Source organism: Gracilinanus agilis, chromosome 6, assembly GCF_016433145.1.
Source record: "Gracilinanus agilis isolate LMUSP501 chromosome 6, AgileGrace, whole genome shotgun sequence".
Classification (NCBI taxonomy): domain Eukaryota; kingdom Metazoa; phylum Chordata; class Mammalia; order Didelphimorphia; family Didelphidae; genus Gracilinanus; species Gracilinanus agilis.
Genome location: NC_058135.1, coordinates 232,440,898 through 232,585,076, shown reverse-complemented (window position 1 = coordinate 232,585,076; position 144,179 = coordinate 232,440,898). Strand labels below are relative to the sequence as shown.

The window sequence follows — 144,179 nt, the reverse complement described above, 5'->3', positions numbered from 1 at the left end:
TTTTAAACTAGGTAAAATCACTACCTCATGATATAAAATGTTCCATCTTTTAAAAAATATATGAATTTTTATTGATATCTCATGTTTCTGTATCAACTGGATTTCCCTATGTGTCTCTTCCTCCTCCCACTCTCTTTCCCAGAGAGATACAGTTTTAGAGGTTCCCTGGTTATCTGAGAAATCAGAATAAAATATTTTGGTCCTCCCTTTGTACCAGAGAAGCCAAAATTTTTTTCTTTTTCTTTTATGGGATGTTTACATTACCTTATTGCAAAGTTTTGGGTTAGGTATACATTTCTGTGTTTTTAAACTTCCATGTCATCTGTGGGACTTCACATATTGTCTGTGAACTCCCCTTAAATTCCCACTTAATTTCTTATGTCAACTTGTAATATATTGAAACCACGATGAAGAAAGTCATGACGTGGAAGGGATTACTGTATTCTTTAAATATAACAATGAGTTTTTTAAAAGAGGGGAGAAAACCAGTTCAACAAAATTAACCAACTTATCCAAAAAAGGCTAATGTTATATGTAGCATATCTATAGTCCCCCAAATGGAGTGAGGTACCTTCTTATATATCTTCTTTCGGATCAAGTTTTTTTTTAAACCCTTGTACTTTCGGTGCATTGTCTCATAGGTGGAAGAGTGGTAAGGGTGGGCAATGGGGGTCAAGTGACTTGCCCAGGGTCACACAGCTGGGAAGTGGCTGAGGCCGGGTTTGAACCTAGGACCTCCTGTCTCTAGGGCTGACTCTCATTCCACTGAGGTACCCAGCTGCCCCTGGGATCAAGTTTTAAATATCCATCTTAAGATAGTTCAATTAGTATAAAATTTTCTTTGAAGTTGAGCTAAAATTTGCCTCCTTGGGACTTTCAAACATTACTCCTATTTGGGGTACATTGATTTGAGATACCTAAAGGACACCCATTAGAAATGCTTATAAGGCCATTGGTAATATGAGAATGAAGCTGAGGAGAGAGAACTTTAGAGCTGTATACATAGACCTGGGAGTCAATTGTATTTAAATAATAATTGAATTTATAGAGAAAATTGGTAGAAAGAGAAAAAAGAATAGATTCTACAAAAGAATCTGGAGGTGTGCCCATGGTCAAGGGTAATAATGGATGGTTAGAAGAATGGATGAATGGATGGATGGATGGATGGATGGATGAATATCTGAGTTTTATGAAGGCTCTCTGGGAAAGAGAGTGGGAGGAGGAAGAGACATATAGGGAAATCCATTTGATACAGAAACATGAGATATCAATAAAAATTCATATATTTTTTAAAAGATGGAACATTTTATATCATAAATTAGTGATTTTACCTAGTTTAAAATGGAAAGGGAAGACCATAGGTATCAGTTAGTAAATAACTTTGCCCAAGGCACATAACTAACTCTGAGATAGGATTTGAACTCAGGTCTTCCTGATTCCAAGCTCAGCATTTTATCCATTGTAGCATCATGCTTTTTGAAGGAAAGTCTAGATGGAAACCTCTAGTAGTCAGTTGGAGATGTAGTACTCTATGTACCTCAGGTTTGATTATAGAGATAATAAGATCATAGTTTAGGGTTGGAAGAGACCTCAAGGATCATTAATCCAACCTTCTTTTGTGGATAATAAAATTGAAATTCTAAACTTTAAATTGACTTGTTCGAGGTATACAGGTAGTAAGTGATGAAAGCAAGCTATGAGTACCTGTATGACCTGGAGGAAGGCACTTCCTTTGAAAAAAACAACATGATGTGATGAATAAGCATTGCACTAGATCAGTATTAGGGAGACCTGGGTTTAAATTTTGCCCCAGACACTGTGAAACCCTGGGCAAATAATTTAATTTCTCCGAGTCTTAGTTTTCTCAAATGCAAAATGAGAGAATTGGAATTCCTTCCTCAGATCCTTCCAACTCTCACCCTGTGATCCTATGATTCTTTGGAGCCCAGTTTTCCTTCCTGGAAAATGAGGGGCTAGAATAGATGTCTTCCAAGATCCCAGAGCCTCCTAGTGGGAAAAGGGTCTTTCTAGGCAGAGCTCTCTTTCACAGGCAGGCTCAGTAGTGAGGATTTCACAGCAGGCAGATTTCACCAGCCATTAGAGCAAAATGGTTTTGGTGCCTGGCTACATAAGCCCAAAGACCAAATCAATTAGTGTGCATCATAGCTGGGCTTCAGGAAAGCAGAGACGTTCAGGAGCTGCTGGGCAGCAGAGTCCATTTCCCATTACATAGGCCCAAAGCCATCCTTGGAAAAAAAGGTTGTTTTCCGAACTACTCAGCATTCCCTCTTGGCGCCACTGCTGTGGGATGGTCAGGGGTGGGGCGTCTGTTTGGCTAGGGGAAGCTTTCACCTGCCTGGAAAAACCCCTAAATCTGCCAGCCACATAGGGAACCCTTCTGGACATTGGGGAGACAGACCTGTGCTACCAGAGTTGGGGTAACCCTGGGCTGGATGAAGGCTTTTGTATGCCCTAACAATGACATGTTTATATAGCATTTTAAGGACTGCAGAGCACTTCCCTCAAAGGAACCCTACAAGATAGGTGGTGTTCATGTTATTATCTTCATTGGACAAACTGAGTTTGGTAAATTGAGGCTTAGAAAGGTTAAGTGACTTCCCATGGCCACACACCTAGTGTCTAAGCTGACTTAGGAGACTGGGTGTCTTGTTTCCAGCTCTAGGACTCTTTTTTTTTAAAACAATAGCACATGAGAAAAGTGTGAAAATAGTGCCTCTGCACCCTGGCCACAAACAATTTTACTGTTAGAGCAGCCCCTTTGCCAAGGATGATGTAGACAGGATTCTTGCACTGGGGTCAAAACTTAGCTAGGTTGGCTCCTGGCATCATCTTGGGCTTGGGGATTATTGAATTAGTCATATCTTTATTGCCCCCCAGGATTCACAGTCTGCCTTGGCTAATACTTCCCAGCATTTAGCTCCCCTGGGGCTTTTCTCTCTGCCTCTCTGTGTGTCTCTATTTCTCTGTCTCTGTCTCTGTGTGTGTGTCTCTCTCTGTCTTCTCTTTGTCTCTTTATCTGTGTCTCTCTCTCTCTCTCTCTCATTCTGCCTCCTTGTTGTTCTGACCTAGTTAGTCAACTTTTAATGTTCCTTAGTATTCCCCTTCTCAGCTCACATTTACATGTCCTGAACCAATCCAGCAGAAGAGATGGGGTGTAATTGAGAAAGAATATGTATGGCATCTTCTCTTTTGGACACTTGGGTCTCAGGGATAGCTGAACATGCCTTCAGGACCCAATCACTCACTCTACCCTTCTAGGGAGGAACCTAAAGTCCCCCTCCTTGGGGAGTGTCAGATGCCTAACCATGAGGAAGTAAAAATACCCTAGTGTAACTTTACTCCCTATGACCCCACTCAGGCATCCCAGCTCCCAGCAACCCTGCATTCTACCCCCATGTTCTCTCTAAAAATAGCCTCTCAGAGCTCCCCATGTATATTTGGCTGTGAGTATGGGGAGGGATAGTGGGCAAGGGAGTGGGAAATGGAAGTAGTATCTATACTGATCATCCTAGAAAAATTTAAATACCCAGCTTGGAAATTCCCACCCTCTCCTAGAAGAATTCAGTGCCTTCTCTCTTGGGTTGGACCTCCTAAAAGGTCACTAGATCAGGCTACAGGGTCACTAAATACCCTTTACCTCTGCTCTAATACAGAAGCCTGAGCAGTCCAGATCTACCTTATTCTACCATCTGAAGACCCTGGAAGCTTAGATTTCTTCAGGAAACAGAGCCATTATATTAAGTAGACTTTTCTAAACTGACTAATTGTATGATCCTCAGTTGATTTTTATTCTTGCTCTCCTGAATTATGAATTAGGGACAGAATAGACCTTTGATGACAGTAGACAAAACATTGGACTTGGAGTCAGGAATCAAGAAAGAAGTATTTATTAGTGCCAACTATATTTGCTAAGCAATATGTTAGGCACTGCAGGATGCATGAAATAACCCTTATCTAGAGGCATTTACATTTATAAGCATATACAGAATGAATACAAAGACATTAAATACAAGAGATTTGGGGGTGGGGTGCATGAACTGTTGAGGAAGTGGGATGGGGAAATCAGGAAAGGCGTTTTGTAGAATATGGTGCCTGAGCTGCATCATGAAGAAAGAGAATTCTATGAAATAGAATGAGCTAGAGAGATCAGTTAGAAAGACACAGCAATGGACTAGAGAAGGGGGTGATGAAAATTGGACTAAAAGAGGGTAATGATGTCAGATGTAAGAGAGGTTGTAGACACAGAATTGGAAAGTTTGGGCAACTTATTAGATACATGAGGTGAATGAATGAAAGAGAGGAGTGGAGGATAACACCAATATCACAATCCTAGGAGTCTAGAAGAATGATGGTACCTTCAACAGAAATAGGGAAGTATGGAAGAGGGGTGGATTTGGGGCTAATGAGTTTCTGTTTTGAACATGTTGAGTTTAAGATAGCTTTGGGAAGTCCAGTTTGAATGTCCAATAAGTAGTTGGTTATGTGAAGCTGAAGCTCAAGGAAGAGAGTGAAGCTTAATATATAAAGATCAATAGACAGACAGACAGACAGATAGCTACATACATACATAAACTGATGATAGAAATATTGATAGAAAGGGGATAGATGGATAGATATATAGATATATAGATAGAATAGATAGATAGATAGATAGATAGATAGATAGATAGATAGATAGATAGATAGATAGATAGATAGATAGATCTGGGAGCTATTTACATAAAGATGACTCCCATAGAAGTTGTGTGAAGTTACTGGATCAGAAAAAGGACTGAGAAGAAGTCTTACAAGTAGAAGGAAAACCAATAGAGAATAGTGTCACAAAAATCCAAAGGAGGGCTGAAAATCTAGGAGAAATGGTCAACAGTGTCAAATGCAGGAAAAATTGGATTTGAATTCTGCTTCTGACATGTGTAATCCAGTCTATGTCTCAGTTTTCCTATTTGTAGGAATGAAGAAAATAATCATCCCTGCTTCATGAGGTAGCTGTAAGGATCAAATAAGATGATGTACATAACGCACTTTGGAAACCTTAAGGCAAATGTCAGCTATTATTAGAGAAATAGCACAATTAAGTTCCAAGAGGTTCATTATCAGACTGACCCTTACAAAATTCAGACACAGCAGCTCTCAAAGACTGTTGATACAGTCACAGAGGGTTTGACTCATTGAGTGACTCGAGGAAATCATTACCCCAAAATATTATAATATTTAAGTAAGATGACTTGGAAGAGGTCTGACTTAGAGGTTTCTACCTTGATTTAATGACAATTTTTTTAAAATCCAAAATTCTTTCAAAATGTTATAGTTAAAATAACATGACAAATTTAAAAGGAAACTACCAGTCAGGTTAATGATGAAGAAATCTTTTTTGGTGGCTGGTAGAAGTGTGTAGTTTGGTTTATAAAGAACTGATTTTGGAGAACTTTTCATACAAAAAAAGTTTTTAAAATGATCAGTCTAGAGTTTATATTAATTGTACCCACTGTGGCAAGAATCCCAAGCATATCCCAAGCTTCAGAAAATACCTTATGACTAGCTCTCTTTATTAGTAGGTTTTCTTGAATATTTTGATATTTTATTTTTCCCCAATTACATGTAAAAACAATTTTTACATTTTTTTCTTAAAAATTTTGAGTTCTGTTCCTCCCTTCCCCCTAGGCCACCCATACCATTTCCCCTGAGATGGTAAGTAATCTGATATAGATTTTACATGTGCAATCATGTAAAACATTTTTCCATATTAATCCTTTTGTAGAAAGAAACTTGAACAAAAAACTGTAAGAAAGAAAGTGAAAAAAGTTTGCTCTGGTCTGGTTTCAGACTCCATTAGTGCTTTCTCTGGAAGCAGATGGCGTTTTTTATCTCAAGTCTTTTGGATTATTTCAGATCACAGTAATTTTGAGAATAACTAAATTATTCATAATTTGGGCATTGTACAGTATTGCTGTTATTGTGAACAATGTTCTCCTGGTTCTACTTACTTCATTCTGTTTCAGTTCATGTAAGTCTGTCCAGGATTTTCTACTTTCCTGCTTGTCATTTCTTAAAGCACAATAGTATTCCATTATAATCATATATTATAACTTAGCCATTCCCCAATTGATGGATATTGCCTCACTTTCCAATTCTTTGCCTGCACAAAAAGAGTTGCTCTAAATTTTTTGTACATATAGGCCTTTCCCCCTTTTTTATATCTTTGGAATACAAACTTAGTGATAGTATTTCTGGGTCAAAATTTATGTACTGTTTTATAGTCCTTTGGGCATAGGTCCAAATTGCTCTCCAGAATGTTTGAATCAGTTTACCAATCACCCAACAGTGCATTGGTGTCTCAATTTTCTCACATTCTCTTCCAAGTTTTGTCATTTTTCTTTTCTGTCATACTTGTCAATCTGATAGGTGTGGGGTGATACCTCAGAGTTGTTCGAATTTGCATTTCTCTAATTAATAGTGATTTTGAGCATTTTTTACATTACTATTGATAGCCTTAATTAATTTGAGAACTGCTTTTTCATATACTTTGACCATTTATAAATGATTTTGTATTATTTTATTCTTGTATATTTTACTAATATTGCTATGGTTTTTTCTTTTTTTAATTTAATTTTCTTTAAAAATTAAAAAAAAAAGTTTTTCCCATGGTTCCATGATTCATGTTGTCTCCCACCCCTTCTTCCCTCTCCCCTCCTGGAGATAGCAAGCAATTGCACTGGGTTATACATGTGTTATCACTTAATATATCTATGTTTTTTAGAAATTAGGCCTTTATTAGAGAGACTTCTTACAAAATTTTTGACCATTATGACTATTGTGCATTACTCTTCATCCTATTTCCTCCTGTTTATCCTTTCTCTTTCCTTTCATTCTGTCCATCCTCAAAATTTTTAGTTTCTGACTACTGCATACCCCAATTTGCCCTCTTTTCTATCAGCTATCCCCTCCCTACTACTTTCCTGAAAGGTAAGATAGATTTTAATACCTAATTGATTGTGTATCTTTTTTCTTTGAGCCAATTCTGATGAGAGTAAGGTTCAAGTGTTCCCTTCTCCATTTTCTCCACCTTCTTCTCCAATGTAAAAAGCTCTTTCATACTCCTTTTATGTGAAATAATTTACCTCATTCTATTTCTACCTTCTCCCAGTGCACTCATTCCATCACATTTAACTTACACTCTTGCCTTCTGTCTATGTACATGTCTACCTGCCCTAATCATAAAGTTTTTAGGAGTTACAAAAATAATTTTTCTATCTAGGGATATAAACAGTTTAATTTTTTTTTTTTTTTATTTTTTACCCTTGTACTTTGGTGTATTGTCTCATAGGTAGAAGATTGGTAAGGGTGGGCAATGGGGGTCAAGTGACTTGCCCAGGGTCACACAGCTGGGGAGTAGCTGAGGCCGGGTTTGAACCTAGGACCTTCTGTCTCTAGGCCTGACTCTCACTCCACTGAGCTACCCAGCTGCCCTAAACAGTTTAATTTAATTGAATGTCTTTTGATTTCTCTTTCCTGTTTACCTTTTTATGCTTCTCTAGGGTTTTGTATTTGAGAGTCAAAATTTCAATTCAGCTCTGGTCTTTTCATCAGGAATGTTTGAAAGTCCTCTATTTCACTGAATATCCAATTTTCCACCAAAAAGATTATTTTCAGTTTTGCTGGTTAGGCAATTCTTGGTTGAAGTCTTAAATCCTTTGCCCTCTGGAATAACATATTTCAGAACTCCTGATCTTTTCATGCACAAGTTGCTAAAACTTGTGTTATCCTGACTGTGGCTCCAAGATATTTGAATTCTTTTTGGCTGCTTGAAATATTTTCTCTGTGACCTGGGAATTATGGAATATTCCAAGGAGTTATCCTTTTGGGGATTATTTTCAGGAGATGATCAGTGGATTCTTTCAATTTCTGTTTTACTCTCTGGTTCTAGGATAGCAGGGCAGTTTTCTTTGATGATTTTTTTTTTACCTTTTTTTAAATTTTTTTTAAACCCTTAACTTCTGTGTATTGACTTATAGGTGGAAGAGTGGTAAGGGTAGACAATGGGGGTCAAGTGACTTACCCAGGGTCCCACAGCTGGGAAGTGTCTGAGGCCGGATTTGAACCTAGGACCTCCCGTCTCTAGGCCTGGCTCTCAATCCACTGAGCTACCCAGCTGCCCCCATCTTTGATGATTTTTTGAAAGATGATGTCTAAGTTCTCTTTTTGATCATGGATTTCAGGTAGTCCAATAATTCTTAGAAACTCTCCTAGATCTATTTTCTAGATCAGTTGTTTTTCCAGTGAGATATTTCACATTTCTTCTGGGTTTTTTTCATTCTTTTGATTTTGTTTGATTTTTTCATGTCTACTTACACCATTAGTTTCCACTTGTCCAATTCTAATTTTTAAGGCATGATTTTTCTTGAGTGAGCTTTTGTACCTCCTTTTCCATTCAACCAGTTCTACTGTTTGAAGAGTTCTTTTGATTAGCGAATTTTTGTACCTATTCAGTATGGCTAAATTTGTCTTTTAACAGTTCTTCTCTTCAATGAATTTTAAAAATCTTTTTCCAATTGGCAAATTCTGCCTTTTAAAGCATTCTTCTCCATGGATTTTGTGTCTCTTTTATCAACTTGCCTATGCTATTTAATGTATTCTTTTCTTCACTATTTTTTGTGCCTCTTTTACCAAGCTGATTACTCTTTTTTCATGATTTTCCTGCATCACTCTCATTTATTTAACCAATTTTTCTTCTCCCTCTCTTATTTGATTTTTATCATCTTTTTTTGAGTTGCTATATTAATTCTTTGGGAGCTTGAGAGCAACTCATATTTTTCTTGGAGACTTTGGATACAGCAATATTGACTTTGTTATTTTCTTCTGAATTTATGTTTTGGTCTTCCCTGTCATCAAAATAACTTTTTATGTTGAATTTCTTGTATTGTTGTTTGCTCTTTTTCCAGCTTTTTTTCTTGTCTCTTAATTTAAAATGTTAGCATGAAAGAGTTAAGACTAAAAGATCTTTAAGATCCACTAAGGGTTTACAGTTTTATGATCTTTTGCGTAAATGATTCTATTTGGGAACTTATAGAAGTAAGGGTCAAAGTGGAGTACCTATCTTTAGATTTCTACACTATCATGGGAACCTTTAGTGTGTTACCTGGCAACAAGGATAAGACTCTGAGAACCTCTCATAAAAACAGAATGGACATTTTTAGTCACTGTGGCACCCTGAAAGGAGGACAGGGACATAATAGGACTGCTCAGAGGAGAATAGAAGGAGGGAAATGGATTGGAAGCTAGGCCATTTGCCATAAGGAAATGAGGATGTTTAGTCTGGAGAAGAGAAAACTTTCTTAAGTCACAAGAAACATAGTCTATATCTGCAAGTGGATAAAGAGCCATGTAAAAGAAGATACAAACTTATTCCATATGGTTCTATAGGGAAGAATTAGAACAGTGAGTGGAAATTTTAGTGAGGTCGATTCATTGTTTAATGTTTAATGGAAAATATCCATACAATTACCAACACCCAACAACATATACAGTCTGTATTATGCAGCCTTCTGACTTCATCTTTCAACTGAAACTGCTATCTCAAAATTGAACAATGATCTCTTAACTTCTAAATATAAAGGCGTTTACAGGACCCACATCCTCTGCAGTCTTTTGCACTGTCAATCACCATCTTTTTCTGGTATTTTTTCTCTCTTTAGCTGTTGTGACATTGCTCCCTCCTGGTTCTCCTGCCTGTTTGACCATTCCTAAGTCTCCTTTTGCTGAATTTTTTCCCAAATCATGCGCCATTAACCATCCACGTCCACCAACACACTTTCCTAGGCACTCTACTCATTCCCTCTATTCTCTCTTGCTTGGTGACTTCATCAGTTCCTATGGTTTCATTTTTTATGCTGATAGCTCCCATATCTGCATCAACAACTGCCTTTTTGAAATTTTGAATTGGATGTCTCTTAGGTATCTAAAACTCAATGAGTATAAAAAAGAAATCTATATCTTTGCTTAACATTAATTGTGTCTTATGACTAACTAGTAAAACTAAATATCTGGGTGAAGATTGTGAGCTTGTGAGGTCTTTGGGTGGACTCCGACCTATAGAACCTGGGATCACTCTTCTTCAGAGTGCCATAAGTGACAGGAGAATGATTTGAGTGCTACCAAGGAATTGAAATCAAGTTCACTCATCTAAAGTTCCATAAAGCTGTCTTTTCCTTTTTTGAAAACAGGAACATTTGTCAATTTCCAGTTCCATTGAACAATATTTCTTGTCAAAGATCACTTGCTGATAGGGGTTAACTAGTCCTGTAACATCTCTTCTCTTATTTTGAATTTCAATTCCTTAGTTTTTTTTTTGTTTTTAACTTTTAAAATTCAAATTAGTTTTGTTTTTTTTCATTACAAATTCTCTACCTCCCATATTCTATTTGCCTACTGAGAAAGCAAGAAAAACAAAGACTGTTATAATAAATGTGTAAAGTCAAGCAAAAAACATTTCCACATTAACCATGTTTAAAAAAGTCTTAATTTATATACTTAAGTCTATTAGCTTTCTGTCTGGAGGAAGGTAGCATGTTTCATCATAAGTCCTCTGAAACTGTGGCTGGTCATTGTATTTATCAGAGTTCCTAAGTTCTTTGAAGTCCTTTGACTTTGAAAATATTGTAATGACCTAAATTATTCTCTTGGTTCTGCTTACTTCACTTTGCATCAGTTCATACAAACCTAGAAAGATTTCTAGGTTTCTCTGAATCCATCCCCTCTATTGTTTCTTACAGTATAATCATATTCCATCAAATTCACATACCATAACTCATTCAGCCACTCCCCAAAGGATGATTAGATCCCTTAGTTTCTAATTCTTTGCCATCACAAAAAAGAGCTGCTATAAATATTTTGTACATTTATTCCTTTTCCTCTTTCCTTGGTATCTTTGGGGTATAGACCAAAGGAGATGCATAATTTAATAGCTTTTTGGTCATAGTTCCAAATTTTTACCCTGAATGACTACACCAGTTCACATGCCATCATTTTCCCACAACCCTCCAGCATATTTCATTTTCCCCTTCTGTAACTTTTACCAATTTGATGGATTTGAAGTAGTACTTCAGAATCATTTTAATTTGCATCTCTCTATTAGTGATTTAGACCGTTTTTTCACATATGGCTCTTGATAGCATGGGGTCTCAATCCCTTGGTAATAATTTTTGTTCTTTTTTTCCAAGTCTCAGTATCTTTTCCATTGGGAGAAAAACCAGAAGTGAAATCAGAGTTGAGAAGTTTCTCCTTCTCCCTGTCATCCATCTATCAAAACCTCATCTACCTTAGTACTTCTAACCATTCTTCCTCAAACTTCCTATCATTCTTCCACAAAACCTTCCCAGATTCTTTCTTCCATTACTGCCTAATCCTGCTTCACAATTAGGTCGCACAGAGAAAAATTTCAGTAAGCTAAACCTATCAGTGATCCTGTTTCCTTCTATGGAAACACCAGATTGGGGGCGAGGGGGCATGAGCAAAAAATAAATAGGATGAACTACTTGTTCTGATCCTGGATGAGTACAAATGACCTAGGTCTTGGCATGAAGACTGGGACTGTAACAATGATATCTCTTTTGGGGTTAGGGATGGAGTATACTCTATTAGAGAAGAGCTTGGGAGCCACAGAAGGGATCGTCCCAGTGGACAGACTTGTTCTCCAAATAGCCTATTCTGAGCCTAGGACGCTGGGACCTAAGAAATAATGATAGAGTTGAGGGTCTGGCTAAAGATTTTTAGGTGGCCATTACTTGCCTTTTTTTTTAAACCCTTGCCTTCCGTCTTGGAGTCAATACTGTGTATTGGCTCCAAGGCAGAAGAGTGGTAAGGGTAGGCAATGGGGTCAAGTGACTTGCCCAGGGTAACACAGCTGGGAAGTGTCTGAGGCCAGATTTGAACCTAGGACCTCCTGTCTCTAGGTCTGGCTCTCAATCCACTGAACTACCCAGTTGCCCCCCAGTTACTTGCCTTTTTGAGTTAAGATATTCAGGTTTGGAAAGAAAGAACAAAAATTGTTAACAAGGGGTTGGCATCCCAAGTTATCAATAGCTGTATGAGAAGCACTTTATAAACTTTAAAGTTCTATTTAAATGTAAAAAAATGATGATGATATAGCTGTATAGTGCAGATCAATGAGCTTGGGGTTACCCAGACCATCCTGGGGAAAATAATAAATAAAAAATATAATTATAATCATTATTATAATCTTTAAATTATAGTTTACAGTATTGAGGAATTCCAATGCTCAAAGGGCCAGCATAAAAAGGAAAATAGATCCTCATTCTTAGAAGGAACCTCAGAAACCTTTTAGCTTAACTTAACTTCTATGTTTTATGCAATTGATGTTTTTAACCCGAGCATAGGGCTTTACATGAATCCCAACCGAATTCCATCTTATTATATTCAGTCCACCATTCTCCTACCAAAGCCTTTTAATTTATTTTATAGATTTTTCCAGATTAAATGTTAATACAATTTAAAATAATAATTTCCTGACGTTTTGTGATCAATATTTTCTCCTTCCTTCTCTCTCCTCCTCCCTCAGTAAGATAGCAGATAACATATGGGTTAGAGATGTGCTATAGTGCAGTACATATTTCCATGTTCATTATGTCATGAAAGAAGGTGCATGTCACTTATACAAGAAAAAAACTTATGAATGAGACAAAATAAAAGATGGTGTGCTCCAGTCTCTATTTAGACTGCATGAATTCCTTCTATGGTGGTGAAGAGCTTTTTTTTTTTTTTTTTTTTTTTTTTGTCATGAGTCTCTTGGACTTGTCTTGAATCCTTGCATCGCCGATAAGTCATTCACAGCTGATCATTGTATATTATTGGTGTTATTTTTGTACCTACCAAAGTCTTTTGAGGGTCCTGATTTTGTGCTCCAAAATATGAGGAGTCCCTCCCAGCTTGATTTTAGCTGCAAATTTAATATGCTAATATCTATATAAATCACTTATACTGACTGAGGTAGTTCTAACATCAGCACTCTGGTTCAGGTTTAACACTGGGACAAAATGAAAGTCATTGAACAGTTATTAAAAGGTAGTTTAGGGGGCAGCTGGGTAGCTCAGTGGATTGAGAGTCAGGCCTAGAGATGGGAGGTCCTAGGTTCAAATCTGGCCTCAGACACTTCCCAGCTGTGTGACCCTGGGCAAGTCACTTGACCCCCATTGCCCACCCTTACCACTCTTCCTCCTAGGAGCCAATACACAAAAGTTAAGGGTTTAAAAAAAAAGGAAGTTTATTTTTTCTGTAACACAATAGGGATATGCAACAAGGACACAGGGACACAGCTTCTATAGAAGCAATTTCCCTAGAATCCATACAGAAGCATGTCTGGTTATCAGTACAGGTTATGGAAAAGGAGATGGTGATTCAAATAGTCTTCAGAAATTAATGAATTTCTGAATTAATAAATAATTAATAATTAATAAAGGTCCAAAGGGCTTAGGCTACAACATTTGAATGATCAGGGAGCTGCATCAGGGAAACCCTGGCCAAGTGGATCTGGGGAAGTGGTGGGAGGAGCTTTGCTCTTAGGTAAAGGCTTCTTATTTGTGGTTGGAGGAAAGAATGTTTCAGGGAAACATTGATCCTATCACAGATATAAATAAAAATGTTCAAGAGAGATACCCTAAGTTGAAGTTCCTTGGAATACTCTATTATTTGAAATTAATGACCTCTCTTAGGAAGGTGTTTTTCAAATAGTTCTGAATTTACCTCTCTATACAAGATATCTTTTCATACATTATATTTTCAATTTGTCTATAAGGAGCTCTTAGGAAATTCTGGCAAATATCTTGAAATCCAGATATGCCATGGGCATGGCACATACCTGACTACTTAGTAACTGTCAAAAAAGAAATGAAGTTGGTCTTACAGGACTTGTTCTCTACAAACCCATGCTGGTTCCTAATGCTCATTGCTTATCTTCCTAAGTACTCACAACCCATACTTTTAGAAATGTGTTCTAGAGTTTTGGTAAAATTAAATATTATACTTTTCCTGGGGAAAACTGAGGCTCTCATTATATATTGTCAGGGAAGAAAACCATGGAGTAAAATAATGTTTTTTTCAAGCCTTGGCTCTTGCAAAAATTAATGACATGATGCCAAGTCACTTAATCTCTAAGGTTTGTTGTTCAACTGTTTTTTGGTTGTGTCTGAATCTTTGTGATTCTATTTGGGTTTTTTTGGCAAAGGTACTGGGGTGGTTTACCATTTCCTTCTCCAGTTCATTTTACAGATGAGGAAACCAAGGCAAATTGGATTAAGTAACTTGCCCAGAGTCACACAGTAAGTAAGTATCTGAGGCCAGATTTGAATTCACAGAGATGATTCCAAGCTCAGCCCTCTATGCTTCTAATGTTTGTTCATTTGCAAAATACAGGAGTTGGCCTGGACATTCTCCTCCAATCTCAAGATTGTGGTCTTATAAGACTCTATCAATTTGTTATGGGGTTTTACTTTATTCTTTTATTTTTGCATACATTTCTTCATGTCTTCTGAAAAGATTGGAGGTGCCTTAATACTAGAACACATTGCTAAACTGAGAAAGGAATGAAATCATATGGAGGATACCCTTAGGAACAGAAAGGAGTAGATATGATCAGACACCACAGGTGTCTGAATTTAACTCCAAGGGCTCCTTGCTTTGCCAGCTAAGGCCAAAAGGGGTTACATAATTTTGTTGTCTGACAAAAAGAAGGAACAAACTCTTTATGAAGACAAACTTGTTCTGGAAACCAATCTTGGGGAGTAATTTATAGCTCCAATCCTTGTGTGAGGGATAATGGATGAGGTCTGTGGCTGAGTTTCCAAAAGGCAGATATATTTTTGAGAAGTATGATTCTTGTAGGCGGATAGCTTCATATTGGATTTAACTTGGGGGATGCTATTTCTTTGTGTTGTTCTGAGATAACACAGCCTGGGTACTTTGCTGTGTGCTAACAGTTTTGGGTGGAGTGCTGGAGCCCTATCATTTGAGAATCATTCTTTGAATCATAGAATGGCAAAGTTGGGAAGGATGCCCTATACCCGTGTTGGCAAACCTATGGCACATGTGCCAGAGGGGCTGCTTCCCTCTCCCTCTCCACCAAGCCTGAGGACATTTCTCACATCACCTTCTCCTCTGCCCAGCAGCCTAATGGGAGCTCTTTCTTCCTCCCCTGTCTGGGATGAGGGGGTGGCTCACATGTGGCAGTAAGGGTGCAGTTTGGGCACTCAGTCTCTAAAAGGTTCGCCATCACTGCTCTATACTATCTGGTTCAAAACTTCAATTTTTCATATGGATGGACTGAGAGGGACAATGATTTGCCTAAGATCACACAGGAAGTTAGTGGCAATTCCCTGACTTTCCATTCAAGGCTCTTTCTTCATTATTTGAGGAAACTAGGTGTTACAGTGGATAGAATATAAGACTTGGAGTCAAATTCTCTTTCAGACACTAGCTGCATGACCCTGGGCAAATCACTGAACCTGTTGGCCCCAGAAGCCTTGTCTGGAAAATGGGGAAATACTAACATCTATTGCTGTGGAGGAGGTAACTGGGCTTTGCTTAAAGCACTAGATAAACACTGGTATATGTGTTCTCTGATGGACAGGGCTCAAAAAGCAATTGGGGCTTGATCTATGGGAGTGGTTTGATCTATGGAGTGATGTCTTTGTTTTTACTTTTGGAGGCAGGGCAAGAGACTGCCTTTAGTCAGTCTTGGAGAGAACACTGCTTGGGTGGGGGTGGGGGCTAAGTCCTTTGGCTATCACAAGGGGTGGGGATAGAGCAGGGAATCTGGGGAGCACTCCATCCCAAGTCCTCCCAAGAGGATGTGTCCTTGGGTGAGTTCTAGGGTAGGCTCACCATATCAAAGTCTTTTGAACCATGACATTCCTTTCCTATGCTCCCCCTCCCCTACCTTTCTCCTTCCTCTGCTCCTGTGTGCCAGCCCCCATCCCCTGCCACTCTAAGAAAGTGATTTTTCCCCTCTTTTTCTTTCCCCCCTCCTGTGCTCCTCTGCTCTTCAGATTTGAGTCTAATATGGTATCCAGAGTTCTCCCTGTTTCCTAAACTAAGCTAGTTTAGATTTCAGTGCTGAATGCAATTTTTCAACTAATGAGAAAAGTAAACTTGCTTGGGCTAAAAGTATCTCCATGCCCCAGTTTTTCTACCTGTAAAATAGGAATATTTCTGCTCTACATGAGACTATATGAGAGGAAATGGACAGTTCTTTCAGGTCAGAGACACCTGGGGCTCAAGAGATCTGCAACAGGAATCTGGTTCAATATCTCCACCTTTTCTTTTGAATCAATTGAGTTTTGTGGAAAAAACTGGGATGTGGAAGTTAGAAAGCTCTAATTCCACTGCTATATAGCTCCCAGTATGAACCTGGACAAATGCCTTCCCCTTTCTGGAGTTACCAGCATCTGCCCACAGTGTCATGCTGCTACCATGAGACTTAAAAGTCCCTCCCCAATGAGAGGTGGCGTGACTATTGGGCTGGGCAGTGGAATCCTTGGGCAGGGCCCCCTGGCTTTCCCCTCAAATACTGTGTAGCCTCCTCCCCCCACTCACCACACACAGGAGAGGACCAGAAGCCTGCAGCAGCCCCTCTGCATCTGTCATCAGGCTGGCCTGCTTGTCCTGAGCTCAGCTTTGTTGGGGGCTCTGGAGCCTGGCATGCTGCCCACCAAACCCTAGTGGGGAGGCTCATTGGCGCCTCTGCTGCTGCAAACAATACTTAGAGTCCTACATCATCCAGCAGGGACTGGACTCTAGCAGAGAGCAAGACACAAAGGTTTTATGAAGCCATCCCCTGAAGGGGTTAGGGACAGCCTCTTTCCTAGCCCCCCAGGGTCTCTTATGCTCCAAGGGATGGGGGTGGGGGGAGAGAGGAATAACAGGAAGGAAACTCAGACCCTTCTCCTTGAAGAGGAGGGGTCATTCCTCCCCTGTCCATCCAGGGTGGGGTCAGAGAACTCACCATTTGTCACAGATACATTGTGCTCAGGTCTGTGTAGTTTATGCTGGATAAATGTTTGTTAAATTTGAAATTGCTACTTTGGATTAACCAGATTCTTCTTCTCTTGAAGTAGCTATAGTGATGTCACTGTGCTCACAATCCTTCAGTGGTACCCTACTGATTCTAGAATAAAGTTCATATCCCTTACCCTGGCATTTAAAACCCTCCACAATCTGTCTCTAGCTCACTTTTCTCCCCTTTTAGCCCAATAGTAACTTTGTATGCACTATACACTATCTCCACATTGGATTAGTCGTGGTCTCTTTTAAGTGCCTGCTACTTTGCTTCCCAAGTCTAGAATGCCCTTCATCTTTTCTTCATCTCTTGCTTGGAAATGATCTATCTTCTAAAAAATTTTAGATTGATTTTTTCAATGAGCAAAATTGTATTTTCTTTCCCTCCCATCTCCTTTCCTTGGAAAAAAGGACAGGTAGAAATCTATGTGATGGCTAAATGTACTCAAGCAAAATAAATTCTTCCATTGGCCATGTCTAAAAATGTATTTTTTGGAGCAGCTAGATAACATAGTGGATAGAGTGCCAGGCCTGGATTTGGGAATACCAGGCCTCAAATATAGCCTTATACACTTCCTAGCTGTGTGATCTTGGACAAGTAACTTAATCCCAATTGCCTAGCCCTTATCACTCTTCGGCCTTAGAATCAATACTTGTATCAATTCAACAGGTAAGACCCAGTGGAACTGTGTGTCAGCTTTGGGGAGGGTGGAGGAAGGTTTGGGATGGAGGGAGGGAAAGAACATGAACCATGTGACCATGGAAAAATATTCTAAAAATAAATAAAATAAAATGTTTGTATCAATTCTAAAATAAAAGATAAGACATTAAAAAAATAAAAAATATACATGTTTCATTCTGCACCTTAAGTCCATCATCTCTCTTCTCAGATGTTGGGTTTCGTGTTTTATCAATGGTCCTCTGGAACCATGAAGTTCTTAAGTCTTTCAAAGTTAGATATACCTTTACAGTGTTCATGTTATGGCGAAAACTATTCTACTGATTCACTTCATTCTGCATAAGTTCATATAAGTCTTCCCATGTTTCTCTGAAAAATTTCCCCTTCATTTTTTTAAAGTCAGGGGCTTTCCCACCCTGTTTAATTTTTCAGTGCAGTGGATTCCAACCCACTTCAGATCAGTATGAGTGCTTTGACCATTCTGACCATACGTTTCCAACCTGGATCAATTTGCCCTTCCTTACACAACCTGGAAGACTTCCACCCCTGGAGTTCACCATATTGATGATGGACTTAACATGGTTACTTGATTAATTAGCCCTACCTTGTTGAAGCTCAGAACTGAGTTCAAGCAATCCTTTACCTTCAGCCTTCTTGGAGGCAAGATTAAGATGTACACTAACACACCCACCTCCTCCATAACTTCTGTGTATTGGCTCCTAGGTGGAAGAGTGGTAAGGTTGGGCAATGGGGGTCAAGTGACTTGCCCAGGGTCACACAGCTGGGAAGTATCTGAGGTCGGCTTTGAACCTAGGACCTCCCGTCTCTAGGCCTGACTCTCAATCCACTGAGCTACCCAGCTGCCCTCCATCATTTCTTAAAAGGTATTTCATTACATTTTTTAGACCATAACTTGTTCAGACTTTCCCCAATTGATGGCTATTCTCTGAGTTTCCAGTTCTTTTCCACTTCTCTCTATTTTATTTGGTGTTGTCATGGGCTTTCATTGGTTCAGTTACATCTCTGCTGATGATTTCCAGGACTATTCATCCAGTCCTAACCTCTCTAATCTCATATCTCCAGCTGTCTTTTAGTCATCTCAAACTGGATTCAATGTAGACATTTAAACTCAACATGCTCAAAACTAAACTCATTATCTTTTCCCTCAAATTTCTTTCTAACATACCTATTATTATTGAGGAAATTTCTATTCTTTCAGTCATCTAACCTCCTCAACTCCTGACTCTCACTCCACTCCCCTATCCATTCAGTTGCCAAGTCTTAGAACTGATACTAAGTACTGGTTCCAAGGCAGAAGAGCAGTAAGAGTTAAGCAATTAAGATTAAGTGACTTGCCCAGGGTCATACAGTTAGGAAGTGTCTGAGACCACATTTGAACCCAGGATTTCCTGTCTCCAGGTCTGGTTCTCTACTTACTAAGTCTTCTAGCTGTCTCTCCTAACTCCCCATCCCCAATTACCTTTAGGGTCCACTATAACATCATCTGCCTGGCTTTTAAAGCTCTTCAGAACCTGGCCCCTTCCCTCCTTTCTGATTTTCTTGTACCTTACTCCCCTTCAAGTGTCCTGTGGTCTAGTGCCATTGGCCTTCTTGCTGTTACTCAAACAAGCCATTCCATCTTCCAACTATGAGCATTTTCACTTCTCCCCTTCTTCCTCTTGGTCTCCCAGTTTCAATTGCTTCTTTCAAGTCTCAGCTAAAATCCAATATATTCAAGAAGCTTTTCTCAATCCCCTTGAATGCTGGTGCTTCCCTCTGAGATCATCTCTAAGGTATCCTTCCTATATCTTGTTTGTACTTTAGCACAGTGCCTGAGAAACAGTAGATACTTAAAAAATGCTTATTGACTTGCCAAATTTTCATACATGAAATAAAAAATACTCCCCATCTCTGCTTTGCTAGCATTTCCTGCTTTCCCATGATTTCCCTATAACATACATGAGTCCTTTCTATCTTTCTTTAAATCTCTCCTTTAGATCTCACATAACAATTGTGTATCACTCTTATGCTCTTATATTATATATTATGGCTTTTGTATATAATGAATTTGTGTATGTACTATATTCCTGAAAGAAAAAGATGATATAAAATATACATTTATATGAATACATACACATATCTACTCTAAAATTTAATGTATTAATTTATAAATATATTCATATAAAAGATATCCACAAACATATTTTAGGGTATTGCCCATTAAATAAAATACAAATTAAACACATTTAAGCATTTGCATTATATACTTATGTATTTATAAATACTGTCAAAGTGAATATATGTGTATATGTGCTTATATATAGTTATGATTAATTTATATAAAATAATACATATGCATATATACATATGTGTCAGTGTACATATATAAACTTTTGTGGTAACCAGTATGTTGAGCTGAATGATTCTCATGTTTGAAATATTGTACCTGCTGTGTGCTCTATTCTTTTTCTTTTGGTCATCCATGAGGAAGGGAGGAAGTATAGGATCTAAGATTTAGAGTTGGAAGATTTAGAGATGGTCTTCTCATTTGACAGATGAGTTACAGAAGTGACTTGTCCAAAGTCACAAAGATAGTAAGTCACAGAGCTTTAGAGGAAGTTCAAAATTGAGTGATAACAAAGGAATATGGCAGAACTTCCAGAATGGCTGAGAGTGAGCATGGTGTTGTTAAATGAACCCATGAACTCAGATCAGAGAGCCTAAGAGAACCAATTCCTATATCAGCCTAGCTGGAAGTGATGAGAGATACCACTCTCTCAAGGTCACAAAAGACTAGAAATTGTAGATGCTACTCCAGCTATCCCATGAAGCATGTTACTTAGAGAGAGATGAGAACTTAGAAGTTAAGTACTCTAGCCCAGTACTGTTGTCATTTAGTTGTTTCAGTCATGTCTGACTCTTTGTGATCCCATTTAAGGTTTTCTTAGCAAAGATACTGGAGTGGTTTGCCATTTTCTTCTCTAGCTTATTTTATAGACAAGGAAGCTGACGCAAACAGGGCTAAGTAACTTGTCCAGGGTCACACAGCTAGGAAGTGTCTGAAATGACTGAACAAGAACAACTGAGGCCCAGAAAAAGCTAAATGGCTTGTCCAAGGTCACAAAGATAGTTATTAGAGGCTAGGTCTGAGCCCAAGTCCTTTAGCTCCAAAGATACTGTACCACAATTTCTCCTATACACGATTAATTTAGTATCTGAGCTGGAATTCAAACCTACATCTTCTGCCTCTAAGTCTGATAGGCTTTTTCATTTAAAGAATCTGGGGGAAAGTTGGTGGCAAAGTGGATAGAGAATCAGGCTGGAGTTGGGAGAAGCTGAATTGAAATCGGGCATCAGATATTTCCTAGCTGTGTGAGCCTGGGCAAATTACTTAACTCTGTCTAGTCCTTGCTCTTCTGTCTTAGTTGTTACTAAAATAGAAAATAAGAGTCAATAAGAAAAAAGAATCTAGTACACTCTCTTTCACCAGGCTGACCTGATGAGAGGAGTCCATATTATTAAAGAGTGTTGATCACATGGAGGAGTAGGACAGCTGACCACTATGCCTCACCCTCACCCCTGTTGCCCACATTTATTGATATCTCTTCTTATGCCTGGTAGACATAATACCTTACCCTGCCCAACTTGTGCATGGAGGCACTGGTAACTAGACAGAAATAAGCTCAGGTATTTAGCATAGTGTACACTAGGGGCGGATCTTAGACATCATCTAGTCTAGTTCCCTCATTTTACAGATGAAGAAACAGAGTCACTAAAAGGTTAAATAATTCCCTCCTTCCATCCCACCCCTTATTACATCACAGATTCAGGGAGCACTTTAGTCACCATGTAATATGTATAATAATCTTATTTTACAAATAAGGAAACTGAGAAACCACGAGCAGAAGTGACATTCCAAAGTGATCCAGTGTCACCCAGTGAGTGGCAGTCATGATGACTTCTATCCCAAGCCACTTCACACTGCTTCATGACCCTATTTCCTGTTCCCCATCTGAAGGGTGCAGGGAAATAACTATTTAGAATCCCTCAAAGAAAGCTCTGAATTCACTTGATTCTCTGGATTTCACCTCCTTACCAGCAGCCTAACCTACCTCCAGAGGTTTGCTCCCTGGATCCTGCTCTCCTGATGATTAAGTCTCTACCCCAGTTGTAAGGTCTTTCTTTCCCTAGCTACCTCCACCCTTATATCTCTCCTCAATGTGTTGCCTTCCCCAATCAGAATGTAGAAAAAAATTCTTTTAGGTTAGGGACTGTCATATTTGCTTGTCATTGTATCTGTATTTATTCTTGGTGTTTAGCACAGGGCCTGGCACCTAGGTTTAATAAAAGCTCTGTCTGACTAGCTATCCATCATCTACTGATAGATTTCCATTTAATCTAATCTAATCTGTCTATGTATCTCTCTATCCATCTATCTCCCATGGGTTAAGTGCTGTATAAAGGTGGTATTATTTACTTAACTGCAAACCCCATGAAGGCAGGGACTGCATCTTGTTTAGACCTTATATTTCCTCCTGTGCCTAACACTCTGCTCTTCATACCATAGGTCCTTAATAAAGATTTATTTAATGTAATTAAAAACATCTCAAGTCATAGCAGTAGCTGAACCCAACAGTCACTTCCTCAAATCAGTATAAGGACCAGTGGTGTAGTACAGAGAGAGGGGGTCATGACAGTTTTTTTCAAGCTTTGGCTGAGTTCTGAAATCAGTTAGGAGTTTAGAATCTTGAGGGAGAGAGGGCAGTTGGTTTGGGAATCTCGTGGAGAGAGTCCGACCAGCTGAGCTGCTTCCTTGCTTATCTGAAGAATTGAAATTTAGCCTAGTTTTGGAATATTTATTTAAGAAATTGTTAGTTTGGATAAACCCTTTGTATCTCCATACCCTACTTCATTTCCTACCTTCCTTCCCTTACCTTAAATGTCTGTGGAGTGAATAAGGAGAGTAAATCAGAGAGTAGTTCAGATCTGTGAGGGGTTTAACTATAATTTGACAGTATTTATCTAAAGAAGTTAGTTAGTCATCATCTTATTCCCTTTAGATTTCAAAGATCACCTTGAGAGCTGAGTTAAGGCAGGACCTTGCTCAGACTCCATCTCTACCTCCCTTCCCCCACCTGAGGTTTCTTTAAACAACTGTTAGGGCTTCCTCAATCCACTTTTCCTGACAAATCATCCTTAAAGACAATAAACCATTTTGTGTTTCAATAGACCTGTTAGTTACTTTGACAGTTAATTAGTAAGAGAGGGAAGAAGAGGGAAAGAACCAACATACTCTGGGCTTGAAGGGAAGCCAGGTATCCATCTTGAAGGAAGGTGTAACTTCAAAACAAGTCCCTTCCTGTGAAATTAACTAAAGCCTGTAGTTAATTTCAGTTCAGTCTATTTCCCTCAGTTTGTCTTTAGTCTAAGTCATAGTCTATAAGCCCTGCTGTCTTTGCCTGTTTAGATTAATTCCTCCTCTCCCTGAAGATCTTTGTTCCCTTCAGTGCTATACTCCCTGACTTCAGCCCCATATTATATCCTGAATCTCCCTATTCCAGCCTACCTGTAACCCATATTACTTACCTAGCAAGTCCCTGACAACCTCCCTTCAAAATCCCCTTTTACCACACACCTTTCCACAAATTACAGTGGACAAGAAGGATTTCATGGAAGAGTGGGGCATGGGCTGGGACCCCACTTCCTGGGTTCCAAGGCAGGACAGTGTCTGCTGAGCTCCTGGGGGATCCTGGCCTCCCTGGACCATTAAGAGAGGCACGTGGCTGGGGGGGATGGGGGCAGCTGCTGAGCCAGCAGCTGGAGCTTGTCCTTGGGGCCACTGGTGGGTTGGAGCCTGACGGCTGTGTGCACATTAATCCTGGCCCCTCAGCAGCCCCCAGTCTCCAGCAGGTGTGGCCCATTAGACCAGGAGGAAGAAACACTGGAGGAGGCAGAGAGGGAGAGGGAAGCTCCTCCCTTGGGGTAGCTTTGGCCAGCCTGCTTCTTCCTCATCATCCTCATGGCCTCTCTCTATTACATGCAAGTCTAAAGAGAAAGGGCAGCAAGGGACACTGAGATCCATGAGGACTTGGGCTGCTAAAGCCCAGAGTCATCTTGGGCTCTTCCATCTTCTCACTGTCCCCTTCCTAATGGAGCATTAAATCCTGTGGTTTCTACCTTCTCACCTTGCATTGGTCCCTCTCTTCAGTCTAGAATAGGCCTTTCAGATGTGCCACCTCAATTACTTCACCAAAAGTTTCTTCCTCACCAATTATATCCACATGTGCTGCCATGTTATTCTAAAACCATGATTCCTTCTTTCCCTTTGGTGTGGTGGAAAACATGTAGGATTTGGAGTTGAGGGAGACTCTGTATTGTTTGATGCCTATGTCACCTTGGACATGTCACTTTTCTAGCCCTTTGTTTTCTCATGTACAAATTTGTACAATAGGATCTAAGGTCCCCTTTAGCGCTTGGTTTATGATTCTGTTCAAAATAATTTCATATCTTTCTGTATCCTACTGGTTAAAGTCTAAACTTCTTAGTCCAGTTTCCCTGTTTCAGAGGCCAGCTCTCTACCCACTATATATATATATACCACATTGCTTCTCCATTGGACAATATCAAGGGAGAAAAGCAAACCAACAAAAAAGAAGGTATGATTAGAGTATGACTATAATGACCAAGCTTCTCTCCACCAAGAGAAAATGAGACAATGTTTCTCCCACCCTTCTTAAAAAAAAAAACCCAACAACGAACAAACCTGGGGGTAGTTAACTGGCTCAATGGATAGAGAATCAAGCCTAGAGTGGGAGATCCTGGGCCAAATCTGACCTCACTAGGTACTTCGTAGCTAAATGACCCTGGACAAGTCACTTAACCCTAGGATTGCTTAGCCCTTATTGCTCTTCTGCCTTGGAACCAATTCACAGTGTTGACTCCATCCTAGCTTACTGTACATAGGAAGTACCTGAGGTCAGATCTGAGCCTGGGATCTCCCATCTCTAGGCTTGGTTCTCTCTCTATTAAGCCATGTAGCTGCCCCCCTCCAAACCTTCTTTGCAGAGGAAGAAAACTAGGGCTTTGGAACATTGAGTATACTGTCAGACACAGGTTCAGTGTTCATATGTTTTGCTGAACTGGCTTTTAAAAAATGTTATTTCTTTAGAAGTATTCAAGGGTCACCACAATTTGCTTTCAACCTATCTTTCCAAGCTTTATTGCTCAGTATTTCCACTCACAAATGCTATCCAATCAAGCTGTTCATATATAAACATATAAATGTATATTGATACACATTTATATATGTGAGTACAAGTCTTACATATTTGTGTATAGACATATAGCTATATATATTATATATTTGTGCATGTATAGATTTGAAAACTCTACCTGCTTAGAGTCAATTCTGCATTTGTTTTAAGGTTCCAAGGCAGAAGTGCAATAGGGGCTAAGCAAGGGGGGTTTAGTGACTTGCCCAGGGTTACGTAGCTAAGAAGTGCCCACCTTGTTGCCCCAATCTTTTGTTTTTGTATCTTAATTTACAAATATATTAATCTCTACTCCCTAACCTGGAGAATCATCCCTTGTAAAGAAATAATATTTTTTGGGGGTGGCTGGTTAGCTCAGTGATTGAAAGCCAGATGGGAGGTCCTGGGTTCAAATTTGACCTCAGACACTTCCTAGCTGTGTGACCCTGGGAAAGTCACTTAACCCCCATTGCCCAGCCCTTTACCACGCTTCTGCCTTAGAACCAATATACAGTATTGATTCTAAGGTGGAAAGTAAGGGTTAAAAAAAGAAATAATATTTATAAAAGCAATTTAGCAAAGTGAATGAACAATTCAACCACGCCTCAGAGTATATCTGGTGTTCCATACCCCTAGTCCCCCTCCTCTGCAAATAAGGATGAGAAGAGCATTTTCTCATCTTCTCTTGGTGGACAAGCTTGGTCATTACAGTCATGCTCTAATCATACATTCTTCTTATTATTTTTGGTTTGCTTTTCTCCCTTTATGTTGTCAAACTGGTTTAGTGGGTAGAAAGATGGCCTCTTAATTAGGAAGACCTGAGTTAAGTTCTCCCTCATGCTCACACTGGCCCTGTGACTCTGGGCAAGCCACTGAACTCCTCAGGTCTCTAGGCAACTCTCAGACTCTAAGCTGGAGAGAAGATGGCTGCTTGCATTGGTAGAGAGGAGTCTCTTCCATCAGGAGTTCCTTCTGTCATTGAAATCCCAAGACCAGCCCCTACCCCTCACTGTCAAACTAACTGTCCTCTAATATGCCTCTTTCCAATTGACTGGCATGTCCTTCCCACAAGTTCTGCCCATCCTGCAAAATCTAACCAATTCCTCTAGAAGTCCTGTGTACTGTTCCATCCCACCCCATCCTTTGACCTTCTGAGGCAATAAGGCGGATCCTGGTAACATTTTATTCCTTGCTTCTCTCTAATGTACCTGTCATACCATATACATTATAATTACTTTTATTAGTGTCTCATCCCTCTACTAGAGTGTAATTTTTATGGCTCATCTAAAGTGGGTATTCCTCCCACTCTTGTGTAGGATGAGGTAAGAAGCAGTGGTACTGGTCTCTGAGTCAGAAAGACAGGTTCAAATTTAGTCTCAGATACTTTTAAAATGTTGTATTCTGAACAATGCACCACAAACAAGATGGGCCTTTGCATATGTATAATAGGATAGAATAAGAGGTTTGTATATGAATCTTCAGGTTTCTATTTGGTACAGTTGGGTTTTCTTTTTAAGTACAAAGTAGGTTCTATCCATGGCTTTCGAAGCTATTCTGCTTGTCTGACCTTCCTTCTGTTCTTTTCTCTCCATAAAAAGGTACCTCAATGACTCTCTCTTCCTTCCTTCCTTCCTTCCTTCCTTCCTTCCTTCCTTCCTTCCTTCCTTCCTTCCTTCCTTTCTTCTTTTCTCACAAGGGCTCCATTAACACCACTGTATCTTTTGGAAGTTTCATTATTGCCTTAACTGTTTAATTAGTCACTCAGGCAGTCACTGAACTTTTTTATGCTTCAGTTTTCTCCTTCTCCTCACTGGAAAGTGAGGGGAAGGAGATTAAACTAAATCTATGATTCTATGAATTCTTTTCAGATATAATGCACCTCCCAAGTCTTTTTAAAGGAATGAGGATTTTGCACTGAGTAGAAAGTCTTCCCTTGACCTTGGACCTGCTAAGATTTCAGACTTTTGGGGGAGCCAGGAGTTAGAGATATCCCTTTGAGTTGTATGACCTAGGGAAAGACCACTGTAGTTAAAGGCTAAAGGAAAAGAGAACCAAAGACTAAATTAACATGAAAAGAAACTGGAATATTTTCTTCTCTTCAAAAGTAAGAGGAAGGGGGGCAGTTGGGTAACTCAGTGGATTGAGAGCCAGGTCTAGAGATGGGAGGTCTTGGGTTCAAATTTGGCCTCAGACACTTTCCAGATGTGAGATCAAGTCACTTGACCCCCATTGCCTAGCACTTACTACAATTCTTCTGCCTTGGAACCAATGCATAGTATTGGTTCCAAGATGGAAGGTAAGGGTTTAAAATAAAGTAAGAGGAAGGTAGGTCTTAGGGAACAGAACTAGGAACAAGAGAGAAGAGCTATAGAAAGCCAGATTTCAGTTCAATATAGGGATATAGTATATTGTAATGAAAGGAACACTGGATTTAATATCAAGGAACATGGGATCAAATTATAGTTTTGCTCCTTGACTCTCTGTGTGACTTCTCTTGGATTCATCATCTGTAAAATGAGGGTGCAGACTTAGAGCATCTGTAAGGTGTCTTCTAATTCTATCCTGTGATCTATAATTTTGGAATTTCCTAATAATCAGAGTGATCCAAAAGTGGAGTGACTTGCTCCTTGTGAATATGAATTGTTTCATCATTCATCTTCCTATCTCTGGTATCTAGCACCGTGCCTTGCCTGATGCATTTTTGATTAGTTGTTTTAAGTTGAATCAGACTCATCAAGATCCCATTGGGGATTCTCTTGGCAGAGATTTTGGAGTACCATGCCATTTCTTCTTCCAATTCATTTAACAGATGAGGAAACTAAAGTAAATAGTGTTACATGACTTTGCCCAGGGTCACATAGCTAGTAAGTATTTGAGGTCAGATTTGAACTCAGGAAGATGAACCTTCCTGACTCCACCTAGTTGTCTTCCTGACACATTTGAGGTACTTAATAGATATTTGTTGATTGACTGGGCTGATTTAGGATGTAGAGAGATTCCCCATCCCTGAAGATCTTCAAGCAGATTTTGGATAGACACTGTAACAAGCATGATCTGAAGGGGGGTGAACTGCCTCACAGAAGTCCACAGTACCCCCTAGAACTCCATGAGAGGGGGCAGTTGGGGCAGTTAAGAATATGGGTATAAAAAGCAGGACACCCAGCTTGGCAAACTCTCTCTTTGGGGGAGCTGGGTGGCTTGAAAGAGGTAGGAATTACTTCTTATCAGCTAACTCATCTCTAACCTCAGGGAGCAGGGTGTTTCTTTGCTGAATACTCCATACTGACTATAACCAGGCTATGAGCACTGTGAAAATACCTTATATGCAGTATCCCAGCCTATCTCTAAACAATACAGATCTTCAATCAAGACTACTTCACCATCTTGAACTTGATAATATTAGATTTAAGAGGAAGTTTAGATTGTGAGGGAATTAGGGGAATAGTTTTATTCAGAGGCATCCCCCTCTAGGGGGACTGCTATTTCTGACAGTATCCTGAAGATATTAGTTTTACCTCACCCTCAATCCTAGAATTTATCCCTTCTTCTCTGTTTCCCTGAATTAATAAATCCCTTCCCTTGTTAAGATTGTGAGGTGTGAGGTGTTGTATTTTCAGGCTTTACAAACCCAATTCATACATTACCTAAGCCAAATCCCCAACCAGACAGACTCTGAGTATAGCTGTGATCCAGAGTTCAAGAAAGCTTGTTAGAAGACATCCTGAGCACTTGATCTATCTTGGGCTTAAGGAATAAATTTCCAACAGTGGAAGTTGATAATTTCTGTGGGATTATTCTCTTTCTGTCAGCCAATTTAGCCCTGTGATAGCTAAGTCAAAATAGCCTCCATTCTTGGTCAGAAAGGGATTCTGTTAAAGCAGTTATCAGAGGTAGCAACTTCCAAGGAGGGGGAGGAGAAAGAATTCCATCCACTCACTCCCCTCCTCCTGCTAGTGCTTGCAGCTTGATTCCTGCTGTGACACCATTGCTAACTGGACCCATTTTTACAACATTTATCAGGAATTTTATAGAGGGGATTCTTGTCCAAAGAAATCTTTTCCAGCCCTAAAATTCTATGGTTCCAACCCTATCCCTCATTGCAAATGAAGCGCTAGATGGCTGTCTGCTTAGCCTTAGTCCTGCTTCTATGGAATGGGAAGGTTATGTTCTTCTTTATATGAGAAAGAGTCTTCCCCTCTCCAAACCTATGGTCCTTCTACCCTATGAAGGATGGACAAAAAAAACTGTTCAAACTCTACTCCTTAGACTCAACTTTAGAGCAATGAATATGTGGTATAAATCAGAGGAATAAATGAATAATACCTGAGGATTGTCTACAACCACTCCTTGTCCATTGGAGGCAAATTAGGCTGCCCCCTCTCCATCCCAGACCTGAAATAATCTTGTGTCTTTGTCTCAGAAGCCCTCCTTCCATGGGACTCGGCCTTTTTGTTCCAAGTGAGGGACAAAATTGAGAATACCTTAGGGTTCAGAAATCCAGGAATTGACATTCATGGCCAGTACTATGGTAGAAAGAGTTCTAATTTGGGAGCCAGGAGATCTGGGTTCTAGAACCATCTCTTCTCATTTTCTGGGTGATCTTGAACAAATCCATTGTACTCTCTAGTCATTAGATTGTTTTCTTTTAGTACAAACTTCCATGAAACTGAGATTGAAGGAACTCCTGAGCTCATCTCATTTTCATGTATTAAATCAAAATCCTTTTTATATTATTCTCAACAGGCGATCATCTAGTCTCACCTAGAAGGCACTCCCTCTAACTGTTTCTGTGAGTTTTCTTTTATATTGTCCTCAAACCCTAGAATTTCTCCTTTTAGTTTGGTGCATGTGCCAGCCCTCTTCTGCCAAGTCTTGCACCAGACTTTTGCATAAAGCTTTTTACCTGTCTTTCTCTCTCTTACACCTCTAACAAAGGGGAAAACATTATTTTCCAAGGCAATCAAATTCCACTTTTGGATAGTTCTAATTGTCAGGAAATTTATTCTTAACAGTGAGCCAAAAATCTGCCCAGTGCCTGGGCTGCCCTTTCCCTCAGAGTTAAGCCAGACCAATCTGATCCCTCTTCTTCAAGAGAATCCTTCAAATATTTAAAGATAGCACCACTATTTTCTTTTCCAGGATAAAACTACCAATTCCTTCAGCTGAATCTTGTATAGGATGATTTTCAGGCCCCTCAACATCTTGGTTATCTTCCACTGAATGTAACACAATGTATTAATCCAAAGTATAGAATACTCCTATTTTGAGATATGAGGGGTTGTTGCTGAAAGACCCTATTGACTTCAATGATCTCTCTCACCAGGCTCCCAAAGCATACTAGAGCTAAAGCGTCATGCCTATAGAAGACTATGACAGGGAGAAGAATTTTTTTAAGAGGAAAAAAGTTCGGGGGGGCAGCTGGGTAGCTCAGTGGATTGAGAGCCAGGCCTAGAGACGGGAGGTCCTAGGTTCAAATCCGGCCTCAGACACTTCCTAGCTGTGTGACCCTGGGCAAGTCACTTGACCCCCATTGCCTACCCTTACCACTCTTCCACCTATGAGTCAATACACAGAAGTTAAGGGTTTAAAATAAAAAAAAAGAGGAAAAAAGTTCAGCAAATCTACCAGCATTGTCAAAAGAATATGACAGGTTGGGAAGCTAAGTGGCTCAGTGGATTGAGAACCAGGCTTAGAGATGAGAGGTCCCTGGTTCATATCTGGCCTCAAGTATTTCTTAGCTATGTGACTCTGGGCAAGTCACTTAGCCCATATTGATTAGCTCTTACCACTCTTTTGCCTTGGAATCAATACTCAGCATTAACTCTAAGACAGAAGGTAAAGATTTAAAAAAAAGTAGATGAGAGCATTTGTGATGATCAACAGCCATAGCTCCCCAACCTCTTCAAATAGAGAAGTTTCATTTTCTCATTTCTTCTCCAGGCCAGACTTGGTAATTATAATTATACAGAATTCAATTTCACCTTTTTTTTTGGTACTTTCTATTTATGTCATTGTAGTTATATAAAATGGGCAGCTAGATGATAAAGTAGATAGAGTGCTTGGCCTAAAGTCAGGAAGACTTATCTTCCTGGATTCAGATCTGGACTCAAATACTTACAAGTCATTTTACCTTGAGCAAGTCACTCATACCTGTTTGCCTCAGTTTCCTTATCTGTAAAATGAGCTGGAGAAGGAAATGCAAACCACTCCAGTATGTTTACCAAGAAGGCCCCAAATGGGGTCACAAACAGAGGGGAAGCAACTCTTTCAAAGCAATCTGGCTAATGAAAGATGGAGGCAGAATACAATCCCAGGTCTTTTGATTCCTGGGTCCAATGCTCCAACCGATTTTGGCAAGAGTGAGGGAGGACAGAAAGGCACATAAAGGAAATGAGGGAACATCATTGTGGGGGGTAGAAGCTTATTATTAGGGGTCCTGAGGTCTTGGCCATCCAGGGAAACTGAAGGCAATTTCAGACCTTCCACTAACCATTCTCTTGGCTGAGCACATTTTCCCCTTGGGCCAATGGATTTCATTGGCCTGGGTTGAGGGGCAGGAAGGTAACTGATCTGACTCCCCTCACCTCACCATCTAAGGTCCTGTTAGTACCTCTCTTTATCTCAGGATTGGGAGCACAGGCACTAATTGGGTCCTTGACACCCCCCTCCCCACTTCCCTGGACCTCATATCTCTCTCTGGGGAAAAGGACCTGATTACATATATGTAATCATTGGGGCTGCCTGGTATATATGTATACACACACACACACATATATATATATATATGTATATATATATATTTACCAGGGAAAATATTTTTTGGGGTATATATATATATATTACATATTCATGCATGCATCTATACATACAACATATATAATGGGTACCATTTGGGTCTAGGCATGTCTTTCCTTCCTCAACCTCAGTTTAAATGAAGGGGGATGATTTCAAAAGACCCTTCCAGCTCTAATATTCTGACATTTCTGAGATTATTCTGGGCTCTTTCCTTTCCTTTCCTATCTCTTCGGAAAAGGCTTGACCAAAGGGGCTGGATTAAGTGTCAGAAGAGGCTATATATAGAGTGAGAGCTGGAGGCTCCCAGTGCCTGAACTCTCCCTGCCCTGTGTCCCGCCCCACCTCAGCATTGCACCCCCACACCCATCCTGGAGCCAGACCTGCACTCCAATTTTAGCCCCTCAGCTGGGTTGGGCTGGTCCCAGGCCCAAGGGGCGCCATGGAAGAACTTGGGAGAGGCCAGAATCCTTTGGGAGGCAGTGAAGAGTAGTGGAAAGACCAGCAGAGACAAATTTCATAGACAGTAGTTCAAATCTGAGTTCTGATATGTAATACTTTTGTGACTGATAGGAAAATTATGCTACTTCCCCATACCTAACTATCTTCATCTGCAAGATGGAGATTTTATTTATGTGATAAAACTCATGGGTTGTTATAGGGAAAATATATTTTGGGGAGCGAATCTTAAAATGCTATGTAACTGAGAGTTACTATTATATGATGAAGTAGGGAGAGCAGAGCCAGAATTTGGCATTTTATATATCTTAGACAAGGTTTGAAAATTGTCACCCCTCTCTACAAGTATTAATATGGTTGTTACCCCTTAAATATAGTCATCTGCTTGATTTTGGAGGTGTGGCATTAGAAGATAATCATAGTTATTTACATAAGGGTACAATAACAAAATGAATCCCTTTGAACTGGGCATGCTTTTTTGACATTGAAAAGCCTGAGAGACATCATAGTGCAACAGAAAAAGCCAATGAATTTGGAATCAGAAGATATGGGTTCAAATCCCCATTCTACTACTCTGTTTCTTTGGACAAAACTTTCTGATTTATTGGACCTCAGTTACTTCATCTATAAAATGAGAGATCCCTTCTAGATCTAATCCTATGACCCTACACATATTTATAAAGTCATATGACAAAAAATGGCTTCTTTGGATACCTCTGTATGTTGAGCTCTATTAGTTGCTTACCCATCCTGGGTCCAACTCTGTCCAAGATCCCTAGTGATCTGTCATCTCAGAGACATCTAAGAACAATGGATGTCATTATACATTCCTCTTTTTCTCACTTTCCCACTTTTGTACATTGACACCAGCTTTTGGGAATAAGTGAGCCTTGAGTCAAACTCATCCTCCCAAACCTTGTTGTTGTTCTGGTTTATCCTTCATTCATCAATGAGTGATGACTTATGCATGAATTGGATTTAAGAGAAGTAGAGTTGTACAAAATGATTAGCCTTACTCTCTTTTCCAGAGTCATCAAAGTCCAGTGACAAGTCAAAAGTCAGGAAGATTGCTGATGACCAGGGAGGATGGAGTCAGTGAAAGTGCTCTTGGTACGGGAGTACTTAGCCTAGAAGTTTGAATAGTCTCAGTCTTGGATCATCCTTTAGAAATGGAACCATATGATTAGAGGAGCCTGGCTTACTTTTCATTCTTCCCCACATAAGCACACCTGAAACAGTTCTCATACACCCTGGGGAGGTAAGCTGAGGAAGTGCAGCTCAACTGTGACATGCTAGGGCTCTTAGTACAGATCATTTCTTCTGGCTCCCATCCTTTCCCCTCTTCTCCTTTCCCCTTTCTTTACTTCTGGGAAGTCCTGGAAGGGAGTCTCCCTTTTACCTACAACAAAACTCAGAAGTGGTCTCCACATTCTCTTTCTGATAGATGGGAATGATGTCTCAGATTCTCTTTCCTGATGACAAAAGGACATTGAAGTAATCCAGACCAAACTTTCCACTGGAGCTACAATCAGTCAAGCCAACAAACATTTATTCAGGACTTCCCATAGGCCCACAGGATCATAGTTAGAGTGGAAAGGGCTTTTAGAGGACATCTAATCCAACCTCTTCACTTTACAAATGAAGAAATGAAGGTTCAGAAAAATTAAGTGATTTGCCAAGGACCATGGACCAAGTGTCAGAATCAGGATTTAAATCAAGGTCTTCCTGATTCCAAAGTCAGTAAGCCATCTACCGTACCATTAATTCATGCCAGGTAATGTGCTGAGTGCTGGGGATACCACAACAAGAAAACAAGAAAATCCTTCTTCCCCAAGAGCTTATTTCTAATAATAATGGGTCCTGGAAAGACAAGAAGAATAGCAGTGTAGATAGAATGGAGGTGGAATCGACTGGAGAGTGATTGTGAAGCAAAGTGAGGAGATAGTAGGAGCTCCTCAAGATAATTAAGAATCCCAGGCAAGGACTCATTAATCATTGAGGATACCTCCAGGCAGTCATCATTGGGTGAACACTGGACATTATTAGACATTGTTCTCCTTCTTACACTCAGGAGGTTAGTCAAACTGGCCTTAGTACTTGACACTCCCAAGATCTCCCACTACTATTACCTTTGCATCCAATGTCTCTTGTGCCTAGAATGTACTCACAGTTCACTTCTGTCTCTTAAAATCTCTGATTTGCTTCAAAACTCTCCTCAGACACCACCACCTCCTACATGAAGCCTTTCCTGAACTGGTGCTTATATACAAAATATATCTTGTGTTACTTCTGCTTAGCCTTATTTCTATCCATGTTGCCTGCCTCCATAAACAACGGGGACTGTCTCAGTTTTGGCTTTTAATCTCTAACACAAAGCACAGTACATGGCATGCAGGTTGTCAATTGACCGATTGAATATATTAAAACAATAGGCAAATGTAATATCTCATGATTCAAGTCCCAGCCCTGACTTCTTCACTTAGTAGATGTTTATTTGGATATTTGATTGGGCAGTCCTTTTATCCTAGTGTGTGGATATTTCTTTTTTTTAAACCCTTGTACTTTGGTGTATTGTCTCATAGGTGGAAGATTGGTAAGGGTGGGCAATGGGGGTCAAGTGACTTGCCCAGGGTCACACAGCTGGGAAGTGGCTGAGGCCGGGTTTGAACCTAGGACCTCCTGTCTCTAGGCCTGACTCTCACTCCACTGAGCTACCCAGATGCCCCTGGATATTTCTTTTTACTGCTGAAGATTGCAATTCCTCCCCTTTTCTCTCCCCCTTACCTATACCTCAGTATGATGTCATCAAGAATTATTTTATTTCAGAAAAATCGTTCACTCTGTAGCCAAACTGATGATGAGTTTTTCTGAATGTAACTTGGATAATGGGTATGTATCCATCGCTGGCCCCATACTAAAAATTCTTTTATACTTGGCAAAACCTATCAGGGCTTGGGAACCTATGCCTCAGTGGGACATTAGAGAGGAACTCTGCTGTAGGAGTAGGTGCCTAATAATGTGAATTAAATTGAGTGTGGGGGCATCTAGGTGGCATAGTGGATAGAGCTCCAGGTCTGGAGTCAGGAGGACCAGGGTTCAAATGTGGTCCCCAGACATTTCCTAGTTGTATGATTTTGGGGGCACATCACTTAACCCAGTTTGCCTAGCTCTTGCTCTTCTATCTTAAAGTCTAAGACAGAAAAAAATGAGTGTGAAGAACTCATTCTGTACATTTTTAATCTGTTTTTCCAAGGGATAAATATGTTGGAGTGGGGAGAGATATTCTTTAAGAAAAGCCATTGGGGCCTGACTTCATGTTCTACCCCTGCCTCCTGCCCCGATTGCACAGATAGATCCCTTCTAGTACAGACTGAGGGCATGAAACAGCAAGTGTTTCCTGGACAGGTCCCCAAAAGTAAGATAGACAAAGGCTGAATAGGTCAGCATGCTAAACATAGAGATTAGACTTACTCTCTTTGGCCCCAGAAGACAAAATTAGGAGCAATAGGAGGAAGCCACAGGAAGGCAGATTTAGGCTAGAGAGGAGGAAGAGGTCTCTCTATTCACCAGAGGTGCCTAACAATTGAATGGACTGTCTTGGTGGGAGGGAAGAAGCAGGCTCCCTGTCACTGAGGGTCACCAAGAAGAAGGAAACCAGTTGACCACTTGTCAAAGATGCATTGCATAGGATCTCCTGTCTTCCCAGACGCTAGTCATATTCTGCCTGGCCCCAAAGGTCAGAAGTAGAAGCTATGGAAATTAGAAGGAAGATTTGGGACCACTTAGAGGGGATGTTTGTAGAGAGGGAGTTCTACTCAGGTATGTGCTGGACTTGATGGCTTCCGATGTCTCTTTCAGATCTGAGATACTCAGATTTCTTTCCATGAAGGTATCTTTTGGAATGGGGAAGTAGTCTGACAAATGAAATATTTTTGGCTTAGCCTGTGGAAGATCAGCTAAGAGATTCCAGTCATCTCTCCTTGGGGGTCATGGGTCCCACAAGAGTGCATTCTCCTATCTGTCCCCCTCCTAGGAAAAATCTGATCCCAGTGACTGACTGGCTGTCCAGCTTAGTCCATTCCCCTTGCCTTTTCATTTGGAATTATTTGTGCTGACTGTATTTAAGGCAGCCAAATAGCATCTATTATGTCCACTATCATGTGTTCCTCAGTAATTTTTGAGGACCACCTTCTTTCCTTCCATAAATTGTTCCCCTGTATCATGAGAAGGTTCTTCCACTCAGTTCACCCTGGGTCTCTCCATCCCACAAAGAAGTGTGAGATATAAAGCAAGCCTCCAGGAGCCCTCCACGGAAAAGGAAACCAGATGTCATTCAAGACAGGAGAAGTCATAGTGTTGGGGCAGTGGAGGACTGGAAAGACTTGGAGGTCACACACACACCCACACCCACACCCACACACACACACACACACACACACACACACAAAGTGTGCTAGGCTGTTCCATCAGTGGTCCTCAGCATACTTGTGCAATATAGATAGATAGATAGATAGATAGATAGATAGATAGATAGAGAGAGAGAGAGAGAGAGAGAGAGAGAGAGAGAGAGAGAGAGAGAGAGATACTTAATGGCAAATTCCTTAAGGACAGGGACCACATTTCTTTTCTCTATGTACTTTCTCCAGAGAGTAGGAAATTAATAAAGGTTTGTTGAATTGTTTTGATTTATTGATGAAAACTATTCCTACTCTCTCATACTTCGCCATTCATTCACTTGCCAAGGTCCTATGACTGCTGACACAGTCATGCCTGACACTGTGACATTCAAATACTCCAATGTTCTCAGTGTCTAAGACGTCAGGCAGTTTACAGCAAAGTATGACACACAGGACTTCCCTGGGGGCATACATAAGCCAGCAGAATATAAAATTATATCCATGGAAAGCTACTCAGGAGCCATAAGAACCTGCTGCTGCTACTCCACTCTAATCTTCTCTACATTGCTCTACTCTGAAGAAATCTCTCCTGAAGTTCTCTTTGCTCTTTTGTGACAATCAGCTCTTTAAAAAGTATTATAATAAGGGGGCAGCTAGGTGGGCACAGTGAGTGGATTGAGAGACAGACCTAGAGATAGGAGATATCTGGGTTCAAATCTGGCCTCAGACACTTCCTAGTTGTGTGACCCTGGGCAAGTCACATAACCCCACATTACCTATCCCTTACTATTATTCTGACTTAGAATTTTAAAAAAGGATCATAATAAGATCTCTAATGCATTTCTCAATTTCTTTTGAGTTTTTCCCCTCTACAAGACAGCAAGTTCTATGGGGGTAGATTTATTTTTATTTAAATTTTGTGTCTCTTACCACCTAGAAAAGCAGTGTGGAACAGTGGAAAGTACACTATGTTTGGAGTCTAAAGATCCAGGTTCAAATCCTACCTCTGACACCTATTAATTTCCCTGACTTTAAGAAGATCATGCTATCCCTCTGGGTCTTAGTTTCCCCATCTGTAAAATGAAAGGGTTGAAGTAGGTAGCCTCTGGAGTCCCTTCAAACTTTAAAGGTAAACTGTATCGCCCTTGATCCATAGGACAATATTCTTGAAGGAGCAGGAAAAAGATCTATAAAATGAGAAACTGCATATTTTCATATAATATTCTCAATTGTACAATGCATTGAATAAATGAACACTCTTTCCTGCCCTCATGCATTCAAACAGTCATCTGTAATGTAGGAAATATGCCCTCTCCCAGGGTGGGAAAAACCCTTCTCTGGGAAAATGATCTCACATAATTAGAAGTCTTTATAAACAAGGAAGAATGGGTGGGGAACAACACATATAGGGCAGAGAAATACATTCTACTCAACAGGGAAATAAGAGGGAAAGGGGAGAAGGGAGGAATTAGAGGGAGGGTAAATTAAGAGGAGGATAAATCCTAAGTGAAACAAAATCTAATTAAGGATATACAACATTATTTATAGTTCTTTCTGAGGGGTCAAAGAATTGGAAACTGCCCAACAATTGGCAATTGCTGAAAAGTATTTGGATGTGATAGGATACTATTGTGCTGTAAGAAATGACTTTTTGAGCTGATGTAGAAGGAAGTGTAGACAGAATCAGGAGAACAATTTATATAATGACAAGATTGTAAAGTCAAACAGCTTTGAAAGACTTAAAACATTAGATTAGCATAATGACCAACCACTATTCCAAAGGACCAATAATACAGCAAGGCATATAGGTGGTTCAGTGGATAAAGTGCTGGGCCTGAATTCATAATGACTTATCTTCCTGAGTTCAAGTCCAGCTTCAGACATTTAGTAGCTGTGTGACCTTGAGCAAGTCACTTAATCTTGTTTGCCTCAATTTTCTCATACATAAAATTGACTGGAGAAGAAAATAGCAAACCGCTCCACTATCTTTGCCAAGAAATGTTTGAAATGACTGAAAGACAACAATAATAAAGCAAATACACACATACACACACATACCCCCCCCCATATATATTTTTTCTTTTAGACATGGACAATGTGGAAACTTGTTTTGCATGACTATATATGTTTATCAAAGGGATTTTGTTTTTCTTTTGATCTCAGTAGAGGGAGGAGAGAGGGCAGACTTTTGCTGATTGATTGAAAAAATTTAATTAAAAAAATTCTTCCTTTTCTTTTTGGTACCATCTCTTCCATAAACCCCTCCCTAATCAACCTAACTGAAAGGAATCTCTCTCTTCCAATTTTTCTTCTTTATCCCCATCATAGCATACTGTGTATCACGCTCATTTGTGAATGTATAGTGTCATCTGGCTCTTCCCTTCTCCTCACTACTTGATAAGGTCCTTAAGAGCATTGACTTATTTTTAAATCTCTGTATCCTCAGCTCAGTGCTCAATATGGGGTTTATTAATGTAGAAAGTGCCCAATACATGCTTATGGAATTGGATTTGTAAATGACTAAATCCCTGAGAATTCAGACTCTTTTCAAGGAATTTTTCAAAGGCCATGAGTCCCTCCTAGAAGGGAGGGCCAGTCACTGAGGTCATCCTTATTGATGTCTAAGTGCCTTCAGTAGGCAAGTTCAGGTGGGCTCCCTCTCTATCCACCCAGTGAGACTGAGACTTCAGGGTCCCCAGCTTCAGCATTATAATCAGGAGGACTTGGAGGCTTTGACCTTTAATAGATTACCAGCCTGAGAGGACTTTTCCCCAAATCAGCCTGTACAGTATGATAGGGGGGTAGGCAGAAGGAAGCTACCCTCATGTCCGTGTCTCCCAAATTCTGCATATAACGAAAAATCTCTAGGAGTCAAGTGTTTCCTTCAAAGTGACTCCTCCAATCAACTCTTGCTATTTCTCTCCAGTTTTTATGAGAGGAGACTGCCATCTGCAGAAGCCCATGGGTGATTGTAAATGGGAGTGGCTCTGAAAAGCCAGATACCCAATTTGGTTGGCTTCTCTGGCTCGAGAACCCAACTGCCATCTTGGTAATGTTGTGGAAACATGAAAAGGTATTAAACAGTAAGGATGGCCAGTGTCCTTTAATGTTCCCTGGAGTTCATAGATGGGAGAGTTGGAGCTGTGACTTGTCTTGTGGACAGACAAGCCTAGGTCTGTGGCAGCTTGGGGTTCTTGGGGGTGTAGCTTCATCAGAACTATGGCTGACATCAATCCACTTTTAAGACATTCAGTTGAGCATGTGGGGAGAAGGGAACTCAGGGATACCTCAAAGTTGATGCCGGGGAGGCTACTGGTAGGGAGAAACAGAGAAGAGCTGGCAAAAGAGGAGCTCCATTGGATGAAGCAACCAGGAAAATGAAGACTGCCACCTGTTAGCTTCCTGTGATAACTAATTATTCCTTCTTTGTAACTAAGTGCCAAACTTAGTTGTTTCTATCTTCTGAGTAAAGGAACTGAAAGTGCCCTGTAAAATTTTAATATCTTAAGGCGAAGCTCAGTCTGCCCCATCATAGTTAGAACTCAGTTCTATGTTCTTTCTCAGCTCTATCTTTGGTCTTTTCCTTTGTGTCTCAAAGGCTCTCCAGTTTCCACCAAAAAGGCATAGGTTAGTATAATCAAGATTTTCCAGACATTATGTTAATATTTCAAGGCTTCCTAACTTCAGGGACATATAATTTTTATTTATAATTTTTACCCAACCCCTTAAATTCTGTCTTAGAAACAACCTTAAGATTGAAGGACAAGAAGCTAGTTAAATTGGGTTAAGTAACTTGTCCAGGGTCTTACAACTAGGAAGCATCTGAGTCTAGATTTGAAACCAGGTCCTCCCAACACCAAGTCTGGCTCTCTCAATTGTGTCATCTAGCTACCCCTCCAACCTATATAAACTGAAGTCCTTCCATACCTTTGCTGTGACCAAAACCTCTGGTAAATGACCTTTTGGTGATGTCTTTCCAAACTTAGCTAGGCTGGTGTCCATTCAGCAGACACATAGTTCATTGTTTCCCTGTACTTGAATCCTCTCCCACTCTGTAGAACCTGCTGGAATTTGTTTTCCAGTGGTACAGTCTGAGTGAAGCCTTAGTGAAGCACTTTAATGGACTTAAATGGAGGTTTCAGACACAGCCAAAACAGAATATGTGAGTGGATTCCCCTTTGTGTCTTTTTGCAGAGATCCCCAGCCTCAGAACATCAAGAAGCAAAAACAGAAAGAAATTCCCCCTATTCCTGGGATTCTGAAGTACCCCTACCTTGAGGCAGGCAGAGAGGGGCAGGAGAGGAGAGGAGAAGAGGCTGTAGAACCTGGGATTATAGACAGAGAAGTGGCACAGTAGAGAATGCTAGAGTTGGAGTTAGGAAGATCTGAGATAAAATCTTGCCTTAGACAGAAGCTCTGTGACCCTGAACAAGCCACTTAACTTCTCTCAGCTTTAGTTTTCTCATCTGTAAAATTGGGGTAGTAATAGCACCTACTTCACAGGGTTGTTGTAAGGACCAAAAGAAATAACCTGTAAAGAGCTTTGCAAGCCTTGAAATACTATTAAAATGTTAGCTGTTGTTATTGTTATTATTTTAGAGCTGAAAAGAACTTGAGAGAGCACCTATCCAACCTCTTAACTATACAAATAAGGAAATGGAAGCCCAGAAAGGAGTGACTTATGTAAAGAGATTCTAAACTAGGTTTCTCCACTTTCTACAGCCAGAGGCAAACCCCAGTCATTTTTGGTGCAGTTACTTCCAAATGCTGGCAATTGTGAGGCTGCTGGTAGGTTTGAGGCTGGCAGAGGAGGCTCCTAAACTTCCTCCTTTCCCCCTAGACTTTGTGTCTCCCTCCAGTGGATCTTTTTTGTTATTTATTTTGGGAAGGGAGCTGTTCAGTATCCTGGGACAAATGGATGACTTCTGCCTAAAAGAATAATCTGGGAAGTCCCCAGGGGAAATGATGTGGTTTTCCATCTTTCCTGGTTTTAGAGAATACAGAGCTTGTAAGAGATATTAGAGAAAGAGGCAGCTAGGTGATTCAGTGGCTGGAGAGCTAGGTCTAGAGTCCAGAGGTTCAAATTTGGTCTCAGATACCTCATAGCTGTGTGATCCTAGGCAAGTCACTTAAGTCCTATTACCTGGCCCTTACAGTGCTTCTGTCTTGGAAGTAATACAAAATGTAAGGATTGAAAAAAAAAAGAATAAGAGATATTAGCAATCACCTACTTCAGAGGTTCTTAGCTTTAAAAGAAAATGAACATGGATCTCTTTGGCAGTTTGGTGAACCTATGGACCTCTTTCAGAAAAAGTTTTAAAGTACATAAAATAGAATTGGTAGGATTAAAAAGGCAACCAATTTATAAACAAGCTTACCAGCTCAAGAACCCCTGGTTCTAGATAAATTCTTTTATATTACAAAGAAAGAAACTGAGGTCCACAGAGGAGTTGCCTTGCTCAAATCTATATACAAACAAAGCTGTAATTTGAACTCTTGCCTCTTGATTCCAAGTTCAGCACTTAGCTCAACACTCCCTACCCTAATGAGGTAGGGGATACAGGGACCCGCAAAGAGAGTGAGGATCCAGCCTCTCTTAAAAGAGACATAAGGGCACTTGGACTTCAACTGCCTTCACCTCTGGACTTGAGATGTGCTGGTCTTTTCCAGGCCCCATCAAGGACAGGAGGTAAGGGCAGGAGCTTGAATGACCTACTGCTTAAGGGCTGGAACTGAGTTTTTTGCCTTATTTTATTTTATTTTTTGGTATCCCCAGAGCTTAGCATAATGTCTGGCTTGTCCTTATTCCGAATGTCCCCTTATTCCAGAGAGTCAGGGTCTGGGGAAGGGGGCAGAGGGAATAGACGAGAGTGAAGTCCTCGCTCCCGTTCCAGGGTCATTTCTTCCTGCCTATGTAGGGCAATAAATAGTCTCTTTACTCCCCTGTAATGAATGGGGTAACATAAAAGGCATGACTTCCCCTGAAGACGAGTCTCATTCCCCTACAAGCAGAAGGCATAGAGAAGCCACAGAAGTGCAACGCTCTTCGGTCTAGCCCTTTCCACTCTCCACTCAGCCTCAGATTTAGAGCTAGAGGGACTTTTTACTTTTTGTTCCATGAACTGCTTTTTCATTGTTGGAAGAGGGACCTCGGGGTGAGGGATTGCCCGCTACCAGTAAAGATGGATAACTTGTTCTGTAACTCGGACAGGTAACTTGCTCAGGCAGCGCAGATCAAGAGACTTGAATTGAGCTGGCTTCAGCTGGCGGCCGGTCTGAAAAGAGGCCTTAGAGACCTTTATCCTAACACTGCGCACCCCCGCCCCACCCCTCTCGTTTTGCAAACGGACTACCTGAGGCCGGGAGAGAAGGGACATCCCCAAGGTCCCAGTTAATAAGCAAAACTTGAACCCACATCTCCCGGGAGACATCCTGGAGCCCCAAGGGAGGCAGAACGCACTGAGTGAGCGGACCTGGTGAAAAAATGTGGCGGCTATGTCCTAATGCAGTGAGTTAGGAGACAGTGCCAGGAACCAAAGCGCGGAGCCGAGCTAAATGTTGGGCAGTGAGCAGCATGAGGGGTGAGAGGAGGGAGGAAGAGAAGAGAAGAGTGGAAGAGGATCAGCTCGGGCTCTGGGACACTCCCCTCTCCTCCCCTTTGGGTCTCTTCTTTCCCAAATTCTCGGACTCCTCGGTCTCCGCCCCCCATCCCGGGCCGCTCTCATTGGCTCCGGGCGTCCCCCGCTGCCTCCCTCTCGGGGCTACCCCCTCCCAGAGCCCAACTGCGAGTCCTGAGCTCTGAATAAATAGCCTGGAGCGCCAGCGGCTGGAGTGAGGGGTGGGGGGAGCCCCACACGCGCATCGGAGTGGGCTAGACTTTTCCTGGTAAAGTGTTAGAGGGGAGGTAGGGTAGGGTAGGGTGGGGTGGGTGGGGGGGCTATCGCTATCTCGCAGTCTCTGTCCAGGGTACGCACTTCTGCTGGAGAACGGAGGATACTCTTCCCTCTGGTTTGCTAGGGAGTATCTCTGAAGCCCTGGGGCTCTGCTCCCAATTGCCGTCGAGCTGAAAAGCCGGACTGCGGGACAGCAGAAGCGATTCCCCTAAGACAGTTTTCCCTGGCTCCCCAGTGGGACCATGGAGTTGCTGCCCCCGCCGCTGCGGGACATGGACTTAGCAGGCCCCGACGGTTCCCTCTGCTCCTTTACCACAGCTGACGATTTTTACGATGACCCTTGCTTTGACTCCCCGGACCTGCGCTTCTTCGAGGACCTGGACCCACGCCTGGTGCACGTGGGCGCGCTCCTAAAGCCCGACGAGCACGCGCACCACCCCAGCGCGGTCCAGGGTGCCCGGGAGGATGAGCACGTGCGCGCTCCCAGCGGTCACCACCAGGCGGGCCGCTGCCTGCTCTGGGCTTGCAAGGCGTGCAAACGCAAGACGACCAATGCAGACCGGCGCAAGGCCGCCACCATGCGCGAGCGGCGCCGGCTGAGCAAGGTGAACGAAGCTTTTGAGACCCTGAAGCGGTGCACGTCGAGCAACCCCAACCAGCGCCTGCCCAAGGTAGAGATCCTGCGGAACGCCATCCGCTATATCGAGGGGCTTCAGGCACTGCTGAGAGACCAGGACGGGGCACCCTCTGGCGGCACCGCTGCCTTCTACCCTCAGGGGGCCACTGGCCAGGCCCGCGTGGTGGAGCATTACAGTGGAGACTCGGATGCATCCAGTCCGCGTTCCAGTTGCTCCGATGGCATGGTAAGGTGGTGAGGGCAGAACAAACGGGATCAGTGGACGGAGCTGGAGGGAGGAGAAAAGGCAGGAGAATGATGGGGAGGTTGTGGAAGGCAGGTTGCTGTATAAGGTCCAAAAGGCAGCATTGGAAAAGCCCCCCTTCCACCCCTCCCACCCCCAAATCATGATTGGGACCCTGGTGTCTGAGGTGATTTTTCTATTGACTTCATAGGAGAAGAGAAACTATCGGATGGAGCTGGGGTGAGGTGGCAGGGGCAAGGACTACCTTTATGGAAGAGACTTTTAGAGTTGGGAAAGCTGTTGCTTAAATCTCATAGAAAGTTTGTGGTGGAGCTGGGGAATCCTGGACTCTAGATTACACCAGTTTGGGGGTGGGGGTGAGGAATCCCTCCAGTCTGGCTTACAGAGAAGGGACTTGGGTTCAGATCTTTATGCTTCTCTGTTTAACTTACCTGTGTGACCTTGGGCAAGTCACTTCTAGTTTCCTCATGGTTTCTAAAGGGGTTGGGCAAGGTGATCTCTCAGGTGCCAACTAGCCACAAATCAATTCTCCTATACCTACCTGAGTGCCCCCCCCCACCTCAGGAAATGCACCTAAAATCCTGGGGTGGTAAATTTGAGGCAGTTCCTGGGGACTCTGAGAGGAAGGAAAGAGGGGATATCTGTGTTCATTTGAAGCCCTGGGGAGGTCTGGCCATGTATGCTAAAGGGCTGGAGTTGGGAGGAGGATCAGGACCTCACCCAGGATCTGCTTTCCTGTCTCCAGATGGATTACGGAGGCCCTCTTTGCAGTTCCAGGCATAGAAGTGGCTATGACAGCAGCTACTACAGTGATTCTCCAGGTGGTAGGTATCAGGTACTTTCTGCCCCAGCCCAAATCCCCAAATTCCTAATCTGCCCCTACCCCATACCTCATCCCCATACCTCATCCCTGCATATGAGACTCAGGGTCCAGCCAGGTCTGCCTATGTCTGGACTCCTACCAAAAGAGAGGCAAGAGACAGAATTGAATATACTTTCAGTGGAGTCGACCCAAGGTTTGGGTTCTAGTTCAGTTCCCTGGTTTGGGAGAGGAAGAGACCAAGGCCCCCAGAGTTTAAAGAACTGGTGCAATAGCAAGTTAGTGGTGATGTCTGGACTCCTGCCATTTTGGTGGAGGACAGAGAGAGTGCGTGATCTGTGTAGAGGAGGATGAGGCCTCTGAGCTTCCTGTGATTCCTGGGCTTCAGAATCTATCGCTCAGCCTTAATTTCTGCCATTTCTTTACAGATGCCAAGCCTGGAAAGGGACTGGTTGTGTCTAGCCTGGACTGCCTCTCTAGCATTGTTGAGCGAATCTCCACTGAGGGGTCTGCATGCCCTGTGCTTCCTTTGGGAGAAGGCACACCCTGCTCCCCACAGGAGGGCACCACTATGAGTGAGAGTGGTGCCCACATTCCCTCCCCCATCCCCAGTGGGAGTACTCAGCTTTCTGCTGACAGCAGCCCTGGGCCTATCTCTGTCCCCAATCCTAACCCCATCTACCAGGTCCTCTGAGGTGGGGCCATTCCCAAACCTCCTGGGCTTCCCACCTGTGGCTCCATTGGGGGTCAGACTAGACTTTGGGAGGGGGCCCATCCAATTCAAGTCTAAGGCCTCTGAGGATTCCTTGGAATGTGCTTCTGTCTCCTCCCCCTTCCCTCCTCCCCCACATTAATTTATTGGTTTCCCAGTGCCTGGCAGGGGTTTAGGGGGCAGGTTCCTGGCCCCAGGTCCCTGGTCCCCTTCCCTGCCCCCCTCAGTGAGGAACGGCTGTGCTTGTTCTTGAGGGGCTGTGCCCCCTCCCCACTTCTTCCATGCTCCCCAGTTCAGGACCACATTTTGTAATACTTTTGTAATCTATTCTGTAAATAAGGGCTTGCTTTGTGAACACACACACACACACACACACACACACACACACACACACACACACACACTCACACTCACAGCCCAGCAGCATATTTATCAGGTGTGGTTTGTGGTGCAGTCATTGACTATTTATACACTAGGGCAGTGTTGTCTCTGCTCAGGTGTGCTGAATAAAGATGAGAATTTATACCTGCTGGCTCTGTCTTTGAATAATAACTGAGAAATAACGCGGTAAGGTTTTAGTCTCTTCTGTGCATTACTTCATGTCAGTTCTGTGCAGTCGGTACTCTACTCCCTACATTTTCTAGATGTGAAGATTGAAGCTCACACAGTGAAGTCACTTGTCCATGATCACACAGCTAATCAATGAGGAAACCAGGATTTGAACCCAGATTCAAGTCCTGATTCCAAGTCCAGCACACTATCTACTTGACCTTGTTATTGCTTCTTCATCTTCCCCTCCATTTCCTCCAATGAAGGGAAAGGAATTCAACCATGTATGACAGAGGTAAAAAGGATAAGAGATCAGGTCCTTCTGTCTTGGCATCCCCAAATCCCATTCCAATATGCTCCTTTCTCTCTGCTTCCATTATTGCCATCCTAATGTAGGATCACATTATTCCTCTTGGAATATAGTAATATAGATTGGTTTCATTGCCTCCAATTCTCTTCCCCCCTCATCGCAACTTTAAGAGCTCTTGGGTTTATCTTTCTAGTGCTTATCTTTAGAAATAAGTATAAATTTCTTAGCCTGCCATTCAAGGCTCTTAAAGTACTTGACCTCTCACTGTTTCAGCCAAGCTGATCTTGTCTTGCCCTCCCTTTCCCATGCCCCTTTACCCAAAACCCAAGTCAGGTGCCACTTGCTCAACAAAGCATTCCCTGGTAACACCACCCTTACCCACCTAAAATGTAGTCTGTCATCTAATCTTTTGTCTCTCGGTTTGACCTCTCCTGTCTGTGCACAGTCTCCCTTTAATGCTAAAGACACATTTCGACAGCACTTAATGGGAGCTAAATCATTTTCCTTACATTATCCTGTGGGATAGGGACATTGATATTCCTGTTTTATAGAAGAGGAATCTAAACCTCAGGGAGATCAAATGGCTTTGCCAAATGCCATACAAATAATGTGTGACGGAAGCATGGAGGAAGTGTTTTGGTTTTCTTCTTAGTTATTTGTATATGCATAGTATAGCAAGAGAAATAGCCTCTCAGAGAGAATAGAGTAGGAGTAGCTTTTGAGTCAATAGAATCTGGATTCAAGTCTATCCTCTGATGTACATTGGTTCTGGGTCCCTGGGCAAATGACTTAATCTTAAAGGTTCCCAGCCCATCCTCTGACACCAAACTATGGAACATTTGTCCGTCATGTCAGCAGAGGGAGTAGTTTCTTCACCAGGAAGCAACCCATACCAAAGAAGTCATAGATTCCATCCAAAAGGACAAGACAAAATAACAACAAAACCTAAAAGAGGTTAGTAGGAAGCTCACTTCTGCTTTTATGTTTCTGATACTAACTATATGATTACTCACATGTCATGGAGTTATAGCTTTTGGAGTCTGGAAGGGACCAAAGTCACTTAAGCTGTCAGCCTCAGTTTCCTCATCTGTAAAATGGGGGCAAAAATAACTGCAATAGCTAACTCACATTGTTGCAAAGATCACAGAGATAATCGAATATGCCAAGTACTTTGAACACCTAATAGCTATGTTAATGATTATTATTATTATTATTATTATTATTGCTATTTCCTTCTAGATCATACTCATATAGTTCATGCCCAGAGGGACACTGTAAGTCCCTCGAAAGCAAGGATTGTGGCTATATTGTCTCCATCTCTGTATTCACAGTACAGGGCAAACAACCTTGAACACAATAGTTGCTTAATAAATGTTCAATGGAAGGAAGTTTAGAAATCATGCCCACATGCACTTTCTACTTATGGGGAGTCTGGGACCCAGGGAGGAGGAGAAAAGACTTGTCCAAGGTATCTTGGAAGGAGTGACCTAGCAAAGGTGAAGTTTGTAGACTTTGTGTGGTGGAAGGATAGATGTGGGGGTGGTGGGATAGTGGCACAGCCTGGGCACAGGAAGCGGACAAAAAGCCTCTGTGCAGCCTGGCACAATCAGTTAGCTGGAAAGAGTGGATGCAGGAGGAGGAGGTGGAGGGGTGGATGACTCATTGAACCGCAGCGGCCCCTACAGTTGGCTGGTGGAGGCACAACCTAGAGGCGAGCTTAAGCCCTAGGAGCGCTGGGAGGAGGAGGGCTCTACTGAGATCAAAGGCTGGACTCATTCAGCAAAGTCACAAAGACAAAGAGGCTGCACAGAAAATGTGCCAACTTGTAAACACAATGCACTCACACTCATACAGTTCATGCCCAGAAAAAACAGACCCCTCCTTTCACCTCCCTCTCTATAGACATCAACAGCATACACCCAGAGGGACAGACCTCCAGTGAAGCGATAGACCCCAGACTTGGAGTAGGGGGCTTGGCTTGGAATCTCAGACTTGGCAAATGTTCGCATCTCTCTGGTCCTCAGTTTCCCTATCTAAAACAAAAAGACAGGACTAGATAATAATGTTCACAGGGTCTAGATTTAAACCTGTGGTCCCTTTGCTCTTTGGACAAAGGATGATGAACTCAGTGTCCTCTTCCCTTCCTGGGAAGAGGCTCAGACAGGGAAAGCAACTAGTTAACCCCTGAAATGACTTGGGGGGCTTTGTACTCTAGGGAAATTGACTGAAGGAGATGATTCTACTGTTAGAATCTTGACAGATTTCTACTTTGTAGGTTTGGGGCTTTATTTTCCTTCCTTTTCCTTAATTCTCTGGTATTTACTCCTATAATTTTGTATACTGACCTCTCGTGCCTGTGATTACTCCCTCTATCATTGTGGGCCTTAGACATTTTCATTTGGTGCAATTCTTGTCCATATCCTTGAATAAGTCCTCCTTGGTCAAGCTACCCACATTCAAATCCAGCCTCAGACACTCACTAGCTGTATGAAATTGGCAAATCATCTAAACTTTATTTGTCCCAGTTTCCTTATATGTGTATATATGGGGATATGACAATATTCTTACAAATATAATACAAATTATTATGAAGTTATATTTATTTTATTTTATATAAATGTTGTATTTATACTATATTTATAAATATAAGTAAAAAGTCCTGTAATAGTAGCACTTACCTCCCAGGGTTGGTGTAATGATCAAATGAAATAACACGGAAATTGCTTCTTTGTCTTCTTTTTCATTATCGTCATCATCATCATCATCATCTACCTAATTGTGGAGTTTATTCTCTAGATTTTGGGGCTCTGAGTGTAGCACTTAGGCTACACATCTGTTTGTTCTTCTTCCTTACTATAGGACAAGACCATATCCTTTTCCAAAGAGGTCTCTCACATCACTTCTGGTATGCAATTCATCAGTGGGGTTATGTTTCAGCCCATTTATGTATAATCTTCTCCTTTCTATGTCTTTTTAGTAATTCACAATATATTCTTCCAAGATCATAATTTTCTATTATTTACATCTTTGTAATATCACCAGGAGTTAACGTTGATGTTAAAAATCAAGCTTTTCCATCATCAAAAAGTTTGGGATCAGGGGTGGGGAGGGCAGCTGGGTAGCTCAGTGGATTGAGATCCAGGCCTAGAAATGGGAGGTCCAGAGTTCAAATGTGGCCTCAGATTCTTCCTAGCTGTGTGACCTTGGGAAAGTCACTTAACCCCTATTGCCTGGCCCCTACCACTATTCTGACTTGGAACCAATATGTAGTATTGATTCTAAAGTGGAAGGTAAGGGTTTACAAAAAAAAGTTGGGAATTGTTGAAGGCATGGGACATTTTCCTCAATTAGATCTAATCCGAGAAAATGGAAAACCAATCCAGTATGTTTGCAAAGAAAATCCTAAATAGGGTCGAGAAGAGTGAAGAAGCTCTCCTAAGGTGTGACCTAAGTGTCACAGAGATCAGTTCCTTCCCAAAAATCAACTTGGAAGCTGCCCAGACTTACTTGTAATGAAGACAATGAGTGTGTCATATACACTGTGATTTTCTATATGGGTGTGAATAGCTACATCTTGACCATCTCTCAATTGATAAGAAATCCTTCTACTTAGATTTTACACAGGATGATCTATGTGACACTTAGGTCACACCTTAGGAGAGCTTCTTCACTCTTCTCGACCCTATTTAGGATTTTCTTTGCAAACATACTGGATTGGTTTTCCATTTTCTTCTCCAGATCATTTTACAGACAAGGAAACTAAGGCAAACAAGGTTAAGTAACTTGTCTAGGGTCACACAGCTAGGAAGTATCTAGAAAGGTCAGATTTGAATTCAGAAAGATGAGTTCCTGATCCAAGGAATTCTATTCATGACTTATTTGATGAATTTGATGAATGAATGAATTCTATTTATTACTTATTTGATGAGCCATTTGATGCTGAGCTTCAAGGGGTCATTGGCTGTTAGGTGGTACAGTGGATAAAGTGTTGGAGCATGAATCAGGAAGATAATTCAAACTCCATCTCAAACACTCACTAGCTAGGTAACCTGGGCAAGTCATTTACTTTCAGTTTTTACATCTGAAAAATGGGGATCATAATAACACATATTTCCCAGGGTTGTTGTGAGTATAAAGTGAAACAGGATTTGTAAAATATTTTACAAATCTTAAAGCATCATATAAATTCTAGCTATTCTTAACACTGAACAAATTTGTTTCAGTGGTTGAATCTGTCAAGGAATCTCACATGACTTCAATATATGTTTGGGAAACACTTTTCAAAGGAGACAGATTTTAAGATTGCATTTTGCTCTATGGAAGCAAAGGCTTTTCTTGAAGCCAGATTTGTAAGAAGATATTTTCAGAATAGAATCAAGTCTGGGAAAAAAGATAAATACAGAAGAGTGTCATAATCCTATAATAATAATGTTATAATGAATTGAGGCATGTAATAAATTCTGAAAACAATCAAAAGAACTTTTTTCAATATCTTGGGGACAAAATCAAGAAAAAATAAGGGATGGGGTCACTGCTTACAGGTGAATTCTGTGGTGATAATAAATGCTGGGGAAAATAGAATTAACTAGTTGCTATTTTGTTACTCTTTTCTCTACCAAAGGAATAATCATTAAACTGGGAAGATTGAACCAAAATAATTAATGGAAAATTGAAACTTGACATGTTTGAATTAGATGAGCTCGTATCTCATGTAAGAGAGCAACCTAAATATCCTCAGAATTAAGATCACAAGGCCTCGAAGAACTATATGCCTTAGCACTGAAAGAGCATCTGAGAGTGATCACTGTCATTTATCAATAAAAAGTCATGGAGAATGGATGATGTGCCACAGAAATACGGATGGGCAAATGGTATGTTGGTTTTCCAAAGAGTAAAGGTTTATTCTTTGAACTCTGTGGCAGAATGCCTTTAAAAAGCTTTATTTTGATTCTTTTAAAAATTCTGGAATGTATTATTAAGGAGATAGTTTGTGAAGATTTGGAAAAGGAAGTGGTAATCATTATGAATAAGTATAAACTCATCAAGAACAAGTCATGCTAGGCTAACATCATATCCTTAGGGTTACTAGATTGGTAGATTAGGAGAATGCCAAAAAATTTAACATTTGGATTCTAGATAGTCATTTGACAAAATCTTTCATGACATTTTTGTAGACAAGATGTGGTTGAATGACCAAACCCAAAGAGCAGTGCTTAATATCAGCCTGGAGGATGGATTCTAATGGAGAACCTCAAGAGCCTCTTTTCTTTATGATGTTCAACAGTGTTTATCAAATGTTCAAATGACAAGAATTTGGTCTGGGGGAATTGTTATTATTGGAAAGCAGAATTGAGATCTAAAAACATCTTTGTAGACTAGAATTATGGGTTCATTCTAACCTGAAGAAATTTAATAAGGACCAATAGAAAGTTCTACTTTGGGGTTGCAGAATGGGTGAATCATACCTATATAACAATTCATATGAAAAATATCTAGGGGTGTATGTTAATACATGAAAAATTCAATATAAGCTAAGGCTATGAAATAGTCAAATAAGTTGATATGATCTTAGATGCATTAAATAGGAACATAGTGTCTACAATGAGAAAAGACTAATGACCTCTTGTATTCTGTCCTAGACAGACTAAATTTGGAGGGTTGTGTTGAGTTTAGGGATAGCATTATAGGAAGGACATTGATAAACAGTAGTGCCTCCAGACATGTGTGACAGGAATGGGGAGAGGGAATGAAGGGCTGAAGGAAATATAAATGATTAGCCTAGAGACATGAAGACTTGGTGGGGAACATGGCAGTCAACTTCAAATATTTGAAGAACTGTCAAATGGGAGAGATTAAACTTTTTCTACTTCATGCTTTAGGGGAAAACTAGAAGCAATAGCTGTAAGTCGAAGTCAGATTTGGGATCACTGTAAGCTAGAGGGAGACCCTTCCTAATTATTAGAGCTGTCCCAACCAAAGTGGAAAGAGTTGTCTCAGGAGTGAGGGAAGGGAGAGAGGGAGAAGAAGAAAGAAAGAGAGAAAGAAAGAAAGAAAGAAAGAAAGAAAGAAAGAAAGAAAGAAAGAAAGAAAGAAAGAAAGAAAGAAAGAAAGGAAGGGAAGGAAGGAAGGAAGGAAGGAAGGAAGGAAGGAAGGAAGGAATGAAGAAAGGAAGGAAGGAAGGAAGGAAGGAAGGAAGGAAGAAGGAAAGAAAAGAAGGAATGAGGAAATAAAGAAAGGAAGGAAGGAAGGAAGGAAGGAAGGAAGGCATATGGACAAAGGGACAGACAGAGAGGCACAGAGATGGAGACAGAGAGAATCTATTAAGTGCTTACTATGTGTCAGGTAACTGTGCTAAACAGAGAGGATAATAATATAAACACAGAGGATATAATATAAACAAGGAAGACAGTTTCTACCTTTAAGAGTTCATATCCCAATGGGAGAAGACTGGCTATAAAAGGATACTGGAAATAGGTTGAGACTCAGTGGTAGAGTCCAAGTTTCTGGTGGGGTAAGGACTATCAGGAGCATAAGGCCATGACTTTCTTTTCACTCTGTCATCTGCTAGTAAAGGCTAAAGGGTCGCTTTCTGGAGATGTTGAGAGAGGATCCCTATTTAGATATCTATTAAACTAGATGGTCTCTGAGGTCTCTGACAATTCTAGGTGATTCTGTGATTTCAAAAGGAATAGTTGATCGATCTCCAGAATGATGTTGATGTGGCTAGAGGGTAGAGATGAGGAGACAGGAAACTGAATAAGGTGAGGTTGGGGATGAAGTTGATTCAAAGGCCATCTCTCCCCAGCCCAATTTGAAACCCAAATAGTTGTCTGATCTTCTCTCTCAGAGTGTTAAAGTCCTTGATGAATTCCAGTCTCAGTATATTTGTCCATAGCTTCAAGCACCTTCTCTAAATTCTCCTAATCATTATTCCCCCCATCCTCCGGGACACTGAAATGCTATTCACTCTCCATACCCAGACACTTAGGTGTATGTCTAATATCTCAGGCTACAAGAACCAAATGCCATATATCCTTTCTCCAGGAGTCAACAAAATAGGGATGGAAGAGCTGAAACAATCTATGGCTATGGAAAGGTTTCCCTACCTCCTCACCTTCTAGAAATACACCCCAGGCTTCCCTACTCCTGCAGGGCTGCAGGTAGTCAAAGACAAATCACTTGTGGCCACAAGATGGCACCCAAACCCAGGCCTAAAGTGAATGCCAAACTGACTAAACTCTGAAATGGGGTAGGTACTCAGCTCAACTATCAATTCTGATCAGAGCAGAATCTAGAGTAAGTAGCATTTTTCTGTGTCTGTTTTAGACCATGGGTCAGCTCTGAGATCCTTTTAAGGCTGGTCCAAAGGAAATCCGCTTCCTTCCACTTCACGATCTCCTCTCCTATGATCCCCTTACACTGCCCCCTTAATCCCCTAATGCACCTGGTGCTCTCTCTAGGTTGGTTTCCTCATTTAAACTAAAGTCTCTTCTTTGTTCTCCATCTTCCATCAGTCTAATGAATTGGTTTGCTAATATAATAAGCTAATGCATACTATTTGTCAATGGGAGCTAACTAGCTCCTGTAATTCTAGGTTTATTATCATAAGGATCTGCTGGTGGGAATGACTTCTATCTGTGTTTATCTAACTTAAAAGGTGGAGTTGGATATAGGGAAAGTGGAGGATGTGTTGTAGCAGACCAATGAGGGAGACTTTTTCAGAGGGTTGGAGGAGGAGAATCCTTTACCGCCCCCTCCCAATCTACCCACTTTGTCCTCTATTGTCTTCTTCCTCTGATCCCAGATTCTGGCTCTAGCCAGCTCCTCACTCTGCCCTAACAGTCCCTCATTTCATCCTATAACATCTGCTTAGTCTAGCCTATGACATCAACTTACTCGTTTTCCATTGCTAACTTCCCCTACCATGAGGGAAGGAGAGGTCAGTGATGGATGGAGTCAATGAGAAGGGTTCGGTGGCATTGGGAAGGGGTGTCAGAATCATGAATATCCTGGGTCAATGTGGTCACTGATTGTCACTCTCCTCTGTCCAGCAAAACAAATGAGACCTGAGGGATCAAGCTCCTAATTCTAGGGATCATAGGGACCATCACTCAAGAGGATGGTCCTTGGCCACTTCAGGAGCCCAGTCTAAGAGTCAGAAGAGTAGAGACAGACTAAATTGATCTGCTTTAGATCCTAGAGCAGAATAGACTAGAGTAGGTGAAATCCTGTCATCCCCTTGAAATAGTGTCTGGACTCTAGCACTCCAGAACTCTGTGCTTATCCCTCTATTTCTCACCCAGTCTCTTCTGCTGAGGTGCTGTACTTTGCTATATCTTCTGTTTGTTTCTGCCTGTTACAACAATCTTTGATTCTGATTTTGTGCTATTTAATTCATAGCTCTAAAGCTGGAAAGGACTTCAGAGACCTTCTAATCCAGTGATTCCCAAACTTTTTTGGCCTACCGCCTCCTTTCCAGAAAAAATATTACTTAGCGCCCCTGGAAATTATGAAACTTTATTGAACTCAGAATAGAATGCAATGCAAAAAAGTGTGGCCATCACCGCTCTCCTGGATTGCTGCAGCACCCACCAGTGGGTGATAGCGCCCACTTTGGGAATCACTGATCTAATCCAACCTAATTGTTTTCATATATTAGAAAACTGAGGGAGGTTAAATGACTTGATAAGATCATAGCAAAACATCAACATCAATGAACAAATTCTTATTTAGCATTTACTGTCCCTGCCCACAATCCCCTTGTGTTAGGTTGATCTCATGGGAGCTATAAAAATATCACACATTCTCCGGAACTCACAGTCTAGTTGTATAGAGGAGACCCACTCTCCTGTTGCCCCACCTCCCCAAACCAATAGCAAATGCAAATGTTAAATCTTGAGTTAGCATTAAACCATGTGTCTCAGGAGGCCAGAGCCCAGAGAAGTAACCTATGGAAATCTGGCACCAACTAGCAGCCAGAAACTCACATGATATCCTCCGACCTTCCTTTTGGCTAGGGTCTTAAGGGCTTAAATATCTCTCTAGGTGCCAGTGTCCCCCATATTCAAAGACACTCTCATAAGTTTCCTATAGCTCCCAACATTCCCCTTTTCTTCACTTACAGCCACAGTCTTTGGTTTACCCAGGGATATCCATCTATAGGAGAAACAACATGACTTTATAAGTGAAAGGAGAGAGGGGTCTGAGGAAAAAATATCCCTAGTCCAACTTGGCTGAATCTCTTCAAACAAACTTTTGGTTTCTAGATAAGTATTGCTCAGATGACTCTTCTACTTGAGTGCCTAGCAAAAATGGCCTTCATCCCATGCATGCCAGAAAGAACATGGAGTCAGATTGGATAATCACTAACTTGATAAATACTGCCCCCGTTACTAATCTATGTAATTAGAGGACATAATTATCAAGGAAAAAATAAATAAAAGTGTTCCCATCAATTCAAAATTATCATCCTACCAATAAATTCACCCAACTTGGCCCAGAGGCATGTTATTCTTCTTAAATTAATGGGGCATGGGATGTCATGGGAAACTTTTGGGAAAGTTATTATTTGAGCTGGACCTGGTAGAATGAGTATATCACTTTCCATGTATGTTTTTCTCAAGCTCTGTCATTATCTCTTTTGGTCTCTAGGTGTCTCAGTTTCTCCTCCATTAAGTGAAGAGCCCCCTTTATGTGTATCTGTTCAAAGGAGAAGGAAATGGCATGGGGAAAGAAGACCTAACTCTTAAGGGGAAAAAAATCCATCGGCTCAGTTGAGCACCCCATTTACTCCTCTGTCAGTGGAAAATGCCCACTCAGAAGCTCTGAACCTACTCCATAACTCCTGATTCTATCTCAGCTCTCTTTGTATAAAATATCCCAAGTTCTGGCCAGTGTCAGGGTGCTATCATGCTTGAGACATGCCCAGAGATGCTGCCAATGTGCCCTAGACCTGGTTTGGAGCCCCAGATCACAGGGCTGGATGAGGTTTAATACTTTCTCAATGAGGCTTCTACCCTTGGTGTCTGAAAGTGAGGATAATGAGATGGCTCCTTGTTCCCTTCAAGGGTCACTGTGTGGAAGAAGATTCAGCTTTGGGAAAGAATATGGCAGTGTATCCCTATCTCTGTCCATCTCCTTCTCTAGTGATACTAGACAGATCAGACCAGAATTCTGATCCTATTCAGACACTCAGTATTACCATATAATCTTGAAGAAGTCACTTGCTCTTCTCCAGGCCTCAGATTCTTACTTCCTTTCCATCTCTTTGATTTTGATTCCCTCTCCTGGCCCTTTCCCTCCCCTTCTCTTTTCAAACCATCAAATCTTGGTTCCACACTGAGGGGAGAGGACTTTTAAGGTCAGGGCTGGGAGAAGAATCAAGCTATGTCCCAGACCATGGAAAGTGAGTGAGAAGAGGCAGATTTCTTCTCACAGGTTTAACTCTAAGTCACTATAGGAATCTTGAATAATGGATTCTCTGGGGACCCCTCTGCCCGTGTCCTCAAACTATGCATCAATATTTAAATAAGGGCCTCATGCCTTCTTAATTAAACTGTCCATTGGACAATCTGTCTAAGTACCATTTCCACTGAGCTTGGCTGAGATCAATAACCCTCTTTGCTCTCTGCATACTCAGCTTTGGAATTGGTCACTCAACTATCTTCCATCTTCCTCCTTGGTAGAATCAAACAGAAAGGGAGAGAGAGAGAGAGAGAGAGAGAGAGAGAGAGAGAGAGAGAGAGAGAGAGAGAGAGAGAGAGAAAGAGAGAGAGAGAGACAGAGACAGAGACAGAGAGAGAGACAGAGAGAGAGACAGAGAGAGACAGAGACAGAGACAGAGACACAGAGAGAGGATAGACAAAGACAGAGACAGACAAACAGAAACAGAGAAGAGTGTGTGTGTGTGTGTGTGTGTGTGTGTGTGTGTGTGTGTGTTTGGAAGGAATGGTGATGAACTGAGAACTGATTCAGAGAAGAAACAGTCCCCTTATTCCAAGGCAGGATGTGTTAGTTATAGCCTTATTCTTGATTCTTCTACTGGCTAAGAGGATAGAGAGAGGAATCCTGCCTCATTCCATGCCCTTGTCCTTCAACTTTCTGCACCATTAGGGTCATAAGTACTTAAAAGGAAGAGAATGTAGGGACAGTAGGGGTATCACACAGGCAGTGATATCAGATGAGACAGGCCAGACCCTTTTTTTGGGAAGGGAGGAAACTTTGGATTGGGAAAATGCCTAGAATCTTTTTCTCTAGAAGTTCAATTGTGAGAGGGTTCAGGTTCAATGTAACAAAAGAGGTCAAAATTGGTTGGACAGGGATCAATGGGTAGAATCAAGGCTTACTGTCATTGAAAATTACTGTCCATAGTGCCAGTCTCCAGAATCAATGTGACTAAGGTGGGCCAGTCAGAGATACCCATAGTTCAGTAAAATGGGGGAGTAAGGGGAGCATATAGGGTCACTCAGAAAGTTTCCAGGATAAATTTTATTCTGGAGACAATAGGAGGTTTCTAGAGGCAATATAAGGGGAATTAGTATGATTAGGGAAGGGGTCTTTGGGGAGTTTCAAGGTCAGTGTGATGTGGGGGAGTATTCAGAGTCATCAATGGAGTAGATTTTTGGAGTCAGTGTGAATAAAGAGTAAGTGGAGAGGTTCCAGTTAGCGACAGGGGTCACAATTAGTAGAATTATTGGATAATGTTCAAGGTAAGTGTAACTAGATAGGGTTATTTGGGGGGAGAGGTCCTGGGTGAGTGTAATGGAGAAAGTCAAGGAAAATTCTGGGATCAATGGGGAAGTTCCATACAGTGAAAAGAATACTGTATTTGAAACCAGGGCATGTAAGTTTGATAGCCAGCTATCTGACTTAACTCCTTTGTGACCTTGGGCAAGTCACAACGGCTATGAGCCTCCTTTCCTCATCATAAATTCAAGAGATTGTTCTAAATGGCTTCTGAGGAATCTTCTACCTTTAAATCTATGAACCTAGGAGTCTATAAGCAGGGTCCAAAATGGGGGGTGGGGGGGAAGGAATGAGGTTTAATAGGCTATCAATGTCCTCTTTATGTCACGTCTTCCCAATAAGGCGTAGATTATAGGGTTTCTGTGTTTGTGAAATAGGTTTGTTTCTTAGCAAATAGAAGGAGAATGGGGGTGGGTGAAAAATCACGGCTTTTGGTTAACCACCAGTACTTACTGGGATCGAGTGTGTCCCAACATCCACTAGGACTAGTTTCATCTCTCTACAGCCCCACTGCAGGTCTTCTCCCCAGGAGAACTGTCTCCTTTGCAGCCTTGGACTGCTCAGAATGAAGGCCAGGTCGAAGGGCTGAGTATCCATATCAAAGTGTTTACTCTAAGGCATAAGGTACTCCGTCTCTTTGCCGGCTCCTCTGGGCGCCACATGCACTAGGGTGGAAAGAGGACTGGGTGAGTTGGGAGGAGGGGAGTTAGACAGAAATAGGGCTCTTTAGGACCCAGAGTAGCGCCTTCATCAGCTGGCGAGTGCGGCTGCGCGAGCTGGGTGCCAGTGTCCGGAGACCGACCGGGCTGACTGGACGAGGACTGAGCTGCAGCGACAAAGGCAGCACCAACTCCAGCAGCAGCTTACTCGGCTGCTGCCGCCTCCCGGCTCCCGCGCCGCCCGCAGCTTCTCCAGCTTTAGGGACTTCCTAGGTGCGGCGCCCCCTACCACCGGCGGGGATCACTCTGCAGCCGGAGCCACCCCACGCCAAGCCCACCCGTTTGTCTCTTCTAGAGCTGCTTCAGAGAAGCGGGACCTGGAAGGACAGAAACCGAACAGAAGCCGGAGCCCCAAACAGGGACTAACCCCCGGCGCATAGCCGCGCCTAGCACAGCTCCGGGAGCTGTCCCTTCAGCACTGTGCCGGGCAAAGAAGAGAAGCCGAACCAAAAAAGAAACGGGGTAGCGAAGCGGAGAAGACAGGTGGAAGAGGAGAAGAAGGGGAAGGAGAAGAAGGAGGAAGAGAAAAGAAGAAGAAGGAAAAGGAGAAGAGGCTCAGAGGAGCGCAGAACGCAGAGGCGCACAGCAAGGCGGCAGCGCAGAGAGCAGCTCCCGGGCCCCACTGCCTACAGGGTCGGGCAATTCCTCCCGGAGGCTGCACTGGGAGCTGGGTAGGCGAGCCGGCGCGCCGGAAAGAGAGCCCAAGGGAAGGAGCTAGGAGCCTGTGGCTCTCTCCGCTCTGTCTCCGCTCCAAGCTGCGTCTCCAGTGGCCCGCTTTTTTCCTAGCCTGTGCCGGGGGCTGGGAGGTTGCTGGTAATTCTTCCCTCCCCCCTCCCATAGGGAGGAACCAACGAGCCCCCGCCTTTCAGCCTCTATCTTCCCATCCTTTGGACCCCTGGATAGCGGCTCGTTCTACCCCCAAACGCAGGCGCTTTGCCCTCCTGCTGTCTCCGGGCTCCCGAAGGCTCCTCAATTTTTACTTAGATTATTTATTTATTTATGTATTTATTCTCACGCTGCCGCTGAGATGGGAGCACGAGCCCGGCCCCCACCACCTCCTCCTCCTCTTCCCCCAGCCCGCAGCTGAGCGCCTCCTTCAGCCTCCCTCCCCACCTTCTTCCTCCTCCTCTGTAGCTGGACACCGCTACTGCCTGCACACATCTGGCAGCAAACCCCCCTCCCGCGACCCACACAGCCTCCCAGGGCTCATTTATCGCTTTCCATCTCGCTCCAATTGCTAGAGAAAGAGGTTGGAAAGGGGTGGCGGGAGGGGGGACGGTTTTTGTATTTGGGGGACTGGGACTGTCAGAGGTGCTAGGGAGCCGGGTCGCCGCCGCAGGGTAGGAGGCGGGGCGGTGAGAAGAGAGACTGTAACTGTGAAGGCGCAGCTCCTCTCCGCCTGCCCTCCTGCCGGTGCTACTCTTCGTTGCGCCCCCTTCCCCAGGGGTTTGGGGAGAAAGACACCGTCCCCCACTATCCACAACAGTCCCCGAATCCCAGCCAGCCGCTCCCATGGGTGCCCTTGGCCTGCGACATGCCTAAGGGGAAGCCGCGATGGGCCAAGGCGACGACAGCGACCGCATCGTGATCAACGTGGGCGGGACGCGGCACCAGACGTACCGCAGCACCCTGCGCACCCTGCCCGGGACCCGGCTCGCTTGGCTGGCCGAGCCCGATGCCCACAGCCACTTTGACTATGACCCGCGCTCAGACGAGTTCTTCTTTGACCGGCACCCGGGCGTATTTGCGCATATCTTGAACTACTACCGGACCGGCAAGCTGCACTGTCCAGCAGACGTGTGCGGACCCTTGTACGAGGAAGAACTGGCCTTCTGGGGCATCGACGAGACAGACGTGGAGCCCTGTTGCTGGATGACCTATAGGCAGCACCGGGACGCCGAAGAAGCTCTAGATAGCTTTGGTGGCGCGCCTCTGGAAAACAGCGCTGAGGACGCAGATGGAGATGGCGCGGGTGACTCGGGAGACGGGGAGGACGAGCTGGAGATGACCAAGGGCCTGGCGCTCAGTGACTCACCCGACGGCCGCTCGGGAGGCTTCTGGCGCCGTTGGCAGCCGCGGATCTGGGCGCTCTTTGAGGACCCCTACTCATCCCGCTACGCGCGGGTAAGTGCCTCTTTTCCCATCTTCCATCACCCTTTTAGACAACAATACCCTATCCCCTCCCCCCAACCCCCCCGCCCCCAACCCTACTTTCTGGCCTTGGGCCTCTTCCCTTCCATCCTTGCTCCCTCTGAGGACACACCGTTGCCGCTGGGGGGCACTGCTGATGTTCTCCGTGAGCTCTTCAGAAGAAGGTTTTGGTGTTTGGGGGTCCCCAAACTACCCCGAATGCCTCCCGCAAAAGCTCTGGTTTTGGGGTGGAAGAAGACGTTCAGAAATCCAGAGAGAAGAGATCACGGAATTCTAGGTTAAGGTGCTATATAAGGGACCCAAGACTGTCTAGTCCAACCTCTTCATTGAACAGACGGGAAACTGAGGTCATAAATATTAAGTGGATTAGTGAAGGTCACGCAGGTAGTAAGTTGCAAAGCCTGCATTCAAACCCAAGGACTAAGTTTTGCCTCCAGTGTGTGGGTCTGTCCGTGTGCCAGCTTCCTTTTGCACCTGGTAGCCCCTCCCCCTGCCCCCTGAGGCAAGTGGGGAGGGTGTCGCTGCTCTGATTCAAGCAGCAGAGTGTATCCCAGCGTTCCCTCCCCTCCAGCTCTGACAATAAAAAAGGGATTGGAAAGGGGCTAGTTTAGAGGAAGCAGAGGGAGATTATCGGTGGGAGTGCTGGGGAACAGATAAATAGTCTATTAAGGAGAGGGAATGAAGGTGGGGAGAGGCGGGAAGAATCCTTATGGACAATGAATGGCAGGACAATAAGTATCCTTCTGGCAAAAGAGAATAATGCCTAGGCCAGAGCATCCTCTTCCACCTCTGTGCTCTCACCCCAGTTCAGGGACTGGGCAAAGTCTTGGTTCTCCTCTTCCTCTTTCATTCACTCCCCTCACACGGAATCCTTCTAGCCCTGGCAAGAATCTCTAGGTTCCCTAGGGTAGCCAGAGAAGAGAGGAAAGGAAGCTGATAAATGGCAGCTTTCATGAAAGGTTGGGAGAGGACTATATTTAACATTCCTTTCCCTATGGCCTCCAGGCTCTATGGAGACAGGAGAAACCAGGCCAGGACTGGTCCTTGGGGGAGAAACAGCTGATCAGAATGGTAGGTGGGTATGTATTTAGTCAGAGAGGAGTGGGCCTTGGAGCTGCTGTCTGCTCCTGGCAGGGTCTGGCTAAGCCTCTATACCTGTTTAGGCATTAGACTCCCCAGTACTCGCTCTGCCATTTCCTTGGGCCACAGAGCCTCCCACTGCGGCTAAGCTGTAGGGAGAGTCCCTCCCTTTCTCCATGGAGGGAGGGAGGAGGTTACTTCTACTGAACCTAAATCATAAAATCACAGGGTATTAGATGAAAAGGACCTTACAAATCTTCTAATCCACAAATCCTCAGATTTTACAAATGAGGAAACTGAGGCTACTAATAGAAATGAAAATGGTTTTCCCAAGGTCACACAGTAGGCATGTGGCAAAACCTGGACTAAAATCCAGGTCCCCTGATGACCAGTCTAGCCCTCCACTGCCTCCCTGAGAAAGTCCTGGTTGCCTTCTGTTGTCCTTGGGACTACTGAGCAGGTGTCTGTAGAGGGTTTCCCTCTAGGAAGCAGTGACCTTGGCAAGAGGGTTTATATAACCAGAAAGGACTTGACTGGGAGCTGACAGGGCTGGTGAGGGGCTGCAGGGGACAGACATAGCAGCAGGTTTCATGGGTCACCCAACAGGGAGGGCTTTGGCCGAAGGGTCTGTAGCCTCTGGCAGACCTGTTGGGTTGAGACACCTGAGACTGACCTTGGGAAAATGTCATCTTTTCCTGCTTTGGGCACTACTTTAGAAAGTCTGATCTTTTCTCCTTAGGACTGCTTCTTGAGTTCCAGGAGTTATTAAGAAGTTGGCCCCTCTCCCTCCAAACCCTCTTTTCTCTGACAGAATTTTAGAACCAATATTTTATGGCTCAAGTCATAGAACAGGCAGAGGTCAATAAGGTGATGGATCTCTCTGCCTCCAGGCCATACTTCCCAGTATGTCCATACTGTCTCATTTGAAAATCTATGAATCTCACTCCTGTTCCTTTTTCTATCCAGCCATATTATGTATGTATGGATGTATAGGGGGAGGGGGTGTGTGGAGCAGTGATCCTTCATTGGAAGCTGAGAAACAGGGAGTTAGGGGAGCAATGGGCTACATCCCTGACTTTCAATATTACTGAACCTTTCATTGAGACATTTTTTGCAGAATACTAAATTTTACTTTAAGTTGTCCTTTTTGAAGGCAACTGAGAAATGAAGAATGGAAGCCTGGGAGCAAGGGCTAGAGAGGTGAAGAGAATGTTCTGAAATAGTTAAATTGTTTTTAAAAGATAGGAACATACTCTGACTCCAGCACACTCTCTAACCCTCTTACAGACCTTGGGTTGTCAGAGTTGGGAGGGATCTTAGAGGAACACACAGAATGTGAGAACTAGAAATGAATGTCAGGGTTCTGGAGGACCTTAGAGACCATTTAGTTCAACTCACTTTATTAAAAAAAACAAAACTCTTACTTTCTGTCTTAGTTTCAGTTCTAAGACAGAAGAGCAGCCAAGGTAAGGCAATTGGGGTTAATTAAGTGACTTGCCCAGAGTCACATAGCTAGGCAGTATCTGAGACCAGATATGAGCATTGGTCTCACAACTCCAAGCCTGGCACTCTATTCACTGTACTACCCCTTCCACTCACTTTACAGATAAAGAACTCAGGAAGGGTTACAATTTTATTTTATTATCTTATCTCTAAAGGACAATATTTTGGCTAACCAAATTGGGTAGGTCTCTCAGATTCAGGCCTGGAAATGGGAAGAGAGGACTGTTGATCTATAACTGAGCATGAAGAAGCCATTATCCCTTGGAGTGAGTGGCAGAGGATGGAAATTTTGGCTCATGGCAGTGACCCCATATAAGAGCCCAGCTGATTCTCATTCTACCCTCTTCTCCTATCATGAGGCTGTGGTACAGTGGACAGAAGGCTGAATTTGGAGGCATAGAACTGGGGTTCACATCCTGGCTCTGCCACTTAGTTACTAGCTAAGTGACTTTGCACAACTCACTTCTCTTCTTTGGACTTCAGTTTTCTCATCTTTAAAATGAGGGAGTTAGATTAGATCAACTCTGTTTCCTTTTACCTCTAGTTCTATTCTCTTATCTTCTGAACACATTTTTCTGGTCTCCGAATCCAATCCACTGCCTCTCTGTCCAATTATCTCATTGCTGTCTCTTATAAAAGATCTTAGAACCATGGAATGTCAGAGCTGGGAATGACTGGTAAAGTCCTTTACATCATTTTATAGAGAGGTCATGAGATAGGAAGCTTATCTAATGCCAGTGAGTCAGTGACAGAGCCAGGATTTGAATCCAAATGGCCTAATTCCCAAGTAGAGTTGTTTTTTTTTTTAACCCTTGTACTTTGGTGTATTGTCTCATAGGTGGAAGATTGGTAAGGGTGGGCAATGGGGGTCAAGTGACTTGCCCAGGGTCACACAGCTGGGAAGTGGCTGAGGCCGGGTTTGAATCTAGGACCTCCTGTCTCTAGGCCTGACTCTCACTCCACTGAGCTACCCAGCTGCCCCGCAAGTAGAGTTGTTTTTGCTACACACCATGCTCCCCCTCTGCAGTTCATTCAGACTTAAGTATTCTTTGTTCTGTCAGATGTATTTTTCTCTGGATTCTTGAATGGTGAGATTTAGCTGTGGTTACGTTTCTTCCTAGTATTGTGTGTGTGTGTGTGTGTCTATGTGTATGTTCACAAATTAATGTTTCAGGATGAAAGGTAAGTTTGATCACATTCTGTAGCCCTATCTGCCAGCCTATTTGCTGTAATTTAGAATGGTCATGTTTATTTTCCCTCTCCATTTTCTTACCCTCAAGAAACTCCCCTCCATGTGTGTGTGCATGGGCATGCACACAAACACACATGATCTCCCCTCCTACCCACCATGGACTGAGTGGCTGGTGAGTAGGCACCATCTGTACATGCCCTACCCTGCTATCATTCCCTGGAAACCCTACAATTTTCTATTGAAGTGTGTATTTGGTTTTGGTTAGGAGGGAATAAAAAAATTCTGGATCAGAGGTATTTTGTAGGGTGAATGGATTTGTTAAGATTGTAAGCTCTAGAACCAAGGCTTTTGACTAACATCCATCCAGGGCAGTTATGACCCATCCATCACTCAGCCTCCTTTATTCATTTTGCTTTGGTTGTAAGATTTCAGGGATGGAAAGGATTGTAGAACTACTTAGTCAAATCTCTTTACTTTATAGGTCAAATAAAACATTAACAAGCAATTATTCTATGAAGCCACTGTGCTGGGTGTTTGGGATACAAAGACAAAAAGAAAACAGTCCTCATCTTCAAGGGAATCATATTCTATTGAGCAGGGAGATGCCCACATAAAGTATAAATAATATATATGGGTATATATATGTGTGTGTATGTATGTGTGTGTATGTAATGGAGGGCATTAGCAACTGGGAGAATCAGGATAGGTCTCACATAGAAGAAAATTGGGGATTCTAAGAGGCAAAGATGAGTGTGGAGTGTGTTCCAAGTATGAGGCATAACCTAGGCAAAATATAGAGATGAGAGATGGAATGTCTTGTGTGAGGGTTGTATAGGGAAGGGAATTAATAGGTAATTAGATTACATTTCAGAAAGGATAAATGATTTGCTTAAGGTTACATAGGCAGAGACTGTAGTTTGAAACTAGGTCTATGGATTTCAAATCCATTCTTGTTTCACAAAGGTTCTAGGTTCTACCTGCTGCAGAGGACATGTCCTTTACTTTCACTGAGCTCCATCACTGTCCAATTGGACCAACAAGACTCAAATTAAGAAATTAATCAAGTTCAGAATTGTGTGACCCCAACTCTAAGGATTTAGGTACCTAGAGGAAGAAGAGATGATGAGGGGTTGGGGTAGGCAGGAATAAAATTGTTCTCTAGGGAGGTGGAACTTGATCCAGACTTTGAAGGGTGGGCAGGATTTGCATGTGAAGAGGGAAGAGAGGAAGGCAACCTAGGCTGGAGATAATGGTAGAAAGTAGGAGCAAAATTTGAGATTGGAATGATCATGGTTTGTTTTGGGACCAAAGAGGAGGCTGGCAATTGCAGAGAGTAGTTATTGGGGTATAGTGGTAGAAAAGTTTGGATAGAAAGGTTGGGAGCCAGATTGCCAATAGTCTGAAATTCTAGACTCAGTGGGTTTGGATATAATGAGCCTTTGTCAGTTCTTGAGCAGGAAGATAGAGGTAATAAATTGTCACTAACTTAAATGGTACTTAGAAATCATCTAACTCTATGTCCTTGTTTTATATAGGAGTATAAAAAGAAGAAATTACTTGCCCAAAGTTAAGCAGCTAGTTACTGGCAAGTTTAGAAACTATGTCTCCTGCCTTTCTCTATACCATTGAATAACAGCACTTAAGGGAATTTATTCCAGAAGCCTGTACAGGCTGGTTGGAGAGGAAGTGATTGACAGAGTCAAAGACGTAGGTCAGAAGGTTTTCACAGAAATCTAGGCATGAAATGAGGGTTCTCTCAAACCCATGAAATGTAGTTCTCAGCATTCCAATCATCCAGATCCCCAAATCACAACCATTCAGATCCCAAGATCTTGACCACTCAGATCCCAGGATCCCAGACACCTCAATCCGTGGATTTATGGTTGCCTCAAACTCAGATCTCGAGATCTTAGCCACTAAGAATCCAGGATTAGGTCTGATCAGATGACAGAATCCATTCCATTAATAAAATCCTCCTTGAATCTGAAAAGAGTCTTGCTACCTGCTCAGACTGGCATGATTGACTAATGGACTCAGTTTTTTTTAATGGCCCTAGGCCAGGTGAGGATTGGGGAAAAGATGGTAGGATACTAGGTGGCTGAATGGCTAATGTGGGCAAGCCTTCCAGGAACCTGTGACCCTTTGGACAGGAAACAACAGCCTCTTTTGTTATTGTAGGGAAAGCATTAGCTGTAAGCCTTGGGGGAGAGGGCCCCAGCTTGGTCTGGAACTCAGGGAGGGGCCATACAATTTCCAGGGCAGGCATGGAGAATCCTGGGGAATGGGAGCAGCAAAAGCACACAGTCATCATTTCTAGAATAATTTGGAGATTCTTTAGGCAGCTGGCTTGAGATGAATGATTTCTCTCCTGACAGGGGTGATTTATAGTGGGCTGCAGAGTGCCCCCAGCATCAGTTACACTGTACAAATTATAAATCTGTCTCAGTCCCCAGCTGCCTGGATGCACACTCACCCTATGTAGGGAGTGAATGATGCCAGATCCTGAGGAAGAGAGTTGCACTGACCCACTATTGTCCCGATACCAAGTTTAAATCTCCATTGAGCATAGGTTGGGCCTGGTTGAGGACAAGAGAGGGTGTGAGGGGGGAGGAGAAAGAATGGGGCAACGGGCATGACCCAAGAGAGGAACAGCACAGTCTGCTTTTTTAACAGCATAGTCTGCTCAGACCTAAAGTTGATAGAAGAGGCGAATCTATAGTCTCTGAGGGAGGGAGGGAAAGAGGGATTTAGAATGAGGAGAGTATTCCAGAAGAAGACGGGATACCTAAGCATATTAAGGGGTGCTGAGGGAAAAAAGATTTCCTGGGGGATGGAGATAGATCCATAGAAATGGGAAGTATTTGATGTGATGGAGGAATTATAGGATAAGGGAAGGGTCTTAGCCCCAGAGTCTGGCTGGGAACTTGAAGCCTGGCAGATCATTCATCTTGGTGGGATTGAGGCACAGGACCCAGAAAAAGCTGAGACTGAAGTGGGACAGAGGTAGGTATGTCCATCTGCTTTCAATTCTTTCCAAAACATTCTCCCATTATGATATAAGCTCATTTGAAGTAGGCTATTTCATTCTTTGTGCCTATATCCCCAATACCTAGCACAGTGCCCGGCACATAGTCATCCCTTCATAAATACTTATTAATATATTGACAGGAACAAGAGCCCTAGTCTTGAGTACCTAGGAGCTGCTGAGAGTCTGAAATCTGGAGATGATTTCTTTGCCCTTCCTGTGTTCCTTTCTTGATTTTGACTTCTTGGACCTTGTAAGACTACTTGTAGATAGGAACCTAGGAGCAACATGGCTTAGAAAGCCTGAACCAAAAAGGCAGGCCCCTTTTTGATGTTCAAACAAGTTTTTCTTGCTTAAAGTCTGAGTTCCTTGAATTTGCTGTTCATGGCCTGGGATCATCTGCTGGCCCATTTCTAGACTTTGATTTGAGTTCATCCTTTGATGTGAGGCTCTTGATCAGAGGCAGGTCATTTCCATCAATTGGAAAGTCATCTCCACCTTCCCCACTTCCACACAGTGGAATGGGCTTTGAACTTTTAACACTTCTCCACTCCCCCCTCACATAGCCTCAGCCATGGGACTCTGTATCTCTACTTATTTCTTTCTTCTTCATAAAATCATAGATTTCAAGCTGGAATGGACATCAGAGTTGTAGAGTCCAACCCTGTCATCTTACAGATGACAAAATCAAGGTATGGAAATAAGTGACTTGTTCAGGTTTATGTGGCTAATAAATGTCTAATGTGGGAACCTGACTCTTTGACTTCAAGTCCGGTGCTTTATCCACTGTTTCTTCCTCTTTTCTTCCTCTAACCTCTCATCTGTCAGCCTTTTTTCTTTGCATCTCTTCTTTTGTCTCTGCTTTGCTATCTTTCTGGGTCTCTAGTTCTTTCTCTATACCCTTGTATACCTCAGGTTTCTCTTCATCTCTGATCTTTCTTCTGGGATTCCTTTGAAGTTTACTCTTCAGGAAGGATGGAAGGGGGGTCTCAATTCACTCTCAGACTTTCCTGATGGCCATCATTCAGAAACCTGAACCCAGGGTCACCAGCTAGATTTTATTGCTTTTTCACAACCCAGGCTGACCTTGAGCACTTTATGAATCTTAGTCCTGTCCCTAGCCCCAGTGGGCTATGGGGAAAAGTAGAGTCAGGTTGCTGAGCCTGGTTGGGGAAAAGGGTCTTCTGAATGAGAGTGCTTAGGCACCAAACAATTTGAGGTCTCTATTAAGAATGTTGTGGCCAGGGAGGCTTGGGCATATAAAGGAGTGATCAAAGAGGGACTATAGGGATGATCAAGCTGCAGGCCACTTCATACATATAGAACACTCAACTTCCCCTTCTCTATCAAGTTCCTTTCTCACCCTGGGGTGCGAAAGGACCCTTTTTCTCACACCTTGCCTCCATCCTCCAAGATCTTTCATCTCATTCATCTCTCAGTCCCCTACTTCTTACAGGGATTCCTCTATAGGCTAATGGAAATATCCTCTTAGTTTTTCCTTATCTCAGAGTTCATCTCTTGAGGCTCAGTAGTCCAGACATGAACCACAGCACCGACTTTGGATCAGTTTAGTCAGTGAGGGTACTGGTGGGCAATGTGTCCTCATTGCAGTGTGAGTGTGACCTCTGTGTATTGCAGCATCTTTGCAGTGGCCCTGTCTGCAGTCTATAATCTCTGCAGTACTTCTTCTTATAGTGGCCCTTCTCTGCAGTATATTCTTTCTACAATGGCCCCCTCTGTTGTGCCCATGTTCAGTGGTGCTTCTCTGTAGAGAACATTTTCTGCAGCATCCAGAATACTGTCTGCAGTGCTCCTCCTTGTTATGGCCTTTCTCTGCAGTGAACACTTTCTGCAGTGCCCCTCTGCAATGCCTTCATTTTCCAGTGCCCTTCTCTATAGAGAACTGAGCCTCTTCTGCAGTGTAATCTCCACAGGGCCCCTCTTTGCACGGACCTTTCTCTGTAATGTGCACTCTGATATAAAAGTAATCACAACCCTGTGAGGCTGACAGTGAAAGTATTTTCTCCCTATTACAGATTGGGAAACTGAGGTTCTTTGATGTTTCTATTCTATGCCTTCTCAACAGGTTGCCCTCTTTTTAATAAATATAATAATCCTATAGGGTTGGTACTCTAAGTATTTTCTCTATTTATCAGATGGGAAAGCTAAACCAGTGGAATTATTTTCTCAACTGGGCACTGTCTCTGCAGGGTGCCTCCTCTGGAGGGAGCTGCCCAGTTAGTGAAATGACCCCTTTCCAAGGTGAGCCATCTCTGCATTTTCCCTTTCCTTGCAGTGATCCTTCCCTGCAATGCACCCTTTCTGCAGTAAAAATAATAGCCTCATGAGGTTGTTAGCATATCTATTCCCCCCATTTTACAGGTAGGGAAACTAGGGTCTGTAGTGAGTATTCCACAAAGCAAGCCTTCTCAGTGATAAACAAATTCACTTACATTGATTTATTACTTTCAGGTCTAGAAAGCACACTGCTCGCAATGATTCCATGATTGAGCTAGCTAGTTAGCTAACAGTGCAAGCGTTTTCTCTCTTTCACAGATGAGGTGCTTAAGGCTCAGTCGGGTATTTCTCTGCAGTGCCCCCTCCCAGGAGTATCTTCTCTGCAGTGTACTTTCTACAGAGGGCTTCTCACTGCAGTTCTATCTCTCTGCAGGGATCTGTCTTTTGACTTTTCTTTTATCCCCACAGAGCTTTGCACCAGTTACTTGCTTGTTATTTTCCTTGATGACAATGACAGACCTGGTTATCCCTGAGCAATGCAGAAACAAGGAGCTGAGTCCCAGCTATGACACTTGCCAGTCTAGATGAGATAGAAAATACCTGATAACAGAGGTCATTGAAAGAGTTGTTTGTAGTTATCTGTAGCCGTGTTGGCTCAATGATCTGAATTTCTTCATGAGAAAGCTCTAGGAACCAACATTTCTGTTGCTTATCTTGGAGCAAGTTAGGGGTTAATAAAGGTCTGGGCTGCCCAATTCCAGCTATAATGATTGAGCCAATCTCTCTTTTCTGACCCCAGATCAGAGAAATCTTCCACCTTGGAAGCAAGATGTGGCTATCAAAGGAGAAGGAATCCAAAACTTATTGGTGGTCAAGGGACCTAGGTTTAGAGTCTGACTGCTACTCTCTCACTGTTGGGAAAGCCAGTTGTTCTTTCTAAGCCTTAATATCCTTAAATGCCAAAATGAGGGAATAAAGACAATAGGATCTTAGAATTGGAAAGGATGATCGATGGCATGTAGTCCCTGCCAGGCAACTGTCCAGTTCCTACTTTAAAACCTCTAGGAATGGGAAGCTCACTACTTCATGAGGCAGTCATTCCATTGTTGGTCTGCTGATTGTTACATCATCCTTCTTTATGATGAGTAGAAACTTGTCTGTGTTCACTAGGAGTGAACTTGATAATTTCTAAGGTCCTTCTTGCTCTACTCATCTATGATTTCTTGGAACCTCATACTCTTCCCTGGGGCTTGGGTAGGAGGGGCATAAGTCACTGATGGAGGAAGGAAAGGGGAGGTTGGCTGCCATCCATGTTTCCTAACCAGGGAAAGAATTCTCAAGCTGTTGAGGGGGGTGGGGTGGTTGGGAAGCAGTAGCAATTCTGAGATCAACTGAGTAACATTTCAAAATAGGCTAGTAGATTGAGCTCAACCTCTTGTGGACCCTTGAATGCAATGGGAGTCAAGGCTGAAAATGGAATTAGATTCAAGAAGACTTTGTCTGCAAGAGCTCCTGGATGACAGATCCATTATGGTTTATTAAGGGATGTTTAGGCTCAAAGAAATGTTGATTTAGAACTTGCAGCAGCCTTAGAGATCATCAGTGCCAACTCTTCCATTTTACAGATGAGGAAACTGAAGGCCAAAGAGGCTATACTGACTTTCTCAAAGTCATAGAAGGAACAAACAGCCAACATTCATATGTGAGATTTCTGGTTTCACATCCAGTGATCTTTTGTGGATGACCATTCCAGTATCCCCCCAAAATGCTTGGTGCCTCTAAAATAGAAGTCACTTGAAGGTTTTTGTTATGGGTGTTGCATTGCTGGTTGCTCTTAAGAAACTTTTTGGATTATCTGGGAATTTTGATTATCTGTGCTCTCCTTGTTAGCAGGGAGAAGCAGGTGTTGACCATGGGTGGTAACAAGGGAGCTGGTTAGGTCCAGGGATCTCCTGGGCATCCCATGACAGCTGAATATAGCACCTTGTATCTATTTAGAGCCTGGTCTCATGACAGGGGCATTCCCAGGGGACAGAAAGGGCAGGAATCCTCTGGTCAGTGAGGCCTTGGCTCCTTGCCCCTGGCTGTTCTTCTCTCTGGGAGAAGAGGAGACTGGCCTTAGCAGGCTCTGATCAGGGAGAGGGTTTCCCTAGTTTGTTAAAGAGAGAGACAGAGACGCAGACACAGAAAAAAAGACAGACAGAAACAGAGAGGCAGAAAGAGGGAAAAAATGTCTATCAAGAATTGGTAGTCACACCTTTCTTGAAGGAAATCACTTTGTTTCTTGGTTACAAAAGAGAAAAGGACACCTTTCAGGAGTTCCTTTGCTTCCCTCTGCCTCATAACCTTCTACTTCCGGGAATCTCGTTTCCAAGGGTGTTGGAGTAAACAGTAGCACAGCACAGTGAAAATGGTCAGTGACAAGGGCCCTTGGTATTCAAAAACTGTGCTCTGGAGCCAGGACTCATGTGTCATCACCCATCCCCTCCCTGAGGATAGAACAGCTGGTCTTGAAGTGTGGAGTGGTCCCACAAAAATCAAGCTTGACCTGACTCAAACTGCATCTTCCTGCCCCCTCCAAGAAGATTTCCTGGAGACTTAAGAAAGTATTTGTGGGGAAAAGAGTTAAAATAAATGAAGTCAATTCCTTCTCACAGGGAGTATTTGAAGAGAAGTTAAGTGATTAAGGTTGGCAAAGGGAAAAAGATATTGACTCTGAAGTCATAAGACTTAGATTTGTCTTGCTGCTGATGTTTATTACTTGTGTGACCTTAGACAAGATACTTAACCTCTGTGAGCCCCAGTTTCCTTATATAAAATGAAGGGGTTGGACTAAATTAATGCTGAAGCCCCTTCCCAATTAGGAACTATGATTTTTTTTAACCTAAGGATCCTTAAGTCCTAACCTCCATACTTACTGTGCTTGAGAGGTCAACTAGTCCAACCCCCTCAATGAATACAGGAAAACAGTGAGGTCCTGAGAAGAAGAGAGACTTCCTCAAAATTACACAGCAAGTGAATAGTGGAGTCAGGGCCAGAATTGAGGTCTTCTGATGCCCAGGCTGGAGTTCTTTGCATTACACAATGCCATCTCCCAGAAAGCAGTTTTCCAAATATACTGGCTGCCCCCTGTCCTGTCTGCATCACCCTGGTGCCCAGATGTCTGGGGTGGCCAGGCTGAGTTTAGCCTAAGGCTGAATAGGAGCGGGAGTCTCTTGGCCAGAAGCCTGGTCCTCTAGGATGAACAGAACATTTCAAAGGGAATGTTGGCTCTGGTCCTGGGATGACAGTTGAAGCCCTTAGCCATGGGACTCTTTTTTCCCTAAACCTGAGCCTGAGGAGGACACTGGCTTCCGTGTCTCCTGACTCTGGGCCTCGAGGAGATGCGCTGGTCTGTTTGCCTGGCAAGGTCTGGGTCTCAGGATGACATGCTATTCATGTCCTAAAGCCCAAGTCACAAGAGGACAGAGTGATTCTGTTTGCTCCCATAGCATCAAAGATTCTCTAGTCCAACCCTTACTTGGACAATAATTCCCATTCCAGAATTTCTGATAAGTGGTCCTAAATCTATGTCTCTGTAACTTCTCCCTATTGGTCTTTTCTACTTGACAAACAGTCAGATTCCAGAAGCTAACTATTATATTGCCTTCCTCCCCCAAGTCTGCTTTTCTCAGAGCTAAATATTTCCAGGTCCTTCAACGTCCTATGAGGCTCTCAAGGTCCTCCTATTATAGTATCCTGTTCCTTCACCATCCTAGTCACCTCCCTTTGAACACAATCTGAAGTATCAATGTAGTGCCCAGAAGTCCTCAGGAATACAAGACTTGATTGTTCCCCAACCCCTACAGAATTCATGGATAAATTTTAACGAGTCTTCAAACTTGGATATGAAGAGATGAAATTTTAATTTTCACTAAACTTGTATGCATTTAAAAACATGACTCTGATAAGGGAATCATAGACATGCCCAGACCACTCTTGCTGGAATAAGAATGTCTGTTTGGAGCATGAATCCAAAAATCTACCTCTGAGCAGACATCAGTTTTGGGGACTTTATGTTTTTCCACTATACCTAGACATCCTGTGCACATCTCTCTCGAATTCAGAGAGACCAGGGAGCCATCAGAGCTTTAGGAGAGGCATGGACTCAGGATGCTGCTTCTTTGGCAGCTGTTGAGTGGAGGTAGTTTCAATATAGGAGTTTTAGCTGCCCATGTTCACTATTTCTACTACTATCTTCACAACTACCTTCTCCTGGAAGAACTCAAAGGTCTTGATTGTCTTTTGCCTCTCAATGACTACCTAGTGGAGAAAGTCTAGCATCAAGGGGGTGGGGAGAGAGAAAGACAAAAGAGACAGAGACAGAGATACAGAAAGAGACAGAGATACAGAAAGAGACAGACACCACAGAGATGTTATCTGTCTACTGGGAATGAAGAAGGAAGAGTGGTGGCAGCCAAATGTGTGGAGCAAATGCTGCTGTATGTGGACTAGTGATTGTAGGAGATAGCTTAGTGGTTGTTATAAGGGATGATGAGGCTAACAGTTACATGATTAGTATGGTAGGTAATATGATCAGTGGTGCAGCAAGTGGTATAATAGTTGTCAAGAATGATCCTGGTGGTGAGGCCATAGTTTTTGGAAGGCAGGTAATGTCTGAAATATTTTGGACCACCAGATAGAAGGAACAGAAGGCCTTATGGTCTTCTTATCTTATGGTCTATCGAATAGACTCTATTCCCTTTGTTAGTTTGCCTATGTCAGAGGTTCCCTTCTCTGCTCAAATAGGGAACCCCTTAGTTACCCAAGATAAGTAGTTAACCTTGGTGATTGTGGTATGTTTTGGGATAGGAGGTCAGGATCTATTCCAGACAAAGGGACCAGATGAACAAAGATACAGTTAGGAGAGGACTATACAAGAATGAGTGTGGGGAGTAGTCTAGTTTGTCTAAAACATGACAGTAATATGAGATATACCTGAACAGGTGGGTTCAGGCCAGATTGTGAGAGGCCTTGCATTCTAGGATTAGATATTTATGCTTCTGAGAAGGAGCCACTGAAGAGTTTTTGGAGTAAAGGAACATGATTAGACATGTGGGAAAATTACTCTAGGGGCATTGTAGAGGATGGACTGGAGAGGGAATAGATTAGAGGCAGGGAGACCAACTGGACAACTATTTTAATAGTCTAGACAAGAAATGAAGAGAACCTACACCAGGATAGTGGTCTTGTGAATGAAGAGAAGGGGACAGATATGAGGAATCTTGTGGAGGTACTTGATCTTGATGGCTGAGTAGATTTGGGAGAGAGAATGAATAGGAGAGCAGAGCCCAAGGAAAGACTCTTCAATCCTAGGTAACTAGGAGAATGGTGATACCATCACTAGAAATTTAAAAAAATGATAAGGAGCAGGTTTATGGGAGAAGATGATGAGTTCTCTTCTAGACAAATCCTTTCAAAGAGATTAGGAACACCAAGGAAACTAATTAGGGTATAATGAAAGGCAAGACTGTCTGACAATGTGAGCTTTCCAAAAGTAGAATGGGCTGCCTTGGGAAGAAGTAGATACTTTTTGTTTTAAACCCTTACCTTCCGTCTTGGAGTCAATACTGTATATTGGCTCCAAGGCAGAAGAGTGGTAAGGGTAGGCAATGGGGGTCAAGTGACTTGCCCAGGGTCACACAGCTGGGAGAAGTGGATACTTTTTGCTAAAAATCTATCAGCAAAGGTCAGATGGACCATTTGTCATTTGGAGTTGGACTATTTGGCTTCTTTGGATCCTTCTAACCCTAAGATTCTGTGATTCTACATACATACATTTTTATATGTATTCTACATTGAAACTCTCCTTCTCATGCCCCAACCCTAATCTGCCTCTGTTAATCTCTTGAGAAATACTTTCTTACTTCATGGTGGCTAGCTCTTCTCCCTACATCACATTCCAACAGATCCATACTTTTCCTAGTTTCTTCCTTTACCTTCAACTCATTCTTCTAAACATTCCCTCATATCCTTTCTGCCTCTGAGACTAGAGACTGATCTCGTTCCAGTATCTATGCCCCCACATTCTATTTGTCTCTGGTTAGCTGGGTTGCAGGTTTCAGCTAATAATACATTCATTTATAAAAGAGCAATCAATCGATGTTGAGGTTGAAATGTTTAGATGTGGTGAGGGATTAAAATTGAATACGAGAGGGGGCAGCTGGGTAGCTCAGTGGAGTGAGAGTCGGGCCTAGAGACGGGAGGTCCTAGGTTCAAACCCGGCCTCAGCCACTTCCCAGCTGTGTGGCCCTGGGCAGGTCACTTGACCCCCATTGCCCACCCTTGCCAATCATCCACCTATGAGACAATACACCGAAGTACAAGGGTTTAAAAAAAAAATTGAATACGAGAGATGAGAGAGATTATGACCTAGGGAAACTTGGAAAATGGTGGTGTTTTAGACAGAAAGTTTATATAGACAGGAAAGTTTATGAGATGGATTGGTTTGGAGGGAAAGAAAGTTAGTTCTGTTCTGGACATGGTGAATTTGTGACATCTCTAGGACCTCCATTTTGAAATGTTCAATAGGCTATCAGATGGATCCTGCCTGCAGGCAAAATTGCATCCCAGGTGCACAAAGAGCTGTAGATGGGGTTACATATTGCATCCAGTAATTTGGAAACCCTTCCCTTTAAATGGGGATCTCAGAAGAAGGAAGGGGAAGGGTAGTGGAAGGGTATCAACAAAGCAAAAGAAGAGATGGAAGGAGAAACAGACCATGAGTGGGGCAAGTATGAGATAGTGAAGTTAAAATAGGACCCTCCAGTTTCCATTGAGCCTGTGCTCCTATCCTTATCAGAACCTTGACCTCAGCTCTGGAGGTTTGTATGAAAATTGCACTTAAGGATTCTGGTTCTCTGAGGTCAGCCAAGTACATGTTGCCACACTGGGTCAAGACAGGCTCATGTTAGCCAGAGCTGGAGTGTTCGGGAGCCTTCAGCAACATGATCCCACAGGACCTCACAGGGAATCAATGAATCATGGCAGCTAAAGATCCTTTTTGTTTGGACCTTTTATCCTGGTATTTTTCACCTCTCTTTTCTTCTTGGAACTTAATTCTTCTTCCTCTTCTCTTTCCTCTGGCTTTTTTTTTCCAGTGGGTCATCCATAAACATTTTCCATCTCCATTTCCATGGGCTACCTTTAACCTTTCCCTTCTCAGTTCTAATGCTTGGGTTCCTGACTTATCTCTAACACCTCCAAATCAGAGCCAGAGCCTCTAGTTCTCCTTGTGGTCCCAACTCCTGTATGTCCCTTCTCACAGCTGGCCAAATTCAGCTCAGTTTTTCCAGCCAGCACACTCTGAAAGCCTGCAAGAGGGGATTCTCCACTTCCTCTGTCTCCTATGAGACTGCAGGCACATTTGTATCTGACCCAGGCTCTCCCACACATCTGTGACTGGTCCTCTTTATGTGCATACATGATGGCCTGCACATATGCCTGTGACTGACAGCCCTCCAAAAAAACTTGTGAATGGACATCTCTGGCTCTTCCCTACAGCAACCAGTGGTCCACCAGACTAGCTCCTCCATGGTCTGATTGTCAAGTTCCCTGCCTGGAGGTCCTAGCCCCAAAGACTCCCCCTTTAGAGCTTGCTGAAAACAGAGTCCAGAAGCATGAGGACTCTTCCATTTTATCAAAAATGAGCAAGAAAATAGAATGGTGGGTAAAGTGCTGGATTCAGAGTCATGGGACCCATGAATGAGATCTAGGTTCCTTTCAGGTATGATTTTGTGATCCTTAAATCTGATGGACTCCATTCACAAGCAAAATCTAGGAAGGTCCATCCTTTTAAGCCTCAATAAGATCCATGGTTCAGAGAAGCTAGAAAAGTCACTGGGTTTATTGGCTAAATGAACCCAGCAAGGACATTACTCAAAGCATAATAGTAAAATCTTTTGTTTTTAAATCAGTCTGTTGATAACGCAATTTTAAAAACCTCATCTTCATTGTATAGCACTACTCAGCACTTTTAATAAATCATTTGTGGAACTGAACTGAATTGAATTGAATGTCTAAAAAAGCACTTTGGTTACAGCTGTAAAATAAATCCTAGAAGCCACTACCATGTCTGAGATGGATAAGAATGACTCTTGATGCTCCCAAAGGCACTGTCAGTAGGAGGAAAACCTGAATTCAAATCTGTCTCAACCATTTATTACCTGCATGACCACAGAAAAGCCATTTTATCTCTTTAGATGGTCTCAGTTTCCTCATCTCTAGATGAGAGTTTAGGACTAGATGACCTCTGAGATTCTTTCCAGCTAAAAATCTATGATCCTTTGATCTCCTGTCAGAAGCCATGAGTATTAAGTACATTTCAGACCACAGCCCTTTAGCTTCCCAAGGCTCATTCATTCACCACGACTCAGCTCATCTTGAGGAAGGGATTAATTTTTTATGCCCAACAAGCCACAGTGTGGTAAGTGTGACCTCTATGTGCCTGTGGCTCTCTGTGCTGCTTCTGTAGAAACAAGGGACCTGCTGGGATGTCTGGGGTATGCACTCAGCAATCAGGGACAAACCCCTTCCTGAGATTTCTAGGGTCTGGGTAGGAGTAGGAAATCACATGGCTGCTGCTGACAGTAGCACTGGACCCTTGTCATGAAGTGATACCTTCCTTGAGGAGGAAGTTGAGCCTCAGATGGAGAAGGGATTTGATCCACAACCCCTGGTTGGTGCTTTAGCCCTAACTTCTTCCAAAACTCAGCTCAAAAGACATTTTATGGGACTTTTAAAATAGCCCTTTCCCCCTTCTTCCATTATTAATGGCCACCAAAATAAGAGAAATCAATCTCAGAGTCAGGAAGTCCTGAGTAAAAAGCCTATCTTGGCTAAGCTCATCAGGACTCCTTGGGTTTAGCTCACTATCAAGTTTTTAAAACTTGTGTCTGACCCCCAAAGCAATACACACATGTACCTCTGCTATCAGGAACTATGTTATTGCCTCTCTGTAGCCACCAAAGTGATTTTCCTAAAGTGCAGGTCTGATCATGTCATCCTATTTATTGCTCAACAGACTCCAGTGGTTTCCATATTACTTATGAGGTCAAATGTAAACTTCTTTGGCTAGTATCCAAAGCTCTTCATGATCTGGCCCCCTCCTATCTTGTTTTACATTCCTCCTTTCTCTGTGTTCTTCAATCCATCTATCCGGACCTACTTCCTAAATCCACAATGTCCATCTCCCATCTCTAGGCATTTGTACATGCCTTTGGATATTCTCCTTCCTTACCTCCATCTCTCGAAATCCTTTTTTTTTTCCTTCAAGACTCCATGCAAGTTTTACTTTCTGCAGAAGACTTTTCCAGGTCCTCCATGTTCTATTGCCTTCCCCTTATAAGGTTACTTTGTACCTAGGATCATAAAATCACCTTGTCATAAGTTTAGAACTAGAAGAGATAAAAATGAGGAAATGGGGGCTCAGGAAGTGAGTGTGATCTAGGGTCATACAACATAATTTGACAGAATTTGAACAAAGTCTTCCTTACTCCAAGTCCAGCACTCATCCACTATGTCTATGTATGTATATATTTGTCTCCCCTATTAGGGTACAAAATCCTAAAGGGCAGGGACTCTTTCACTTTTCTCCTGGTATTCCCAAAACTTAGCTTAGTATATGTACATGCTAAGCACTCAACAAATGCTTTAAAATTTTAATTGATTCATTCAATTCAATGCAAGTATTTAAAAGAGCCTACTATGTATAAAGTATTTCTAGTCATCCTGGTTACAGACCACAGCCTATTATCAGAATTCCTCTGCCCCAAAGTTCACAAAGATAGTACAGTTTTACACATTGACACAATCATGTGCATGTTATAACATACAGCTTAAATGTCTCTACAAACTTTCCTTGACTGTCTAGGCCAGGGCCTTTTTCATTTAGTTAACAGGAAATTTTGGTAAATGAAATCCATCCAGTCAACAGCCACTTATTAGTCATCTCCTCATGTGCTGGACTCTGTGCTAAATACTTGGGATACAAGGAAAGACAGTGGATAGAGTTCTGGACTTGATGGCAGTAAAACCTGAATTCAAATATGACCTCAAATATTTACTAACTGTGTGACCCTGGGCAAGTCCCTTAATCTTGTTTGCCTCAGTTTCCTCATTCATAAAATGAGCTGAAAAAGGAAATGGCAAACCATTCTAGTTTCTTTGCCAAGAAAACTCCAAATTGGGTCACAGAGACAGAGACATAACTGAATGGCAAGATCTTAAGGAGCTCACATTCCAATGGGGGAGATTTGAAAGAATCTATGGACTAATGTACAGTGTAAATTGAAAGTAATCTTAGAGAGTAGAGACTGGGAGTAGAAAGAGGCTGGGAAAGACTTTCTCTAGAAAGTGGAATTATAGCTGAATTTTGAAGGAAGCCAGACAGTCCAGGTGAGGTGGGAGAGCATTCCAGGTATGGGAGAAAAATCATGGAATCAGGAGATGGCAATGCCATGTGTGAGGAACATAAGTAGGCTAGTGTAGCTTGATCATTGAGTGCTTGAAGGGATGAAAGTATAAGATTACTAGAAAGGTAGGGAGAGTCCAGTGAAGGATTTGACATCAAAACACAGAACAGGAAAAGCCAAGATATCAAGGTGTTTGAGTTTCAACAGCCTTCAGAAGTCATATAGTCCAACCCATATATGAACAGAAATTCCCTCTATCATATCTCCACAAGTAGCTGCCCATTCTCCAAAGAAGGTCCTCCGGGGATGCGAAACAACAATTTCTGAAGACAGCCCAACTCCCATCTGGACAATTTTAAATGATAGGAAATATTTCTTTATATGGAACCTTAGTCTTCCTTTTACATTTTATATACACTATTCCTATTTCAGCTAAGCAAAACAAGCCTGCTCCCTAATTCCATATGATAACCCTTCAGATACATGAGAAGCTTCTCTGCCCTGAGAGAAAGAGGGCTGCTGCAATGGACAGAAGGCTAGATTTGGAGTCAGTGGGTTTGAAGACTGGCTCTCCTATTTATGTTCTAGGTGAACTTGGGTAAGTCTTTTTGCTTCTCTGTGATTTAATTTCTTCCTCTATCAAATGAAGTGTTGAACCACATGATCATCAAGGTTGTTTCTAAACCTTTTATTCCATGGTCACCCCAGGTTTTCTCATTTCCAGGCTAGAAAGCCAGGGTCCCATATCTAACTCTCTCCTTTGAGAGCATGGTCTCAGATAAAGTGGCATCCTGCCTTTTTGCTTCAATTTTCGAATCTCTTAATTTAGAGATAGTGATAATGCCATTTTACATCCTGACCTTGGGACTAGATTGTCACAGAATCATAGAGTTAGAGATGGAAGAAGCCTTTAAAGTTAACAAGTATATGAGGTTAAATCATATTCCCAAGATTGCACAGATAGTAAGTGGCAGACCCAAGATCTGAATCTTGGTCTTTCTGACAAAACAGCCAGTGTTCTTTCTTCATTCTTAGTATACTAAGAATTAGTTCCCTGTCCTTATTCCAAAGTTACTATAAACTGTTCCTTAAGAGAACAGTTAGAAAAAGTGTGAGTGAGAGCTTTGGGAAGCTAGGAACTATGCAGTTGTAATGTTCTCACCTTGACTTCATCTTTAGAGGCTTCTGACCCTCTGCAAAAGGGATGGGGGTGCTAACATTTCTGAGTGTATTCAGCTTTTATGGAAGTTCAGTCATATTCTCTTCTCTTCATTTCCCTTCCTTTGTCTTCATGCAAGATACATTAGGAATGTTTCTGGTTCTAGTTCCAATTGTACCACTAACTAGTGACATTGGACAGCTCCCTTCCCCTCTTAGGGCTCCTGTTTCTTCATCTATACAGGTGAAGTGAATAATCTCTACCCTCCCAGAAATGTGAGGATCCAATGAGATAAGAAAGCTTAGTATAACAGAAAAATCACTGGCCTTGGAGTCAGAAGACCTGGGTTTGAATTCTGACTGTGTTATGCAAGCAAAGTAGTTAATGACTTTTAGCTTTCGTTTTCTCATCTGTAGATGAGGTTAATTACATTTGTGCCCTTACCACCATGTGGAGTTGTGAGGAATTTGCACTGAAAAGCTACAAATGTGACTTATTATTACTTGTTGGAAGTTAAATGATCAACCATAGACTAGAGTTATTTGCTAAATGTAAGAAGGAAAAGTGGATTAGGGGCAAATGTAAAAGTCCCATACTTGGGTTCAAAAAATCAAGGACCTAATTTGAGATGGAGAGATATGATTGTATGGTAATAACAACAATAACAGCTAGCATTTATATAAATCCTACTATGTTCCAGGCACTGTAATAAGTACTTTAAAAATTGATCCTCACAACAAGGCTGGAAAGCAGGTGTTAAGTATTATTCCCATTTTATGGATGAGCATACAGGATAAGGGACATAAGTGATTTGCCCAGGCTCACTCAGATAAGAAGTATCTGAAGCTAGATTTGAACTGAGATCTTCCTGACTCCAGGCCTGGCCCTCTATTCAGCACCCTTCATGTTATATAATATCTAATGTGAAGAGATTGGGGGTCATAATCAATTTTAAGCTCCATAGAAATCAACACTGTGATATGATATGGCAACTGAGAAAGCAAAGGTGGTCCTGGGATGAAGAATGTCTGGTGTCCAGATAAAGGAAGGAGGCTTGTCTTTTGTTATGATCTAACCACATTTGGAACATGTCTCAGTTCTGGACACCACCCACATGTCAAAAGACATTGATCAGCTGGAGACAGTTTGAGGGATGTTATGCAACAGGAGAAGGGAATACCAAGTCATCCTGTATGAGTATGAGTTGGAGGACCTAGGAGGAAGGGTAGTTTGGAGAAGAGGAGATTTAGTGAAGACAAGATAGTTGTCTTCAAATATATGAAGCATCATTGTGTAGAAAACAGATTAGACTTGCTTCCAGGGAAGTAGATGCCAGTTTGAGGTAAGGGAGAAAGTCTTCACCATAAGAGTTGTCTGAAAGTGGCAGAGGCTGCTTTGGAAGGTTCCAAGACCTCTGTCACTGGAGATCCCAGAAGGGTGACTCTTTGTCAAGATTAACATATACAGGATTTCTGTTCAGGTATAGACTACAGATCACCTCTGAGGCTACTTCCAAGTCTAAGCTACTGTAGTATAATGGAAATACCTCTGAACTTGAGAGTCAGTTGAATCCTGGATTTGAATCAAGCTTATTGACTTTACTAGCAGCAGTATGAGCATGGCTCTATCACATAAGCTGTCCATATCGCAATTTCTTTATCTATAAAATGGGGGTGGTGATACTAATAGTAATGACTGTGTCACAAGCTTGTTATGAAGATCAAATGAAACAATATATTTTGAATACCTTGTAAACCTGAAAGCACTCACATATGCCACATTCTATGCCATTATTAAACACTTGAGAGGTAGTTACTGGTATATTGTTGATAGAGAACGGAACTTGGAATCAAGAAGATGTGGATTCAATTTCGACCTCTAATACTCACAGTTGTATGACCCTGGGCAAGTCACTTAACCTTTGTGTGCCTCAGTTTCTTCATCTGTAAAGTGAGGGGGTTGGTCTCACTGGCCTCTAAGATTCCCTTCCAATTCTAATTCTATCATCTCATGAACTCATTATGTGGAAGACAATGTGATAGCCTATGGGAAGGCAAAGACAAAAACAGGACATTGCTGCTCTCAAAGTCTATAGTCTTCTGGGAATATCCATAAAGGGCAAAAGAAAAGGAAAAGGAAAACTGGACTAGCTCAGTGTTCACCTGGGAGAAGACACAGCCCTGCCCAGAAGCAAGGTGATGGAGTGCAGATCTGCTTTAGCTTTTTTTTAGCCCTTATAACCTATAGCCTCTGAGGTAGGCAGGGACTCTAGTGGGGGCAAGCTGAGACTCCTCAGAGGTGGTTTGCATGAATTCAGCTGAACTCATTGAACAAAAGATGCTCAGAGCACCAAGCCTGGGGAGATAGAAAATTCACATAAGGTCTATCTCTTGCTTTTATGTCCAATATAGTCTAGCAGGGAAATAGTGCCTAGCCCATTAATTCATAATACCACATGCATTAATAGAGGTATAAACCAAAGTGCTATATGGGGAGTGAAGCTTTTTCCCAGGAGACTTAGTTCCACACTCCCAGGGGGGCTGAAAACTAGCTTCTTTCCCATGGGGACCAAAGACTTCTACAGAGTAAGTGAGAAAGTGTCATCCCAGTAGAGAGCAGATAGGCCAGAAGCTTCTAAGGCTGGGAAACAAGTCAGAAATGTCAGAGTCACTGGGAAGACTGTTTTCTCCCCTCCCTAGCAGGTCTGGGATTTGAATAAAAGCCATGGAATCAATAACAGCTTACCTTAATAGGATCAGAAGACTTAGAGCTGGAAGAAACATTAGAGATCCTCACTCTCAATTTATAGATGGGAAAATTCAGTTTAACAGAGAGGTTTTGACTTGGTCAAGGTCACCCAACTGTATAGCTACACTGAACTGGCTGGTCAAGAATTGGGGGCCTGGGTTCAAATCTTGGCTCTTTTCTGGATAACTTATATAACTCCAAGAGGTCACATCACCCATTTTGGCTTGAGTTTCCTAATCTATAAAACATTGATGACCTCTAAGGTCTTATTATTCCAAAGCCAAGATGTTTATTACCCCAAATCCCTCATTTTTAGCCAAAGCTTATGGTTCATCCAAGAGTACAGTGTTGTCATTATAGCCCCACAAAGAAGGAAGTTCAGGGCTGACTATCCCCACTGGACAGAGGAAGAAACTGAGTCCTGAAGATAGAAAGTCTCACAGAAAGTAGTTGAATCAGAATAATGGATGGCCTAAACCAGTGATCTCCAAGATTGGGTGGGAGGGACAGGACTTGGTATGTCTTGAAAGAGGGGGTATAATCAACCAGTTAGAGGATGAGAAGATGGATACTTATCTCCAAAACAGCCACACCTACCCTTAGCTCATTATTGCTCAATATTCCCTCACTACTGCCATGCAAAAGCTCAAAAATTCCATTTCTTCCCTTAAAGGCTATTATATAACTGCTACTGGGGGCCAGAAAAATATTCAGGGAAATGCTGAGTGGGATGCTACTGGGGAAACCTCTTCCCCCATCCATTACCTACAAATCTCTGAATTCCAGGTCACCTCATGACTTCAACAGGTACCTCTAGGAGGGTAGGCTCTATGTTTGTGGACTTGACTTGCTGTGGGACTGTGACTAGTGAGTAAGAGTGCCCCAGAAAGGAGCATGATATAATAGAAAGAATTCAGATTTTGGAGTCAAAGAACATGGGTTTGAATCTCAGCTCAGTCACTTACTGCCTGTGTGACCTGAGACAATCACCTAACCTTCCTGAGCTCTGGTTTCTATGTTTATAAAGATAAGGGGCAAGACTAAATGGCATCTAAGGTCCTTCCAGCTTTATGGGCTCTTCCACTCTGTTTTTGTTGTGACTGGGGCAGAGTAAGTTGCTCAGTAGTCTAGGAATATGACTTATAAATAAAATAAATATTCATAATATATTGAGAGTAAAGGATCAAGCATTTTTTTTACTGATAGGGTGTTCACTCAAAACAGTTAAGAGAATTCTGGTGCAAACAATGGTTGGCATCACAAAATAGCTAGGGAAAGCCTTGGGATGAGTGAATTCCTTTATTCTTGCTACTTACTAACTGAGTAACCCTAAGGAAGTCACTTAACCTCTGTCTACCTCAACGTCCTCATCTGTAAAAGGGGAAAAACATTAGCCCTTACCTCCAAGGATTGTTGTGAGGATAAAAGGAGATAATATTTGCAAAACCTTCAAGTACTATATAAATGCTAGCTAATCTACAGAAAGAGACAGCATGATTCACTGGATGTGGTGTGTGAAAGGAACTCTGCCCAGTTCAAATCCCAACTTTGACACAGTTACTGGTTGTAAAAGATCGTGGGCATATCACTTACCTTCCCTGACCTTCAGTTTCATCTTGTATCTAAAAAAGGATAATAACAGGGGCAAGCATATGGCACAATGGATAGAGCACCAGACCTGGATTTAGAAGGATCTGGGTTCTAATCTGGCTTCAAATACTTCCTGGCTATGTGACCCTGGGCAAGTGATTTAGCCCCATTTGCCTAGCCTTTACCCTCCTGTCTTAGAGTTGTTGCTAGAACAGAAAGTAGGGGTTATGGAAAAAAAAAAGGATGTTGTTATCTTCTTCACAAGACCATTGAAAAGGAAGTGCTATGTAAATGGTATTGTGTAAGCCTTAGTTTCCTACCTATAAAAAGATACAGTCATGCCAGTAGTACCTACCTCATAGGGTAAAGCATTCTGCAAACTGGAAGGAACTATATATGTCAATTTTTATGTTTTATATTGTAAATATGATGGGTTATTATTATTTAACCTCCCTGGCTTTCCTTTCCTCCTCTGTCAATTGTTTCACTTCCAGGATGGTTTTGAAGATCTGGAGAGACAATGGATGACACCTGCTTTGTCAACAGTAAAAGGAGGTTCAAATCTGGCCTCAGATACTTTCTAGCTGTGTGACCCTGAGCAAGTCACTTAACCACAATTGCTTAGCCCTTACCATTCTTCTGTCTTAGAATGGAATACTTACTGTACACTTAATATCTATTCTAAGACAGAAGTAAGGGTTTATAAGAAGTAAGGGTTTATAAAAACAAACAACCTCCCCAAAACCTTCTTAAATGGTCAGTGTAGATGATCAAATGTATTAGAATGCACTTTCCTCCCTTCATTGTAGAGGTAGTTGGGGGTGGGCAGGAATGGATGTGCAACACTGCTTATACTGTCAGAATTTGTTGATGTGATGGTTAGTTTTTCCTCATTTCTCTCTCTCTCTCTCTCTCTTTCTCTCTCTCTCTCTTTTCTCTCCCCCTCTCTCTTTCTTTTTTCCCCTCCCTCTTCCCCTCTCCTTTCCCCCTCCCTTCCCTCTTCCTCTTTTCCCCTCTGTGTTTCTCCCCCTCCCTTCCCCCAACCCCTTCTCTATTCTTTGTTACAAGGGATGGCTCTCTGGGTTGGAGAAAGAGGAGAGACAGATTGGGAGATGAAGGTGATATAAAAACAAAAGATATCCATAAAACTCTTTGAAAAAGGAAAATAAACAGCCTCTATGAGGACAAGCCTTGTGGGGAACAGAAAGAGATATGCAAATGCCAGATGCTGGCATAAGCCTCAGGCACAGCGTCATTCTCCTCACCACCTTTGAGGTACCACTTCAGCTGGAGCCCTGCAGGCATTGGTCCATCCATCTAGAGTCAGAGAGATTGCTCTAGTCCCTATTCCAGGAAGAGACACATAGATAGATCAATTGAAGAAAGAAAGATTGATTCCATTTTAACCTGGACCTGGCAGCCATGGCAAATGATAATATTAATTATAGCTGACATTTCTATAGCAATTTCAGGTTTCTGGAGCACTCCCAACACCCCCACTCGCGTCTTCTAGGTAGGCAGAATCAGCATTATCTCTACTTTACCACCCACTTGTTAGTACTCGATTCCCTTCCCAATTACTTTGTATATATATATTTTGTATTTATTTATCCATATACATGTCAAAACCCTCTTCTGACTCGATGCCCAGTCAGTGGAAAGCAAACTCTGTGAAGCCAAGAACAATTTAATTTTTATCTTTGTATCCTCAGCCCTAGCAGAGTGTCCTGTGCAAGGTAGGTAGTTAATAAATATTTGTTGAGTGGAGCTGAAATTCTGGAAGGAACTGTGATTTGTGAGGTGAAAGGAGCTTTCTTTTCATTAAAACAAATCGCTATCAGTTTATGAATTAGTAAACAAAGGAGTTGTCTTAGGTACACGGAAGTTAAGTGACTCATCCAGGTCATACAAGGATGAGGTTTGAACCCAGTTCTTTCTGATTCCACTTCCAGCATTGAATCTGCTATGCCCCTACTGGCTCCATTTCACAGATGAGAAAATAGACCCCTAGAGAGGTGAAATGGCCTGCCCACAGTCACACAACGAGTAAGTGGCAAGTTGAAACTCAGGTCTTCTGACTCCAAGTGCAGACCTCTGTCTACCATTTTGCTTCTCCAGCTTGGTCAGTTCTCCAGCCATGGGCTTTAGCAGAGTGAGCACCCAGAGAAGGTTAAGACTAAACATCAGGGGGTTGACTCCTTGGCTTCCTTTTCTAGTTCTATTCCCATAGTATGATATCCATAAGAGCTGGCCGGTCCATGATTCCATCAACCAATCCTTGGTTAAATAGCATTTCCACATGTCTACTTGCCTGTACAGTGATTAAAGATGTACCTTTACATTCATTCCCCAGGCTAGCATCTCTTCAGAGTGCCTTCTGGGCCCTCAAGGAAGGACTTCATTCTGATCTTTCTCATAGTCTGAAAAATAGATGTCTTTGAACATTGGTGGTTCAAGCAATAATAATAATGACTTACATTCTATCTTACATTTCTTCATTAAGGTTTGTGAAGCATTTTCTTCACAACATCTCTGCAGACAGGCAGTGTAAGTATTATTGTTCCTGTTTTACAGTTGAGTAAACTGGAGCTCAGAGGATGTCACCCACCAGAAAGGTGCCTAAGCCAAGAGTCAAATCTGAATCTCCTGATTCCAAGTCCCATGTTCTTTCCACTCAGAAAGAGGAAGGGTGGTTAATTGGCTTTGAACACTGCCCAAAGATGACCCACAGTGCAACAGGACTACCCAAGTACAAACAGGAACCTGCCCAAGGAGTGGGGGCTGACAAATTGGCCATTGCCCACAGCTGCTATCCTACAATAAATTTGGAGACCAATCCAGATCTAGATATCTGATCTGGCCAAAGTACTATGAGGAACTTCACCCGAACCTTCTCCTATGGCACAGGGGGATAGTGATGGCTCAGAGAGAGCATGGAATACAGATGTAAAGAAGAGATTTGGGGGATATTCCAAAGGAATAGCTCTGAAAACTGTCTGGGCCCCCTGCTTAGGTTTCCCCATTGATTCTCGACTCCCACAATTAAATTGAGAGAAGCAAACATCACCAAGAAGATGAGCCAATTTAATGCATTTCCATCCCATTCACCTCTTCCCCGACTCCTATGCCATGGACTAAAAAGAGGCAATTTGAGGGCAGTACATGGAGTTGTGGACTTCTAATCAGAAAGACTTAGGATTGAATTCTGATCCTACGGGATCATGGGCAAATCTTAGGCTCTGTGTTCTCATCTGTAAAAATGGTGATGATGATAATGCATTATAGAACAGCAGATAGAGCCCTGGCTCTGGAGTCATGGGTCTTAGCTTCACATTTTGCCTCAGGCAATTGCTACCTGTGTGATATTGGGCAATTCACTTAATTTCTTTATCTGTAAAATGGGGATAATAATAGTACCTACTTCACTAGGTAGCTGTGAGGATCAAATGAGATAATATGTATATATAGGTAGGGTGCTTTGCAAACCTTAAAATATAGATCCCTAGTTTGTAAGTTCTTCCATTAGATTGTAAGCTTCTTGAGGGTAAGAATCTTCTTTTGCCTCTTTTTGTAACCCCCAGTGTTTAGCAAAATGTCCACAAAGTAAGTGTTTTAAAAACATTTATTGATTGGAAATATTGACATTATGAGTTGAAAATACAACTTAAGTGTCATTATTAATAATTATTATTTTGCTTTGAAAGTTTTAAAATGACTTAGTCGTTTGCTCATGTTGCAGCACATTTGACAAGCACCTGAGGAAGAGACTCCAAATGTATATTTAGAGTGAAATGTACCCTCCTGGGAGCCTGAGCTATTTTTACAGATGAGGCCAAGCAGGAAAAAGTCACCAAGAGGGAGCATGTACCCTGAAGAGGAGACAAGAAAAGAGTCATACCCAGATCTCTTTGGAATGTAGTTTTTGCTCCAGGGGAATAAAAAGATTTTCTCGGGAGGGTTCAGGGTTAGGATGGAAAACTTTGAGGAGCTAAAGTTTGGAGGGGGCAGGGCTAAGTGGCTTACCTTTTCATATGGGGCTCCAGGAGCCCCTGATTTATACCCAGAGGAAAGACCATGTTATAAGCACATGACCTTCAAGATTTCTAGAATTAGTAGTTTTACTAGCAGGGGTCTACCCCTTCACAGAGGCAGATTCCACTCTATACCCTAGTAAAGTGATGTTCATAGGTTACCATAGCCAAAAATATTTTCCCTCCAGTAGTAACTGTCTGATAATGAGCCTCTTCTTACTTAGGCAAGTCACAGAGTCTGTTGTCAGGTCCATGGTAAAGCCTTTCTAGCTTGGTGGGCTCTGTCAGATCTTCTGCTGTCCTGGTCCACTTCCTTGCCATGATGAAACTTCAGGGAAGACTTTAGTAGATTCATATATACTAGAGAAAAAAATGATCTGGCCTTAAATCATTATTGCTCAGACCTAAATATGCACAATAGTGATGACCTGAATGAGGTCTGTAAGGCTTTAGCCTGTGGCCTTAAGAATTCTCATGAGGTCAGACCTTTGGATGCAGGCACCCATGCTAGCTCCTTAGGAACAGATTTAGAGCCAGAAGAGACTTTGAAGGTTAACTAGTCCAATTTCCCATTTTACAGATGAGGAAGTACATTAAGGCTAAGTAATATGCCCAAAGACACAAAGATACTAAATTACAATACTGAGACTCAAACTCAGGTCCTCTGATTACAAATCCATAGTCCTTTCCAAGAACAGTTGACAAGGCAGGTGTGTTTCCTTGGGGAAAAAACCTTTGACTATTGTGCTTGCTTTCCAGAGGAAGCTTTGTGCCTTCCTTATAACACATATAATAAAATAGCTACCCATTATTCTGACACTTTGAGGAATTGCTGACATCTTGTACATGGGCATTCCTTTAATTGATTTTTTTAAAACCCGTAACTTCTGTGGCTCATAGGTGGAAGAGTGGTAAGGGTGTCAATGGAGGTCAAGTGACTTGTCCAGGGTCACACAGCTGGGAAGTGTCTGAGGCTGGTTTTGAAGCTAGGACCTCCCATCTCTAGGCCTGACTCTCAATCCACTGAGCTACCCAGCTGCCCTTAATTGATTTTTAATTGATTGTAGATCGCAGTATACTGACAGCATTTCATCTTTTGCATATCCTCATCTACACCTTCCTGTAAATTCTCTAGAGAGAATATCCTTATCATATCAGAGGACTTCCTCTGTTTTTTTGAGTAATTTATGTCTACACTAAATTTATCCATCCCTTGCTCTTGCTCAACAAGCATCCTCAGTCTCATTTGTAGGGGCTTTGATTTTTTTAAAACATAATTTCTCGAAGACATGTCTTCTTTTATAATATCCTGCAGTCTTATGTCCTCCATGTATTTTTTTTATATTTTTAAACCCTTAACTTCTGTGTATTAGTTCCTTGGTGGAAGAGTGGTAAGGGTGGGCAATGGGGGTCAAGTGACTTGCCCAGGGTCACACAGCTGGGAAGTGTCTGAGGCCAGATTTGAACCTAGGACCTCCCGTCTCTAGGCCTGGCTCCCAATCCACTGAGCTACCCAGCTTCCCCCCCTCCATGTGTTTTTGTATTGCTCTTTGGTTCATCCACAGCTCCTGAAGATCCAGAAAAGAAAGGTCTTACAACCAAAATCCTTGGTATAGTCAAATAGTTTAACTTCAGAAACGGATACAATTTTATCAGTTGAAATGGTTTTAAAGAAGAAACACCATTATCTGCTTTACCACTGCAGCTAAGGACCATGGGATCTGCCTATCTGATTTTCAGCTGAAACCTTCCATATATGTTATCTCCCCCATTAGAATGTGTGCTCCTTAGGAGCACAGACAGTCTTACTTTCTTACTTTCTGATTTGTATCTTATTTGTGAGGGTTTAACAAATGCCATTTTAAAAAATTATTCATATGAAATTTAAATCCTTTTGAGATCATGGCATTCTGTGATTTTTGACCATAAAGCATCAGTGGGAGAATACCAGTGTGGAATAGATAAGATTTTATGCCATGGAGCAGCTTAGGATTCTTGAAGATGCTATATATTTTTCAAAGATGAATCTATGATTTTCCTTAATGCCCATCTACAGTGCCTGCCCATGACATATACATATATAAAATAATAAGAACCTAAAATTGTATATAATACTTTAGGTTTGTGGTGTTCTTTCTTCACACTAATCCTATTAGGTAATAGTACCAGTCTTATTCCCCCCATTTTGTAGATTAGGAAATAGTGGCTCTAAGAGACTAAGCAACTTAATTACTAAAAACACATCTATAGTTAATAAGGGTCTAAGGTGAGATTTGAACCTAGGTTTTCTGACCTAAATACAGCCCTCGTACTTTACTATGTGATACTTCCTCCCAAGAGAATACGAATGTTTGGCAATATAGATCCTTAGGATGTATGAAACTGGGCTCATCTGTTTTTAAAGGCTATCAAATTTACTGAGTAGGGATAGTAGCATTCCAGGACTCAATAAAATTAGTACAGTATTGTCTATGAACAAGCACATCCAGAGAACCTTTCCATTAATGGAAAACCCTTCTTCCATTTGGACTTCACAAAGGAATTCCTCTACAATACCAATAAAAATTTTTGATGAATAACACTACCTGCCAGGGATTATAACTTCCCTGTTTGGTACTTGACTAAATGTTGATACTCAGCAGGTTGGACAAATCTGGGATTTTTCCTGGTATAATCTTTCTTAGAATCTTGTATGATTATAACATAGAAGTGGGATATGTGTTGCTTGAGGAGAATTTTTATGTCTTTTTTGCCCTATTCAGTCATTTTTTGGAAATCAACAAACAACAAACACAGTAGGACATTTTATTGTGTATCCTGCTCAGTCAATATTGTGACTGTGAAGATGTGATCTGTGGGAGAAGATTATCTGTGAAATCCTGCTGATTTCCTTCTCATATTTTCATTAAGCATTCCCTTAATATCCACATAGGCAATTATCATAAAGATCTTTTATATATGAGAATGTTTGTGAGTTGGTAGTTGTAGATTCTCTCTTGTTCTCATATTATCCATGGTCATAGTCCTTTTCTTTGATTTGAAATTCTCTTTCCTTTAAGACCTCTTGATAATTGCTGCCTGAATGTCTTTAAATTTGTTTTACTTTCAATGTGAATTTTCTGTTTGTGTTTGTTCAGGTCTGGTTGATCTTCCCCACTGAATGTTTTTTTCTTTAAAGCCATTTCAGCTGATAAAATTATTTGTAGAGCTATTGCCACTCTCTCCTGTAGCTTATAGGTACTGAGATGGTAGAGTGAAAGTCTGGTAGTTTCATTTTTATCACTGATGAGCATAGATTGAAATTAAAACTCCAGTCCATCTGTCCCTTTCCACATTCATTTGTTTTTCTTTCAGTTTCATTTAAGACCTGTATGTTAGTCACTAGACTTTCTGCAATTTCTTAAGGCTGTTTTTTGCCCCTTTTTTAGAGCTTTTGTTCATAATCTTTTACCCTCTTCCTGTATAATGCTTTGCAGATGGGTTTACATGCTGAATAGATGTCGTTTCCTGTATCAGTTCTCTTGGCCAGGAGATCAAGAGTTGCAGTCTGAGGTGGTTGTTTTCTGGTTTGTTTTTTTTTTCCTGCCTCCCCGTTGTGTTGACTCTTTCTTATTGTATAAATTCCCCTAAGAGATGTTAATGAGTGAAATTTCTTGTCTTTTGATTTTATTTTCAGCAAGTTTTCTAATATGAAGTGGTTCAGATCCTGCAATAACAGACAGACTGGTCCTTTATTGGGAAAAGATCCCACACTAAAAATTATAGTAGTTCACATCCAGTGATCTCATCTCCCCTTTACTTCCTTCCCATCTCTGCCTGATGAATTGACATCACTTACCCTTAAATCTTGTTAAGTTGTGGCTTATATTTTTATAATGCTTTTTGTCTTTAGATAAAGATAAGCTAGCTTTTATTGCCTCCCCAAAATATGTTAATAGTTAAATCAATGCCTGAACATAATCTAAGAAATGGGGAATTCTGCCTTTCTTCATCCTATTCTACTTCATTGCCATAGTAGTAGAAAATGACCACTGAGGTCATTTTGAATCTTTTCTGTTTTGTGGCTCATTCTGCACCCCACTCCCCATTCAAAACAAAACAGAGAAAAAACATTGCTTAGCAGCTAAGCTTCTGATGATGATCATATATATAGCTAGGCTAGTACTTAGATCTTTGTCTTTAGCACTGGACTCAAAGTCTTTTTGCCTTGGTGGGACCTTAGATTTCCATTTCCTTAGCATAATCTTCAAGAACCCGGTGTAAAACTCTCTTTCAAATGACTTTGCTTTTACCTCTCTCTACATCTAGTATTCCCTAGTGGAATGAAGTCTTCTTGAGGGCAGGTCTTGTTTCGTTTTTGCTTCTGCTAGTGTCTGGCACATATTGGCATTTAGCTTGTTGGGTTGAAATGGATTGGACAGGAAGACTTTTGTGGAGACATCATCATAATATGTGAAAGCTCACTTGGTCTGGGTATAAGGAGAACTGGCAAGACTGAGAGCTTTTTCTGAGTTTGGAGAAAGGGGGGAAATACACTCACAGTTTGGGTGTGTGTGATTTGTCTGATACATAATAATAATGAACAAATGATACTGCGGCATGTGAGACTTGATTTGTTACAAATTGATTTGTTAAAAGACAAAATATCTGGCTGGTCCCATAAATGGCATAGATAGGGATGGGGGGTCAAAGTCACTGAGCAAGAAAAGGACCTTACCATGGAGCTAGACAGTGGCAAAATTCAGAAAAGGACTTGGGTTTTCTCCTTTCTAGTCCTGGGCTCTGTCCCTTACTTGTATCATGCTGCTTCTCAAGTCAGCAGAAGGCTCTGAGCTGGCCATTATCACCATCTGAGTTGGCTTGGATTTACAAAACCCTGGGAAGAACCATCTAGAAAGCCTCCATGCATTTTTCAAGACAGGCTATTCCTTATTATACTCTTGGAATGATACATGCTTTTCAGGTTAAAGAGCTCCTGGAATGAATGAGGCCATAGGCTCAAGGGCTGAGAGATCATGTACACCAATGATTCTTAAAGTATCAGACCTCTTTCAGGGTGTCTCTGAGATAACTATTTTCATAATAATACTAAGATGCTTTGATATTTTTAGTATAAGAAGTATGGATGAATATGGCTTATATAAATAAAAGCTCTTGGGGGAGTTCTTCAATAATTTTAAGCCTTACAAAGGGCTCCAGAGATAACAAAATTTGAGAACGGATGATCTAAACCAACTCTTCTCATCACTTGGACCTCACATGTATACCCACAAAAAACTGAGAGCTTCCTAGAATCCAAAAGTTGGAAAGGACTTCAGAAATCTTCTATTATTATCTCCCACAGTGCTTGAGTCTTCACTATGGCACCCTTGAGAGAGGATTATTCAACCAATTTTTGAATACTTCCAGTGAACTCAGCATCTCCCAGAGGAGATTCTACTACTGAACTGTTCTGTTCTATCTATACCCTTATGTCTACCAGAAATCTGGGGCAGCTAGGTGGTGCAGTGGGTAGAATCCCAGGCCTAGGATCAGGAAGAATGATCTTCCTGAGTTCAAATTGTGCCTCAGATGTTAGCTGTGTGACCCTATCCAAGTCATTTAATCTTTCTCGGCCTTGTCTCCTTTATCTATAAAATGGATATTATCATAATAGCACTTATCTACCAGGGTTGTGAGAATCAAATGAGATAACATCTGTAAAGGGTTTTGTAAACCTTAAAGCACAATATAAGTGCTAGCTATTATTGTTGTTAATTTGGTTGACATGTCCCAATGCTGAACCATATTGACTTTGAAGTTCACTAAGAACTCCAGGTCCTTTTTATATTAGCTCTTGTCTAAGGATACCTTCCTCATACTGTCCTTATGCTATTGATTTTTTGAACCTCAGTAAAGGATTTTATATTTATCCTTATTTAGGATCAACCTATTAGACTTTGTCTACAGTACTCACCTCCATGACCTAAGGCAAGTCACTAAACCATCAGCTTAAGTGGGGATAATACTTACCTCACAAGGTTGTTGTGAAGAAAGCACTTTATGAAAGCAAAGTCCTATAAAGATACAAAGAACTCACTGTTTTGTTTTGTTTTGTTTTTTGAATCCTTACCTTCCATCTTAGAATCACTACTGTGTATTATTTCCAAAGCAGAAGAGTGGTAAGGGCTGTGCAATGGGGGTTAAGTGACTTGGCCAGGGTCTCATAACTAGGAAATATCTGAGGACAAATTTGAACCCAGGACCTCCCATCTCTAGGCCTGGCTCTCCATTGGCTGAACTACTCAACTGCCCCTTAAGATCATTGTTCTTTTGTTCTTGCAGTCCTCACGGCTCCTCTGAAGGTAAATGCATCTTTTGCTCTCTATTGACAGCCAAGAGTAGCATTTGGCTCAGAATGATGTGTTTGTGGAAAACAGGCAGGCTTCCTCTTTGAGTAGCTGGGTTTCTATCCTGGGCCATACTTGGGAGTGATCTCCTGACAGTACAGGTCAGGGTTCTTATTGAGATTTCATATAGGAGATGAAGGGGTAGAATAGATGCTGGTGGACTACAAGAGAGAATCAACATGCTCATGACAGAGCAGCAGGGACCTAGCCAAGGTTATGAAGAATAAATAGGGGATTCAAGAGCCATAGTTTCCTGGTTTTTTCAAGTAGTTCTCAATAGCCTGGGTGCAGAGAGGAAACCAGTGATTCATGGTCAGGAATACGCAGGACAGAAATGGTAAAAGGCCAGGGGGAAAGGAGGAGGAGAATTTTCAGGTGGCAGGCAGAAATATCTGACCATGGAAGCTAAGCTAGACAGAGAAGTAGGAAAAGCCAGAGAAAGGATGACAAGTTGGGAGAGTAAGGAGAATTGAGGGACATGAGAGAAAAATTACAGTGCTGAGGGAGAGTTAGGAGGACTGAGGCAATGAGAGAGGAAGAAGGACAGACAATTGTGTCCAGAAAGAAGGAATTTCAGCATTCAGGATCTCAGAGATAGAAGAGTTTGTTCCGTTGGGTCTGGGATTTGGCCATTATTTTTGAGGAATAATCTCAAATCTAGGAGGGACTTCAGAGGCCAATAAGTCCAGCCCTGAATATCAGTTCCTTCTGGTTCATTCTCAATAAGTAGTCATCTGGCCTCAGCTTATAGATTTTCTCACTAAGAAGCCCATTTTACTTTGGGATAACTGTTAGATATCAAAGGTGACATCCTATAACAAGGATGGGGAGAGGGATATTATGCTGAATGGCATAAGTCTCCAAGGAGAAGCTGTTGAGAGGCCAGGAATTTCCTAGAAGCAGCAGAGGAAAATCTCTGAATCATGTCCTGAACATCAGAGTGGGTGAAGGAGACTACTCCAGGATGTGATATCCTCAGGAAAGAGTCAGGCTCACTTGATGCTCAGAAGAAGCAGATGAAGAAAAGGCTGGAGAAAGAGGGCAATTTCTTCATAATGGAGCAAAAGGTCTAGCATAATGACAGCTAGTTTTGTAACACTCTTTACACATGTGGGATCTTATTTAGGATCCTCACAATAACTCTGTAAAATAGATATAAATCCCCATTCTACTGATGAGAAAACTGAGGCTGAGGGAGTTCAAGTGACTTGCTCAGGGTCATATAACTGGTTAGCATCTGAGCTCAGGTCTTTCCAACTCTATGTTCATTGCTAGACCCATATACCACATGGCTATTTGGTAGTCAGTAAATATTTATTAAGTATTTCTGTATGCCTAATGTGCTCATGTGCTATGGGATAGATAGGTGGTACAATGGATAGAATGCCAGATTTGGAGTCAGGAAGACTCATTTTCTTGAGTTCAAATCCAGCTTCTGACACTTACTAGCTGTGTGACCTAGACAAGTCACTTAAACCTGTTTGCCTCAGTTTCTTAAATGAACTGGAGAAGGAAATGGCCAACCACTCCAGAATCTTTGCCAAGAAAACTCACAATGGGGTCATGAAGAGTCAGACATGACTGAAAATGGCGGAATGACAACAAAGGTGTCAGGCACTGTTTTGAGTTCTGAGAATGCAGAGAAAGGGAAATGATAAAGGTGGATGGCACCTGGATCAGGGGAGGACTGATTAGGAGAAAGATGAGAAAGAGAGAGCCTAGAGTGTGAAAGCAGGGAAATTCAGTTTTTTGTTTGGGTTTTTGTTTTTGTTTTTGTTTAGGGTGAGAGTTCAGGATAACAAAGACTCAGAAAGCAGTGCACTGGGAAGTCTGCATGCCAACTATGTCAGAGGGAAAGTGTTCATTTCCAAGGTTACAATTAAAATGATCTCCCCAATTGCTTGGGAAGTCTCAACTGGTAGCAGTATCTGTTTTTATTGGGGTTTTGGGGGAGGGGTGCAATAGGTCCAGGCCCTGGTGCAAACCTTAGTACAGACTCAGTAGAAGAATCTCTCTCCTCTGGCCAAATGGTCAGAAGTAAATAAGGGCTAACTTGTGCGACACCTTTCTAAGGATGGCACCCTTGCCTCAAAAGGCCTTCCTCTAAGGCTTTCCATAAGAACACTGGGAGAAGATCAAACAGGGAAGAGGGAGGAAAGGTAGGGAGACAATTTGTATCATATAACTTCAGAAAACCTACATGGGAAATTGTTTTTCCAAGTAATTAGTAAAATAAAATATCTTTACAAAAAAAAACACTGGGAAAAGGATTTATCCAGGCCCAGAATTTCCATAGAAGCCTAATTCCCAAGTGGGACAGAGCTAGAAGTGATCAGTACAAGTTGCAAAATGTCCAATCTAGACTTGACATAAGGAAATATTTCCTAACAATTGTTCAGTCATTTTCAGTCATATCTGACTCTTAGTGGTCCTATTTGGGATTTTCTTGGCAAAGATATTGGATTAGTTTGCGATTTCCTTCTTCAGCTCATTTTATAGGTGAGGAAACTGAGGCAAACAGGGTTAAGTGACTTGCCTGGGGGCACAGAGCTAGGAAGTATCTGAAGTCAGATCTGAACTCATGATTATTTCTGTCCAAAAGTAAAATGAGAAGCAGTGGGTTCCCCTTCCCTGGAGGTTGTTGAATAAAACTTGAGAAGGCTAGGGAAGGTTGCAAAAGGGATTCCTGTCCCCATGCTATACTGTTGTACTCGATGATGTCCATGATTTCTTCCGTGATTCAGAAGACAAGCTAAGAAGGAAACTGGTCAATATAGACACCAGGCCTGAGATAGGGCATTGTTCTTATAGCATCTTTATCCATTGTTTACAGTTGTGTAGCCATGGGCAAGTCATTTAATTTCTCAGAGCCTCAGTTTCTTTATTTGTCAACTGGGGATAATAATACATGTGGTGTTTATTTTAGAGGGTGGTTGTGTGGATCAATGGAGATCAAGTGCATTGAGCACCATGTAAACTGTCAAGTGCTGTATAGGTTGTCCCCAAAGTCTTAATACAGTTTTAAGCTTAAACCTTCTGGGATACTGTTTTTAGTCTTGTTTACCTTTTTAGCCCTAAGAATGACTCTTCTCTCAGCTTATTACCAGCAGACTTAAACAGAGACAAAGTGATGCTTCTTTTCTAAGGAATCCTAAATGATCTTTTCTTAGATTATAATTTCATACATGCTACATATATTCCATACATACTACTGAAAACATAATTTAAAAAATATTTTAACCAATTACATAAAATTTGAAACTAGTTTTTTTTTGCATATAAACACCCAACACACCCAGATTACATACCAGTTGTCAACTATAGTTTATTAGGGTTTAGTCTTTTTGATGTCCAGGTCTGGATATTCACTGCTTCTGATAGCAATAAGGGGGGGATACATCGGCAGAAGATTGGATAGCAAGATTCCCGTTTTGAGTAGACTTTCTGGTGACTGGATAAATGGGATGAGTGACTTCCCAGAAGGGAGAGACATGGGTCAACCACATGCAATCGAATCCCCATGTGCCTGTGTAACTCATTACCTTCCACTCAATAGCATTAAATAATAGGACAGCAGTTTGGCTTAGGAGGTAGCGGGCCTGGGTTCTAGGTCTGCTTCTACCACCAAGGTCAACTTTCTTTTTTTTGTTGTTGTTTAAACCCTTACCTTCTGTCTTGAAGTAAATACTGTGTATTGACTCCAAGGCAGAAGAGTGGTAAGGGCTAGGCAATGGGGGTCAAGTGACTTGTCCAGGGTCACACAGCTGGGAATTGTCTGAGGCCAGATTTGAACCTAGGATCTCCTGTCTCTAAGCCTCAATCCACTGAGCTACCCAGCTGCCACCAAGTTCAACTTTCTAAGCTTCAGTTTCTCCACTTAATGACCTCCAAGGGTCCCTCTACCACCAAAACCCTATTCCATTACTTAAAGTTGGATGCCAGGCACTCGGGTTCATGTTTGGGGCCTCCTAGTTGGTTCCGGTTCTGATAGCCTTCCTCTATCAGCTCATTCCCCCTTCAGAAGAACCCTGTGCCAATGGCAGGTATTCTTTTAGTATGAAAGACTCCTTGCAGAGCTTCCTGAATAGGAATTTGGCACAAGACTGGGGCAGGTGGATAGTAGAGGGGATGCAGGGACCACAGCCTACCTATTCCTTTTGTTTACACCTGCTTTTGTATGGTGCCCTGGGCTGGGAAGAACCTAGAGAAGCCTGGGGCCAGTTTTCCGGAGCCCTTGTCCATCTCTGCTGGGCCATATTGCTGGCCTTCTGGGTCTCTTTGGGCCATGGTGAGTCTGGATGGGATGCCTGGCCCTTCTCCCCAATCTCTTGGCTCTTGATTCTCACTGGGTCTGCAGCTCTGAAAGAGGTTTTTCAGGGTCTGAGGGAATATGTTGGTGTGAAGATCATTGCCCTGGTATTGGGGGATAGAATAGACAATCTTTTACCAGAAAGAAGAAGAGAGAAACCAGGCTGGGGTTGGGCACCCAAGCACATTTTGGCAGCAGGGACCCTACACTACAATGGGCAAGACTTGAGCCATGGCAGATGGAAGGGATGTCCTGAGGCCCTGGCCAAAGCTTCTCCTGCCTGGGCCCAGGGAACTCAGCCCAGGTTTGGGGGAGGTGGAAGGGGGGTGCAGCTAAGAACCACAACCTGCCTGCTCCTGTAGCCCACACTGTTCTTGCTCCCAGCCAAGGCAAGCTGTTAGCCCTGGCACTGACTTTGGCCAAGAAGAGAGGGTAAACAAAAAGGAAAAAAAGGAGAGAAAAGGGAAAAAAGAACATAGATTATATTTGGACCAGAGATTATCTAATCCAATGCTTTATTTTTAATGCTTACTTTTATTAATATCTTGCTCTTCAATCACTTTTGTCTCCAAATGTATCTCTTCACATCCTCCAGCTATTTCTTGTTACAAAGAATCAGAGGGGAAAAACCCACTTTAACAAACCAAAACAACACCTTAGCTAATTCTGACAGTACATTCAAAGTCCATACTTATAGTTTACCACTGCTTCAAAAAATGGAGGGAGCTGCATTTTCTCATCATTTTCTTTAAGGTCAAGGCCAAACTTGGTTACCATTATTACATAGCACTTAATTTTTTTTAATTGTTATTCTTTCTCTTTGCATTGTTGTAGTCTTTGTGCATATCGTTTTTCTAATTGTTTATTTCTCTCTGCATCAGTTCATATAAATCTTTCCATACTTCTGTGAATTCTCATTGTTTTTTCTTAGGATACAGTAATATTCCCTTATAGTCACACACATTACATTTAGCCATCCCCCTAATGAGTCATTACTTGGTTTCCACTTCTTTGCCTCACAAGTTCAATTCATGCATTGGTCAAGGCATTTTCCTGTGCTGTTATTGGCCCTCTTCAAAAATGAAGGATGAACAACAACTACAAACAGTGCTTCTATGAATATTTTGGTGCATATAGGACCTTTATTTCTACCTTGTATGGGTAAGTGCCCAACTCCTTTATTTTTACACATAGGAAAGCTGAAATCCAGAAAGAGCAAGTGATTTACCTTATGTCAAATAGTTCATTAATACCAGGACCATGATTAGAAATGAAGTCTCCTGAAAAAAAAAAGGCCTCTAGGGATTCCAAAAGTAGAATTTGAAACCAATGGGAGAGATATATTGGGAGAGAAGGAATTTACTTCTGTAGAGAAGGAGAGAATCTTTCTTACCTTCCTTCTTCCTGGTAGAAGCTCTCACCTTCATTAGCGTTTGATTATCAGATTTCCTAAAAACAAATGACAATCATCTCTATATCTATTTATCTATTGGTCTCTCACTTTCTCCTCCTTTTCTTTATTCCTTTCATCCCTCCCTCCATTTCTCCCACTTTGATTGCAGAGGATGAATGGTAGATGGATAATTTTTTTCTACCATTTCCTGCCTATGAATGTGGCCTGTTTCTAGACCAGGTCATTGACTTGAAATGGAGAGATGAAAGAAAGAATGTAGGTTTCAGATCTTTCCCAACACAGCTGTGCAAAGTCTTTGGGCTAAGCACTTGGTGGTGGTAGAGGCAGGTTTAAAGACAAAGAAGAATAAGAAATAGTCTCTGCCCTCTAGAGAGTAGGGAAATTATATGAGTTTCCTCCCATTGTAATGTGTGTGGGAATGGCATTGCATCCAGCTGGCAGGAGGATGAAAAGAAAAACAGTCATATTGGTAGGAAAGTTAGATGAAAAGACAACTTCTGATGGGTAAGGGGTGGATAAAGGACTACGGGAGAGAGGGTTTTGATCACCTGCTCCACTGGGTTTCTTGTCTCAGCACTGTGCTTGGCACTGGGGATACAAAGATCAATTGAAACAGTTCCTGCCCTCAAAGAGCTTATATTCTAATTAAAAAGAAAACATTGAAGCAGCTAGATAGCCTAATGGATAAAGCACCAGGCCTGGAGATGGGAAGCCCTGGGTTCAAATTTGGCCTTAGACATCCTAAATGTGTCATTTAACCCCCATTGCCTAGCCCTTACCCCTCTTCTGCCTTGGAACTGACACCCAGTATCAATTGTTAAGACAGAAAATAAAGTTTGAAAAATAAAACATTAATATGTGAGTATGTACTCAGCAGATACAAAAGAGAGGCAAAATAGCTATGATGGGCACTTGTAATCAGAGGAAGACAACATGTATACAGGTAAGTACACACAGAACAAGTGCAAACTAACGGTCAGAGTAGAAGAAGAGGGAATTTACAACCGAGGAGATTAGGAAAAGCCTCTCATCAGAGAAGGCACCTGAACCATGCTTTAAAGTCTCTGAGTTGGAAGCAAGGAGGTAGAACATTACAGGTGTGGAGGATAGCCTGTGTGCAAAGGCATGGAGATGAATAACCGAATGCTGCACCACAAACAGTATATAGAACAATTTGGCTGGAAAGTGGAGTGTGTAAAGGGGGAATAAAGGATAAGCAGCCTGGAACACAGGCTGGAAACAGATTGTGAAGGGCTTTAAATGTCAAACAGAGGGGTTTGTGTTTCATCCTAGAGGCAACAGGAATCCACTGAAGCCTCTTCCAGAGGAGAGTGCCATAAGCAGACCCATACTTTAGGAATATCACCATGGTGGCTGTTCTAAAGATGGTTTAGAGAAGGGAGAGATCAGAGTCAGGGAAACTAATCAAGAGTTATTGGAATGGTCCAGGCAAAAAGGGATGAAGGCATTAAGTAGCGTTAACTGTGTTAAGTAGAAAGAAGAGGACAAAGAGGAGAGATGTTGTGGAAACAAATCTGTCAGGTCTTGGCAACCTGATAGAATATTGTGGAGGAGGAGAGAAGGAGAGGGAAGCGTTGAGAATAATTCTGAGGCTGTGAACCTAGATGACTGCAAAGATGATGGTAGCCTCAACAGAAATGAAGAATTTAGAAGAAGCATGGCTTTGGAAGGGAGGAAAAGGAATAACTAATTGTTTTAGATGAATTGAGATTGAAATGCTTATTGGATGCACAGTTCAAAATGTCTAGTAGCCAGGTGGGGACTCAGGATTGGAGCTCAGGGGAGAGAATGGATCCATTTCTATAGATCTTTGAGTCATTTGTACAGAAATGATCAGTGAATCTGAGGAAGCAGGAAATCATCAAGAGGCCATAGAAGAAAAGAGGATACAAGATAAAGCCCTAGGGATTTACTCCCACAAAGGAAATGGGACTTCAATGATGATTCAGTAGAGAAGACTAAGAAGGATTGGTCAAATAGGTAGGAGGAAAACCAGGAAAGAGTAGTGTTACAAAAACCTAGGAGTATAGGGGCAGCTGGGTAGCTCTGTGGATTGAGATCCAGGACTAGAGACGGAAGGTCCTAGGTTCAAGTCTGGCCTCAGACACTTCCCAGCTGTGTGACCCTGGGCAAGTCCTTGACCCCCATTGTCTACCCTTACCAATCTTCCACCTATAAGTCAATACACAGAAGTTAAGGGTTTAAAATTAAAAAAAACCTAGGAGTACACATATGAATTTATCCATCCACACTCCATCCTGTAGGCAGATGTCTTCAGAGTCAGCAGGAAATACATAAAGGCATACTTTACCAACTCAAATAGGAGTGGTTTCCAATTCTAAAAATAAAGGAATTAAAGGGCACCACTAGAAAGAGAATAGGTCAAGAGAAGAGCTGAGTTACCTGTGGAAGGCAGGATTGAACTGGAAAACATCCCTGTAATCATGCCCTTCCAGAGAGTACATCACCTGAATCTAAGGACCCAACCCCACACCTGAACTTAACAGAAATATAAGGTTGGTAAGTCTATCCTCTGGTGTCATGCTGAGCTCAGGCATTGCCAAGCTAGAGGGCATCCAGAGGAGACTGATTAGCATAGTAAGGGGTATCTTGAAATGATGCCATATCAGGATCAATTGAAGAAACTGGGGATGGTTAGCCAGGAGAAGAGAAGACTTGGCAGGGGCATATAGTGGGGTAGAGAAGGGGGATAGGTGAAAGGAGAGGAAGAACATGATCTCTGTCTTCAAATATCTGAAGGGCTGACAGAGAGATTCTATTTGTTCTTCTTGGCCCAGGATGGAAGACCAAGTACTCAGAGGACTTCCTAGTTTAGCTCTCATGTACCAAATATAACAACTCTTATCGCCCTCCCCTCCCTTCTCTGTAAAGAAGTAGAAAGAGTACTAGATTTGGAGTCAGAACACCTGGGTTCAAATTATGGCACATGATGACTTTGTGACCTTGGGCAAATTACTTTACTTCTCAGAGTTTTAGTTCCTTTAGCCATAAAATGATATTTGACTAGATGGTTTTTAACATTTCTTCCAGTTCTAAATAAAAATCTATGTCCTGTTTCCTTTACTACCCATCCTTTATGCCTTTCATCACCTCTGTTCTCTAGACTAACACTCTCCAGGTCCTTTGACAGATGCTTATATGACAGTTTCCATTCTGTTTCCCCATGCTCTTGATGTACTTGAGTTTGTCAATGTTCTTGAATTTAAATTGATTCAATAAGCATTTACTAGGCCCCTACTATTTGTCCCTGTTCCCAGAAACTTCATAAATCCATTGTCCCAGGCACAGGGAATACAAAGACAAAACCCCACAAAGAGGCTCCTAGAAATAAATGCAATGCTTCCTCTGTGCCCTTGACCCAGGCAGATGGTGTATCATGTTCCCCATTCTTGATGCTGTTTTTATTAATGTAGTCTAGGGGAACACCAGCTTTTTTGGTTACCATATTACAGAAGTAACTCATTGAGCTTATAATTCACTTTTTTTAATGCCCCAGATCTCACAACCCCCATACCATCCAAGAAAACTGTTATCTAGTTACATTCCTTTTTCTTTATTTCTTCCTTTCCTTTTCTTTGTTTCTTTCTTTGTTTCTTTCCTTTCTGTCTTAGTAACAACTCAAAGGCAGAAGGGCAAGGGCTAAACAAACAGGGATACATGACTTGCCTAGGGTCACACAGCTAGAACGTATCTGAGGCCAGATTTTAACCCAGATCCTCCCAATTACAGAACTGGTGTTCTATCCAATGTACCATGTAACTGCCATATCTACATTTCCCTAATCTTGTACTTGTGCAGTTGATTTTTTGAACCCAAGGAGGATACTTTACATTGATCTCTATTATATTTCCTTGTATTAGATAAATTTATTTCAGGAAAAATGCTAAGAGAATACATTAATATTTATCAATATCAATCTGTAGTATGGTATATAATTCCACCACTGAACTATTCAGGGATGATTACTTCTTCACATGACCTATAGGGTAAATATGTCTAATCCTCCATTCTCTTTCCTAGAATGTGCCCTATTTCCCTAATTCCTAATCTGAATATCCCTACTTTTGTTTTCTAGGGATTTGGGGACTTTTCTATTCTTAGAGTTCAAGATACCATTTTCTTTACTCTCTCTCTCTCTCTCTCTCTCTCTCTCTCTCTCTCTCTCTTTCTCCCTCCCTCTCTCTCTTCCTACTATTACAATGAAAGTATGGACCATACTTCCAATTGGGGTTATCACTGGACTAGAGGGCCCTTGGATCATCATCACCATTATTATCATACTACTTCTTCCTACAAAATACCCTTTATTAGAAACCTTCAAGTATTTGTGACTATTGCCCTCTAGTGGCTGACCCCAGAGCTATTTCTAGCTATTGGAGAATTCAGTGGTAAATGGAAGGGATTGGTGGGGAAGAGAAGAGAATTCCATGGGGGTTGAGATGGAAAGCATGCCTAGTGAGGCATCTGGAGAGGTATCCATTGAGGAATTCAGTTGGGGAATCCAGTGTTAAATTAAATGAGGGCAATCAGTGGTGGAAATCTAGTGAGAAATCTGGTGGGGGAAATGCCATGAGAAATCAAATGAAAAATCCAACGAAGAAATCCCAAACGGATACAGTGAGAAATCCAATAGAATTTGAAAGATCCAATGGGCTGTGAATGACTCTTGGTGATGAAGCAACATTGTTAGAGTTGAGTTGTCTCCCCTATAGAACAGTGAGCTCCTAGAGGGCAAGCACAAAGCTTATCAGTGCTAAGCACAGAATAAGCACCTGATAAATATTTGTTGTCCAATTGCATAATAGGGCCCTCTCCTATGAATCAGCTGAAGTTTTATCACTTCAATAATAATAGCTGGGAAAGGCAACCCAGTTTTTCCAGGAGCCCTCATGCCTGTACCTCTACACTTTCCTCTATATTCATAGCACTGATTATTTAGGGGGAAGAAGGCCTCCAAACCCAGATTAAACAACATAGACAGAAATATAGACAGCCTTAAAACAAATATAGACAGAATAAATACAAAGTAATTTGAGGGGTGTAGAACATTAACACCCCAGGAAATCAGTCAATACACACTTATTAAGGGTCTACTAAATGCCCGGCCTTTAGCTATATGCTTCCCTTCAACCTTCCTTTGGCATACAGAGAATTGGAAGGGAATTTAGAGACTATCTAGTCTAATCCCTTGATTTTTCAGATGAAGAAACTAAGGTCCATATATTTGAAGTATAGCTATTAAGTGAAAGAATTGGAACTTGAATGCAGCTCTTCTGTCTGCAAGTCCAAGTGTCTTTTCATTTCCCCATGCTGCCTGTTCATTCTAGTCACCCTTCCACCAGTGGCACTGGGCTCCATAAGAGCTGGCTCTTGGCCCTGGAAGCCTTGGGATGGTCTAGATTTAGGACTCTGGGCTTGTTTCCAGGTACTTGGAAGATGAAGAAAGCTCCATGGGCTGTGTGCCCAGGGAAAGTTTCATGGAAGATCATAGGAAAATAGCTATAGAACTGGTGGGTACCCCACAGGCCATTTAATCTAATCTTTTCATTTTACAGGTGAGAAAACTGAGTTCCAGGAAAGTTAAGAAGATTGTCTGAGGTCACACATGTAAACTTTGGAGGCAGAATAAGAGATAGAACTTGAGCTGGGTATTGAAGGATAGTTAGGATATAGAGACAAAGAAAGTAGACATTTCAGGAAGATGCAATAACCTGAGAGAAGATGAGGAGGTTAAAAGTGTCCAAGTATTCTCAGAGGACAATAAAGAGACTCACTTGGCTGGAGTGGAGAATGAAGGAAAGGAAGCAATGTGACAGAAGGTATAAGCTAGTTAAAGAGATGGAAGGAGAAAGGGGAAAAGGAGAGAGAGCAAGACAGACAGACAGACAGACAGACAGAAAGAGAGACAGAGACAGACAAAGAGAGACAGACAGACAGACAGACAAAGAGGGGAGAGACAGAGACAGAGAAAGGACTGGGGGCCAAATAGCAAAGGTCCTTGAATTCTATGATGAGCCATATTTTCATTTATCTTATATATGTATGTTCTGTGTTCTCTTTGAAACTAGGAAAGATTTTCTTATGCCATATGTTCCCTTGAGGTCTAGTACAAGCCTGGGAATGCAGGAGACACTCAGAAAATATTTGGTTGAGGGGGCAGCTGGGTGGCTCAGTGGATTGAGAGCCAGGCCCAGAGATGGGAGGTCCTGGGTTCAAATGTGTCCTCAGACACTTCCCAGCTGTGTGACCCTGGGCAAGTCACTTAACTCCCATTGTATAGTCCTTACCACTCTTCTGCCTTAGAACAAATACATAGTATTGATTTTAAGATGGAAGGTAAGGGTTTTAAAAAAAATTTGGCAGTGTGATGATTTGATTGTGATGACTTTTCTCCATGCCATGGCCCTGTCTCTTTCTTCTCTTTCCCAAAGTACTCTGGGGATAAAGGTAGGCATGGGTTTCTTACATCAGTATTATAAGTGACTGGCTGGGTGAGATAAGCATCACTCAACCTGTGTATCTGGCTCCCCAAATCGATTTTCCTTGGTTGTTGAGCACTGGCTCAGTGAAAGTATTCAGGTAGGACCAAACTTAACCAGAACAGGAAGAGGAAATGTGTGTGTGTGTGTGTGTGTGTGTGAGAGAGAGAGAGAGAGACAGAGACAGAGACAGAGACAGAGACAGAGACAGAGACAGAGAGACAGACAGAGACAGAGACAGAGGCAGAGAGACAGAGGGAGGGAGAAAGAAGAGAGGGAGGGAGAGACATAGAGAGAGAGACAGAGAGTGACAGAGAGACAGAGACAGAGACAGACACACAGAGTGACAGAGTAAGAGAGACAGAGAGACAGAGAGAGAGGAGGCAGGCAAAGGAGAGGCTATTGGGACATAGAATCACATAGCAAAAATCACTTTTCTTGGTGATAATAAGAGGTGGATTCAAGTTCTGGCCCTGCAGTTTTCTATCTTTGTGACCTTAGGCAAATTCCCTTCCAAGCAACCAAATTACGTTCAGACAGAAGGAAGAATGACTGAGTGAGGAAGGACCTCGTCACAAATGGAGCCCTCAGTGAAGGGAATATGGCTGCTTCTGGATGCTTTTCTCTGGCCAGCCTAGGGACAGCATCCTCAGCTAGCCAGAGTGTTATGTGTGCAGAGAAGGGGGTGGAGAAGGGAGTGAAGGAAGAGAGACAGTCAGGGATTTGTTAATGAAAATACCTGGACTATAAATAGCCTCCTGGCCAGACCAAAACAAATTGCCTGTGTGCTGACACACCTATGGTGGCCATGAGGAGAGCTGGGTGAGGCCCTGATTCAGTTTCCCAGTACAATATCAATTGTCAATTTATTTAGACCAATTTGCCAGCTTGCTTGCTCTGCATCATTGAATCCCCACCGATTGTTTCATATAACACACATTCCCCAATGGGCAGATTTAATTAGGCAGAAAAAGTTAACCTAATTCCTCAGGGACTTGGACCCTACCCAAGACTCACCAGGAGTGCTTAGAGTCACCCTTGTCCATGAAAGCCTAACACCCAATCCTGATTTCCCCTCTACTGTTATTGTAGCATCTTGGCACTAGCACTACCCTTATAGACTTTATATACCATCCAACTCCTTTATTTTACAAAAGGGGGAACTGAGGCATGCATTCAAAATTTCATATTTTAATTAATAGCACTGTTGGAGTTTGAGTCTTGGCCTCCTGCCTCTTGTTTCTGTCTCATTTCCTCCAAACGATCCTTACTTCATCCTTTGGCTAAAATAGCTGAATTGGAAACACACACACACACACACACACACACACACACTCACTCACACTCACACTCACACATACACTCACACACATTCTAATGGTGAAAAGCTACAGAATTCCCCAAATGCAAACACATTTTCTAAAGATGAGTGTAGCATAAATAATTCAGCCATGCATACTGGTCATCCTAATAGAGAGTAAATTGCCTTTCTGATTTATGGTTTCCAAAGGGGGGGTGAGGATAAAAATAACTAGCAATTTATAAAACATCTTCTTAAATCAACAGATCATTAGTAGGTTTGTCTCACTTTACAGCCAACAGTCTCACTGTCCTAGTTGCCATAGGAACAAGATGCAACCCCTATCACCATGGCGACCAATTTCAAGAACACAATTGGTGGGGTTTTCGCCATTTTCCCTGACTTGATTCTGAAGAAACCCTGCTCCAGTGTTCTCTGGAATGCATCTCTGCACTCATTTGTCTGGAAAGTTTACGTTGTAGAGACTGAAAGAGTCCTGCCCCATGGCCATAACCTAACACTGGCTCCTCTGGGCTTCTCTCAGGTGTATAAGGGTCTTATTTATCTAGGCTTTTCCTGGTCTCTCCCATTGCTCTTGGGAGACAAAGAGCACTCTTGAACCAGCCCTTCTCCAAAGCAAACTCACTATCCAAGGCTGCAAAAGTTCTCTGGGAGAGGAAGGGGATTATTCTGCTTTTTAATTTCCAGCATCCCTTCTGGATGATCAGTGCCATCCCTGCTCTGCTCCTCCTGGGAAGCAGTGCTCTCCACTCAGACCACTCTCTCCACATCCTTATCACTATTCTCTCATGACCTTTAGATCCTACTTTCCTCTTTCTCAATGCCTTAGATCCTACTTCTAAGGGAAGGGACCTTAGAGACTATCTAGTCTAATACCCTAGTTTCTCAGATGAGGAAACTGAGACCCAGAGATCCTACAGATAATGAGTGGCAGTACCCAACTCAATTTCTCTTGTACTTTACCTCTTTTTCTGTCCCTCTTGAACATCTACATCAGTGATTCCCAAAGTGGGCGCCACTGCCCCCTGGTGGGTGCTGCAGTGATCCAAGGAAGCGGTGATGGCCATAAGTGCATTTATCTTTCCTATTAATTGCTATTAAAATTTTTAAAAAATTAATTTCCAGGGGGCTAAGTAATATTTTTCTGGAAAGGGGGCGGTAGGCCAAAAAAGTTTGGGAACTACTGCTCTACATTAATCAACCAGAAGCCTGACCTTTATAAAGGTAAAGACCAAGAGAATTGGACTAGATGGTCTCTAATAAGATGGTTAGGTGGCACAGTGGATAGAGTATCCAGCTTGGAATAAGGAAGACTAATCTCAAATCTGGTATCAGACACTTAACTAGCTGTGTGACCCTGAGCAAATCATTTAACTGTGTTTGCCTCGGTTTTTTCATCTATAAAATGAACTGGAGGAGAAAATGGCAAACCACATTTTTATGTTTGCCAAGAAAACCCCAATGGGGTCACAAAGAGTCAGATGGGACTAGAAAATGATTTTTTACAACAAGAAAGATCCCTAATAGCTTTGCATTTTTGATTCTATGAATATTCCTGGAGAGCTGGGGACAGCTCCCATTCCCATAAGAAGCTGTTGCCTTCAGAACATTTTCCCTTCCTTGTTGCCTCCAAGCCTTTATTAGAAACCTCACTCTCCTCCAAAGTGAGGGGTGGGAGAAAGTCTGAGTTTAATACTAGTAAGATTTCCTTTCTTTGATGAGCCGAGACATGGGTTTTAAAAGCATTACCCAGAAATAAAGAAATAAACTTAACGAAGACATGTGGTGAGCTGTATCAAGGCCCCACAAGCTTTTGACACAACTGCTCCTGCAGAAACGGGCAGTCACAGACCTTTGTGACATTTGGTGTTCTGTGGCCCTGAAACATTCTGTGTAGCTGGACTCTGCTCTAGCCTACCACTGGGTCATGAGCAGGGTCCTTTGGCTTGAGATTGAGTCTGTGAATGTTTCCTGACCTGTTGGGAGCCCTTGTATCCTAGGTTGCTGATATGCTCCTCCTATGAAGTCTGTGCTCTTCCCTCATATCACTCTCTCCACATCCTTGCCATTATTCTCTCCTGATCTTTAGATCCTACTTTCCTCTTTCTCCATGTCCTAGATCCTACTTCTAAGGGAAGGGACTTTAATACTGTTAACTATTGCTGCTGCCAGGTGGATCAGGAAGACCTGAGTTTGAATCCTATCTCAGACATTTACCAGTTATGGATGTACTTGGTAAGGCACTTGATCTCTTGACCTCAGTCTCTTTATCTGTAAAATGGGGATAATAGTATCTACCTCATGGGGTTGTCACAAAGGTCAAATGAGATAATGTATGTAAATTGGTTGTAAACCTTCAAGTGCTATATGAATGTTGGCTATTATTATGGTCTCTGAGAAGAAACCCCAGGCCCCAAGAGAAAACAATGACTTCTGCAAAATGGTGTGTGTGTGTGTGTGTGTGTGTGTGTGTGTGTGTGTGTGTGCTTGGATATACTATTATGTGTACATTTCTATATATAGCATCTTATTCTCCATGGGAAGGTATATTTTCTTAGGTAAATGGTAGTAGATGGGACTTGCTATGTACTATGGTTAAGGGGTTACTATCAATGTACTGAATTTGGAGTCAGAAGACCTGAGTTCAAATTCTAGCTTTGCTACCTAGTTGCTCTAGTATGGGTTTCTCAACCATGTTGGGACCATTGGATCCCTTTGGACATCTAGTTACCCCTATGTTTGTTTTAGAACAAATTAAAGGGAAATCTAGAGAGGGATGAAAATGACAATGTGATTTTTTCCCATCTAAATTCATGAACCCTTTGAAATCTGTCCATGGACCTCGAGTTTAGAGCTGCCTCTCTAGGCTGACCTTGGACTTGTCACTTAATTTCTGGTCATTCCTCCTCTATAAAATTTGCAGTTTTTCCCTTGTAAAAATGGGATTATTTTGCCCCTTTATTTTCCCCTTTTCTGTGGGTCTCCTTAGCTCTCTGACCAGACTAGGAGTGCAAGGACTGTACATCCGGGTGCCTCAGTCCCCGTCACACTTCACTTCTACTTGAAGCATTTTCAATCTGAGGCCAGTTTGCCACTCTTTAGGGAGCCTGGCATTCCCTCTGGACTATATTAATGTTGAACTCAATCTGGGACACCTGATTGGGCAGAGCCCCACTGCCGCTTAGAACTATGGAACTCAAAAGATCCACCAAGTCTCAGCCTGCCTGGTAACCTGAGAATGTGGGTGAGCATCATTATATTCAACCTGAACTAGAAGATTTCTAAGATACCTCCTAGGGAGGGAGCCCATGAACCCATGTCTGCTGCAGTATGTGTGTGGGGTTGGTGGTAGGGGTGGGGGACAGCTAGCACTCTCCCCTTTCTCTTTTTAGTCCTTGAGAGCTCTGGGGGAGGCAGGACATAAATAAAAGTAATAAACATTTTTATAGTGCTAAAAGACTCCAAAGCATCTTGCAATTTATTACTTAATTCTGTTGATCATCCTATGGGGATAGATAGAGATGACATTATTCTGTATCATTCTTACAGAGGAGGAGACTGAGGCTGAGAGAGCTTAAGTGAATGGCTTATGGACACTTAGTTGGTAAATATCAGAGGTAGAATGTGAACTCAGCTGTTTTTGCCTCTTTTCTGATCATTCTATCTTGCCCCAGGGGCAGCTGGATGGTATTATGGATGTAGTACTGGTCTTAGAGTTGAGAAGATCTGAGTTCAAATCTAGCCTCAGACACTTATTAGCTCTGTGACCCTTAGCAAGTCACTTCAGCTCTGACTGTCTCAGTTTCCTCAAAGGGGATAATAATCCTTGGAGGGTTGTGGTGAAGATTGAATAAGATATTTGTAAAGCACTTAGTGCAATGCCTTGCACATAGTAGGTGCTTAATAAATGTTTGTTCCTTCCTTCTAACTGTTGGACTGCTTCTTAAAGGCCAGGCAGGGATGGAGAAGAGATAGATCAGTCCTGACTTCATGTAGGTATTTGACTAACAGAAGCACTTAGCCAATGGTGCCACTAAGGTTCAACATAAGAGAGGAAGTAGGAGGTTGAAAACTAAGACATCATCTCAGACCAGAGTGATCCTGGCAAGCAAGCCCACATCATCTTCTGGAAGGAGCAGCAGTGCAAAGAACAAGAAAATTGTAGGGTTATCTTAACAACTCTTAAGACAGAAGAGCAAGGGCTTGGCAAAGAGGGATTAAGGGACTTGCCCAAGGTCACACAACTAGAACTTGTTTGAGGCCAGATTTGAACCTAGGTCCTCCTGACTTCAGGCCTGGAGCTCTATCCATTGTGCTACCTAGCTGCCCTATCAACAGCTTTTCAACAGATAGGGAATACACACTGCTGATGCCCTGGTCTCACACTTACCAGCAGTGTTTCTTCCAGGTGATTGACAGATGGTAGTTTCATCAATTTAAAAGCTGTTCTCAGTTTCCCAGGCTGCCCCTTATCTGGGACCAAGACAGATTTCGCCACAGCAAAATTTTCATGGAGTAGGCATTTGGTAAATATTTATTGAATTGGAATGAACTGAATTAAATAGAATTGAGTTAATGAGTAAAGTCTAAGTGGTACACAGTGGATAAGAAAACTGGCTGTGGATTCAGGATGACCTGAGTACAAATCTTACCTCAAATAGTCACTAGCAATATAACCTTGGCCAAGCCTCAGTTTCCTTTTCTGTAAAATAGGCATAATAGTAATAGTAGCAGCCTTACAGCATTGTGAGAATCTAATGAGATAACATATGCACAACCCTTTGTAAACCTTAAAGTATAAATAAAGGCTAGCTATTATTATCCAGATAACTTGGCCTTTGTTTGGGCTGCCCTTGGATCTATAGAAGGCTGGGGAAACAGTTGACCTTGCCATAGAAAATTCTGCTATGGTTACATCTACAACAGAATACGCCTTACTAAACCACACATAAGAGGATGCATAGACATGTGAGTGAGTTGTTTTAGCCCATTTTAGAAAAAAACACCATACTTATTTGGGAAAAAAAAACAGTTTCCTAATTTAGGGATGTTCCTCAAATAGAAAACGAGCTCATCTGAGAAGGCAGTGTGTTCACTGGCACACGGAGTTCTCATGTATGGTCTCTGGTTTTGGGGCATTTAAAGGTATTTTCTGATGTGGGTCATTCTCTGTCTTTTAAAAATGCTGCCTTATTTTGATTGATGAATTTTGTTTTTTCATCACATTTATTCCTACATGTACACTTCCCCCTCTCATACTCAAAGATTAAAAAAAGAAAGGGGGTGGGGAAGCAGTTCAGCAAAATCTACCAACATTTATACCATGTTTGACAGTATGTACAACATTCCACAACCCCTCCCTCCCCCTGCCACCTTTGCAGTAAAGGGAGAGAGAAGAGTGTGTTCTCACTTCTCTGGGGCATCTCATCTCTGGGGCCAAGCTTGGACATTGTAAATGGTGCAGTCAATTCTCAGATGTGTTCTCTGGTCTGGAGATTCTCAGGTATGTTATCTGGTGTGGGGGTTCTCCCGCATAGTCATGCATGTGGGGTTTTGTTCCTGGACTGGTTGGATCCTTTGGTACTTTGATAAACTCTGCCTTCAAAATGTGGTCAGTGGGGCTTCAACTAAGAAAGGATTGTGGGTTGTTACTTGGATAGTTCCAGTAAATAAGCTTCCTTTCCCCTCAGCAGACTGCGTAAGTCTGAATTACTTCTAGAACTGAGAGTTGGGTAAGTTGGTTGGTGGGAAACCAGTTACTAGCCTAAAAGTTTCACTCAGTTCTTAGTAAAGATGCTTGGGTTCCTATGAACATCCCAGGTTCCCCCAGGCAACAGACAAAAAGAGTACCAACCCTGCACTCAAAGAGCTTACATTCTATTGAGGTAGCATATACTTAAATAAATCTTAACTGAGAAATCCAAAATAAAGACAAGGTAGTTTGGGAAGAATGGGCACCAGCAGCTGTAGGGGGTGAGGGAAGAGGGTGACAATCAGGAGAAGCTTAATCTAGAAAGTGGAAGTTGAAGTGAGCCTTGAAGCAAGTGAATACTCATTCTGGAAGGTAGAGACGAGGACATTGCACATCCTAGGCAGAGGAGAGATGGCTAGTGCCAAAACAATGCTGAAAAGCAATTTTCCTCATTTCTCCTTAATTGAGATGGAAGTCTTCCACGCTTTCTTCCACAGCCTCCCCATTTGCCTGACTGCTTTATGAAGGGCCCTTTTGGCTGCTGCCTCACCATTGAGCCCAGACAATACAGACCTGCTCCAATACGTTCAATGGCTCCCCGGTACACACAGGGCAAAAGTCTTAATTCCTCCCCTTAGTAATCAAAGTCTTCCATGACTTTGCCCCAAATTACCTTTCCAGCCTGCTCTCACATTATTCTTCTTCACAAAGGCTCTGCTCCAGTCAGACTAGATGACTCATCATCCCCTGAACACACTTGAAACCAGCAGGTTGCTCTTTTACAAAGCTGACCCAGTTCTCAGTAAAGATGGTTCATAAGTCCCCATGAACCAATCAGCCATTTACCAGAGGAATGCCCCAGCAAACACAAGTACATTTTTTTCTGAATCTGTCCATGTCTTTGCTCATAGGCTCCTAGCTCTGGAGGTGGAAGAGACCTTAGAGGCCATCTAGTCCACTTCTCTTCATTTTACAGATGAGCAAAATGAGTCCCCAAGAGATTAAGTGATTTGCCCAGGGTCACATAGCTAGCTGGTATCTGAACTTGAACCCAGGTCTTCTTGATTCCAAGTCCTATCTCACATGGCTTCTTTCACACTGATCTCTGTACTTGAGATGTACTCCCTGACCCAGCTGATCTTTTGGTGGATTTATGATCTCATCCATGATGGTAATTCCTCCTGTATATAATCCAATCCTTGATATAATCCTTATCCTGGATAACTCTTGTCTAATGTCTTCCTGTAACACCTCCAAGGGTGCTGGAGGTCTTATTTGGGATTAAAGGTTCTTAACCTGGGGTCCATTAACTTAAAAATACTTTGATGAACTTTATTTTAATATAATTGGTTTCCTATTTAACCTTGTGCATTTTCATATATGTATTCAAAAATATGATTCTAAGAAGGAGTCATAGGTACCGCCCAAGGATACAAAGAAGCCATGATACAAAAAAGGTACAAATGCTTTGCTCTGGCTCTCTTGGCATTATGTGAGTACCAGTGGATACCTCAACCCTTTAATACCTGTCAAGATCATACTCCACAGAGCAGCTAGGTTGCACAGTAGATAAAGCACTAAGCCTGAAGTCAGGAGGGACTGGGTTCAAGTTTGATACCAGACATTTGCTAGCTCTGTGATCCTGGGCAAATCACCTAATCCCAATTGCCTGGCCCTTGCCCCTCTGTTTTAGGATCATATTCCTCCTTAAATCCATGACTTAAATGTTACCAAATCTGAGAGGCTATCTTTGAGCCTGTTGGCTAGAAGTAAGTCTCCTCTCTTGAATTCTTCATGAGTTATTTGGTCTCTTTCTCATTTTTTTAATCTTTTTTCCCCGTCCTAGAGTTCTTGAGGGTAGAAGCTATGTCTGTGACAAGTATAGGGTTTTGCACATAGTAGCCTTTTTAATAATTGTTTTTTGGATTTAAATGAACTGAATTCTCCTTCCTGTTCCTCTTTTCTCTGCCTGTCTTCCCCATCTCCCCCAGGTCTTCTGTACTAGCAAAGGTGGGTGATCATAGTTAGAATCTGGGAACCAGGAAAGCCTGTGATGATGGCCTTCAGGCTTGTTCACTGTCTGCTCTAGAGAAGAGACCCAGAGAGAGAAGGGACGTGACAAAGAAACATAGAAAGACAAATAAGAAAAAGCAGGAGACTTAGAACTTTGCTGTCTAGGGACCCTTGGAGATGCGGTTTTGTCAGGGACTCAGAGCTGGAGGAAGCAGAAATTTATTGGTAGCTAAATCATTCAAGACCTCCTCATAGTCCCTTCCTCCAGAGGTGCTCTAAATCTGAGTCCTACTGGCCCCTCCTGCCAGGTGCAGTCAGATGCAGCCAGGCTAATGGTTGACTCCAGCTAATGGCTGATAAATAATCATACCCTGCCCCAGGATGACTTATATTTACAGAAAGGGCCCAAGAGCTCTCCACACTAGCTTGTGTCAGAGAGATTACTGGCCTCCCAAGGGAGTCAGAATTTTGATGGGGTGACCCACCTTCCTACTTCTCTTCTCTAACAGCTCTGGAGATGTGTTAATTAGCCCCTGGGGAGCTAGTAGGGGGGAGGATCAGAACAGAGCCACCAGTAGCCTAGTTTTGCCGTAGGATTCTGTCTTTAGTTAAGGTTGGGAGAGTAGGAAGCCAAATTTCAAAGATTTGGTTCTGATGTAACCTCTCTCTATTACTACACTCCAAGCCCTCAGTAAACTCTGAGGACCTAAGGACCCTTGCCATCTTATAGCCTTAAGTGAGGGCAATGTGGATTTAGAGGAAGGAATGTTGCATCTGGAATTAGAGGATCAGCATTCAAGTTTGGATTTTATCACTTAATATCATTGGTCAAGGACCTCTTAATTTCTATGGGCCTCAGTTTCCTTATCTGCAAAGCTGAAGGGGTTGGACTAGACATCTTTGGTCTCTCTCATATCCTATGTGTGACCTGGGTTCAAATTCTAGCTCTGGTCTTTATTACTTTGTGACTGTGGACAAATTACTGCTCCTTTCTGGGTCTAGAGTAAAATGATTCCCAAAGCGGGTGCCACCGCCCCTGGTGGACGCTGCAGCGATCCAGGAAGGTGGTGATGGCCACACTTTTTTTGTATTGCATTCTATTTTGAGTTCAATAAATAGTTTCATAATTTCCAGGGAGCGCTAAGTAATATTTTTTCTGGAAAGGGGGCGGTAGGCCAAAAAAGTTTGGGAACCACTGGTCTAGAGGGTCTAAATGAGTTAAACCATTCTCTTTTAGCTTAGAAGTCCTGCTAATATCTCTGACTGCTAAATTTGTTCATCCTGAGATGATTTCTCAGGTCCTCTCTAGCTCTGATCTTCTAAGGGTCAAGGATTTTATTTGCAAAGCTTCATTTGTAGATGCTTTATATCTATAAGGAGTTTTCCACCTATAGGCAACTAGGAGATGCAGTGGATAGGGCACTGAACTTAGAGATAGGAAGACCTGAGTTTAAATATAGCCTCAGAAACTTACTAGCTACATGACCTTGGGCAAGTCTCTTAATTTGAATCAGTCTCCATTTTCTCAACTGTAAAATGAGAATAATAATAGCATCTACCTCCCAAGGAGTGTTGTGAAGATCAAATGAAATAATATTTGTAAGGTGCTTAGCACAGTGTCTGGTACATAGTAGGCACTTAATAAAATGCTTGGTTGTTTTATAAAGAAAATGTTCTTGATTTACTTTATTTGATTCTACTTGCTCTCCCCCCAATTCCCTAGCCTTCCTGGGGATAGCTGAGAATGAATGTCTAAGATAATTCTTAGACCAAACCAAGAAAGCAACTCTCAGAATTTTTTGAATGCCTTATATCTGATTCCGCCAATTCGATTTGATTTGTTAAGTATTCACTATTAAAAAGACACCATGTGAGGGTCTGGGAGCATAGACAAAATACAAAATAGTACCTGTCTTCAAGGAGCTTACATTCTGCTAAGGTAGCTTCCATTCAACTGGGAAACCATGATCTCCAACCTCTGCAGAACATGTCTGTTGAACAGTGGCAATGGAGTTCAAGGAGTTTTTAGAAGACAGACCATAATTTGTGATACACTTGGACATCAGGTGATTGTCCCAGATTAAAGTACTTTGTGAATGCTGAATTCATGGTGTGGACACCAGGCTACAAAGTAGATTGTCTGTTTCTCTGGGAGGGAGCATTCATTTGAATAGGTTTGGAGTGAAAAAGTAGCCCCTGATGGTGATGTACATCCCACCTGACTCCTGATTTCTTTCTCCCCAATGCTTCACGCAGAAAGGCTAGCCACTTTCCCCACTTACCAGGCTCATAAAAGACAGAACGGAAGGACTTTCAAATGACAACTCCACCATTAGTCCTGTACATGGCTCCCAAGGGCAGTTGGCCCGGAGTAGTCAGTTGAGTTCCTGGGGAAAGAGTGGGAGGGGGGAGAAATAGAGAGAGGCATTCCTTCCCAAAGGCTAATTATATGTCTTTTTTTTTGTTCTAAAAGAAGGTAAAATCTGAAAGCCAAGAGATGAGACAAAGACAGAGATGGAGCAGAAATAGGAGGCAGAGAGGAATGTGATGATTAAATAGCATGATTCTGCCATGTCACATCCACGCTTTCTTTTCATATAATCTCTGACTCCAGCTGAGGTCATAGAATCATAGATGTAGAGCTGAAAGGACCCTTAGGGGCTACTTAGTCCTTCTGTCTCATTTTACAGATAAGAAATTGAGGACCAAGAAAGGGAAATCACTTACTCAAGAACACACAGGCCTTATGATGCTTGGGGATCCCACCTTTGAGCAACAAACATATAAGCAGTAAATAGCAGAGGTGAAGTTTGAACCCCTCCACCACACACACATATATACCTCTTCTACCTCCCATAAGCCTCTTCCTGAGTAGGAATACCTCATAAATCCCACCTTTTGGTAAAAAATTCTGATGTTAAACTCTATCACAGTACCCTCCCCGCATCTTTGTCTTTTCTTCCCTCTTTTCTTCTTTTTTCCCCCTCATTCTTTTCTTTTCTTTCCTCCTCCCTGTTCACTACATGATCTTGGTGTTGTCAGAGCTCCGAGGCTGGAGCCTTCCTGGGTTTCCTAAATGTTATTCCCTGAGGGGCTCTGGGTGCCCCCCTGCACTTCACCCACTCCCTCCCTCTGCACTAACCTGTCTTCTCTGTTCCTCTCTGCAGTATGTGGCTTTTGCCTCCCTCTTCTTCATTCTGGTCTCCATCACCACCTTCTGCCTGGAGACCCACGAGAGGTTTAATCCCATCGTGAACAAAACGGAGATTGAAGTCATTAGGAATGGTACCCAGGTGCGCTACTACCGGGAGGCAGAGACCGAGGCCTTCCTGACCTACATCGAAGGGGTCTGCGTGGTCTGGTTTACTTTTGAGTTCCTCATGCGGATTGTCTTCTGCCCCAACAAGGTGGAGTTTATTAAGAATTCGCTGAACATCATCGACTTTGTGGCCATCCTGCCTTTCTACCTGGAGGTCGGACTCAGTGGCCTGTCTTCCAAAGCCGCCAAGGATGTCTTGGGCTTTTTGAGAGTGGTCCGGTTCGTGCGTATCCTGAGAATTTTCAAGTTGACCCGCCATTTCGTAGGCTTGCGGGTCTTAGGGCACACCCTCCGTGCCAGCACCAATGAATTCTTGCTGCTCATCATTTTCCTGGCCTTGGGCGTCTTAATCTTTGCCACAATGATCTACTATGCTGAGAGGATAGGTGCTCAACCCAATGACCCCAGCGCCAGCGAGCACACGCACTTTAAGAACATCCCTATCGGCTTCTGGTGGGCGGTGGTCACCATGACGACACTGGGCTACGGAGACATGTACCCCCAGACGTGGTCAGGCATGCTAGTGGGGGCGCTGTGTGCGCTCGCAGGGGTGCTGACCATCGCCATGCCCGTGCCTGTCATCGTGAACAATTTCGGAATGTACTATTCCTTAGCTATGGCTAAGCAGAAGCTACCAAAGAAAAAAAAGAAACACATTCCGAGACCGCCGCAGCTGGGATCCCCCAATTATTGTAAATCTGTCGTAAACTCTCCACACCACAGTACTCAGAGTGACACATGCCCGCTGGCCCAGGAAGAGATTTTAGAAATTAACAGAGCAGGTAGGAAGCCTCTCAGAGGAATGTCGATCTGACCTTTCCACCTCCGTCCCTTGTAGAGATCTGAGATCCAGTCAGACTGCTTTCTTAGCGCCATGGGTAGCCCAGGGATCCGTTAGCGTCCCACGCTCCCACACGGAAGCCTGACGTGTGGAGCCTGGGTGGGGGGCCGGGAAAGACGGAGCATCGAAACGGAGAAGGCGAGAGTCAGTGGGAAGGGTCTTACCGCTGGTCCCCGGGTAAGGCTCCTGACCCTTGACGCAGGTTCGCGTTGTTCTGAAGAGAAAACAAAAAGCTGCCTTGCGGAAGACTCGCAGGCGCCCACAGCCCTGGAGCTGGACTGTCTTAGGGGGCAGCCCCTCACCAGGGGCTGCCCGTGAGAGCCACGGGCTGAGGGTCAGTCTCTGACCCAGGTCACCTGCCCATCCGATGGAGGGGGTGGGAAGGGGGTAGGGTGGCTTTTCAGAAAAGCCAGAGGACTTCAGAATGGGTTTTCTCGGACTCCTTTCCATCGAGGGCCACCACCCCCTCCTTCCCCCGTAGTGGCTTAGAGGGCAGAAATCATGCACGCTAGAACTCTTAGGGAAGGCAGGGTAGGGCAGGCCAGGGCCCAGAATGCTCGGGGGCATGGTCCCACCACCTGCCTGCTGCCTGCTGAGTAGTACTAAAGCCCAAAGCCCCCATCATTCCTCAGAGGGCTTCCCCTGGCTGTAACATGCATACTTCATAGCATGCAGATGCCCCATCCTGTACCGCCACACTAGGCTATGTTCAGCATTTGTAGCTACAAGCTTTCAGGCACGACAGTAGCTTTTTCCATGTCTGCTTCTCTCCAGGGTTTGGGTTGAGTGGTCCATCCAGAGTTTTCCAGCAGCATCCTGATGCAAAGGGCTGCTGGAAGGAGAAATAGAGTGGATACGAGTGTGAGCAGCCAGGCTTAGACATAACTGCTGGGGGTGACAGCAAGGCAGGGGGTGGGGAGAGGTGGGGGTCAGGGCAGGGAAGGGGTTTCCTCCCAACTGGGATTAACCACAGCAATATGAGCAACCCAGCCAGTGTAAAATCAGTTTCATGTGAATTCCACATCGGGGGAACAATACTAGTCACTGAGGGATATATTCTAGTATTCCATGGCTAGTGGTCATCATGGGCCTCTCTCAGTTTTATGAGAATCCACAAATAGCACATAAAATTATGGGGCTCTGATCTGAACTGAAGATTCAAACCCCATAATCTACCTCTACCCATGGACTAGCATCGATGTATTCTGTAGACACAGTGGTTTTCATAGGCAATGGCATCAGTAAAAAAGATGATGACAACTGAGAGCAGGCGGTGAATCATTGGACAGGCGGGTTTGGCTAAAGCCAAACCATTGAAAAGGCAGAGTTTAGCCTAAAGAGAAAAAGTCCCATCCTGGGCCACCCCTTCCTACTCCTTGCTCAACCAGGGCGGGACGGGCAGGTAGACAGATCAGCTGCTTGGGAGTGGTGGGGATTTCTGAGCTCTGGATTCATTTTCTACCACCCCCTCCCCTTACTATGGAGGCTGTTCTCATCATTTCTGCAAGTGCTTCCACCTCAACTGCAACCCTAACCCCTGATGCCAACACTCCTTCCCACTCTTCACTCCCTTGCTGGCATACTCACTCCATTCTGTCATGCATGAGTGAGCCAGGAGAAGAAAATAAAATATTCAGCTTCATACTTTGCCCATATCAGCCTATGGCCCAAGGAAAGCAGGGGAGAGAACACCAGTCTACTACTTGAAGAGTGGTAGAGCATCCATTTGAACTGGGGTTGAACCCTCCTGCTGTAGCAGATCCCGATATCCCTTCCAGCTGGTTTTGTTAGGTGAAGCCCCTTCTTTTGGCCAGTACCACTGCCCTTGACTCTGTGAGTTTTCTTGCTGAAGATTCACCCCAAAGAGACAGGAGAAAGATGCAAAAATAGGATCATAAGGTATATTGGATAGAAAAATAACTGCTCTCCTGGGTAAGACCCCAGGGTTCATCTGATGCTTCACTTTACTTCTTGGAGGGCCAGAAATCCTAGGAGCAGGGCCAGAGGGATGGCAGAGGGTTAGGGCATTCAGAGGAAAATAAGGAGAATGGCTAGAAGGACAAAGCGTCCAAGGATAACAGCTTTGAACCTTGGACTAAATAAACCACATAAGCTTGCTGAAGAATCATAGAACCATAGAAATCTTTAGAGATGGAAGGGACTCAGAGATCATTTAATCCAATCTGTTCCTGAGCAGAAATTTCTTCTAAATGACCATAGAACCTCTGCTTGAAGTCCCCTGGTGATAGGGGGCTCAATACTTTCTGAGGCAACCCTTTCGTATTTTGGAGCAACTCTCATTGTTAAGAGTTTTCTCTACGAAAGGTAGAAATCTATCTAAAAGAGCATTACTTAAACTAGCCAAAAGTAGCATAGCAACACCATTACTTATTGAAGTAGGACAATTGACCAATTTATATTTTTATTTTAATATGAAGGTAAGATCATATTGTCTTTTGTCAGAGACATCTATTAGCATCCCAACCAAGAATCTCTATTAACTAATGTATTTGCAAAGGGCAAGGAGACCCGAGATCATATTTCCTCATCCACAGACCAGAATCAGATAGGGCTTTGAATGCAATTAGTTAAATATAAGTACAACCACCATATTTAGCATCTTCATAATTTGTTAGTGTTGAGTGTATATTAATCTACTTCCTTCTGTGAAATGTCTTTCTATTGCAAAAGGAACCACATTGCCTTTTAGGATTCTAGTTCCTTAGTGTCAATCCCAACTTTGACCCTGGTTTTCACTTTTCTATCTTTCCTATAATTCCTTGATCCCTAAATTCCAGCTCAGGACCACAAGGCCTTTTGGCCTTTTTTGGCCCTTGAGCCCACTTGACTTCCTGTTCAAAGATCTGCCTTGCCTATTTCTTAATTACCTTTTACTCTTCATGCTTTTACTGCCAAAATAGGCTGTCCAGTTTTGGCATCCACTCACAATTTCTCCTCTTCCTTCTGCCACTATTGTGCTCCAGGGCATAAAAGGCATTTCTAGATCTTACAAGAATAGAGGCAATGCAGTAGAGATAGAGAACCAGCTTAGATTCAGAAAGTTCTGAGATCAAGATTAGCCTTTGACACATCCTGACTGGCATTTGGCCCAGGCAAGGCATTTAACCTCACTGCTCTAGGAGACTCTCTAACACTATAAACTGCAGAGAGGAGCCAATCTGCATTGGTAAAAGGAGTTTTCTTTTCCATTCCAATGACAGCACAGGTCCAATCCTTATCCCAATTCCAATTCATAAGAGAAAAGAGAATTTTCAATTTCAGAAACAATACACTAGGGTAAGGTAATTAGAAGTATTTACATATCTACATATTCATTAAATAATTAGAAGTATATATGTATCCATATATCTCCAAATATCTATACACAACTCGGTGTTTAGCAGCATTATCTTCCCTAGGCTAGGAGCACCTGGCATAACATCTAGCTTCCTTGACTCCCCTTTTCCCTCAGGAAATTCTTCAGCACAAAGACACTCCATGGTGATTTGGGTTTGGGCCACCTGGATATTCTGGCCTGAGTTTTTGTATCTAGCCTATAACTTCAGGCTCATTCTCAGCCAATCAGGCTCACTCTCAGAAGGCTTATCAGGAAACTTGATTGGTGGTTGATTTTTAGCATCCTTACTCCTGTTTTATATGATATCTTAGCTAAAATGTCTGGTGTCTTTCCAAAGGGGAAGGGGGAGAGAAATAGCACAAAACTTTCCCCATCACCTGAAAAATAGAATTATGTAAGCCAGTCCCGAGTTTTCTCCCAAACTTCACAAGAATCAATCATTATAATCTCCATGGATAGCAAAGGATCAAAATTGGAGAGACATGAGCTCCGAGAGCAAAGGAAGGTCTGGCCTAGAGAGCCTCAGTTGTCAGGATTAGGGGATGGTCAGAGCCAGAGAAATAGTGTCTCTAAAGAAAGAAGTGTCTGGACTAGAGGAATAGGGGTCCAGATACAGATTCAGGATAGAATTAGAGGGACAAGCTTTCAGAACAGAATAGAGTCAAGGCTGAAGGACAGGGATTCAAAAGAGGAGAGAAGAGATAAGAATGGAAAGATGGAAATTTCATGGGAAAAAAAAGACTTTGAGCTGATAGAAAAGAGATTTTAGGGCAAGAATTCCTAAGCTGTGGGATTCTTTTTGTCATAGGACCCTTTAACAGTCTGGTGAAACCTAAAGACACTTTCCCAGAACAATGTTTTTAAATACATAAAATAAAACACATAGAATTACAAAGGAAACATTATATAGAAGTCCAATTGTCAAAATATTTTTGGAAACAAATTTATAGATCATAGATTAAGAACTCCTGCTCTAGGGGAACAGAGGATCAGATTTAGAGGTATAAGATATCCATCAAGAGAAGAGAGTAAGGGATAGAGGTAAAAGGGCTTTTGCAAAAAGAGAAGGCACAGGATCTCCTGGAATAGAAGAAAGATGGAGATAAAGAAGGTCTTGGGTAAACAAGGACAGGATATCAAAGAAAAGAAAAGAGATGAAACTAGAGGGAAAGAAGGTCCAGGGGCAAAGGTAAGTCAAGGGTGGTTTTGGGGGAGGTCTTCTTAGACCAAGGAGAGATCAGACTAGAGGGATGGAGCCCTGGGTCACAACTTCAAGATGTTAAGAATATCTAGGAGGAAAATCATGAAAAATGCCTTCTGGGCTATTTTCTGAACATTCATACCAAGGATTTCTACTTTACTCATTTCTAAACCTTTGATTATCTCTAACCCTGGCTTGAGGACTTGACCTTCTTGGTTGCTGGATCTGCTTGGTCTCCACGATTCAGTGATTTACTATTCTGAAATCCCTTATTACTTTTCTCTCTTCTTCATCTCTAGCTCCAATTAATTCATGGTCCTGTTCTAGTATCCCCTTCATTCCTTCCCCCTTTTTGCCCTTACTGTTGTATTTCATCAGGTTAGGTCACTAAGAACGTATGTAAAAGAAATTTCCCCACCCCTAGGCTGGGGGCCAGTTAAATCTTTTTACATAACTATAATTCTAGTTCTCCAGGCCCTAGCTCACCCTTTATGGTTCTCTTGCCTGCAAATACATGCTCAAGGGCCCTGCTTCTTTTCCTGGTCTCCCTGAGAATGATGTCTTCCACCTGTGGAAAATTCAAAATTTATCCAGAACTCATTTATCTACTCTACAACAGAGTTAATAATACCTGTACTGCCTACCTCACAGAGTTTTTGGGATGGCCATGATATATAACCAATGGTGCTTTGTAAGCACAATATAAATGCTATTACTGTTATTACTGTTCTTCTTTTTCTTATCATCATCACCCACAACTTGCTCTGTTAAACAAGGAGCCTCCTGTTTGCACGATGGGTTTTTGGTGTGTGACACCTTTATTCCTAAGTAATTAATTAGTTTACATGATGCCTCTCCTTCCTTAGGGAGTTGGCAGAATAAAAAGAAAAAATCATCATATACCATTAAAGTTTTTCCCATCACCAGGGAGGAAATTAAACTTGACATACCGTTCACTGCTGAAATTCACAAAAGATAGTTTCTTTAAGGCAATGCAAGTCTATTTTCATAGCATCCAGAAAGTCTATGACCTTCCACACACACATACACATATGCCCACATACACTCTAGGGATGTGAATTTTGCTAACTAAGGAATTCATGGTAGTCATGCCAACAAAACTCAGGATGGCACAATCTCAAATCAAAATAGGGTGAGAAAAACCTTCCTCGGGATCTGAGAGGGCTGGGCTGACTGGGTCTAGGATGCCAAGAAAGAGCTCTCATTCCCAGGATAGGTGGGAGGAGGACAAAAACTGAGTCCCAAGCAGTATTGCCAGCTCTCAGCCTGTCTTCCTTGCTCTGTCCACCGCCACACAAGCCCCAGAGTTCTGGGTCAAGGCTGAGCCAATGCTGGGAATAAGGGATTGGCATCCCTGCCACCTCTCTTCTTGAAAGTATTCATTAGTTTATTGCTCCTGAGGAATGGGGATACCCCCAATTCTACTAGCCAATAAAAGTATTATCCTTTTAAGACATTTGTATCCATTCATAGATGAAAACATTTGCATTGCTTTCACAGCGAGCTTCCTACTCCATATGGCAGATGAAACCATTTGCCACTAGACCTTCCTTTTCTTTTCCACAATTCCCATGCTGGACAGTTCTCTGCAAGGGGGAAACTCCTAGAACTCCAGCCTCCCTGGCTAGAAAGGTGCTTCAGTAGATTTACATTCTAATAATTAGAGGGAAGCTTGCCCAGGATTGAACCAGGCAGTGGAGGAGAAGTCAATTGAGAATGGAAACACTGGCCACAGAGAATTCACAAAATGGCAAATGCCTGTGTGTTCTTAGGTAAATCGCTTCTCTCTGTGTCTCCTCCATTTCTTTTCTTAAAGAATGGAAGGGTTGCATTAGGTGATCTTTAAAGGCCTTTCCTGCTCTGAATCTATGGTTCTATAAACCTATGATCTGGTCATGGTGGGGACCCTCCTTTCCCTCACCACATACATTCATTCGCAGCTGGCATAGCTGACCACATGTCTCTACATGGCTTCCCATCTGCTTTCTTCCTCCTGCTTGCTGTTGCAGAAGGGGCTACAGTGAGGGGAGCAACTGAGGCATTTCGAAAGAGATGGAGTGGGGAGTATGAAATCCAGCAAAGGCAGCAGCATGGACATGTAAGCAGGACATGAGACCCCACCTTTTAGGGTCTTAGTTGGGACTGCAGCACCTTGACAAGTCAGACCAGGTGGTTTGGTGCAGGGGAAAGTGTGTGAGAGACTGGGTTCTAGTCTCACCTCTGGTCAGATCTTTCATGATGTGTGGTACATCTATTAGCAACCCCTAGTACGAGGGTGAGGGGGGCAGGAAACCAGAGCCTTTCCCTCTTCCTTTGGTGGAGCTCAGCCCCAGGACACCCTAGCCAGGCTAGATGAAGATGGGTATCCAGTTTTCATAACTGCAATCCCTAGAGAAAAGTCCTACTCCCCTCCCAAAAGAAAATTCCTTTTTAACCTCTTCCCTCTATAATCAAACCCATCTATATTTCCTCTCCCAGCTCCAACACACACACACACACTCTCTCTTTCTCTCTCTCTCTCTCTCTCTCTCTCTCTCTCTCTCTCTCTCTCTCTCTCTCTCTCTCTCTCAACAAACAACTCACCCTGACCTGACCTGTAATTCCAGTCCATGCTCACCTGAAGCTAGAAGGACCGGCTGGGCTTGGGCTCTAGGCAGAGTAAGCCAGCATCTCCAACCCCATTTCACCATGGGCTTGGGCCCAAATCTGTTCCTCCTTTTGTTCTTCCCATCTGTCAGTCTTCGTGGGTCATGTCCACTCTGGCTCCTGTGCGTGTTGGTTCAGTTCTCTCTGGTGTTGTGCCTGAGTTAGAGTCTTTGTAGAGTGTGTCCACTGAGGATGATAGGTAAATCAAGGCAGGATGGGAGCAGACTCCAGCCTGGGGAGCTCCTCAAAGTCCTTGGCTCTCAGCTTTTCCCTCTTCGGAGCTACAAAAATGGGGAAGGGGCAGCACCTCTGGTTCTCTAAAGATGAGCTCACAGAAGGGAGTTCCAAGAGAACCACCCAAGCCTAAAGGAGTCTGCCCACCTGCCCTGTCACAAGTCTTTGGTGGAAGCTGAGTTCTGCCATGGGCAGGTGGGCATGGCCAGCTGAGTGGGGTCCATGGGCCACAGGCTCGCCTTGATATTCTGCGAAAGTCTCTTTTGGGGGACACCATTTTCTGAAGGGACCCTGGTCAGCCAAGCGGTGAGTATAGGCTCTGAGGTAGGTTGGCTCCCCACTCCTGGACCGATGGGCTCTCAAGGTGCAACCAACCAGGGTTTGGTACCTGTGGCCAATGGGAAACCATGATCCCCTCTGATGATTCAGCAGAACCCTGGGGACAGGAGCTCCGACAGGAGTCCTTCCATGTGGGACCAGCTGCTGGCTGGTAAAGTGAAGGGTATCAGATTCCAGTTGGGGAAGATTGAAAACCTGGGGGGGAAGAGCACAGGAAGCCTAGAATAGTTAAATTTGATTTTTTTTTAGGACTAGGAATAAATGTTTCTATGTTGTTCACATTTTTTCTCTCTCCCACTAACCATGTCTCTCTCTCTCTCTCTCCCTCTCTACATTTTGTTGACATTAACTTGTTGGTTCTTGTACATTGCTCATAACTTGTGTGTGTTACAGGCGGTCCCATTTTATTCTGTGATGTTTTTCTTCCAAACTCCATCAGCCTGAGCCGAAAATTGGCCAGTTGTGGAGATCCCAAAACAAACCACATGGAAATTTCCATCTGTCCCCCAAATCCATGAATTCATATATCCTCTGAGGGTGGGACCTTCTCTTGATGCCAGGTATTAATGGGAAGAGTAAGTGGTTCTTGGGGCAGATCATCGGCATGGAGAATCAGGATGTCTCCCTGTGGCCTGGACCAACATTGGCCCTCCCAGTTGTACTTGTTGCTCCAAAGTTTTAAAAAAATGATCCTTCCCATGGAAGCTCATCTCAGCTCATTTCAAAGCCTGGAAACCATTTCCTTAAGACTTCATCCATGTCACCATTTCATTGTTGCCAGTCTATAGTTTCCTGTGTTCTGTTGGGGATTGGGGTGTCCTTAAGTCTATGGCTTTTTTTTGTAGTCTCTCTAAGGTTCCTCCTGTGGGCTCAGTGTCTGTAAGAGTCCAAAGCATCAACTTAGACCCAAAGCCCATCCAAGGAGGGAACTGGACTGAATTGCTCAGCAGAATGCCTGATATAACTTGGATGGCTCTCCTAGGTTGGGATGTCATGATAGACTCCAGAGTCCTATGAGTCTGGCCATCCCCTTTTCTAAAGCTCTCCAAGCCATGCTTGGGGTTAGGGAGAGAGCAATGGTCCTTCCTTCTCCTCCAACTGACACAAATCAAAGAGATTTGTCTGTCAAGCATCATTCCCTCCCCCTCCACCCCACAATGCTTCAGGGATCATTTGAGTTCATTCTCACTCATCATGGCCACCCCCAAATTCCATTTGTCAACTTGTTAGGTGCCGCCAAATCTGGGCTCATTTATAATTACTGACCCTTTATCCCTATCCATTTCCTTCTCCCTTGCTCTGTCTTCAGCCACACAATGTCCCAGCCACATGTGGCAGAATCCTATTTGATAATCTGACAACGAGCACAAGAGATCCTGGTGTGACTAACCAGTTGGGATCTAGTTACCCAGTGGAGTGCAGGGAGATGGAGAAAGGGAATTTGTCTGAAGGAGTTTAGAGGTTGGAAGGTGAACATGCTTGCCATTACTTCATAGCCCTCTTTTCTAGAGCCCTGGCAAGGTCATCTGAGTGGGGAGAAGGGTCCTTCAGAAAAAAACAACCCTTCTCTTCCAGAGAGACTTCTGAGCCAGACCTAGGGCTTTGAATGACCCGGTAATAAGCAGACCCTTGACATGGGCCTGATTATCAGGATATAGAATTGCTGCTGCTGCTCTTGCAGGTATCTTAGCAGAAACTGGGGCCAGGAGCAAAGATCCTGATTTGATATCTTCCATCTTCTGTGAGTGTTTCAGGCCAGAACCACATTCAAATACCACATAAAGACAAAGAATGGAGAAAGTTCAGTATTTTCTGGACCTTGGGAGTGCTCTGTGGTCAAGTCACAGAACAAGAGGCATGCTACTTTGGCGTGAGCTCCCTCTCATATCTCTGTTTGTCCTTTCCACCTGGAGCAGGGCTAGGGGCCTGGGGAATAGTAGTAATGAGATCCTGAGTATTATTCACTACAGGATAGAACCTTGGTTTCCTGGAGACCACAAAGAAATGACCATAATCTTGGGTCCAAGATCATCCTACTGCAGGCTTCTGATGGCATATGATTCTGGCTCAGAAAATCAGGCCCAAGTTCTGAGTCCCTTTAAACCCAACAGTTTAAGGAAATGGATTTCTGTAAGTGGCAGAGAGGAAGAAGTAGGCAGAGAATTAGTCTCTGGAGACCCTGGGAGGCATAATGTCATAGTGGTTGAACCAGGTTTGGAGTGAGGAAAACCTGGGTTCAAATCCCACCTCAAATACTACCTATGGGACTCTAGGCAAGTCTCTCTGTTTCCTCATCTGTAAAATGAAGTTGCTGAACTTGATATCCTTTTAGCTCTAAATCTTGAATCCTGTGATCCATGGGTTACCTAGCAAAGACAGCAGGAGAAGAGAGTAAGTTATGTTGCATGGAATCTAGGGGAACAGGTTGGGATCTGATTCTGTTATTGTTGGTTTGAGGGTCTCCACTCCATAAGGGATGGAGCAATAAGAAAGTTCATCCCTTAATGGATAGGAAAAGACCTATGTAATCCACTGGGGGCTTATTGTACATTCCCAGAGGCTATTTGACCTCTGGAAGGAAATATCTACTCCCCCATTCTCTCCACCCCCTTTTAACCATCGTATATTCCCAACAAGACTGGACCAACCAGCAGAGGTAGGTCCAAAAACCTCCACCTCTCCAATTCTGTGCAGTCTTGCTCCCTCCCCTTTTGGGGCACCGAATAGGGCTACCTCCCTTGCCCATTCAACCTTCCCATAAAGAACCTTGTAACTAAAATAAAGATGGAACCTCTCTCTTAGGGCAGCTATTGTCAGGGACTGAGATTAGCTCTCAGGGCAAATCCTTTCCCCTTCCCTATTCCCTATGCCACTCTAGTTTGGGATAGGTTCTGGTCCCAAGACAGAGGTCACCCCACAAAGAGCACAGGTCCATGTTGAGGAAGCCAGCAGCCAGCAGCCCAAGCCAGCCTGTCACAGAAGGCCTGAAAGGTAGCTTAGTCTTCAAGGCAGACATTGGACCAGTCAAAGTCCAGGGCACACCATAGGGCAGGGGCATGTTTGCGTGTGCACATGTGTGTGTGCGTGTGTGTACTCACGCTGCCAAGAGGAGATATGCTGTATCTCAGAAATCCCCCAAGCACAGTACCATGTGATGTCAGAGTTACCTTGGTAACTGGGTCTTTCTTGTTCAGAGTAAATAGGGGTGTGGAACCCATGTGAATTGTCAAGAAAACGCACTGTAAGTGAAAAGCTTTAAGATCTTGTACAATAGATTTTTTTTAATTTCCAAAATTATAATGGGATTTTTTGGATTTGCTTTATTAATAAATCTGATTGGTCCATTTCTATTTTGACTGACTGCCTCTTTGTAGTTATATGATGTGTGTACAGGAGGGAGTCCCTTCTGTATGTATTGCCATGATATGTGCATGGGAGGGGGTCCCTTCTGCGTGTACTTACATGATGTGTGCAAAAGAGGGGGCCCCTTCTCTGTGGCTTACATGATTGTGTGCATGGAAGAGGATCCCTTCTCTGTGCGTGGTTACAGAACAGCACCGATTACATGGGGAAATTTTATTAATCACTTTTCCCTCCTAATTTTTAAGGAAAAAAAAATACAAACTTTCCCCTCTCCCTCTTCGGTCTCTCAAAAGGGACCTTTAGTTCTGGTATGCAACCTTGGGGTAGCTTATTTTAATATTTTTCTTTCTAGCAAGCTTGGAGGCTGAGATTTTTCTTTCCTATCCAAACAAATACTTCTTTTGAGGATCCAAAATGATGAAGGAAAAAGAAACCAAACCCACACAATGTTATGGGTGACACTTGCCTTTTTCTTTCTCACTTTTGGCTGTGAAGTTGACTTTGAGTGGCAGGTATGACTGCTTTAGGCCTTTAGTTCACAGAACTAAAGCTAAGTACTGGTCCCTGAATAGCTGTTTTCCCAGATTACTGAGTGTCCACTACATTTGAGTGGTAGTGAGTCCTGGGAAAGCTCCCAGTAGAAGTTCAGCCTGTCTAGAGGCAGGGACATCAGCTATCTTTCTTCATCTTTTCCAGACCCCAAACTCTGCTCCCTCTCTCCAAAACTAGGTTCAGAATGACTATCAGAGAAGCAGCCTGGCTAATAGCATATGCCAGCTTGAGAAATCAAGCTCACTAGTTGCTATCCACTCTCTGCCCTGAGGCAAAGACCCCGCCCCTCCGAATCACTCTGAGTCTTGAACCCTGAGCCCTCACTTTGACTTTGGGTACGGGAGGCAGGCTGTGAAGAGATCAGACTACATAGACATCCCTGAAAATACAGGGCTGAAATTCATCTCCGTATTTCTCTCAAGTTCATTGGTGGCTGTTTTGTTTTCCACACATATCATTCTGTGCTGGCCTTGCAAGCGCCATTCACAAAAGAAGACACAGAAAATGGATTTATTTCCCCAAATTCATGTTCTGTTGTCACAACTTCATTCATACATTATCCTTGTTCCTGTTCAAAATACCCTGAGTGACAAAGGCCACTGGGAGGTTTAGGCAGCCAGAGGAGTAAGCCAGAGTGGCAGAAGAAACTGGGGTTGTTTGGGTGGAAGAGTAAATGAAGTGATCGGTCTGATTTCTTTGGAGAAAAAGAGCAGACTGAGGGCCAGACCTAGTTTCAATAGGATAAGAGCTGTCTAAGTGATGTTTTTGAAGATACAGAAGAAAATGAGTGACCCAGTCTGTCTATAGAGAACATATAGGATGCAATTAACTGGTGTGTATGAAAGGACTAAGTAGAATAATTGAGTCATCTAACCAAAAGAGGAAAGGAATAGATTGAATGATTAATTTGGTCTCTATGGGAAGCCAGAGCTGTCTGATGGTTTAAATTGGGGTCTAGAGAGAGAAGACTGGGTGATCTCCCTAGTCTCTTCACAGGGACAGAATTAATCAAATAACCAGTCCAGTGTCTATGTGTAATAGAACAGACTGTATGATTGGCTCTTTAATTTAGGGGTGGACAAGGAGAATGAGGAGTTTCTTTTGGTGGTAGTGGTGGGGTGGTAGGGAGAGAGGACAGGGCGATCTGAATCAGTTTGGGTCTCTGTAGGGAGATAGAGCAGCAATGAGTGGTTCATTCTGGTGTCTATGTTAAAAGAGAACAAAATGAATAGCTGGTCTAGTCCTGATCAGGGGAATCAATTAGGCTGAGTGATCCACCCATCTCTAAGGCTGGAAGGATACAACAGAGATGTCTGCTTGGTCTCCACGAGGAGACAAGTCAGACCTAGAGGAAGTGTGAGGGGAATGTTGGATTTGGAATCACAATCTTTGTGTTTGGAACCTATTCACTCTCTCCCATTCACTTGTCTCATACTTTATCTCTCCATCTGTAAAATGAGGTAGTTGGACTAGATGATCTCAGATATCTCTTTAACCTCTAAGTCTACAATATTATGTATGGCTAACCCTATCTCTATAAGACCTCTGTTTCTATATATATGGATGGAACAGACTAAGTTAATGATCTGGCCTTTAAATCAGGGTCAGAGTAGACTAAATAACTGGTCAAGTTTCTAGACTGAGCCACTGGCTTCGTCAATAAAAGGAAGGAATGAGTAGCGATTGGTTTGATCTCTCTAAACAGTTCAACAAGACTGGATTATTAAGCTGATTTCTACTGGGTGTAACCAACTGGATTGGGCTTTATGGGAGAGAGAGCAGACTAAAGAATTGGCCTGATCTCTACAGGGGGAAAATCAGACTCAGGAACTGGTCCATTGTTGGAGTTAAGGGCTAAGAAGCCTGAGAAGCGGGCACTGGCTCTGTGGGGGGAATCCATCAAACTAAGTGATGAACTTGGCTTCCATAAAAGGATGAAGACCGAGTGACCAGGATAATATCTTCAGGATTGAGCGATTATGCTGGTCTTTGGATGGGGATGGAGCAAATTCAGTGGCTGACCTCATGTCTACAGGGGGTTGAAATGTTTTGTGACCCATTCTCTACAGAGGAAAGAAGCAGACTGAGTGATTAGCCTGGGTTCTCTGAGGGGATGGTTTTAGGATTTAAGAGAAGCTCTGCTTTTATTAGGTGGTGACTTTCTGCCCACCCCTCCCCCAATTCATCGTTTGTCTCCTTCCTTGAGGTCCGTGTCTGACAGCTGCCCCTGTGAGCCATCCATGTGTCCATTCTGTGCCATCTGCCCTCTGCTGGACTCTGGCCTCAGCATTAGCTCTGCAGCCCACCGGCCCGATCACACTGCTCATCTTTTTGCAAACTTTGAGCAAACCCCACCTGGTACTCTCTTTGGGCCAGTAGGTTGTTACTGCACAGTAAAGCTGGTGCCCTTCCCGGCCCCCTTGTCCACCTCCTGTTTTGATTTTGGAGGGGACAGGAATCACCCATGGTGCCTCCGACCATTGTGCTCCCTTTGCAGCTATCTCCCTGACATCCAGCCTTTCCTCCCTCCCACTAAATGGTTTTGAGTGTTTCAATAGCTTCTGCTTATATGTTTGAAGATTCCAAACTGAACGGGGAGGTGGCCAATGCCGCGCTGGCGAACGAAGACTGCCCCCACATAGACCAGGCCCTCACGCCCGATGAGGGCCTGCCCTTTACCCGCTCGGGCACCCGCGAGAGATACGGACCCTGCTTCCTCTTATCAACCGGGGAGTACCCGTGCCCGCCTGGTGGAGGAATGAGAAAGGGTATGTAGATGAGGTCAAGTAGCTGTTGGGCTAGGGGCCCAGTGCTCTGGGGAAGAGGACTGCCTGCCTGCCCCCTCACTGTAGAAGGGGAGGGAAGGGAGGAGGGAGAAGGGGAGCTGGGATCTCTCTGGTGGGGCATGGCTGGGCAGAGAAGGGGGTGGTAGAGACACTTCAAGGGAGGGATACAGGGAGGAGAGAGAGCCAACCTCATGTCTGCATTTGGATGCTTGAATCATTTCTTCAACATGGAATACTAGAAGGAATGCCATAGCTCAGTCTCCTTGAGCAGCCATGCTAGCTGGGCAAGATGCAAAGGAAAGGGGAAAAAGAGTATTTGGAGGAAACTTTGATTCAGTGCCATCTTCCGGAGGCATGCCAGCAAGGATCTGCATGGGGGCAATTCAGTTTCTTGCTGAGAGGCCTTGGGTCTTCCAAGCTGCTCTGACAGATGGTGTGATTAGGCAAGAGAAGGAAAAGACATCGGTTTGATGTTGGGCTAGTTTTTACCTTCCTGGTCCAGCCCAGGAAGATCTCACCCATCAGGCAAATGCCCTGGAAACTGAACACCCCCGGTTCCCTTGGCTAATGCTAGCCTGGTTCTGAGGGCTCAACAACAGCTGTCTCTGGGGTCCATGGGCCACAATCACGTATTCCAGAAAAGGCCTCTTGGGTTCTGAATCGGTTTCCCTAAAAAATAACACCACCTGCCCCCCCCCCCCAAACAACAACAACAACAACAAGGGATGGAAGAGGGAGGTGGCCGGAGGGCCTCCCTGTGTCCACCAGGCATGGTGTTGTGATTAGAAATACAAGTACTCTTCCTTCCCATAAGCCACTGAAGTAGCTGCTGATTCAGTCTTTTGGAGTAGGGTGAGGGGAGGAGGACTTAGCTCTAGGCCAGGGACTAGCACTTCTCTTGGTAGGCCATTCATATGCACTTCTGATTAAATGAATGAAATGAATGAAACAGTCAGGAAGGGGTCTGTGCCTTCTGGTATCAGTTCCGGAAAGGGAAAGGGATCAGAATTCCCAGATGCCTTGAAGGTGGACTAGCTCCAGGTGGGGAGGGCCTGAGATCTGGAGGCTCCTATGCTCAGCAAGGCTCTACCACTTCCAAATGATGGGTCTCTGCCCTGAAATTTTCTGCCTATAATGAGGCATTTAGTTTGATTGCACTGGAGGATTCAGGTGCCTTTTATCATGGCTTGAGCATGGCAGGGGCTGGAGAATGGGAGAGTGGCAACGGGTAGCTTCCTATGTGTGCTACTAGTGGAAGCTATATTTGGAAATTCTGGGAATGATACCCAGCCCTTTGGGCTAGAGATTCCAAAGCACTGGCATGTGGTTGGTCCCAGGGAGGGGGAGAAGAGTAGGGGAAAGGCAGCCCCCTTCTGGTGGCGTTGCATTGGCCCTGTTGCCCCTTGGACTGTCACTGATGTGCATGCCTGTAGCAGCCTCCTACCTGGTGCATGCTCCCTGAGCTCTCCAATGCTGAGGGTAGGTGGGGGAATATCCTTTGAGCAACAGCTTGGAGTAGCTTGGGATTATTTCCAAGTGCTCAAACATTCACTATGGTTAAACCAAAAAATGAAAAGCAACACCAGAAAGCCTCAAGGCGATTGGTAGCATCTCCACAGAGACTTGGGGAAAAGTTCTTGGGGCCCCTTGAGTTCTGGCCATGGGTGCAAGTGATCATCCTGCCTGCTTCCTGCTGTTGTCTGAATCAGGAGAACATCCTTGTTCCTTGTCTCCTCCTGCCTCTGCCTCAATGGCCTTGGGAAAAGTGCTTTTGGTGAACCTCCTCCCAGCATGGCACTGCATGATGGAACAAAGGCCTGCCCATCTGGCCTCTACCAGACCTTATTCTTAGCCCATTTCGCTGTTGATCCAATGCTGTCCTTGGAGTCTATTCTCCTAAGGAAAAGCTACAGCCCTGCCTCCAAGCCTCAGCAGCCCAGGCAGCCAAAAGAAGAAACAGGAGCCCTCTCTCCTGGGGCTTCATCCTTCCATTTTTCCTGCCTAGCTCTCAGCCAGTCTTGGGTGCCCAGTACCTCTATTCTATAGTACATTGGATCAGTAACTGAGAATGGTCTAAAACCCTTCCCCTCCCAAAGTACTTTTTGCTGCCTCCTCAACCCTGGCTATGCTGCACGTGACCCAGGGAACACTGGACCGGAAGATGCCACATTTCCTTGTAGTAGCCAGTGATCTCAGGAGCTCCTGGTGGCATTAGGGAATGGATAGCCCCCTACAATAGCACCAAGGTGGCCTGGACAGGATGCTGCATGGTCTTGGTGCCAAGATCAACTTGAACAGTGGACAGCACTGGGCAGCTGTTTTTCTGGGTGATGCCACGGCTAACATATGCTTGGTGAATGGTGACATCCCCTCCCTGGCTGTCATGGCCTCCAGGTAACCATTCCCAAGCCCACAGTGGTCGGCTTTAGGGCAATGGTGACACATACCAATTACAGATTACTTGTTTTTCTCAGGAAAATTCTGAGGCTTAGGAACTCTGTTGAAATTTGAACCCATGAGCACTGTGAGAAAAATACAGGAATCTATCCTAAAGAGTAAGCATTGCTCAGAAAACAAGTAGGGAAGAGAGACAGAGAGGGAGAGAGAGAGGTGTGTCAGCCTGGCTGATTGCATGGGAGCATCAAACAATCCAATTGGAGAGAATTATATCAGTCTCTGCATGTAACAATTCCATCTTCTCCCCTCTCTTCCCGCTCCTTCTTCTCCTCCTTCCTTTTCTTCTTCCTCCTCCCTCCTCATCCTCTTTCCTTAACAATAAGTAACCAGCAACCCTGGGAAAGCAGAAGGCAGGGAGAGAAGCTCAAGTGTTGATTGTATTCTTTACATGCAGATCTTTGCAAAGAAAGCCCTGTCATTGCTAAGTATATGTCAACAGAGGCAGTGAGAGTGACTTGACAAGGCCAGAGGACCGAGGACACTGGTGGCTAAAAAAAACATCTGGGTGGATCTGCAGCCCCTCCTCACCCTTGGACAGAGTCAATCCCGCCACGCAGGTTTGCAGGATGAGTCCGCGTGGTTTTTTGGGCCTTATTCTAGGATGGACATAGGCTTTCTCTGCAACCCAATGGTAACAAACTGTAGAAGATTTTTTTCCTTTCTTTTTTTTGTTTTTTTTTGTTTTTATTTTTGGGTGGGGGGGAGGGAGGGTTTCCTTAGCATGACTTGCATGAAGTAACCAGAAAAACAGACAAACCACAACCTACAATTGTATGATTCATGTAGAAACAAAAAAAAATCAGAAAGAAGCTTCTAGATTTTTCTTTCAATGTCCTTTTACTTTTTACATACATTGTTGAAGCCAGACTGTGAAGTCTTCACAAACCTGTACGGTTCTTTCTTCTTCTCCTTCTTCTTTTTCTTCTTCTTTTTTGTTTTTGTTTTGTTTTTGTTTTTGTTTTGGTACACAAGATACAGAGTAATGGTTTAAAAAAAAAAGGCGATCGGCCTGTCATCGGTCATATTGACCATGCCTTCATAGTTCATCTCTCCTATGGAAACCCACCGAGAACTTTGATCCAATTAGAATTGTGAGAATACATCACCTCCACCGTTCTCCCTCTCTGTTTTCCTCCGCATGTGTGTGACCCATGGACCTCTCTCCCAAGACCCATGACGACATATCATAGTCTAGATCAATTTCCCAGCTCTGGTTTCTGTTATATTCCATTGGTGTAGAGATCCAACGTGAGTGCCCTTCATGGCCAATTGTTCCTAAAGAGTAGAGTCTGGATTCTCCAAGTGTTACTTTTCCAACGGGACTCAGAGAACCCAAAGATCAGGAGACCACTCAAAGATCAGGAGACTACTGGAGAGAAACTTGCCTCCAGATTGATTAAAAGACAACCAGCATTGTATGCAGTTAGCATTTCACAGTAAAGATGCATGCCCCATGTTATGCAAAACAACTCTAGCATGAAATAAATTTTGTCTCATGGTTTCCATGCCTGCTGTATAGTCTAAAGCAGATTTGTTTCTTGAAGCAATCAGAGGTTTGCAGAGACACACTTCTGAATCTCAAATAAATATATTTTCCCATTAGAAATAGGACAGTACCTTGACTTTGGTCTGATTCCAAAATTGGGGGGAGGGAGGGGAAAGAAATGATATTTTTGGAAAAAATGCTATAGTTTTTAAAAAATGCAACATCTTGAGCTTTCATGAGCAGTGACCAGCATTTCCTGCAAAGACAGAAATGACCCTTTCTCTCAATATTCTCACCCCATCTCCTCAATAATAAAAAGTTGACTTTTGAGTTGATTCACTGAATTGGGTTTTTCTTACCTTCTGGAAACCTCATGGTTTTATCTTCACACACATTCTCAACTGGGTATCAACAACTCCAGGACAATCACTACTGTACAACTTGGGGCACTACTGGTAATTCAAGACCTCGGAGTTCAGCAATCCTATATTGTGACAGGTGGGTTGGTGGCCTCAGAATCAAGGGTGGTCAGCCTCACAATCTTAGTGGCTTCCCCAAATGTCAGAAGGCTAGTTAGTGAGTCCATCTACTAGATAAGGAGAGGCCCATCCCTCAAGAAACTCCATTCAGGAGGGCTTTCCCCAAAGTGGAGAATGGACTTGCTCTTTCTGATAATGGTTTTCTTGAAGGATGGGAAGCAGGTAGTTCAAAGGTGATTCCAAAGAATAAAGAAAACTAGAGATTAGGCCCACATTTTTCATGGGGCCTCCCGCCCCACAGTAGTGCTTCCCTCTCCTATGGTATAGATTGTTACTCTGTACCCTTCAATCACCTCCTCAGCATTTACCTAATGCCCACATCATTTCCCTCTCCACCCTATCCTCCCACTCTCCCTTATCTCATTCTTTAATTTGGGTGCCAGGAGGAAGAGGCTAAACACTCTTCCTACATTGCACAGTAGCTCTGGGACTATCGAATCATAGACCTAAAGCTGAAGGGACCCTCATGACTATTCAGTCCTCACTCCTTCCACCATTTTACATATGAGAAAACTGAGACCTAAATGAATTGTCAAGGTTACATAGGTTATAAATGACAAAGACAAGACTGGAACCTAGAACTTCTCAGTCCAAAGTCAGTGTTTTTTCTGCTACCCAATACTTCAGCTCTTACTGCTTGGGATCACTGAAAACAAAACAAAACAAAACAAAACAAAACAAAACAAAACAAAACAAAACAAAACAAAACAAAACAAAACAAAACTTGAAAGGAGGGTATTCCAGTACTTCTTAGAACCAGAGAGTAGAGAAAGCCATGGCTCCATTATTTTACAGGTAGAGAAACTGAGTTCTTTAGAAGATAAAGTCACTCAAGCAACATCATTTACATTTACTATGTATAATCTACTTTAACTGCATAATTTAAAGAGGAAGAAATAGTGGAGAGGAGTAAAGGGGAATAGACAAAATCACCAAGTCAGTCATTGATAAAACCAAGACTAGAACCCAAGCATCCCATTCTTCAAGTGGGTTGTCTTTCCTCTTGGGTTTGCTGATTCTTGGGGTGAGCAAGGGACCCCCTAAGACTCATGAATTTCCAGGAGAATAGATAGTATTTGCTCATGCTGGCATTTGTAATAACTGTCCTATTTCCTGTCATACCCTATAAATAGATAAGGAAAGGAAAATCCAAGAAGGTGGTCTATGACCTGTTTGTTTTAACAGACCTGATATAATTCAGATTTACCAACCAGATCCACTCTGATGTATGGGTGTATGCCCATATACATCTGGTCTACAATATGATATACCTTTGATGGTAGGAAGGGTCTGTGTGTGGGATATTCCTAATTTTATGACAGAAATGATCTTTTTATGGAGCTTAACAGATTATGGCATACTTTTACTTCATTATCTTCTTTGATCTTCATAACTGCTTTGTGAGACAGGCAGATCTGAAGTCATTCTTGCCATTTAATAGATTTCAAAAAACAAAACCAAGAACTATTCACAACATAGAAAGCCCTCTTGGATTCTCAGAATTGTATTTCATTTCCAAAAATGCAGTTGATCCAAAGTGCTCCCAGAATCCAACTGTTAGATGTGTTGAGGTTTGGCCAGGCTCCCACCCTCAACTAAGGATTGCAATCAGCAAGCGGAACATTGTTTGATTCCTAAATTAAAATTGAAAGTGGATGGAAGGGTAGATGAATAGATTATTAAAGTATTTTAAAACCTTGAACATATGAAATATCAACTCTATGAATGGGAGTTTGTTACCAGAAAGGGATTCACCTGGATGACGTTTTTTTGTAGTACATCTTAGAATTTTTGAATGTCCAGTCCATGAGGTACACTCATTTATTTCTCTAGGTCTAAGCTCTGGACTGTCTAGATCCATGGTCATCATACCACAGGAATGGATTTGGTAGAAAGAAAGGCATCACCATCCTTTCCCTTGTTATTAAGATTGATCTCTAGATGTGAACATTCCCCAATCCTCCTCCTTTGTTGATACTTAGAGAGTAAAAAGGTAGAGAACATATGGGTGGTTCTCTTGGCCATTTGTCTAGGGATCAGGACTGACATCAATTGAGGGATATTTCCTAGGCTCTCTAACCTCTCCTTCTCCAAGAGAACTTCAGACCCTTTAGGAGGAATCAGTAAGAAAAGAGGTGGTCTGGAGAACTGGGACCAGACAAGCTCTCTTCCCAGTGTACCAACATTTCTGGACCATTATATTCACAATTATGTTCAAGAGAATAGCTTGTAGCACTGCTTAGACCCAGCTAAGTTCCTAGACTCCTATTCAGGGTCTCTATTAAAATCCACACCTTTCAAGGGTGATCATTCTGACACCCTACTCCCACTCCACACCCACACACACCCCCCCCACACACACAGAACATTAAACATAACTCTCAGGATTTTAAAATGGGAATATCACTCTGTCTTTGGGAGCATGGGATGGTTCAAGGGAGTCTCAGGACTGCTTTATGATAAGATCCTTCTACCACTTCAGAAATTCACCTATTGCTAGAGTCCAAGACAGACTTGTCTTATATTTTACCTGATATTATGTATAATGGGTCAAACTTCTGTACATCTACCAACACAAAGAAGGAATAAAGGGAGAAGCATAAAGGGAGGGAAGCTGGCTACCATGGGAAAACCTTGGGCTTGTGGAAGACATTTGCACTTGCCTTGAGTGATAAGTCTGCAGCCCAACTCACAACTTGGGTTGGAAATAGCTTAGCCAGAATTTATTTCTGAGTCACTCTTTTGAATTTCTGGCTGACTCAAATCCAGATATTTACTACAGGCTCTAGGATGTTGGGCTATGGAACTGCAGAATTACAATAGCAGGTGAAATTTATTTAGTGCCTTATCAACTGTGAAGTATCACACAAAAATGTATTAAGCACTTTGCATCTGTTATCCTGCTGGATCTTCAGGACA

The 144,179-nt window shown here is 42.6% G+C and overlaps 2 protein-coding genes across 2 annotated transcripts; both read left to right on the top strand.

The window, feature by feature from the left end:
• Positions 1-43,618: 43,618 nt before the first annotated feature.
• On the top strand, positions 43,619-46,340 carry MYOD1 (myogenic differentiation 1). The gene is made up of 3 exons (XM_044680985.1): positions 43,619-44,418; positions 45,182-45,260; positions 45,685-46,340. The coding sequence occupies exons 1-3, from the start codon at positions 43,798-43,800 to the stop codon at positions 45,948-45,950; spliced, it is 966 nt and encodes a 321-aa protein (XP_044536920.1). The 5' UTR covers positions 43,619-43,797; the 3' UTR covers positions 45,951-46,340.
• A 14,505-nt stretch (positions 46,341-60,845) lies between these two features.
• On the top strand, positions 60,846-141,049 carry KCNC1 (potassium voltage-gated channel subfamily C member 1). Its single transcript, XM_044680752.1, has 4 exons — positions 60,846-61,415; positions 121,286-122,219; positions 136,572-136,760; positions 139,630-141,049. Exons 1-4 carry the CDS (start codon positions 60,846-60,848, stop codon positions 139,692-139,694), a joined length of 1,758 nt encoding a protein of 585 aa, XP_044536687.1. The 3' UTR covers positions 139,695-141,049.
• Positions 141,050-144,179: the final 3,130 nt, after the last annotated feature.

Bases quoted from the DNA above. Each gene is read 5' to 3' on its own strand.
- MYOD1 (XM_044680985.1), top strand. From the start codon at position 43,798: ATGGAGTTGCTGCCCCCGCCGCTGCGGGACATGGACTTAGCAGGCCCC. The intron at 44,419-45,181 runs GTAAGGTGGTGA...TCCTGTCTCCAG, and splicing joins CCAGTTGCTCCGATGGCATG to ATGGATTACGGAGGCCCTCT. The intron at 45,261-45,684 runs GTAGGTATCAGG...ATTTCTTTACAG, and splicing joins CTACAGTGATTCTCCAGGTG to ATGCCAAGCCTGGAAAGGGA.
- KCNC1 (XM_044680752.1), top strand. From the start codon at position 60,846: ATGGGCCAAGGCGACGACAGCGACCGCATCGTGATCAACGTGGGCGGG. The intron at 61,416-121,285 runs GTAAGTGCCTCT...TCCTCTCTGCAG, and splicing joins ACTCATCCCGCTACGCGCGG to TATGTGGCTTTTGCCTCCCT. The intron at 136,761-139,629 runs GTATGTAGATGA...CTTTACATGCAG, and splicing joins TGGTGGAGGAATGAGAAAGG to ATCTTTGCAAAGAAAGCCCT.